This window comes from Azolla caroliniana, unplaced genomic scaffold, assembly GCF_043228905.1.
Source record: "Azolla caroliniana isolate FFs.n. ecotype wild unplaced genomic scaffold, voAzoCaro1.0.p SCAF_1, whole genome shotgun sequence".
Classification (NCBI taxonomy): domain Eukaryota; kingdom Viridiplantae; phylum Streptophyta; class Polypodiopsida; order Salviniales; family Salviniaceae; genus Azolla; species Azolla caroliniana.
In genome coordinates, this window is record NW_028230436.1 from 1,382,610 (window position 1) to 1,503,746 (window position 121,137).

At 38.7% G+C, this 121,137-nt stretch overlaps 7 protein-coding genes across 13 annotated transcripts; 4 read left to right on the top strand and 3 right to left on the bottom strand.

Moving 5' to 3' along the window:
• Positions 1-2,833: 2,833 nt before the first annotated feature.
• Positions 2,834-7,046, top strand: LOC147868176 (uncharacterized). Its single transcript, XM_087316104.1, has 5 exons — positions 2,834-3,048; positions 4,179-4,348; positions 5,849-5,936; positions 6,353-6,437; positions 6,747-7,046. Exons 1-5 carry the CDS (start codon positions 2,895-2,897, stop codon positions 6,865-6,867), a joined length of 618 nt encoding a protein of 205 aa, XP_087172230.1. The 5' UTR covers positions 2,834-2,894; the 3' UTR covers positions 6,868-7,046.
• Positions 7,047-9,630: 2,584 nt separating this feature from the next.
• Positions 9,631-27,142, bottom strand: LOC147868177 (uncharacterized). Of its 5 annotated transcripts, none has more exons than XM_087316140.1 (32): positions 26,750-27,142; positions 26,252-26,276; positions 25,850-26,034; positions 25,560-25,694; positions 25,356-25,463; positions 23,766-23,896; positions 23,010-23,220; positions 22,804-22,890; positions 22,609-22,728; positions 22,422-22,474; positions 22,208-22,325; positions 21,453-21,644; positions 21,264-21,374; positions 20,645-20,764; positions 20,454-20,567; positions 20,310-20,384; positions 19,287-19,441; positions 18,640-18,946; positions 17,944-18,027; positions 17,497-17,865; positions 15,582-16,155; positions 14,913-15,024; positions 14,728-14,847; positions 13,228-14,443; positions 12,838-13,106; positions 12,343-12,574; positions 12,183-12,264; positions 12,036-12,112; positions 11,337-11,954; positions 11,043-11,227; positions 10,708-10,823; positions 9,631-10,617 (listed from the first exon to the last, which is right to left on the bottom strand). In XM_087316140.1, the coding sequence occupies exons 1-32, from the start codon at positions 27,038-27,040 to the stop codon at positions 10,529-10,531; spliced, it is 6,681 nt and encodes a 2,226-aa protein (XP_087172266.1). In that variant the 5' UTR covers positions 27,041-27,142; the 3' UTR covers positions 9,631-10,528. The 5 variants fall into 5 exon arrangements, with proteins under 5 accessions (XP_087172266.1, XP_087172259.1, XP_087172242.1 ...); XM_087316133.1 differs by having other exon boundaries at positions 23,766-23,890; positions 25,850-26,043; XM_087316116.1 differs by having other exon boundaries at positions 25,850-26,043.
• A 2,219-nt stretch (positions 27,143-29,361) lies between these two features.
• On the top strand, positions 29,362-50,790 carry LOC147868178 (uncharacterized). 2 transcript variants are annotated; one of them, XM_087316157.1, is made up of 48 exons: positions 29,362-30,876; positions 31,045-31,150; positions 31,247-31,348; positions 31,430-31,525; positions 31,607-31,692; positions 32,208-32,328; positions 35,975-36,085; positions 37,071-37,133; positions 37,225-37,377; positions 37,478-37,692; positions 37,773-38,280; positions 38,357-38,443; positions 38,516-38,596; positions 38,701-38,778; positions 38,862-38,909; positions 38,988-39,065; positions 39,200-39,253; positions 39,350-39,409; positions 39,492-39,578; positions 41,219-41,310; positions 41,385-41,487; positions 41,736-41,800; positions 41,898-41,976; positions 42,237-42,383; positions 42,473-42,553; positions 43,421-43,495; positions 43,574-43,641; positions 43,745-43,847; positions 43,951-44,082; positions 44,164-44,268; positions 44,362-45,042; positions 45,185-45,750; positions 45,833-45,959; positions 46,065-46,121; positions 46,232-46,280; positions 46,365-46,422; positions 46,507-46,563; positions 46,653-46,742; positions 48,064-48,277; positions 48,353-48,478; positions 48,560-48,736; positions 48,826-48,921; positions 49,016-49,124; positions 49,208-49,386; positions 49,490-49,567; positions 49,666-49,776; positions 49,850-49,921; positions 50,074-50,790. In XM_087316157.1, the coding sequence occupies exons 1-48, from the start codon at positions 29,534-29,536 to the stop codon at positions 50,350-50,352; spliced, it is 7,653 nt and encodes a 2,550-aa protein (XP_087172283.1). In that variant the 5' UTR covers positions 29,362-29,533; the 3' UTR covers positions 50,353-50,790. The 2 variants fall into 2 exon arrangements, with proteins under 2 accessions (XP_087172283.1, XP_087172291.1); XM_087316165.1 differs by having other exon boundaries at positions 45,836-45,959.
• Positions 50,791-53,187: 2,397 nt separating this feature from the next.
• Positions 53,188-56,001, bottom strand: LOC147868179 (NADP-dependent glyceraldehyde-3-phosphate dehydrogenase-like). Its single transcript, XM_087339469.1, has 8 exons — positions 55,914-56,001; positions 55,611-55,804; positions 55,006-55,042; positions 54,579-54,670; positions 54,187-54,306; positions 53,913-54,049; positions 53,574-53,729; positions 53,188-53,452 (listed from the first exon to the last, which is right to left on the bottom strand). The coding sequence occupies exons 1-8, from the start codon at positions 55,999-56,001 to the stop codon at positions 53,215-53,217; spliced, it is 1,062 nt and encodes a 353-aa protein (XP_087195595.1). The 3' UTR covers positions 53,188-53,214.
• Positions 56,002-56,444: 443 nt separating this feature from the next.
• On the top strand, positions 56,445-60,103 carry LOC147868180 (putative pentatricopeptide repeat-containing protein At3g01580). The gene has a single exon (XM_087316177.1). The coding sequence runs from the start codon at positions 56,519-56,521 to the stop codon at positions 59,669-59,671; it is 3,153 nt and encodes a 1,050-aa protein (XP_087172303.1). The 5' UTR covers positions 56,445-56,518; the 3' UTR covers positions 59,672-60,103.
• Positions 60,104-61,879: 1,776 nt separating this feature from the next.
• On the bottom strand, positions 61,880-70,902 carry LOC147868181 (protein RETICULATA-RELATED 1, chloroplastic-like). The gene is made up of 7 exons (XM_087316189.1): positions 70,239-70,902; positions 68,877-68,975; positions 68,381-68,601; positions 62,938-63,007; positions 62,734-62,813; positions 62,512-62,576; positions 61,880-62,274 (listed from the first exon to the last, which is right to left on the bottom strand). Exons 1-7 carry the CDS (start codon positions 70,806-70,808, stop codon positions 62,081-62,083), a joined length of 1,299 nt encoding a protein of 432 aa, XP_087172315.1. The 5' UTR covers positions 70,809-70,902; the 3' UTR covers positions 61,880-62,080.
• A 35,630-nt stretch (positions 70,903-106,532) lies between these two features.
• On the top strand, positions 106,533-111,197 carry LOC147868182 (uncharacterized). Of its 2 annotated transcripts, XM_087316208.1 has the most exons (4): positions 106,533-107,765; positions 107,960-108,356; positions 108,444-108,655; positions 108,686-111,197. In XM_087316208.1, the coding sequence occupies exons 1-4, from the start codon at positions 107,114-107,116 to the stop codon at positions 110,596-110,598; spliced, it is 3,174 nt and encodes a 1,057-aa protein (XP_087172334.1). In that variant the 5' UTR covers positions 106,533-107,113; the 3' UTR covers positions 110,599-111,197. The 2 variants fall into 2 exon arrangements, with proteins under 2 accessions (XP_087172334.1, XP_087172326.1); XM_087316200.1 differs by having other exon boundaries at positions 108,444-111,197.
• The last annotated feature ends 9,940 nt before the right edge of the window (positions 111,198-121,137 follow it).

The following is a 121,137-nucleotide window of genomic DNA, read 5'->3' on the forward strand; positions in this document are numbered from 1 at the left end:
ATGCATGACCATGAATGATGCCATGATCCTGTCCTGTGTATGATGCACAATCATGTCTGTGTATGATTCATTACCGTGTACGATGCATAACCATGTGCGAACAATGTCTGTGCATGATGCATTACCATGTACGATGCATGACCATGCCTTATGTTCTATGTATGAAGCATAATCATGCTTGAGTCGAAGACCATTTGTGATGCATAACCATGCATGATTCCATGAAAATGTAATGTTTCTGTATCGAGCTGCATTAATGAATCAATATGTGTCTCTCGTTGGAGAAGGAACAGAGGAATATACCCTTTTTAGCATATAATCAATTGAGAAACATTTAGACAACGATTCATTTGCTTTTCTTTCTCTTCCTCTGCCTCTCTGCTTCTTCTTTCTTTTGTTTTCTTTCTCTGTTTCCAGTGAATCGGATTGGGTGAGGCTTCTCTGCAAATGGGATCGTGTCAGCAGACCCACCCTCTCTCCTCTCCTTGCAGTTGTTCCTTTCTTTTAACGATTTCTTGTCTAGTGTACATATTTCTTTCCTATTGCGGGAGAAGGAAAAGGAACACACAAACAAATACAAAACGAAAAAAACAAAATTACAAAATGTACCCCTGCCCCCCTTTCAATTCAACTTTTTAATAATTTTCACAAAATACCCTTCAACCGATCTCTTTCTTAAAAAATTTGGCCTCCTCACTTCAATGGCAGCACCCTGCATCAACTAAAATGAATGCAGGCGTGTTTTCGTTTGATGGAGATAATTAACAAGAAGATGCATTCTGGTAAACTCTTGGGATCAAATTCAACACGTGGTCATATCTTCGATAAGTTTCAAACCCAAATGAACAACTAAGGGCATTTGTCGGTGATTTTTGCAAAAACTTCATCATGCTCGAGGGTATTATGTTATTTTGTTACAACTCGGGGTGTCTTGGTGCTTTGTGTTTCAAATCCTAGTAATCAATCAAATCTTAAATTTGCCACTTTCTACAATTTTTCCTAAATTTTGAAAGTCTCTTCAACGAACAATTAGGACATTTTTTTATCATTTATGGAGTTTGTCGATGAGCATGAGTATTATCGGTAACGTTTAGAAATCATTAATAACTAGGGGTGTTTTTGGTAGTTTAATGTAAAAACAACTAAGGGGATAGCCATCTTTTACAAATACATGGGGGTATTCAACAATTATGGCAAAGTGTTCGAAGTTTGGGCTTCATTTTGGTGTTTTCCCGTCTCTAGACTTAGTTTATCCCAAATTTGTTAAATTCATCCTCCAACTTCAAACAAGTATATGAAACTAGAAGTTCACAAATATCCCGCAACCCAACTTTGTAAAATTAAACCTTTTTCAATAATAAGGCATATCCACTTCTCTGTTATTAGATCAAATCATGTCCTTATGAGAACATGGATCAATTGGTTGTATTGGTTATGAGCCCATTGCACAATTGAATAACAAAGTAGAAGTTCACCACAACTCTATCATGTGCTCATTGCATTTGCTTTGGAACTATTGTGTCAACGAAGCCTTCAAGAATGGGAAACTCAACTATTCCCAAAATGACATCCTCCGTGATCATTGAGATCAAACTACGATGGCAGATGCCATGGCAAGGAGTTAACATGGTCATGAACCTCTAGGAATTTCCATGGTATTGACAATAGGGAATCGTTATGGTGACAATTCTCTAGCAAAATTTACACCCCACCATCCAAGCCATGTTTATGATACTCTAGGATAACACAACTTAGGTTTTCCATTGGTAAAGACAATTGCGCATATGGTCCAATTTTGCATTGTTGGTCGTCATCATTCGTTTTATTCAGGTAAGTGACTATAATAATTACAACTAGAACTTAAAGAAGTGCATGAGGAAGCGATTGATGCATCTATTAAGGAAGGATTGTACCCTTAAAGTATGAGAACGTGTTGAATCAAAACTCATACCCATTCTACAAGACCAAAAAGAAAGAAATTAAGGAAGAAGAGGTGCACATTGGGTCATGAAAAGTTGTATTTGCACAAATGATAGGCTTGCCCATATATGTAGATTGGCCGCTCATTGAGTTATCTATGGCCACATTGTCTTGAAAAATGTCCCACCCTTATAATAGGATGGGAGATACGATTGTATCACATGATGTGGGTAGTTTGGATATTCTACGCACCTCCTTCCCAGATTGTTTCTCTTTCTTTGTTGATTTCACTACCTTTGTCTTTCTGTTTTTTCATCTCATAGATTGCAATCGGTTTTGTGTGGTTGTTAATAATCTCTCTCCCTCCCTCCCCCCCCTCTCTCTCTCTCACACACACACACACAAAATCTACTATCGATGTTGAATATACTTGACCATCATTAGAATGATCGATTAATTCATTATATGGGTACTAACCCAGAACCTAACCTCAACATATTTAAGGCCATCATAACCAACTCACCTACTTACGGTTGGTAAGTTTGTACCAAAACAACAGAAAATGCATACCACCCAAGGGCCACATAGGGTTAGTCCCATAATCGGACACGAAAAGCGAGAAAATGGAGTCAGATGAGCAAACACGGAGAGCCAATAAAGCCGATATGGGCGGGTGCCCGATGCGGTGCGGTCGGAGGGAACAATAAGAATCCACGTTATTTACATACATACATACATACATACAGATACATACATACATACATACATACATACATACATACATACATACATACATACATACATACATACATACATACATACATACAGTCTTACAGATATATACATACATTACATACGTATGTATTGTATTGTATTGTATGTACATATTTTGAGGCCCACTAAGCAATTGCAGCTGCTGTTTCTTTATTTTTCTTTATTTTTTCTTCTTCTTCTTCTTCTTCTTTTTGTTGGTCATGGTGAAGAGCCACAGCGACAATGGCGATGCCTTCGACGAGAGGAAGCCCCCTGACGGCAGAAGCTGCAGAGGATTGCTTTACTTCTCTTCTCAGAGGAAAATCGCCGGAAAGAACCCTCTCTGTTTCGGCCTGGCTCGCTCTCATGATCAAGGTTAGATCTATCCCTCCCTCCCCTTCTGTCCTCTTACATGTTTATTTCATTCCGCGTTCCATCTTCTCTTTGTTCTATTGCACCTAACTTCGGAAGGTTATACCTTCTCATTCGCCTTATGTTTTTCCCTTTGATTTTTTTATTCTTCTTTTCCATGGTATCTATTTTTTATGATACAATCCAATCACCAATCTTGCTTTCATCGTCTTTTCTTTCTTTTATTATTTCCTCTGAAGGTTGCACCTTCTGATTCTTCTTATTTTTCCCCCAAACGTCAGGTCACATCCTTATCAATATGAAAAATTATTTATTTATTTACTCTGTATGTGGATGATATCAATTTCACGAGGAATCAATGTTTTCAAATCAGGGAACATTTTAGCAGAAGCTAAAACATTGTTATTTCTCACCAAGTCTAAATATGAAAACATTCAGTGTAATTTGGCATCCATGAACACTCAATCACTTCCCGTGAAAAATAATAAGAAACAAATTTAATTAACTGGGAAGCTTCTCCCTTCGTATGCTAAGTTATTGTTTTATGAACATTGATTAATGACACTAATTCCACTATTCAATTAGTCTTTGTAAGAAGTACCAATGCATTAATGCTACTTAATCATTCGCAATTTAATTTAAAGGAGCTTTGCAAAAAATTAAGGATGACCTGGTATCGGATGAGTTTTTGGTAAATTCATCAAATTATAGCAGTATATTGGTGACTTTCCATTTAGCTGCCAATTTAACAAATCTTTTGTAATCATTTAGAATTTGATGATCCATTCTTCACTGACAATTGATAATGTCTCTTAGAGAGGCAATATAGAGCTCTGGAGGTTTATTTGAAATGTAATAGCAGAAATCTATTTGACGAAATAGTATTTTACCCTCTTATTCGAATCAATATCTCTTTATGAAGGTTATGGTATATATAGTTCGTGTCTATATGTATACTTGTTTCTAGATCTATCTCTCCAATGTTAATTTCTTGCCGTGTCTAAATAAGAGGCAATGCACGATATTGTGCTTTGTATGCAATGTCTTGGTTTACTTCCAAGTATTTACTTCTGAACATTGATTCTTGCAGTACACAATGATTCTAATGTTGTCGTATCTTATATGTTGTGCAGTACATAATTACCCCAAGTCTGAGCAAGAAGTATTGAAAGATGGCAAAGCACTTCTTGATTTTAAATATGCATGTGCTGGTTATTCTGTTCATCGTGACAATAAATCAATGTCAAAAACTAATCCTGAGTTGGAGAAGCATGGAGAGCTGCCATTTTGTATGGGCATAGAGGTGATGGGAAATCTTTACTGTTGCAAAATTAGCCTTAAAATATGGGTTTTCTGCTATTTCAAGGTCTGAGCTTGCATGTCTTATTACCTGTATGGGAATAAGAAAGAAATTTGTAATAAACTCTAATAGTTGAATAGGAACATAAAAATACTAACTTGAGTGATTGGATACTATGACAAAGTACCCTTGCATACATGGTAGATTTATTTAGTGAAGAGCTTACTCCCCTGTTAAATCTACAGTTGTAGCCTTTGTTAGGTCTCACAGGCCATCACAGTGTTTTAGAGAAACACACACACACACACACACACACACACACACACACACACACACACACACACACATGCATACATACATACACACACACACACACACACACACACACACATGCATACATACATACACACACACACACACACATGCATACATACATACACACATACACACACACATACACACACACACACACACACACACACACACACACACACACACACACACACACACACCACACACACACACAACACACACACACACACACACACACACACACACACACACACACACATATGATGGTGTCAGTGGTGCCTAGCCTAAAAGGAATAATGAAAAACCTACAATAAGAGAGCTTTGAATCTTCAACATATGAATGCACCCTTACTCGAAGAGAGGTGAAAGAAAGAGGATTTAGAGTCCAATAGACGTTGCTAAGATGTGTTAATCTTAAATGTAAGAATCTGGTCTATATAAAGGTGAATATAAGCTATTCCACTGAAATGTGAAACTTTCCAGGTACTAGGTGATTCTGAAATGATGGAGTATAAATAGGGAAAGCATGAGATATCCTGAGTCTTTTTATCTCATGAAATGCCCATAAGTTATTGTTACTTCAGCACGAAATGCCTTTAGTCAGCCTTCTGTGAAGTGGTATTTGAGCAATTATATGGTTAATAGATCAAAATTCTCTTTCAGTTGTTGGCCAAAGGTATTTGAGGAAATTTTAAAGGCATTTGGGTAAGTAAAAAAAACTGAGGGGTATTTGAGTGTTTTTCCCTCTACATAAGCCTTAATGAGGATCCCATTTTTTTAGTTGAATATGCAATGAGCAAATAGAGGGATTTTGTTATTCAAACTGCATTGGACGAACTGTAGATAAGCATGTAGAGAGCTTCCAACAGGTAATATTCTGATGTACCATGGATGTGTGATGGATTGATTATTTCCCATGGTTCATCGACATACTTTAGGAACATAAGCACGCCAATGTTGATATGTCACTCCAAATGTAAAGATTGTACTCTTATCTTGTATATGTTCTCCATGTGCAGTCTTATTTTTTGTTTTTGAAGGTATATATACATAAACCTGGCTGTGATTATATATTGAACATCTACACACAAACACATGGTTTTTTGGTTTGGCACAAATCTTTTGTTGATAATATGTGTATGAATTACTTATTATGACTTATGGATGTTCTTAATCTTTTACTTTTTGAAGATGATGGCTGAAAGGAGGTCATCATCACAGGGTACAACTCCAGCCAGGCAAGATCATTTAAATCATAGAAGTAACCATAATGATGAAGGTTGGTTTTTTTTACCAGTTGTACGTTTAATTTTATATTTAAAAATAAGCCATTGAGCTGTTTTGGCTATCAAATATATTTAAATTGTCCAACATCTGTTCTTGAGGATGCAAACCTGCAAGGTGCTCCTAATGCAACATGTGAATCTAAAAGAACAGTATAAAAGAAAGATAAAAGAGATTTTTTTTATTCAAATAATTAATAAATGTCTACTATGAATAAATTAATAAAATGTTACAGCCCATTCTTGCCATTGTTAACACGTTGATTATTAACACTGGTTCAAGCTGAAGTCAACAAAATAGTTTTGTACTACTAAAAGTTACATTTGCAATTTGCTTATTCTGGTGGTTTGAATAAGTCTTGGTTTTGTGCTTTAAAGTTAATCATGTCTTATTATTTGTTTTGAATTTCAGCTGCACCTATAATGCCACGGCCACCGTCGTCAATACAACCCCCGAGCACACCAAGGGGATTTTCAGCAGAAGAGTTCACTGCGAAGTAAGTTTATGTCCTTCTTGATTTATATTGAGTATGTTTTCATTCAACTAAAATAAGCGTGGCAAACAAGTCATTTCATATGCTTCTTGATACTTATTTGGAAAACCAAGTTTTTTTAAATGTTAAAAGTATTGTTTTTTTCTTGAAGGTTTCATGCTCATAGCCTTCTTGATACTTTTTTTTGTATAAAGTATTATTGTTATGCATTTCCTTGTATTGCATGCATTTTCACATCATGTTACTTGGTTGAATTGAATCACAGGCAATAAGCTTTGATTGACAAAAACACTGATACATCTGTAAACGCAGGTTCATTCGTAGTGCAGGGCTAGTTACAGCTGCATTAGGAAAAAACTTGGCACGTATTGGAAACTCTATGAAATCTATGGCGGATGAGATTTTTCATCCTGATCGTAGCAGACCCAAGTAGCTCTCATAAACATTCCTTTGTGTGAACTACTACTAAGTTTGTATACTTATCCTTTAACTAAATACATGAAATAATAATGCTCGTTGAAGAATTGAAGATTATAGTGAAAGTGTGTTCAAAGCTGACTTTATAATCGCATATAATTATTTTCAATTCATCTTTGGAAACTGGTTTCATCACTTGGTTAAAAAAGAAAGGTGTGATATAAACATATGTACTTGGGAAGAGGAAAGCATCAGATCCCATCCATATGCATGTGCTTTTGTATATCTTGCTTGAAATGTGTATGCCTTTTTTGCTCTTTTGTCACTATCTATTAATCAAGGGGGCATTCCATAAGCATTGAATACGAAATTAAGTTAAATGGTTCTTCATTTCCTCCAGGAAAAAATTGTCTTTTCTATTCAGATTCTCCTAACCTACCGCTTCCTCTCAGTTATATATGGGTATTTAAAAAAGTTTTTCAACATATAATGAAACTTGGGCATTTGGGGAAATAATGGAGTTCTTCCTTTTTTCTGTTGGTTTCTGTTGGATTTATTGGAATTGATCTTGGCAATGTCACATACAACAAGAAGATACACTACTTTAATGTTGGTAATGTATAGAGAAGATTTCTTCTTTGATATCTTGGCATCACTCCAACTTTTAATGCATGGAATCATGAGGTGAGGAATTGGAAGGTGCCTTCAATAAAAGAATCCAATTGATGGCAATGGAACTCAAATCTGTAACTGTGCCCTGTGTGTAAATTTGAAAATTTAAGTAAGTTTGTACCTCTTCAACTTCATGTTCTTCATTTAATGCTTTTACTTTTTGTGCTGATCTTGTAATTTGACCTCTTGACAATGTTTTGAATCTTGAACATCTCCCTTGAATTTGTTTGTCATGCGAGGATCGATGAATCTAACTTGGCAACCCATTAATAGCCATAGAGTCAATGCATGGGGACTAATCTTGTTGTAACTTCATCATCATATTTGAATCTTCATTATCTCCATGAATTTGTTTGTCATGCAAGTAAATAGGCAACCCATTAAAATGGCGATAGAATCATTCCATTGGGATTGATATAAAATTGTAGAGAAAAATTGATAGATTTTCATTTCTACGTTGATGTATAAACATTGTGGAACACATGTCACCAAGGATAATGAATAGTTGCATTTATTTAGTTGTAGGTGAATTTGTTTGTCATACAAGTAAATACATTAAAATAATCATATAATCATTGCATTGGGATTGATATAAAATTGTCGATACAAATTGCTCAACCATAGATTGTCATTTCTACATTGAACAAGAGATTGTATAAACATTACGGAGCACATGTAATCATGGATAATGAACAGTTGCGTTTATTGTAGTTGGGTTGGTGAATTTGTTTGTCATGCAAGTAAATAGGCAACCTATTAAAATAGTTGTAGAATCATTCCATTGGGATTGATATAAAATTGTAGAGACAAATTGCTCAACCATAGATTGTCACGTCTATGTTGAACAAGAGGTTGTATAAACATTGTGGAGTACATGTAAACAAGGATAATGATTAGTTGTGTTTATTGTAGTTGGGAGGTGGAAGCTAAGCCTCCCACTAGTGTATACAATAGGGATGTTGAGGTCAATATCAAACACAAAGAACTTAGAGCAAAGAAAGAGAAAAAGAAAGATATATTAATGTCTTTAAGGCCAAAATGGCCTACAAGACCAAATAAGAGCTTAATCTTGAGTGTTTTCTCTTTGAGAACAAATCAAAATAAAATAAATATACACAATAAATATAAAAGTAAATAAGATGAAAAAAGAGAAGAAACGAAAGAATCTAGTTTTTGGCACATGTGAGATTCTCAAGTTAGGTATATAATATATTGTAGCTTTTGTCTTCGAAAGATCTCTAGCATAGGTCGATCTAGAATGGAAATGTCTACAAAGCGAGGGAAGCACCTAAAATGGCAAGAGATGATGGCTTTTATTTGTCAAGGTCATGGTACATGGGGCCGGGGCCTACATGCACAACAAATTGCTATTGCCTAATCAATTGTAACCCCTTTGTTATGTCCTAGTTTGGGGCCTTGTAGCATTAGTAGGAGTGATGAGGCTAAAGAAAGTTGTGATTGTTCTATGTGGATGAGCTTGTGTCGCTATATTCTTTTGCAAAGGAGAATGACAATTTCTCTCCACTTGGAAGAGTTCCAATACTTCAACATGTGATGAAAGAAGGGAGACAACAAGAACAAAGAAGGGAATAACTATAAACCCTCGACTCAAACCAAATCAAACTCTTAAAACCATGTTTTACAATTAATCTATTCAGTTTTTATTTACTTAATAGTTTAGTTTAATAATTTAATATTACTAATGGTTTAATTAGGGATTTCATTTACATTTCCCATTAAATGGTTCAATTAAATTTCAACTTTTGCTTGGTCTAAATGGTTCAGTTTCACCGTTCCCTTCCACCATATTCAGACAAATGATACTAAATGTACATAATGGGTGAGGTTTTGAATGAAAGTCCACAAAGTGATGTAGCATGCCAACCTCCAAGGAACAACAATCAGAAACATAAGAGAATTTAACTGCCCATATCGATACAAGCACACCTGAGAATGCATGTAAAGATGAATACAGAATGAAGGAAACACACAATCTCCTGTCTATAGCAAAAGGGTTAAGATTCCAAAATAGAGTATATCACATTTTCTGTGCTGCTTGCCTGCTCCCTTCTATGCGCACAGAATGAAGAAAACACACAATCTCCTGTCTATAGAAAAAGGGTTAAGATCCCAAAATAGAGTAAATATCACAATTTTCTGTGCTGCTTACCTGCTCCCTTCTATGCGCACAGAATGAAGAAAACACACAATCTCCTATCTATAGAAAAAGGGTTAAGATCCCAAAATAGAGTAAATATCACAATTTTCTGTGCTGCTTGCCTGCTCCCATATCCAAGATTATGCAGTAGCACTCGCAACTATAATAAAATCACGGTATTTGAACTGGTCATCCAATAGAATGACATTCTGTATGTATCTCTCGCATATATTTCTTTTCCAAACACCTCCCCATACTTATCTTGGCATTGCTGTGTCCCGAGAGTGCTTGCTGTTTCTTTAATCCGGATAGGGTTTGCTATGTCGAATGCTTTCTATATATTAACTTCTATTACTGATGACTCACTTTCTATTTATTTTCCCAAAGAATATTTACTTAATGCTCCATATTCCAAGACTACATGCAATTTCTTATGTTTATACTCTGATCAATGTCAGAGATATAAATGGGGGTAGGAATGCCTCCTATAATACAACGCTGATATTTTTGTGTCCATCACCTAACAAGCCCGAAAGAGCGAGTACATAAGAGTGGGACGACTTCATTTCAGTGGCAGATCAGTGGCCATGTATAAGCTGCTTACCTGAGAGAATAATTACAAATTTAAAGCTCACGTGTATCAGTGGACACCAATGCAAAAGGAGATCTGGGCCTCATTCATCTAAAACTCTCTTTTGTACAAGAGTTACGTCTAGAGAACAGAAATGCTTCAAATAGAGAGACAATATCTTCTTTGCATTTAGGCAAATTCATACCACCTGCGATTTCAATTCAGTGAATGCAACCAGCATATGAAGCAATAGTTTTACTCTTAAGGCCTGATTCCCTATAGAATGTCACCGATTTCCTTCAACAAGTCTTGTAGCTGCTCAGGAGCAAATTGAAACAGCTCTAGCAGTATCTTCTCTTGTGATTCTGTCATGAACTTTCAAGATATTAATGAACATGCATATAAACCAATATTTTATGGCCATGCATATATGTAAATGATTGTTCGCATTATACCAGGGAAAAAAAAGAAAAATCGAGATGCTTGATTGGCGGCTATTTTACTCTGACTAGAATTTCTCGATGTCAGTTGCATCATTAACACCTCCATGATTATTCTGCAGTTATCATCACTGCACAATAAGAGAGCAATGAAAGGTGTTGATACATGAGTTCTTAGCAAGATAAAAGAAGAGACTATGGTTGAACACTACGCAGTTGAATGCTTAATACCAATGCATATGCATGATACAGGAGTTCTCAGCAGATGAACACTATGCACTTGCAAGTTTTATAACAATGCATATCATCCGCATAGACTATGGTTGTGCATTTGGACATTTGGGGCATACCTTGGACACTCATACAATGACCGTTCAAGAAGATTGTAGACAATCTCCAAGATTTCCCGATCAGTGACCTGTATCAACTCTACGAGCACATCTATTAGAAGTGAAAGAATGGCAGGTAGGCGTGATGAAGCCTGCTCTAGGTCCGCAAGTGTAGCTAATAACCCTGAGGTAGGTTTATTATTTTCCTGGTAGAAATGAAGAACTCTTTAGACAAAAAACGTCAAATGAACTCTTTTCATAAGGAATTTGACATTTTATTACGGGTCTTATACATTTCAGGACATTAAGATTTACCATTTCCAGCAATTCCTGATTCAATCTGCGCTTTTTACACCTTGACATGGCCCAACAATTGTCCAGAGGGAGTTTTACCCTTTCCAAATATGAAAACTGCAACAGTTGTTCACGAACTGCCTTGACTTCCTCGAAGGGCATGGTTGGTTGCAATAATGTGATTTTTCCTATGCTATTGTTCTTTTCAGAGTTATCTAGAAGTGTTAAGACATATGACAGCTTCTTTATCTTGCTAAACTTCTTGGCAGCTGCCTCTAGAACATCATCTCGATATTTTTCCACAAAATTGCGCCATTTTCCGCCCGAAATCACACAATGACACAGAAAATCAGCCAGTCTTGCAATAACCTTCCCATAATGTGTTATGTCTTTTGTTTCAAGACACTGAAGAAAGTCCATATATACAGGCAAAACTGAATTTGGGTCATCATTCAGTGAAAATAAGTTATTGGCAATAGCCCTAGATCGACTCTGAAGTTTCTTGCACCTACGTTTATTGTCACCTCGCAGAAATATATAAGGACGGAGCCCATCAAGAAAGGTGATTCCCGTTTTCAAACTGCAAGCAACTTTATTCCGCACAGCCACATCTTCCAGTTTAATCATTGGAATAAATTCCTGGCAACAACTTTTGACTGAGAACACTATCACATACTCATATAAAAGTTTTTTAGTTTACTGTGAAGCTATAGCACTGACCTTCAATAGCACTCCCAATGATGGCATGATAAATAGGAAGAGTGTTGGATGCTGTTTTGCAAAAATTCTACAGAATCCTGCACACCAGAGAAATGAGATGTTAAAATAAAATCTTACCATGTGATTGGAGTTGTAAGCAACACTTACTGTATGAAGTGGCATTCTCTTCAATACTCTCACACAAGGTAGATGTAACCGCATCATGGATAATTACCTTGCATACGTTTGCCTACATTTCAGGTTTCATAGAAAGTTTATGAATGGTTACAGAATAGGAAATTTTCATTCTCGCAACAAAATGCCTTACCTGCTTAAACAAGCACTCTGCTAGACATAATTTATCGATATCAAATGAAATATCAGCTTCCCGAAAGTCCTTCCTATGGATGGTAGGCAGAGCTGATTCAATTGAGATTGGCCATAGCATGTAAAGAATCAATATAAGGTTTTTTGCTGATGTCTTAAGCTCCCCTTCAAGAAGTTTCCCAAACTTTGGTTCACTGAGCAAACCCCAATCTGCTTTTCTGCTTAGCTCCCAACTGCATAATGAATTCGGATTGTCTCAGGACTGTTTCATATGTTCAATAGGCACCCAGAGTTCATTCAATTTGGAATTACATCAAGCATCTACCGAGCATCTACTTAAAGAATGAGAAAATGTTCTGTGTTTGAAAATCCTTAATTAAAGCGAACAGTTAAGTTCTGAGGAAACCATCTGGAGAATTAGGGATAATTATATTGTTTAAGAAGAAAGAACAGAAGAACAGAAGAAGAAATAATCGCAGGGGCTACATAGACTTACAGCTTGTTGATAGTAATCCGCAGCATACCATCATTTTGACCTGCCATACAAATAAGAACCCTTGAAGCCGTTGCCTGATATTTGAGGCAGCATTGACTTATATCTTCTACTCCCAAAAACTTAGAAAGTGAGGTTCTTTGCAGTCCATTAATCAAACAATGATTGCTGGACAGGAGACTAGAAAGCATTGAGACCACAACAACCAGAACGCAAATATTGTTCACAACAGGAGGAGTGATTACCGATGCTGTGACTTTCATGATCACCTCCTGTACACAAAAGCATGACTATGTTATTTGAGAGTTCTTAAAACATATGCAATTATGAATTTGGCAGTTGAAGAGTACATACTTCTCTAGTAAATATAAGGGAAGCCTTACAAGCAGTTACCTGAGAGTATTCTGATCTATTACATAAAGACTCTAATTGCATATATGGGTGATGTAAGATCATATCCACGAAATTGAGTAGGCCACCAAGTGAAAGGAAATGATTTAGTAAATTATCACTTGTGACTGTATGATCCGCATTGATTGCATTTCGAAAAATCTGTAAGTTGTCTTCTACCATTCCTAGTAGGCAGTGTAGAGTTTTGATTGAAAACTTCCATGAACTTTGATTAAAGACCCACTGGAGTGTTAAAGGAATCAGAGATGATTTTGAATATAATTGTGTCGTAGATGTGTAGGGATCTTCCAAAATCTCAATTAGATGATCATTTAAACTTAATTCAGGATATGAGAACTTCATGAGACTAATATACAGGGCATTCATTCCAGCTCTTGCAATATGATCATTCAATCTACTCGTGCTATGTATAAAATTAGATAGCTCAATCTGATTATTGGTTAGAACAAACATCTTCTCCATCAACTTCAATATAGTATTACTTTGCACAATATCGTTCTGTTTACCACAGCATCGTCGCTGCATGTGCATCATGACATGAGATTCAACATTTTCAAAAGTTACATTGTCCCAAGCAAGCACATCAGTTTCACTCAGCATGCCAATTCTGTGGTGCTCAACTTTATGTTGCAATGGATTGCAAAAATATTTATCCATTTCTTGAATAAAAAGTAATGTCTGAGTTGCAATATGTGATAAGTTATACTGACAATCAGTATTTTCAGAGCCAAGTATCTCCTTGACCAACATCTGTACACTCTCAAAAAATGTATGAAACATTTGCTTGATTGCCAAAACTGAAGCACAATCCACTTTTTTCTGATTGGAACGTATCAAAGCTGCCTTGCAGCCCCCCAAGCTAACATAAAGTGGAACTTTCAGCCTTAAAGTTAAAGGTTCTACAAAACTCTCCCCATTGTTTTCAATTGGCTTGGTTAAAAAAGTTTCTGCTTGCGCTAGCCATGTTTCTGGTTCATGACAAAAGTTAAATTCCCTGAGATACTTTCTCGCCTGTAGATAGGAGAAAACAAATTCTATTGGTGCATCTAGGGGAATAGACCATTGTATTATATCCTGAATAGATGGATTCCACATTCTTTCCCCAATGCTTGAAGTAATTTCCTCTGTCGCTTTGTCAGGAACACTTTTCTGATCTTCCGTCTTTCTGTTCGTATTATCCTTCAAAGCATCATGAAACCTAAGCATAGAAAGAAAGATATATGAATGTCTTTAAAGAAGGCAAAATGGCATATCAGACAGAATGAGAGATGACATTTTAAAACATTGTCTTGTCCTCAAGAGAAAACAAAATTAATATAACAAAATTAGTGAGAACTGCCTAAGATACTAAAACTTCTGCCTTCGAAAGATTTCCAGATTGGGCCAATCCAAGATGATCTTTTGAGTATAGAAATGTACATCAGTTTGAGGATAACATAGGAAAGTGTAACAAAATATTGATACAAAAATTATCCCACTCACTTCAAGGCTGTAGGAGCTTTATTTTCAGGAATATTACAAATCAAATTGATCAGCTCCATTTTCTTCCACCCATTCCTTATCTTCGTGACATAGCAGGGTTCTTTCTGTTCATCTGCAAATCTACAGCAAGATAAATAAAGATAACGTTTATACAAATAGCAAAACACACATGATCAATCATATACCTGACATTAAGAGCAGGCTTAAGGTCTTTGATAAACCCTGCTACAGCCATAGAAGATAGGCCCAAACTAGCACAGGTTTCACTTTTAGCAGTGGTTCCAAGCATTGAAAAACCTATCCAATGTATATCAATTAATCAGAAAGCTGACTCTTATCCTGATTTACAGTTCAATTTTGAAATCCTAAATTCTCCAGGTACTATTTTAAATATGCATAGCACTTACCTCTACTAATAAGTACAGAATAATAATAATTACAAAAACAGACACATGAGATGATTAAATCAGCGCCTGTGAAAGCAAGAAATTAGCATGGATGACAATGACATGATCATCCAGCCAAAGTTGGAGACAGCCGAACCCACACAATAGAGGCACAAGGTTTAAATTGTTTGTATTTTTTGAGTCATAGGATTGGATCCTTGGTTAATGATCATACTAGCAAGTGGGAGTTTCTCTTAGAATGAGTTTGGTTTCACCCTTTTTTTTTATATTACGCTGAACGACTAAAGGTTTCATACATGAGCACATGCCACGTGCTTGTTTAATGTGCACATTTGTATGTATGCATGTGTAACTTTGCATAATTGGATAATTACTTAGTGTTCTTACATGTTTAAATGGATGCATCGACATTCCTACATGCACTTCAAGAAAGAGCTTGAGGCAAACCTGCTTTTATCAGCCTTGCATCCCTGCTATGAAGAAATTGACGTGCCTGATTTTCAGACAGTAGTGGCATCTGTTTTCCTGAACTGTCCTCCAACCATGCCATCGATATCGTGTTCTCTTCTACTTGGGGGCATGTGATACCAGGAAATAATAACTGAAGAAGCATTTCATAATCATCACTTTTGTTATTGTCTGCCATGGAAAGCAATGCAAGAACTTCTATTGCAGCATCTACGATGCATTTTGGAATTTGCTTCTTTGAAACATCAGAAAATGTGGGTATAACTAGAGTTACACTTGGAAATTTCACGCTTTCATCAGAAAGCTGGACTCCAGTCTCCAATGCTTCCTTCAGTGTTTTGACAAACACACCACCTACATCAGTGGACTGGGAGACTTGAAAAAAGGAATTTTGATGGTAACTTCTTGACACACATATGCCTTGAGGATTTTGCAAAAGAGATTTAGTTAGCATTCGCCGCTCAATAGCCAAATTTGCCACAGTCACGGCCAGTGAATAAGGAGATGGAGATGATGGCAAATGTTCTTTCAAAAATAGCAAATATGCAACAACCTGATGAAGCACATCAAATAGACCAATGATAGTTAGTGAATAAGCATTCATTGATTGCAAACCACAAAATCCTCGACCAAATGGGTCTATATTCCCAAACGTTTTAATGTTCGAATTTCAAACATGCATAGCTATTCCCTCCATTACTTCAGCAATCCTCTAAAATTTTGAGGTTCAAGATTCAACGAAGTGTACCCATTTCTCCATTACATAAATTTTACTTGCTGAGACTAAATGTTTTTGTGCATATAAGAGTAATGATGGGGAATTTTATGTGGGCTATAACTAATTGCGAGGTCCTATATTTCAAAGACATGTCCCTATCCAGTGTGCCACCATAGAAACAAAGATATATGAACATATTTTAAGAGGCCAAAAATGGCCTAAACGACTGAACAAGAGATTACATCTTAAAATATTGTCTGGTCTTTGAGCATAACGAACCAAATAAATAGAACAGAATGTTGGGTGCTAAAGATTCTGAACTTAGTAAAACTGAAAAATCTCTGCCTTCAAAAGAAATGGATGAGTTTGCTTATGATCAGAAAGTTAAGGATTCCATTTGTAGTGTAATCAAGAGCCTCTTATGGAGGACAGACAATAGCATCCCTATCCTACATGTGACCTTAATGATCAGGAAGACAGGAATTACCATCGTATCGTGATTAAGAGCCTTTCTGAGAGAATAAGATTTAAATATCTTGATCAGATTACCAGAGACCAGTGGACTTATCAACAGAACTAGATTCAAGGAGGGCATTTATGAAGAAAGCCAGCAGGTAGATACAGGAAAAACATTTCTCTACAAATGCAACATACTCCTAGGATCATTGCCTTATGAAGCACCACTATATTTGACTAGAGTTTCTTTAATAAGTTCTATTATTAGAGGTATACATTAAACAATTCATTTCAAAGACAACCTCAGTATGTCTTGAGGCACATTTTTACGGGGTAGTACTTCCAAACCTCCAGAGGACAGACTTGTCTAAGACCTACCAACAAGGAGTGGAATCTAGAAAGGGCAGGCTCATTGTTTCCTAAAATCATTCTTACAAGAGATAGAATAGTAACGCTAAGTGAAATGCACAAAGACCATTTCCCAATGAAGAAGCATACTGAACTGGTGCATTAAGACGATAGAACTCTCCATTAATCAATAAAAAGATAAAAAAGAAATGAGCCCATCAGGTACAATCAAAGAAGTCATTTAATTAAAGACTGTTACGCAGAAGGATGGAAAAAGCAAAGATTAACACGAATCCTTTATAAAACTAAATTGTTTTAGGACATTTCAAGTGGTTAAATTTTCGATTATTATCATAAGGTTTATAAACTTACCACATCAACAGAACTTTCCAAAAGAATTGCTTTACAGATGGCAGAGGACAACCTTTCAAGTAAATGATGTTGAACCTGAAGTTTATCAAGCACGTTTAGCCAGCTAAAATTCTCCCCTAATGAATCTGGTGTAGCAAAAACTGACGGATTCAATATGCCAGCAAAGCATCGCCTTGCTCTAGCACGAAGATACGATTCCACTGAAACAAGTCTATGCAAAAGAAAATCGTATATAGCTTCTATGTCAGCAGATTTATCTGCAAAACCTTCAGTGACAGCCATGTGTAAGTTTCTGTAAAGATGTGTTAAGTCCATGGTATGCATGCCTTTCCCTGGATAAAATCCTTCATATACATACAGAAGCTCTATCTGCAAGCACATAAACTACTCTCAATAATCAAGTTTCCACAATGCTTACATGACCATTTAAATAGTACAAAAATTCACCTGCCATGGTAATGGTAACCGTTTCGCCAATGCTGGATCCTTCACTAAGACCCTCCGCAGCCACGGCCAAGCGCAGGGAAGTGTCTGGGAAATAACAAACACAAGGACAAGGAGCAAATGAAATTTTATTCTCTGGCATTCATATCATCAAAATTTATAAAAGCAGGGCATATTTGTTTCTCTAACATTCACCCTGCCACAAGTTCTAAAAGCAGGGCATATTAATGAAAAAACTTTATATGATCCTAACAGAAATAAATGCAGTGATCAGTGCTCCCTGTAAAACCTATGAACTTCTGGAAAAAGAGTTACCCATGAAAGATACTTCCTTATAAGTGCATATCTGCGCATACAACGAATTTAGAGACAAAATCCTCCTGTGCGACAAATCATGTTTATGTCTGTATGCTACCAGAAATTGTACCAAAAAAAGTGCAAGATTGACTGCCCGTAACCTATCCCTGATCATGTGCTGAATGAGGACAAGGGGAAACAAATTGCAAATCATATCGACTTGGGGTAATTTCTACAGAGAAGCCTTCACAAGATCAGAAGGTTGAAACTTCAATCATCAGGTACATTAAAGTTATAAATCCCTTGGATGATATTTAGTCTCATGAGTCATACCCTTGCCGTGTAGGGTGGTGTACGTAATCTACTAAATAAAGTTTTGGAGACATGAAATCATATTCATACCTGCGATGTTGTGATTTCAACAAAAAAGTCAGGGTCTGTACACTTCCGAAGCAACTGACTAAGCTGGTACAGTTTCTCCATTTTATCTATTTCATTAAGAACAAAGGGAGGTGCCCTTCTTAAGGTACTGAAATGGTCTATAGGCATCAAGCTCTCTCTCCATCCCATCTTGTTTGCAAAAGACCCAGAGTTATTTACATCTGGGTTTTCTTGCATGAATGTCGTAACAAAATCCTCCATTTCTGTTTCATTGTCAAACATCTTCAACTCCGGAACCTCCCCTTTATTTTTACAGTCCTCCTTCAAACTGCAATGAGAAACAAACCAAAATAATAATAAGAAACCATAGAAAGTGCCAACAATCAGAAGACTGGATGTAAATATATGCATCTGTACAATGTGGAATTTAGACCGTACCTAATCAAAGCAGCTGTACGGAATAATCATTTTTCTTCTTTAGGAAATAAGTCAGTTTGATGATATTAGAATTTTTTGTTGTACAATGTTATTATTTGTGATTCCAAGCATGATGCATCCTTTAAATAGTTCTATTAGAGCTCAGGCTTACACATAAATCTGAGCCTCTAGGAAATTTTATTACTGTTATCCATGGCATTATAAGACATCATTTTAAAGCTTTTAGTTACCTTTCTAGGTTAAAATCTCCTTCACGTGTCAATAAAAGCTCCATTAAATGCCTTACAGTTGAGATGTTCTCCCAAACATGGTGCCCTATTCTCTTGACATTGTTAACAGCAATCATCAAAACAACAATGCAAGATCTCCAATAAAGTTCCTTATACTGCAACATAAACAGATGAAAGACAAATGTTTAGACTGTCAAGCATCATTGTTGTATCATAATATAATATTAAGGAAGTATCTTTCATGGGTAACCATAATATAATACAAATGATCAAGGATCATTTTCAATTAATCTTTGATATCATCGAAGTAATATTATATCACCATTATCTGAAATAAATTCATCATCTGTATCTTTGATTGCATCCTTGTAAATTGAATTTAGCATATTGATCTCACTAATCTCTATTCAAATGATTAATCATTAGAGGCCCGTAGCATAACAATCTTGACCCATCCTCATTGTATTACAATATCATATCCTATCTATCTTTATCACTAGCAAAAACCTATTCCAGGATATTTCTGAGAGATGCATCTAGGCACTGAGACAAAGAGGAAGATTGAAAATTTAAGAGCATCAGTGTGTTTATCTTCAGTTTCCACAGAGAACCACCATACTGAATTGTTTTCATATGTCAAGCCCATCTCCCACCATCGCAGAAGCTTCCCTCACTTCGGAGACCCTCCATTCTGGATTGGCCAGAGATCTTTCGAAGACAAAAATTAAAATATATCTGACTTGAGAATCTTGCATGTACTGATAACACAATTCTGTAGTTTCTACTTAGTACCATTTATTTATTTCAATTTGTTCTCAAAGATGAGACAACATTTAAGATGTAATCTCTTGTTTGGTCTTATAGGCCATTATGGCCTCTTAAAAGAAGTTAAAATTTCTTTCTTTTTCTTTCTCTTGCTATTAAAGTTACAGATCATCTTCAGTTAATTAAGTGAATAAGTTGATTAAGAATGACTGATGGCCACATGCAAAAGACGGTATTATTGAGAAAGAGATAGTATACCACAAGCTGAATGGAAGGTCGTGACATTGCACCAGGAACATCAAAAGAGGCCAACTTAAAAATTGCCATTGGGAGCTGGAAAAGTAATGATAGTCAGAAACTATGCTGCAACAATATTATATATTCAAATTCAAATTTTCAGACCTGAGTGCTATCAGTTTTAAGACTACAAGTCAAGTATCTAGCTGATGCTGTTGCCCTCCACACTAATCTCTCAACAATCTGAAGTGCTTCTGCTTGTATTAAGGGAAAATCTTTCTGATAGATCAAATATAGGAACATTATTTGTTGTTCCATTCATTAGGAAATCTGAAACACAAAATTTCAATACTTACAGAAATACCCATATAAATAAGTCGGGCAAGAATATCCTCCGATGCTTGGGTAGAAGCACAGAGAATTTGATAGGAATTGAGTTCAACATCGCCACATTTTTCACCAATGGGAAAATATGCCTGCAAATTGCCAACCTCTTAACATAAAGCTACTTCCAGATTGACAAGTTAGACAAATCCACTTGGTAGTACAAGCCCCAAGAAAAAAATATTACAAATATCCATCAACATCAAAATTTAATCCAAAATACATAGCACCCCTTAAAATAGCATTAAAACAAAATTTGCACCAAGGCATTCCTCCTGTTTGGCTGCTCTGGACAGGTCTGATACATCTCTAAAGAACATCAAGCCATAGAATATGTGTTGATAATGATTTCAATGAAAGAATCTTAATTTATAGAAGTGCTTTAAACCCTATTAAAATCTCTCCACTGTTTATTTGTATGATAACTTGTAGTGTAATCATCTTGCACAATCACACAATGTATAATGCAGCCACTATTATTTGTTAGAAAAATTATGTAATAGGAGCTTTCTAAAGATCATTGAAATTTTTAACAAAATAAAATATAATGAAAAACATACTGGGATAAAACAAGAATGGGAAAACAGGAACCTCGAGATTCTCTAAGAAAAGAAATTTCTGTATAATATTTGCAAAATGCACACTAGTTATTCCTGGCAAGATTGTTGGTAGAACATTTGTACACCATTCCAGAGCTTCAACCTGTATAAGAAGCATAATGGTATAACTCGTTACTAATAAAATTTGGAATAAGTTTCCTTTGCTTCAATTATTACCAACCTGAAAAGCCATTACATCACAACTGATCTTCTCAAGCATTGACAAAGTCTCCTTCGGATGAGAGAATGGTGCAAAAGCATCCCATCCTTTGGTTCTGCGTCTCTCCAATTCTTTGATCAATTGAACAAAAGAATCGTCAGAAGTAAGCTGGGATACTCCATACAACAGGAACTGACATGCCAGATCGATTATCTAGAGAAAACAAAGTCAGTTCCATGACCGAATTAGTATTATGAAGAATTTTATTTAAAGATTCATATCAATATTCGACAATTCTTGTTCTTCCATTTACAAGACCTATGAGAAGATTATGTTTCCACAACATAATTTCCATGTATGCCTTTCTTAGGAAATTATGTTTCCATAGACATGAAGGGTCAAATGCCAATGAAATGCCAGCCTTGCAGATGTTCGAAAATGTTGGCAAGGAGTGCCATTTCTCGTTAAAGATCATTCATGTAGCTTATTTTAGCAAATAATAAGTTTCTGTGTATTCACTGATTATAATAATATCCTGTTTCAATCTCTGCAAAAAGCGGCTTTGAAGCACGAGCACCTGTTCTCCCTCTTTTAGTAAAGCATGTATATCTTCTTACATTCTCATCCCAATGTAAGTGAGAAAACACTACTGAGATCCTACCTTCAATTAATTCCTACCACCAAGTAACTTCCACATGCATACTTGGAGAAATTAGCATCCAATGAGATGAGTTTAATATCAAATAAGGTGAAGTTTACACCAATTTTTTACGGACCTGCATAAGCCAGCTTTCTCTCAATGCTTCTGTATGGTTGATTATAGGTCTCCATGGTTGCAAAAGCCCAAGGCATAACGCATATAAATTTAGATCTTGACCCATGTATTTGAGCAATCTGTTTGGTTAAAGTAGATTGTTTATTTTTACAGTTGAACCTGAGTTAAATTAGAACCTGAGTTAAATTAGAAGGTACTGAAGTGCAGAAGGTCACCTGCGTCCAAGTTCTCGCAGCTGGGATCGTGTATCAATATTCAATGCATGCTCCTGTGTATAAAATATATAGGCATGGTTAACAATCAGTGGTAAAAACACATGACCTTTAGGCACATAAGTATGTGTCATTTGAAAAAAGAAAGCACAAATGTGGTGAAAACAAGAACCTGCAATCTCATAAATACCTGTAAAACTGTTGCAAGTTCATGTTCCGGTGCTGATGAGACTGGCATAGCTTTCATAACAATTGAAATGCACCTCATATTAAATAAACTCTTCGCAGTTATTTCTGCTAGGACAAATGTCTGCAATGCAATGAATTAACTTAATCATTCCGTCCACATTAATGGAGTAATAATCTTAAACCAAAATGTTCATACCCTCAAAGCAAGGCTTCCATATTCAAGTCTTCGAGACACTAGACGCGTGATCATTTCGGTGTATATGTTGCCATGTAAAGCTTTCATCTAAATTATTTCAACTGCTTCACCTTAGAACACAATTTCACCCAGTAGCAAGCTATACACCCGTAATATATTTATAATCATTTAAGGGCCCATACAAACAAATGAACATTTTGACAAACCTGGCTAGCTGATTGTGATGATTGCACTCGAAGGGCTAGCAAATTCTGCAAAGTTACAATATCATTTTCGGTGACACCATGAAGATTATCTAGGATTTCATCCAGCAAAGTTTTGGCCGCACGTAGGTGAATTGGACTATTTAGCCAGCTTTCTAGCATACTCGAACCTAACACTCTCACTTCTTCATATCCTACTCCCTGGATGAGTAATCTGTGACAAGTAGCAGGTTGCTTAAGAGAGCCAAATTATTAGAATTTTGCATACAAATCATTTTGTCATACAATACATCCAGACCAATCATTGTCACATATCCAAATAAATCCTGACTAAAAAACGGAATTATAACCAAAAGCGTGATTAAGACACTTCCAAATTACATTTTAGATATGTCGAGCTACTACAATCACAAGGCATCTTGTTTACCCAGTTGCAACAATAGTTTTTCACTTGGCTGCCTTGTTCTTCGAAATTTCCAAGTAAACAGAAACTAATCTTGAACTGAGAATACTACTGTTCCACGAAGAACAATGTGGCTATGGAGAGCTAGTAACAAGAGTTGTAGTCGATGGAAGAACATAGTATCATTTCTCATTTCCAAAATAAAGATATTCTCAAGCAAGAAACCCACGAATCCAGTTGGCATTATACCAAAGTACTCTAAACCATTTTTCAATATTTGAAGAATGATCCCCCTTCTATACTTTTACATACTCCATAGCTGAGACACAATCTCACAAGATTCAGTTTCTACTTACTTGAGTAATTGCCTTAAATTTTCCTTAGTTGTTGAAGATCCAAGGAGAAACTGTACTGCTTTCAGAAATTCTTCTCGTGCGATTCTCCTGGTTTCAATACCTTGGTACCTGTTCTTCACTGTGCCCTGCAACTTTTTTTATTAACTCCCATGTTAGATCTATGCAAGAACTTGCAAATGTTTAGTTATTTCTATTCAATTAGTATGTCATAAAGGAGGCAACAGAATGAAAAAGGTTTATGGACAACAAGCTAAAGTTCATGATTTTTTAACCTCATCAATAGGTTCAAATTTTCATAAAAAAACAATGCATACGGAGTGAACATAGCAGATCTACTTTTCATTATCAGAAACCTGGACTTTTGCACGTAAATTGTTCGTATCCCTTAATGTCCACAAATGAAGAGATAAACCAAAGTACAAGACAGTTGTTAGAATTTTGAGAATAATAAGAGACAAACAACACTTCGCGCACATATGCCAACACAAGATATTTAACACGTATTTTTCCAGCAATTCATAGATATAGCAATATTACTAGTTTTAGAGATTATATTTCCGTTTGGTGATATAACAAATAATCTCATTCTCTTCTGAGCAAAATCCGTATAATGGTGGAACAGAAGCAATTATACTGGAATTTGCCTCTCAAATATCTTTTTCATATTAAGATGCTTTGGAGTTCCCATTTTACTTGCAAAGCACTACTTCTCTAATGATAAATGATACAGATGGGATCAACCCCTACTCACCTATAGTCATATAGCCTCCACATCAAGAAGCTTGGAATCACAAATGAAGTCCTATGGCATGATGCGCAAAAAAAGAATGCATGCCATAGACAATTTCTTATTTGAGGATATTTATACTAGCAAGAATAGGAATTGTTACTACCCAAGTTCCTCTATTGTCATGGTGCACATACTTCCTGTTGAGTCATCTTAAGATTCTTGAGTGGGTTCAACAATGAAGTGAAAAGACTACCTATAAACTTCCATAAACGTGAAATAAGCATGACATAGAAATGAGCAGTAAATGAACCTAACAAAGACTGTATTCCATAGATATTCTCTTATTTGAGAAAAAATAAACTAGCAAGAAGAGGCATTGTCAGTACCCAAGTTCTTCTATGATCATGGTGCGCGACACTTCCTATTGTGTTAGCTTACAGTCCTTCAGTGGGTCCAACTCCCATGTTGAAGAACCACATATAAAAAAAATCTCCTAACAAATTGAAATACGCATGCCAAAAAAAAGCAAGTAAACATTGATATAAAAGGAAAATTGGATTGATATAATGTAGAGACTGATTGAATGAATGTTTTCAAACCAGGAAAGCATAATTACTCAACAAATAGATACAGCCTAATCCTTAAAAACAACAAGCTGGCAATGTAAACCATAATTGCACTGTGCTGACATAGTTTGACAGAATGCAATTTGCCTTCCATTTGGAACAATTTCTAATCACGCATACCACCAATGGTTGAAAAACAATATAACCCAAAAAGTCACTAGTTGAAATACATCCATATTCCAAACAGGCCAAAAGATTGAACTTAGCCCAGAAGTCTAGTGAATAATTAGTTACCATGGGCGTGTTATGATCAGAAAAAGCTGTAACTACATTCACGACAAATTCCTTGCAACCATCGTGTTCAATCCATGCTCGAGGACCAACAGCATCATCCAGATAGACCTACATGGATATATCTAGCACATAAATCCTGATAGTTTCATTATTTATAAAAGTTATGTGTCCATGTTTTTTTAATTGTACAGAATAATGGCATACCCTAATGAATTCCATAGGCCAATGTAATATTGACTCGAAAGCCCTTGATAACAACTTGGAGGCAAGTGAAGGCAATAGTAAATGTTTTTTCGTAGCTGCATGGAAATCACTAGAGCTGAAAAAACTTAGTATAACCTGCATGAAACTGTTCCACTAATCAGAAGACAGACAAAAATACAGCAAACTATTACCACATTCTGTAAGCGTAGCAGTAGCATTCAACATTAACAAACCATGAGACTATACTTCGAATTAATAATTCCATATAATCATAAGATATATGTTGTCACCTTGCAAGTCTTTCGTAGCGCGAATAGCTCTGGAAACTTCTTGGAAACATATATACAAGCTAGATAATGGTATCTGTTGCAATTAAAGGGACTTCTAGCAAGATCTTCACAAACTCCAGATAGGATATCATCAATCATTTTCAAGTCTCGATGTTCATATGCATTCCAAACAGCACAAAGAATATCTAGATCCGCTATAAACAGCATATCAAGCATATGAGAAAAATAAGTTAATCGACAGTGAAACCAAGAGACAGAAATAAACCACTATTCATCACCATGATCACAAACAGAAATATGCATTGAGACCGAGCATAATGCTATTATCGAGACAGTAAGCAATTGGAAATGACATAGTATAACATGAGAAAATAAGAGTTGGTCATCCTCAAAATATCTCACCTTCTTTAAATCCAAGTTCCTCTGCCTGATTTGCTACTTGTTAAGGAAAGAAATTTGCAAAGATAAAGAAAATATTATCTGAAAAGAAGCACTAAATGAAGCATTCTTGTGGAATTGCATGTTAGATACGCATGCCAGGAAGAAGGAAAAACATGCATCTTGCTTTCGTCCAAAAAACAATTTGCAGGAAAAGAAAACATGGATTTTTAAGAGGTGAAAAATAAAATCGACGAAATAAAACTAGCCTTTTTTATGGAAAAACAAAAGCAATATCACAAAATAAAGAAGGCAAACAGAAATTAACGAAAGAAAATGAGAATTTTGAGAGATGAAAACGAGAATTACACAAAATAAAGAAGCCAAACTGCATTCTATGAAGAAAAACAACCATCTTGTTTGATGGGAACCCGTGGCTCACAATTTTTATAAAGGATGGGAAAAAAATCAATTTTGTGTATGATATGAAGTGGAGAAAATGAATAAGAACGGTGAGGATACAGATTCCACCTTCCTGAAGGAGAATGATAAAGAAGCACCAAACTGATGATGATGATCTTTTCCGTTAATATTATCAGTATATTGACTCGTCCCTTGATTTCTTATATACATTTCTGTATCATCTTCTTCTATTTCTTCTTTTGCCTCTTTCTTCTCTTCTTCTTCTTTTTCGGTCTCTTCCTCTGATTCTGCCTCTGCTTCGACTTCTTCATCGGCCATGGGAGCATCGTTCAAATCGAAACCTTTCTTAGGCGCCATGTTCAAATCTAAATTCTCTGCAGAAGAAGACATGCTCGTATATCCTCTCCTTCTATCACTCACTCTCTCTGTCTCCCTCTCTCTCTGTGTTTATGTGAAGTGCCTGCCTACCCCTAAGTATTATCTATTTCCCCAAATGCCCCTCTCTACTGCACAACTTTTCAAGCGAAGGGAATATGATGAAATTTCAATTAAAATAATGATTGTTTGTCTTTGATAAGGTTTAGCTGTATCGGAAGCGAAGGTTTGAATCTCCAATTTATGGTATAAGCATTGGATCTTATTGAATGTGTATGATACATCCACGATGAACCCTTGTAAACACTATTGAAAGATCAATAAACACGTATTTGGATGGTTTATCATTTGTACTTTATTCTGACTGTATTTATGGCAACATGTGAATTGCATGCAAAGGGTTTTTCAGAGGTATATCTAGACACTCAAGCCAAATATAAAATGGGAAATCGATTGACGAGTCCAATTAGAATCGATAGAATCTACTATTGTGAGTTGTATTTGAGTTTTTGAATAGTTAATGTTAAGGTTTTGCTACCCTATATGGAGGTAAAGCCATGTGTCATGATCAATGGGGGAACCCTCAATAGTCAAACCCATTCATCTTCAAAAAGCTGACGAATAATGGTGTCCGTTGAGTCCCTTGATTATGATTTAAACCATCCCATTATTAATGATGTTTGCATAATGTGGCACGGTAGGAGATTTGATTGGAATCTCGCTACCATCACGATATTCTCGCATTTTGTGTGCTTGCAATACTAGATATAACATCATGTTTTTGGGCATTACATATGCCCATTGAATCAACAATCATTGAAATAGTTGGTTTTTTTGTCGTTGTTGTCTTTGCATAAACAATCGATGAAGGAGAAAGAAAGATTGACAAAAGAATATTCAAGGTTATAGACTTATTTTGTAAGTTACAAGGGTTGCCAAAATTACAACACATGATTGCTATTTTCTTGATCCTCCACTGAAATTGCATGGAAGCAATGGTGATGGACACATGGATAGTTTGGATTTTGTATGGTCATTAGTTGGATATGTAGACAATAGGGAGAACAGGAATGCATGAGAGCAAAACAGAACCCAATACCTTGTATGTTGAAAGGTAAAGAACACAATTTTACTATCTAGCTAATTACGAGAAGAGAATATGTGTTTCGAATATTTGTCAGCAAGTTGTTACATCACAATGCAAGTGGAAAGCCGAATAGATAATGAAGTCACCATCAAGGTAAACTCATTGCAAAAAGAAGAAGGCTTATAGTATGCGTGCATAAAAATTGAATGTTTATAAGCAAGCAAAATTTGCATTCGTGATGCAAGGTGAAAGCCAAATAACTAAGCACTAGGGTAAGCTTAGAACAAGAAGAAGAAAAAAGTATAATACGAGTGATTAAATTAAAATAAGCAATTAATGTATCAAAATGCAAGCCAATAAACTATATAGCAGGGTAAGATAGATACAAAGTAACATGCACCAATAGTGTGTACATATGGTATGATGCAAAGGAAAAGAAAAAAGGATGTGTGAGTGGATATTTTTTCAACTTGGTAATGTAAGAAATCATGTTTGGTAAATGGCCTTATCGAGTCTCCCCTTCATTTGTGATGGTTAATTGAGAACAAATCCTGTTGTTTCCGAGCAAATCGTCATGTCACAAGGTTGGTTGGTTGGATTAGTCGGTCGGATTTTGGTCTCCGAGTGTGCGTTCTTGAAGATTCCAACCATTGGATGGCTTCAGAAACGGAAAATCGTTCGTTTTTCACATTGGGAAAGAGGGGGGGGGGGGGGGGGGTTGCTTTTTGTCAGGGCAAATCGTCCGTTTTTTTACATTGCAAGTGTGAAAAGGGAAGTCGCGAGCAGAGGAGACCGGCAGTAGCCAGTCGGCAAGAACACTACGCAAAAGGGGACGGGGGGGGCTGGCCAAAGTCGGTCGACGTGTGACCGGCCCAGCCGGTGGCCAGCGATTGCATGGGCGTTTATTGGATAATAAAGAAGTAATTAGATAATAAATAAGTAGAAAACGTGTTAATTGGGAGGGGGGGGGGGGTTAAGAGACTCTCTCTCTCTCTCTCTCTCTCTCTCCTCCCTTCTCTCTCTACATTGTTCTTTGTACACACTGAGACAGACAGACGGACAGACAGACAGCTCCCTTTGCAGAAGCGGAAGCAGACGACGACGACGACGACGACGAAGAAGAAGAAGCAATCGAATGAAAGAAGCAGCAGCAGACGAAGAACAGAAGAAGAACCTATTTCAGATTTCGCCCTCATTTGTATATCCTCCCCCCCTCTTACAACATCTCTTTATATACATAGATTATTCCTCGAAACACACGAGCAGGAATTTGGCAAATTAGTTTCTTTTCCTCGCTTCCCACCTTATTAGGGCTCCTACACAAGATCTACAGAATCTACCCTTCGTTTCTTTCTTCTTCTGAAATCATGGCTTGTGCTGGTAATGACCAGGCTGCATGAAGAAGAGACCGAGGCAAGGGCATGTCTATGGATCTGTGCTGGGACAGGGGTACTGAAGTTAATACAATAAAACAGAAGCAGAAAAAGGAGCAGAAGCAGGAACAAGAAGAAGAAGCGAAACAACAAGAAAAGGAAACAGAAGAAGAGGAGGAAGAAGTACTAGAGGTTAATCTGAAGGAAGAGATAGAACCCGAAGGTGAAGGTTGGGAGAGCAACTCAAGTGAAGATACATCAGTGGGAGAATATGAAGGAGGAGGAGGTGGAGGTGAAGGAGGAGATATGATGATGATGATGAACATGCCGACGGAACGCGCTGATGTGGATAACATCGACGACGATGATGAACTGGCACTGGAATTCCCACTGGAGGATCTCACGGTGCTCTTAGAAGGTCTCAACAAGTGGCCATGGACTGTATACCCTATCCACCTTACCAACTGTCTCTCCTCTGCTGCCAAGCTTGCCAGTGTAAACATGGAAGATGCCAGCTCGGACACTTCTCGGCGCTTGCAAAGCTTATATAGGGAGGCAGTGCCTAGTGCGTTTGAGAAATGTCTCGACGATAAGGCTATATGGAAGTGGAATGACGAGATTCACAACAATATCTTTGATGCCCTTTGTCGACTTGTCGACTTGGTAGTGGCCAAATTGCCTCATCTCCTACAGGATGACGAGGGTTGCTTGGGTTTGGCAATGGAGGATATGCTTCCCTTGCTTAGATCTCTTGCCTTAGGGCTGGATAAGCAGAGTCAGTATCATTTGAAGCACAAGGACCAATCCCGCTCTTCTTTAGGTAACTCACTTTCTTCTTCATCGGGTTCGGCTTTAGGACTTGGGTCACCTAAGTTTGCTAGGCCTCTGGTCTCTCCCAAAAGCGGAGAAGAGGGCTCGTATTCATGGGTTTCCTATTTGCTCAACTACTTTGGAAAGACTGGTTATGGGAATGGCTATCAGCAGCTATTAAGGGTCCTTTCCACACCTCAAAAGCTTGTCCCGGCTGTACTTGAGGCATTGCTTCTCATTGTATCAAAAGCAGCAGAGTTTCTCACCGATGATGTGGCAGAAGCATTCATTGATCCTGGTAATAGGGTCCTTAAGTACGTCGCCCATAAGCTAGAATCGGATGTAGATGCTTTGAGTGACAAAACTAGGGATGGATCCTTTGCTGCACTTTCATCCATTCTCAAACATCTCCAGGTTATCATTGCAAGGAGCACTTCGTTGGAAAGAGCTGAGAATGTAGTGAGTGTTGTGCAAAGGGTGTTGGTTGAAAGAATGCTTAGTTTCCATTCATTTAACAAGCAACTCAGCGCGGTACGGGAGATCAATAAGCTTCTAGAGAATGCACGATTGGTTTCTTCAAGGTAGATGCACTTCTTCCTTTTTTAACCCTTGAATTTGCAAAATAAAAGTTTCTAGAGTTATTGGGTTATTTTGATTGTTGCTTTTAGCTAGGAATGGGACCATATGTTTCAATGGGTTGTTGGTTTATTCTTATTGATGCTCTTAAGCTATTTTGTTGTATAAAACAGTGACGATCCTGATGCCTTGTGCACAACAATCCAGTGGCTGGAGAGAATGGACATATTACGTAAGGTTGTTCGCTCTCATCTACACCATAAACAGTATGTTGATCAGGCAATTATCTGTCCCTTCTTCTATCACTTCCAGAAGCATATTTGAAATCTCCCCTCTATATACTTGCAGAACTAATTAAGCCTAAATGGGCTGCAGGTTGAGAAAATCATGAAGTTCCTTCTTCAGGAGAAGCGGCTTTCTGAGGAGCATTTGGATGCAATATGGGCAGCTATAGAGAAGCCTGATCAGTTTGAAACGGTAGAAAAGCTATACATTGAAATAATGTATAAGGAAAAGGATTATAAGCTAACTGTAATCGCCTCTTGATTATTATGCCAGGTGAAAGCCAACATTTTTGACCTTATTGCAGATTTGGCTTGGTCTTTCTCTCCTGAACAGCTAGACAGTTTGTTTGGTCGATTTGAACGAAGCCAGGTATTATGTGTTTCTGTATTCTCTTTGGTCTTTTGGCTCATCGGCATCGCCCACAAATATTTTTCCTTTTTCCTTTGATAGGGTCACTCTCCATCTGATACTGTCAAAATTTTGGCCTTGGTGAAAAAACTCGCACGAAGTGATAACAAGGGAGTCATGGCTTCAAGGTTACATAGTTTTTTCTGAGATTTTTATTTCACTTGGGTTGATAGGATGTATCGAACTTTCTCATTTGAGCCATATGTATAGCATGTGTGACATGAAATTGTAAACCAGAAAGAAAGGTTTGGAATGCACAATGTTAATGCAGATGAGTTGTGGATGGCGGATGGTAGATATTTACTAGATGCAGAAGTTGAGCCAGTTGAATTCATTCTTTAAAATGATATTCAATATTCAGTAGAAACTGTTCTACTTTTTATCAATTAAAAGTGTTGTGGATAGATGGCCTATTCTCTTGCAACATTAGAATCTTCTTGGAATAGATGCAAAACTGTAATGAAGAAAACAATCCTGTCAATGCTATTTTTGGCATTCACAAACTGTCTACTTTTCCAAGACGCTTTGATGCTAAAAATGCCAAGCCATGTTTGTTTGTATGTATGTTTTGTTGATATTTTCTGACCTGTTTCAAATCGAATAGCATAATTTTTACTGATTAACTAGAAGGTTTCCTGTGCAGGTTACTGGAGCTTTTATGGAAGTTGATGCTAGCTGATGATGCGCCTGGAGAGATCATGGAGTCTGGAGCATTTACAGAGATTCTCAGTCATTATGATTCCATAAATTGTGCAAGCAAAGATGTGGGTCAGAGAAGCTTTTACAATAGCTGTAAGATGTTTTATGTGCTAGATTGGTGCCTGTTTGCCGAAACCTGATGCCTGTGGCGTATTCTGCCATTGGACGTTTACTTGCGATTCTCTATTCTTCTTGATTTGACAAAGAGTGCCTAGTATCCATCAGATGGACAACCTGTTTTGCGATGCTTATAAAAGGAAGTTAGAGCAGTGTATGAATCTTTGTAGGGGTTTCTCATTGACCCATAAAATTAGCAATAACCTATACTGGGTTCTGGTTTCATCCAGCCATACTTGCTTATGAAAAGCTGAGGAATGCAAGGTAAGAAGAATTAAGGTGATACATCTCCCCATGAATTGGGAGCACAGAAATCTGATGCACAGGCATAAAGCAATGAAGTTAACAAAACTGCTGTTGCACTTTTTCTGGCAGTGAAGTGATAAATCCCTTTAGTTTGAGCATATGTGTCTTGTAGACTGAATGCAAGCTGGAAGGATACCGAACGTCCAAGATTTCTATTCTTGATAACCATTATGATCATTAAGGTCATTGGACCATAATTGCAGGAAACAAAGTAAAGGGAGCAGAACTGCTCCCTAAAGCCTAAAATGCCGTTTTTCTGAATTTGGTTTCATTGTGCTCTCCGGGTTTAGTGTTTGAAGGCGTTTTTGATGGTTTTGTGGTCTCTATCTAGTATGGACTTTCTCCCATAACTGCCATTCCACACAGCCCATGTTCCTTAACCCATCACATGCTCATCATATCTATCGTACCTTGAAGATAGACAATTACTTAATATGCTTTATATATGTGTATCTCAGGAAACTGATGGATTTGTATTTTTATACAAATACATGAACAAATAATTTAAATATTCCCCACAGTATCCTAATTTTGATGATGTGAAAACCAGTTCAATTATTTCCCATCATACCCCGCATGTTAAACAGAGTCCTTCAGCTGTCAGTTCATGCCTGTGATTCGGATCAGTTTTTAAATTCGGGGAACATTCCCCAGATTTAAGGTCTTTGTAAGCAATATAGCTGTTGCATTTTCCTGGTGGTCTGGTTCACTAGGCCCGAGCGATGTCTTACATCGATGACTGCATAATGTTTCCATCTCTTGAGGAAACCTATATGAGCTTGTAAGCATGTATATATACCAATTTCCTATCTATCAAAGCAAAGGTCATTTGCCAATCAATGATAATCTTTAGTACACAAGTAAAGAGCGTGAAAACACAGTTTCATTAGCATTATTGGCGGGGAATGTTGTTCCGAGCTCCTTGTTAAGCCTTCAGCTGTTCACTTGCGTATGGAATGCATGCCATTTGACCTCAGCCAAGATATGTGACCTTACATAATAGTCATTCTGATTCTAGGAACATCCAATTGGTTTTACTGTCCAGAGATTTCCAGATCTTTGGTTCCCAAGGTTGTGTACCTTTGATAAAAATGATAATATGGTGCGTGCACAACTTTTATAAATGAAGATCTGTTTAGTGAATTGATATCAGGGTCTGCTGAAAATACTACTATCAGTGATAAGAGATGGACAAAATACAATCCAGTCTTGGTGCAGGAATGCTTTTACAATCTTGGCATAGGAGGTGATTGTGAGAGAACAAACCTCTCCAAATCAAATACAGTTATCAGTTGAATTAGGGCTCTTTGATTCTCTATTTATTCATAATATTTCTTGTTCCCTATTACCTTAATTATATCTCCCTATGGCTTATATATAAGATGTGGTAGTTCTCAACATCGCTGTGATTTCAGAGATTGCAGTACATTCAGAGCAGTTACTTCCCCATTGTGCAGGCGTGCATGTAAGCTAAGATGTCATCATGTGTGCATGTACAATCATGCATCATGAAACTGATTAATAGATGGAGACAATCTTGCTTGCCCTGGGGTCATGTGTCGTCTTATACGTAGTAACTTTCAAGGCCTCAGGGGATTGTCAAAGACCCCTGTTATCCAGTTGATGAAGGGATACTGTGGGAGATGATAACTTTTCTTGTATGGCTTGTTAATTGTTGATTGAGGGCCTTATCCCTGGGATGCCCTTGGTGACAATGTTCGCTTGCACCACTGTTTTAAATGCAGCTAATCATAACTTTTCAATTGCAAGGTTGCATATATGCCAATTTTTTATAGAGTATAGCACATGCTTCTCTCTATGCCTGCTGGATCAAGAGAAGATCATTTACCTGATAAGCGGCCAAAAGAAGTAAGAAAAAGAAGTAAATATGATAAAAAAGACAAAAGAATCTTGTTATTGGGACATGAGATTCTCAAGTCAGATATATTATCATTTTTTTTTCGAAAGATCTCTAGCATAGGTTGTTCCAGAATGGAAAGGTCTCCGAAGCGAGGGAACCACCTGTGAAGGCGGGAGATAATGGCCTTTATTTGTCGATGACGAGGGTGGTGAGGTAGCGGTTCATGAGGACAAGACAGTTCCATCCACATAGTCAGAGGGGAGTATCATTCGAGCTTTTGCAAAGCCTTGAGCCATTCCCATGCATGTGGAATGTGTGCCGCTTGACCCTACATAACAGTTATTCTCGTTCTAGGAATGTGGGAGTGTTTTTATAGGCGTGCATGTGAGGTAATTATAAGAGAACAAGCCAGCATTCTTATTCTCATTCGACGAATATGGGAATGTTTTCATATGTTTGCATGTGAAATGACACAAGAGAAGAACACTCTCTGTAAATCATAGTTTCAAATGAATTAGGGCTCTGCAACATTCTATAGATTCATGATATTGGAATTGTCAATCAAGAAGATTTCTTGATACATATTAACTTAATCATAGTAGTACTAATATTGATGCAATATTTGTTTTGTGCCACTCAAAACCGTTCCAGTCTACTTTCTTCCACTATGCCATATCTCGTGGAACTCCTTTGTGACTATTTTTATTGCCATTGCCAATGTAGTGTAACCTTTGATAGGCATAGAGGTTAACTTTTGTGAGGTGAAAATATCCCTGTATGGATTGATTTTTGATCCCCAACGGGGTCTGATGAATATGCTGATATAAACCTTCCTTGAAAATGTAAGTGGAATAATGTAATAATATTCAATGCTTGTATATTGTAAATTTTTATGTTATATATTTCTTTCTTGGACAAACTTAATTTTTATTTCTAGGAGTTGTCTTTTTATAGCTGCTAGGGGCCATTAAGCGTAAGTAACACTGCTTGTGTCAACTGCAACTATGACATTGACCACTTAAAGATAGCTGTTTACCTGCTTTTTATATATTTCGCTTCCTTCTTTGCTGCATACTCCCATTCACTTGTTGGAACTACTCTGACTATGGAATACCATATTCCAGACTAAAATCTTTGAAAGGTTGAGAACCATATATGCATGCTTCCAATATGCCATGAAAATGTTATTAACATAATCAGTTTAATGGTTTAGATTTGATCCAAGTGTGAGAATCCAGTATTGTCTTCCTCCTTAGTCACATGCTAAAATAGCCGTAACTTCTATATGGCCTGTATAATGTGGGTAAATATTTGTATTATATGTTATTATTTCTGTTCTGCAGGCAAGCTACACATGCACAATTCAGGAATATCTTTCACTAAAGATTTCTGATGTTGATATTGACTAAGTTTCATTTTGGTTACAGGTCTATATATCTCGCTGTCTTGCAAACTTGAATGAAGAAAAAGTTGTGATTCCTTCATTGAGGCTACTTCGAGACTTTATTTGGCTTGACATGGAAAAACCATTCTACCAGGCATGTGTCATAACTTTCAGATACTATTTGCAGAACATCCAAATGAATAGCAGGATAGAGGTGGCCTTGCATGAAATGAGAAGTGTTGTTTTGGTTAAAGCCTTTTGAACGTCCAGTGTGAAATACCACACAAGCCACAAATTAAACTGAAATTTCAACACCTGCATAATCTTATATAAACGAAGAAGCATCTGGAAGCTAGTTTGTTCCTGAACAAGGAAGCTGATCCCCTATTCAACCCAAAGATCTGCTTGCTGTTTAGTACTTTGTTATTGATAATCAGAAGAAGAGGATGTAATAAAATAGAATTCGAACTTTAAAACCTTAAGTTATCATCCTTGTGGCCCCAAAGACTTAATTCGTATTCCTGGAAGCTGGTTTATTTCTTATGACGGAAGTTGACACCCTCTTTATTGGCCTCAAAGACCTGTACCTGGTTTGGTATAAGAGGATACAATAAAATAGAGTTCAAACTCTGAAAATATGGCTGGCAGCTTAAGCCTATTTCAATTCCTTAGACAGAGACCTCAATAGGAACGACCTATGTTGGGTTCAATCCACTGGGACCTTATAAGGCATAAGCTGGCACACACCTTCACGTACATCGAAATAAAAAACTAACCCTACCAACCACATGTCAATTCCAGGGTTAGCCACCTTTGGCTTCTCCTGTCTAGGAACCATTGGCTGTTTGCTTTGACATGCAATGCTGTCTTGCACTACTTTAAGAGTTCTACAGGAGCAAGTGAAAATGGAAAATGAATAGATGAAAATAATTTCCTAAAAGAAAAAAAAATCACTTTCTAGTGATAATATGCATCTGTGAAGCTTCTGACATCTCTCACAAGATGTTTATAAATTGATAAATAAACTATAGGCAGTACAGGAAGCTATATGTTTTGCAATATCTCTGCGATAGTAATAAGTCTTTTGGGTTCTAACAAATTCCATGTGAATTTAACACTTATTTTTATATTTGGCACAGGATCATATGTCTAGGAAGATGCAACTGCAACAGCTAATAAAGGATCATGATTTATTTAACATGGTTGGTTCTCATTGATGTCTGGATTTTTATATGAACATTTGTTGGCAAAAACTAACCTAAACTTTTCTAACCCTAACCATCTTGTTTGCAGGTTGTTACCAGCCTAGAAAAGTACATGGGGAGAGCTAGGGTCAAGTTTGACGTGAAATTATCTGATACCAGATTGTGTGGAATTGAGAGTTCTTACTTTTCTCACGAGGAAGAAGTAAAGGAGAGACTCGATTTCCTTCTTTTTGTCTTGCAGGTTGGTGTATGAAAGTTAATGATGTCTTTAAAAAGTGTATCTTTATGTGGGGCACTTCCAATAAGATCTTGAGATTATTGAAATATGGGATGTTTGGCAGTCTAGTGGTTTAAGCCTTTCATGGGACACAAGTGAAAGACTATGGAATTGCATGATCGAGTCTGCTGCATCTAGGGCAGACAGAGAAATCGGTTTCAGTTGGTTTTGTGATGCACTTGATAAATGGTCTCTTCTGGCTTTTGACGCGCAAATAAATATCCTCACAAAGAAAATAATCAAGCTTGATCCTTCATGTTTGTCTCAGGCAGCTTGGAGGTACATCTTCAAATTCTATGTGTCCTATGAACTCAATATTTTGCTGAGCATTGAGTGTTATTGTTCGTTGTGATTTGTAGGTGTTTCTTGAGGTTATTTTTGTGGGTGAACCAAAGCAAGGAGAAACTCAAGCCTACACAACCAGAGGATGCTCCTGTCACTCATGATCTAGATCTTGTTGGATTGGAATACCTTTGGCAAATAGTTTTTTGCTCCCCAGTGGAACCAATCATTGACCAAAGTATCAATATTCTGAGGGAAATCTACACTTGTCTTTCTGATTCCCTCCAAGAAGATGTTGTTGGTATTCGGCAAAGATTTATTGACAAATGCGTGGAGTTCTTAGAGAAAACCCTTGATCTTGGAGGTTTAAAGTGGATCGAGACCTCTGATAGTAGCAGTGTTGCTAGCTGCAGCATGGTTGAAGGGTCCAGTGAAGTCATAGAGAAGCAAGAGGAGAAAGATGCAGTTAGCTCTATATCCACTGGGGAATATAGAATGCTCGAAAACCAATCCTTAGTTGCAGATTCTGCTTGTTTGCCAGTTGGAGAAGTGCGCCAGGTTGAGAATTGTCTTAGAATTCTCAGGGTAAGTACAAATTTCCAAAATTGCAATAATAGATTATACAAAATATTGAAATGTTTTCACAGAAGTTGTTTTGTAGACCTTTATTATCAGGTGTGAAGGAAGATGCCCTCGCTCAATCCCTCCTCATACGGCATCCTTTCAGGGCAGACCTTTTATACTGGGGGTATGTTGGATAATTTCTTCATTTGTTTTTCTGTTTGTGCTGTATGACTGAGCATTTCATTTTGCTGTGCAGGTTACCACAGCTAATAAGCAATTAACTAGATTTGATGTTACAGTACACACAAATGAATACTTATCTACACTTCGTGCAAAGGTGAGCCGCTCAAAAGTTCATGGTTCTGAAGAATGCATTTCGTTTCTTAACATTCAGTTTCTGCATCATATTAATCATGTTTTTTTCTGCATGCGATCTTATAGGTTGCTAAATTGCTAGATCATACTGTCTCCCGAGTCAGATTGGCATATTTGAATAGGGAATTGGTGCAAGACTCACAGGTAGAGACTCCGGATCATCTATTATGTACAGAAACTCCACTCTCAGGTACATTGTAGGCTCACATGACCTGTCTGGTTTACAGGTTCTGTGGCAGTGTGGTTTGATTGGTGGGCAAACAATTTCGGCCTCTGTAAGCAATTTATTGTAACATAAAACAATCATTTATATGTGATGCACTGTTCTTGACATAAAACACTTGATTATTCAGGTAAATTTGGTGGAGAGAATAAGCAGGCCAACAGATGAAAAACATCTACCAGGGATATTGATATCCAAGAACATTAAGGCATGCAATTGTTTCTTCGCTATTGCTTGCATCAACTTGTTATGAAGATACCTGACATGCTTTTATTTGTATTTTTTATTGTCATAAAACTGTAATCAAGCTGATTGAACCATTCTTGGTTTTGTATTTCTCAGTTCTATGATACTCTCTTTAAGCTGGCGAATGCCAGTGATACTAACATACGTGAGGTATATCCGTTTACTCTTTTTTGGTTACTTGTTGATTCAAGGATGCTATTTCTCTTGTTAATTGAAGATGTTAATGTGTTAATTCTCCACATTTAGGCTGCAAACAATTTACTCGCTATTCTTCCAACACATCCAGGTATCCTAGCAGATTTTCAGGTAAGATGGATTCCCATTTATACATGGGTGATTGACGTTTTATGTGCTCTATATCCTCTAGTAATGTTTCTCTACATGTCAGAATCTTTGCAAAAAGAATGTGGAAGATAACCGATTGCTTCTGATGTCACATTTTGGAGCTCGGTCTCGGCTATTATACTCTCTTCAGGTAATCTTATTTCAGTTCCATTGTTGAAAACCAATATTTATGATCGGGGTCTTAGAATCAAAGAGCTGAAGATTCTGTTTTGTATTTGTAAATCCCAAATCACCTTGATTTTGTTGGTGGACACCTTCTGGATCTCTGTCTGTTGGATTAATGCACTTTCCATCTGAAAGTTTTTGTATCCTTCCTATAACCTTGCCTTTTATGAAATACATGATTAAGAAAAGCTTTCGCAGTGAAGAAAGTTCAGTGTTTAAGCAGAGAGGGGTAGGGAGATAGAATGAAAGGAAGATATATTAACGTCTCCCAGAGGCCAAAGTCTGCCGATGAGACAAATTATGGTTACAAACATAGGTGAATTCATGTTATCCACATTGAAACAAAATAAAAGCTCTAGATCTCGTCAAGTTCCATGATAATGATCTTAATGCATCTGGTAGAATGTTTTTGGTGATGGTTTACGAGCAAGAAGTGCATAGCTAATATGTATGGGTTGAGTAATGGTTAGGGTTCATTGTATCTGAGGTTGGTTTATATGCTGATGCCTATGGGTGTCCTTGAGCGGATAACATGGCAAGCAATGATCTCCATGATTTGGTTATGGTATGGCACATGTGGCTTGTATCTTAGTACTAGTGGTCTCAGTTGTCACATTGCTCTATGGTGACTCCTGGGCATGTAGTCAGTGGAGGTGTGGGCCTATGGAAGAAGTCAGTGATGTGCGATTGCCTATATATCCTGTGTCTAATGTAAGGGTTCCCCTATGCTTTTGTGAGTTAGCCGTCTCCATCATTTGTCGAATGGTGAAATCCTCATAGAGGGTTACATACTCTTTGATGTGCTTGTAAGATGGGCAGCCACATGCAAGATGTTCCTCGTTCTCAATCTATCCTGCACATAATTTGCAGAATCTTTCCACTCTAGGTATATGAAGTGCATGTCCTACTTTGGTCTCTAGTTGGAAGGAGGAAACTCGAGTTGCCTTATTGATTTGTGAGTACTTTTGGACATGTAGATGCTCATATACCTCAATCTATGTTTTTATCCATCCTGTGAGAAGTTTATGAAATGAACTTTGTAGTACGCCATCTTTGAGAGAAGAGGCATCATTTTGAAGTGTTGTATGGTGTCAGAAGGATGGGAAGTTCTTGATGTTGAGGCGATTGTTAAACCACTTTGTCACTTGTTGCCATTTCCTTTGGCACTTCAAATGCCTTGTGTGTAATTCTTTGAAGTGGCGTGGTTTTGGTCTGATTGATTAGGTTCAATGATTGGAGTAATGCTTCCATCATCAATGAGGTGTGGTGAATTCAGCTTGGATGATCTTATATATGGTGGAGGCCTTCATACCTATCATCTATAACGTCATAACTACTGGGCCCTCTTTTTGTGCTGATGTGTACATGGGGAGGCATGGAGCCTATGTAGTTTCCTTTTTTATAATGGCAAGGGTGACAATCATGTCGAATACCGATACTTTGGTACAAGGCTCTTGGTGGCATTGTTGTTCAAGCATAGCCAAAACTGCTTTCCTAGTTACTTGGAAATTAACTTGCGTGTTCTGCAGTCTGGCTTTTTCTTCTCAATTCAGCCAAATTATATTGTGTATTTTTTAGCCACCTGAAATTATTAATCTTCTGTAGGTGCTTGATGGTTTGATCATGCCGGTGAACCGCCCTGTTGATACAAATACCCTGATGTTTCGTAAATCATTTCTCCTTGCGGGTGGCATTCAGTAAGCTTCTGTGGTGAACTATGTACATGAGATAGAAAATGCAGTTGTACTCATTGAGTATCATTTTTCTGCAGACATTTGCTGGCAATCCTTGATCCAGGTACCTTACCGGAGGGTATCGATAATCAAACTCGTCGTGGATGTTATGCGAGTTGCCTACGACTCCTAAAATTCCTGGTTAGTTTTCCTTTGCTCTGCGTGCTTCAAGTCCCTATTCTTCTTCTTGTTTTGAATATGAAAGATACATTTTGGATGTTTGGATGGTTCAAGACATTTTCCCTCTCTACAAGTTGCGTATTTAATTTCAAGATGGAAACTTCTTTAAATTGAGAATTCCTTGAAGACACCTCCAGCATTCTTCAAAATTTTAAAACAGTATCCTAGTGTCCTTATAATTAACAAGCTGGATTGCTATTGGCTGGCAGCTCTCAGAGAAAATGGTTTCTGAGGACATGGTTTTACCTATAAATGAAGTGACTGATCTGAAAAGGTGCCCAATGATTGGTTTTCCTTTGCAATATAATTACATGTTTTACTCATTCTAATGAGAATATTCTCTTATGCTTATGTGCGTGTAAACTGGATAGTTCAACAGAAGTGAAAGTGGATTCAGATATATGCGCTGAAGATATGCTGACTAATAAGGCGGAGGAGACACATGGAAAGGTATGTGATACAAATATCCTCATATAAAGAGACAAGAGGTAGTTCAAATTTCAATTCATTTTATATTCAAGGTGCCAATGTTCTGATGAATGGAAATAAAAAGGTAATTTGAATATTCAATTTTAGAAAAGCTAAATTAGAAATATGGTGGCTGGCCCAAACTGCTCTATGCATTACCGACTTTAATGACATTGATATATTGTATTTGTTTTTTTATTGGACATTTATTTTCATCATATTCTGACTTAAGATTTATGCAGGTGGATCGGGATGTCATTGATATGTCATTAATCATCTGTGCTTTGAGGAGGATTACATGGGTTGCTGCAATTGGACAACTATCAGCATTGGGAAGCTCTTTTCCATTGCATTCAGTCCTGGGGAAGCATTCTGGAAAGTCTGCCAAGGCAAGTTAATGTAATAGATGATCTGGAAATAACAGCCTTGTTTGTTTATTTGCTCACTGTTGCGAATGGTCATATGTTTGGATATCCAGAAGCGGTCTTTTCCTGATGATGCGGAATCCGGTTTAGATCCAGAAGATCAATATTTATGCTTTGAAGCGTTGGACTTTTTGGTGAGTCTACGTTGTTTTGTAATCTCTTCAATGATGCAATAGAGTTATAGCATTATAAAAGCAAGTATTTATAAATTTGGAAAACATGTTTCCATTTTATACTTTGATTTCTTTTTACTGTGCGATTATGTGCATTGTGAGAATTGTGATGGATTAATAGGGCTTATCCCACTGTGAATCAACTTGCATACCATATGGAGTTGATTCAACAAGTGTTATCGGTTATGATCAGATTTTCTATTGGATTTTTGTTATAGTTAATGTAAACCTTATAGAGCCTGTTTTTAGTTTCAAGATTAAAGCTTTTTGTGTAGGGATTTCAAACTATTTTTTTCCTCTATCGTTCTCAAGTGTTTTCCTCTCTTCCATAATTTCACCTGTTTCTGCCATTATTTCAGCTGGATACATGGACCTTAAATGCAGTGTTGCAACTCTGCAATGTTCTACCTATGAGTTGACCTGTTTTGTTTGAAGGTTAGGTTGTTTGGAAATAGGGGTTTTCATGATCTCATTTTTCATACGCCAATCACTTCATATATCTTCATGTTTCTTTTTATTTGATGCAACAAGTATTTGATCAACCTTATTGATGTAACCTTGTTAACCTTTATTCTCACAAGAGTATTCACATGTGATTAATCTTTAATATAGATATTTTTGTATTGTTGCTCCTTTCACATGATATATTGGCAGCTTGGTGTTCACATAAGAAACTTGTACAGATGTCTCTAGTATAAATTTATTAATGTTAATATTTGTAGTCTGATTAGATATGCTACCAATCATTTTTGGCTTATTAATGTAAACTCATTCTGCTACCAATCATTTTTGGCTTATTAATGTAAACTCATTCTGGAATGTATGCAGATGCTGTGTCTATCAAGGCATAAATATTTGTGGAGATCTTTCTTTACTTCATCAGAGACAGACAACTTCATCGTGGTATGATTATAGGAAGCTCACAGTATTTTTACTGATGCATGGATGGAGTTGCAATGATTAATTGTGCCATTGTAACAGGCAATGATTCTGCATTCACCCGATAAAAGTGTTCGCTATCGAGCTGCAATCAGTTTTATGAAGCTATGGTATGAATAACCATATATCAATACTTTCTAGAAGTTGCTAAAAAGATGTTCAGGTTCTCTTCATACTGGATATATGGAGTCCTTATAATTGTATTTCTGCCAGTGTTATTAGACACGGGGTTGATCGTGTTGCACACCGGCGTATACTAACAGCTCTATTGGGTGCTAAAAGTGAGGTTGTTCAGCACCCAAAACGCTGCCAGCATGTACAATCACCTTTTGAATTCTCTCCCTGAACTGTGTATGAATGTAATAAATAATTGTTAGGCATGTATTTTGATGTCTTGTTTATTTTTTGTGGCTATTCAGTATTGGGAGCTTTTAGCTCATCTTTTGTACTCATTAGAAGGGGAGGATGAACATGAAATAGCTGAGCAACAGCTAGAGGATGAACTTCAGTGGCTGAGCTCAGCACCTGCTGCTGTGGATGATGATGACAGGGTATTGCATAATATTGGAATGGTGTTAATCATTTTTTGCCTGAGATAATGTCATTGGACTATTATACTTGTTTTTCTGCAGCTTCTGGAAGGCCACTTACACTTGGTCAAAGTACTTGTTGATGTGCTGGATAAAAGAATTATTGGTGTTGATAAGAGTCAACAAGGCAGAGGCCTAATCCAACTGGTTTGTTTCTATGTTGCTGGCCTCTTGATTTGTATACTTACTATTGAATTCCTAGTAATGGTGGTTATAATTTTCCTTTGTGGTTATTAACAGCTTATCAAGCACTTCCTTTTTCCAGACTCTGCAATTTTATTGCATGAGGAGGACCAAGTGCACACTAGGAAAATGCATGAAGTCCACTTTGGTGTTTTTGGGGTTTCACCCGAGGAAAACGGCTTATTGCAGGCCAGATGCAGTACACGAGGAAGCCGGGAAAAAGCTTTTCAGCTTCTTCTATGCCTTGCTACTCATTGCAAAGAAAGTTTCCAAGAGATTGTTGATTTGATTTTGAAGATTCATCTGTCAGAGCAAGTTTTGGATTGGGAGCACTTGCCATCATATGGGCGAAAAGCTATAGGTGGTTATGTTGGTTTGAAAAATGCAGGTGCAACGTGCTACATGAATTCTGTGTTCCAGCAGTTGTTTATGCAGCCGGAGGTTCGGAGGAGTGTATTAGCTTGTACAGAGTGCGACGATGTAGAAAAGGCAGGTTCAGTTTTCTTTCAACTACAAGCTATGTTTGGGGCTCTTCTAGGAAGCAGTCTTGATCATTACACACCTCAAGGTTTTTGGTGTGCCTATCGAGACTATGATGGAATGCCCATCAATCTTAGGGAACACCAGGATGCATTTGAATTTTTTAATCGACTATATGATTCAATTGATGAGACTCTGAAATGTACACATCAAGAGACAACATTAACAAGAATTTTTGGTGGAATATTTGCACAACAGGTAACACTATGCATTGAACAAGTTATTCTTATTGAATTTATGTTTAGACAATAGCAAATAGATTATTGTCAACCATAATTTTTTATGTTTGTGCTCTTTAATTCGAAATCTTGCATTAAGTTTGTTAGTGATATATTTGCAGGTGATTTGTCGTGGCTGTCCTCACAGAAGTGTGAGAGAAGAACCCTTTGCTGCCATAAGTGTCGATGTAAAGAATAAGAAGGATCTTGTTGAGTCTCTGGAGGCATTTGTGCGAGGTGACCTTTTAGAGGGTGACAATGCATACTACTGTGATGAATGTGGAACCAAAGTGGATGCCTTAAAGCGTGTTTGTGTGAAAGCTTTGCCTCATACTCTTGTTATACACCTCAAGAGGTTTGACTTTGATTACGAAACAATGCAACGCTTGAAGTTGAAAGATCGATTTGAATTTCCAACATACATTGACATGAAGCCATATACTGTTGAAGGTTTAACATTACGGGAAATGCAAAATCCTAGTCCTAGGGGCAACAATGATACTTATTTAAATGCAGGGCAGAAACCAGATAGTGTTTCTGATTTATTCAAGCCTGATGCATACTATCAATACGATCTTGTAGGCGTTGTCGTTCATTCCGGCACTGCCTTTGCTGGACATTATTACTCATACATAAAGCAGCGTCGTGGTGATCATCCTCTAAGTTGTGGGCATGGTCAAACTGGCGGGTACTTCATATAGATTAGTAATTTTGTGTTCTGTATGTATGTTTGTATTGGCGGCAGGGTTAACAGAAGTTTATTCTCTTAGCAGATGGATTGCTTTTGATGATAAGAACGTGGAACCATATGACATCAATGATTTGGAGAAGGACTGTTTTGGTGGAAAATATACTGTAGATGTTTATGATAATTTTTTAAAGACCACAGCTCCTCAGGTAAGCCTAGTTGGATAATTATGCTGTTGGTACTTGGCTTTAATTTTTATCTTTTATCAAATATTTACAAGGTAACTTCCTCGACCCTGTTTTCTCGGTCTTTAGGAGTTTGACAGGCCAAATAGTGCATACATGCTATTTTATGAGAGGTCACAGTCGGAGGTATTTTTCACTTCTCTCCTGGCAATAATGTACATCGAAAATTTTCTATTGAGTGAATTATCTATCCCCTATGGCCTCAAATTTGATGAATGTCTTTGTGTGACTTTTAGGTATCTTTGACGTGTTCTCCATCCCAAACAGAAACATCTCTTTCAAAGGGTGGGTTAGGAATGCAAATTGGTCACCACTGTAGATGTAAGGTATATAGTGAACCATCTAACTGCCTAATTTTTGCTTATCCAGATGAGAATGGGGATGCACCAATGAAGGAAATTTCTCTTTGTGATCGCTTGCCAGGCTTGTATGTGGAAATTGTACTCTGAAGTATGATTTATCCTAAGATTTTTGGGACTTCAATTGTGCTGATGTTTTCATAAATTTGCAGCAAAAATATTCAAATGCCTGCTTCAGTTCATCGCAGTGTTTGGCAAGAAAATCTAAGGTATTTCAGTGGGTGAATGTTCTCTGTGATTATTGCTGGATTTTGTATGGATGTATATGTTTTGGTATCTGACATTCTTATGCTTTCAGATTTATACACGAGAACCATCTTATGGATAAAGACTATTTTAGATTTCTCTTCAGACTAGTTGAAGTAAATTACGACTTGATTGAGGCCAAGTAAGTGTTATTTGTTTTAAGTTGAATGTGATACTGGATAATAGTGTTTTCTGTTTGTAAAGATAGATTCAGTTTTATAAGCCATGTTTATTCTATAAATAACTTTCAATTATGTGAATAAATAGAAGCAATATGTTAAAATTTGACCTCTTATTGCCAATAACAATAAATCTACTATCATAAGGTAATCATAAATAAACAGTGAGTCTCTTCTAAGAAAGTGTGTATATCCATTGATATGATCCATTTCTCTCTCTACTGTCATATTATAGATATATCCCTTTTTATATCTATGTATTGAGAGATTGGTTGTTAAGCACTTGTAGCTGGACAATACATGTAAGGTCTTGCTCGTCTTTAGCTCAAAAGCAATTTGTGGAAAACGTACAGTGTATCCTCATTCATCAATATGTAATTAATTAATTAATGGAGTTCATCACCAAGCATTTTCCTTGAATGAATTCTGAACGTTGAATCACATCTGCTCTATTTGGGCCTTCCACGTAAATGAATCTATGTATTGATCAAGAAGGCTTTCTGAACAGGCCCAATCATGTTTCTCTCTACTAACTATGAATGTGAACTGGTATGTGAAAGTAAAATGGCCTCGTTTTAGATGCTTAATTCAAGTATCTGCTAGTTTATTTGAGAAACTTCATGGCTTAACTAGTAAACTCATATTCTGAGAAATCTGGAGACTAGAAATAGTGTCAGTAGTGATCACTTGATTTGGCATTTGAAAAAATATTCAGGGGTGGAAACTACCCATCTGCTGATAATGAAGAAGAATATTCTCATGCTTGGAAACCGTTATGGAGTTGAGTTTACTGATTCTGAGGTCGAAGATATTGAATACCATACATCAAACTCACTCCAAAAGGAGTTTCTGAAAAGATACTCCAGTATATTGTTCTTTGTGACAGAAGAAACCTATCTATGATTTTGTCAATTACTGGTGATTGAAATAAGCATGCACAGTTCTAACTGATTCACGGGTATTGCCCAATGTGATTTGGGACTAAATGATGTTAAGATGTAAATTTTCTCAAATGGAACATTTTCTGTAATTTCTATGGTCAAGAAGCATAGGCTGTCTGTGTGATCGTCTTGTTACTTTCCGACCATGGCAGGTCACCCAAGCACAAAGTCTATAGCTTGTATCTGTCTATGATTAATTTTCAGGAAATGAGAGTGAACTTGTTCACACTTGATGAATGCTATCAGAGTGTTATTTGTTCCTAGAGGTTCAGGCAATTCAAAATTGAAGATCTATAATTTGAAATTCTTTTACTTGAACATTCTAGCTCTATTTGCCATGTAGTGCCTCTCGGACTTGCCAAAGGACTGCATTAACTGGAGCTGATCACAGCTCAGGAGGAAAAAGTGCCTCAGATTCTGGGTTTCATGAATCACTAACTACGGATGGGATTGTTGACGAGTTCTCCAAAACCATAATAACACTTTCAACTGAGTTTTTACTAAGAGTTTACCTTCGAATGCATGGCAATCTTCGTGAGGAGCTCCCTCTTTGGAAGGTACATATCATTCATGGTTCTGGAGGATTAGGGAGTATCATGTTGCAATCAACTAATTAGTATCTTTTTCCACAGACCTTAATGTGCAAGTTGTTTGAGAAGAATATGGTGTCCTGTCGTAGCTTTATACAAGCACTTGTTGAGCAGCATCATTGGATACAGGATTATCTCATTAGATGTCCAGTTGAGGAAATTCAGCAAGTGGGGTTTCTGTGAAATAATTTCTTAGAGAAGTTTTCATTAATGTACTTCTTAAATTAATTACAACTCTACTTATTGCAGATATTTGCTTCTTTACTGGTTCAAGCATTGCGATGTGCTGTGTGCTTCCTTAATGGGAACTCTTTCTATATTGATGCCAATGGGCGCTCCCTGGATGCATTTCGAATTGATGCACTCATTGATGTACTGTTATCCTTTCTTCGGGATCCAACCCTACCAAAATATGCATGCCTTCAGGTACTAACGTTTGAAGTAACGACTGGATTTATTATCTGAAATCATGCCATTATTTCTGACACGCCTAACTTATTTCGTGGATTGCACAGTACTTCCAAGTAATTTTGGAATATGCAAACCTTGGTGCCCCTCAGCGATTCCATTTGCTTCAAAAGTCTGTGCTTAGCAACTTGGTGACAACAACTGTAAGCTCAACTGCTTGTATTAATTTCGGGTAGTGTGGTGGATGTAGTTATTTAATACACAATTTTTATCATTATTTTGTGCTGCATTTTCCAGGTGAATTTTGCCACCAAAGTCAATTTTCAGATGGCAAAGCTTGATTTTGCTTGTCTACATTCTCTAGTTTCCATCTTGCTACGCAGTTGTGACACTTCGCAATTTCAATGTATGTGCTCTTTTTCTTTTTTGTCCCCACTTGATCTATTCTGCTTTTGGTTTACAAAAATTCCTTTTCATGGGTTTGTGCAGTACCGTCTGACATAGACTTAACACCTGTTACTTCAAATGGGGAGGAGGGGGAAGATAATGTAGATAGTAGTTCTAAACCTCATCCACAGAATCCTCTTCAACTACCACCCCCACTCTTTCGATTATCGAAAGAATCTGGAGATGCTGTCTTCAAGCAGCGTGTATATATTTCTGTGTTGGTATAACACTAACAACTCCTTACCTTTTTTTAGGGCTGTGATACATCTCGTCCTTTTCTGCTCCATTGTCATGAGAATACTGACCTCAACCCCGTTTGTGCAGATAGAGACGTGCCCTGAGCATGAGGAAGCTGTGAAGTTGCTAGAATTTTGTTGTTGGAAAAATGAATCATTTACACTGGTGAGGAGTAAATGATGATTTTGATGCAATAGATTTTACCAAATTCTGAGTTTTCAGACTCATCTCATTGCACTGGTTTCTCGGCTTTTGAAATGCAGTGGGTACTCCAGGACCTTTTGGAGGCCCTTAATAGGGCTGTAAATAATGAGATTAAACCGTTGCTGGCATTGATGCTGCGAATCCTGCTTTTACAAGATCCATTGCAGAAGGTTAGTTATAGATTATCTAGATTATATGGATGTCTCATACAGATATATACCAATGTGCTCTATCACATTTCAGATGAGGCAGAAGTTTTTGCTTCTTGGGCATGAGAATTTTCGTGCAGGTGTAATGAACCTAATTGTGACACGGGTTAGTTATTCTTTTATATAGTGATATGAATTTCGTTGATGATGCTCTTCATGCAGAAGCAGAATCTATTTTTCATAATACATTCTTTTATTTTTGTATCGCCTTTTTCACTGTACTGAAACATATTCTAATCTTGTTCGGGAATTTTGCAGGTTATGAATACTCATAAACGCTACCTATTGCTCAAGTTCTTGGTGAAGCTGTTGAATGTATGTCCAGAAACAAAGGTGCACTTTTTAGGAAGGAGAGGAGATTGGAAATGTGTGGTGGATTGGCTTCAAGATGAGATTCATTCCCCCGGAGCCAGTCTTACCAGTTCTGTGAGCACATCGTCATCGGTCTCGAATGAGGACTTATCGAATGGTCACCTACAAAGAACGAATTCCGCCGAATGGACGCTTCTCAATGCTCGGAACCTTTTTCCGACTTAGTATTTTACTCTCGAAAAAAAAAGTCACGATGCTTTCTGTACTGATGCAGAATATCATGTGTATTTTTTTTCTTTTCCTTTTGAGCCATGATTATTGGCAGCTATGGATTCTTCTCTCGGTCTCTCTCTCTCGCCCTCTGCTTTTTTGAAAATAGGGTGGTGGTTTGCGTAGATGGATAATGGACCACCAAAGATGTAAAATACACTAGATTTAGGTTTGTATAGAGGCAATGCTCTTGTATATAAAGAGGTAAAAGAGAAAGCCACAAGAGATGGGGAAAAGAGTCTCAAAATGGTATTAAGGCTCGAGTGCACCCGAGGGTGTGTCCCACATATTTACAAAGTGCTTTTTGGGGGGCTTCTCGTGGATGCTTTCTTTATATTATATGTTGTAAGGAATAATGCTATCATTTGTAATTCATCTGAAATTTTGTCATCATCAGCTACTACTGTCCATTAATTTAAATTTCTGGTGTAGAGGCTGACAATGGGGTATATTTAACAATTATTGGGTGAAAAGATAGGATGCCAAACTAGCTCAAACTTATGAATGTTGAGCTCCTTTTATGCGGTGTTTGTGGGTTGTTACATCACTTGAATGTATTTTCCCTGTAATTTCAGGTGTGTTCTGCAGTGGTGACTTCTGCGGTGTTTGTGAGTGGTTAACATCACTTGTTGAATATACTTTTTCTGTAATTCCATGTGTTAGTTTGCAGTGGTAACATTTTAAACCTGTCAGCAATCCATTGGTCGTTATTCGAGGTGGGCTGTAGTGTATATATTGGGGGTCAGTGTCTGTACCATCTGTCTCATTGATTCATTGGATTATAGCGTATATGTGGTGCAAAGTTTTCTTGGTCATTCATGGATTGACTTCATTGAATTCTTTGAATCATAGGGGATGTTGGGATGTTCATGCTAATAAATATGGAGATGTGTTATAGGGGCAACATCTTCTCGTCAATCCATAGGTCATTTTTTTAATAATTTGTTTCATTGAGGCATGGATTCACTGGATTGGTTCATGTGAGTGTGGTCATGAAGGAACTTTCAAGGAAATTTATGGAGTGAACTGATTGCAGCAAAAAATTATGAGAATGTATAAAATTTATACATGATATCAATGATATAACGTTTACAGAAATGGTGAACCAATGGATGCAGTGAATATGATTGCAATAATTACAATGGATGAAGATGATTAAAATCATTCAGTATCATATAATGTCTTAGAACCGGTACATGTGCTCTTTGTCTCTATATGTTCTCTCTGCCTTCATATAGTGGCCTTGGTAAATAGGGCTATTTGTGCTATCTGGCTCCTAAATGCATAACATTATGGTTGTGTCCATATTCACACCTAGGAATATGAGAATGCTTGAAGGATATCATTGTAAATGAAGAAACTATCAGAATATTGGTTTAAGTAACCCAAACACTAGTGTGAGAATCTAATGCGTTGAAAACTTAAGAGTCTATTTGAAATGTTTTCCCATGTAACCATTATTAATGGATAACGGCTTAATATTCCTGTATTTCTTGAAAAAGAACGTTGCTCTATATATTCTGATATGGATAGATAGTTATGTGAAAAACCCTTATCAGTCATTTTTGTCAAAAACAACTGCACATATATTTCACTTACCATTGGGATGTCAAAGAGGTACATATGTAGTGGGTGGTGCTAGACTTAATGGATGATTATACCCTCAACATAAATGTGTGGCCTTAACAAATAGGTGGGATATGAAGAGGTGCATTAATTGACCATGAAATGGAATTTCCAAAAGTCATGAAAGAAGTTCTATGGAAATGTCATTATACAAGAAAACCTTGGGGATAGGTAAGGTGCTCTAGTGGTTAGAAACATGACCAACGGAACTTGCAAAGAACTTTATGGTAAACCCATTGATGTAGCAGATATCACTCACTTATTTTCTTGATTTCTTTTGTATCCTCTAGTGGAGAATATATGTGTGTCCCAAAGAGGGTGGGCTGATGTATTTAACTTTGTGTTCTAACAGATTGATGCATTGGTTAAGTTGGGAAGTATTATTGAGAACGCATGACTACTTCACATCTTAGTGTGAGATATTCCTTTTCCCTAATCTCCTATAAACTCAGTTTCTCTACCTTGGCTTTAGCATGCATCATTATCTATTTCAAGATTGTTGGTTTCCATTCTCATTTAAATAGCTTTGTAAGTTTATAGATGTGCAATAGTGACGTATTTTTCTATTGACGAAGTTCTAATTCCATTTGGTTTAGAGTTCCTCCACTAGCAACTTTCATTATTTGTTATGAGAAGGGTGACCGAAGTATCATATCACATCCCATATATTAGAACATCTGTACCATGAGCCGTAGTATTGAGATTTTTGCCATATTGGTATGTGATGTGTCTCCATGTCCTTTGCTTTGGCCATGTGTTTGTGGATTTTCATTAGATCAAGTTGACATAAATAAAACTTGTAAGAAACTCCTTATGAACAAGAGGAGGTTGCAGATGCTAATGTGATGGGACATGGTTTGATGGAATTTTTTTGATACCTTTGAATCCACAAATAAAGACAATTGGTGAGTCGTATTACAATTTGGTATATTTGGAAGGCTCGACGTCTGAAGATATTTCAAAATGTGACTGAAAGACATGCCCAAATAATTTCTGGGATTTGGACAAAGATTGTGCATAATCTTAGAGGTTTGTTGGATAGTATAAAAGGTAATATGCAGCAAGCGGGACGTATAAAAGAAGATGCTCATAAATGTGCTTTAGCCAAATAATCAAATAACCAAAAACACGACTAATCCAAATAACCAAAAACTATATAGAGAGACAATGATTTTGAATCACGAGATTGCATCAAAAAATTGAGAAAACATTTGATGGTACCTGGCAAAATATGGCACCCTTGCTTTTTGCATCCATCACTAGCCCTTCAATAAATTTGGCCGAGTCGCTAACAACTGCCGTGATATCGCAATCATCTTCTGGAGCACCAACTGTTAGCTTCTTCACCGTTGTAACCACCTTCTCAACTAAAATGTCGGCTACCGATTCCATCACTAAAACCACTTTCACTGCTGTACACCGCTGGCCACTGTACTTCCCAAGAAACTAAAGAAATTCTTTTACAAATCTTTGTGATTAAGTAATAGCTCTTAAGAGGATTGCCAAAATTACATACACATCCAAGAAATCCGCAAACCATTTTGTTGTACCTATATGAGAATCCACCTTTGACAATGTTTGCTGCCGCGAGGTCGAGATCGGCATCGTCGCACACAATGCATGCATCCTTGCCACCAAGTTCCATCTGAAGAGGAACCATGCCAGCCTTCTTTGAGATGGCAATGCCAGTATCACCACCCGTAAAACTATAAGCAAGATGAAGAAATAAAACATCAAATGTTAGATGTCGATCCTTCCTTCAGGATTCATACATGTAGATATAAATTTGCACATACATTCTTAGATTAAAATCCATTGTAAAGGTCTATTTATTAACATATACATTTAGATGTCAATAATTTCTTTTAAGGTCCATATTGATTGATTACCTAATGCAGTTCACACCTGGGTGCATGGTGAGGAAGTCCCCTATTTCCGAGCCTTTCCCAGTGATGCAAGAGAGCAGTCCCTTTGGAAAACCTGCTAAGTGGAAGCAGTGCACCATGTGAAGCCCAGCAACTGCACCCTGTAGAAACCAAGACGTCTTAAGAAACTAGAGAAATAATAATAATTGAAAAAGTCAATGATTTTGAATGATCTCAAGGTTAGTCGAATTTCGTTTTCTCCAGGTAGAGAGATTGAACAAAAAAATAAAACACTCACTTGAGTAGGAGGCTTCAACGCTACAGCATTTCCTGCGATGAGAGCAGGAGCAATCTTGGATACTGCGAGATTCACTGGGTAATTGAAGGGTATGATAGCTAGCACTACACCCAATGGGATCTATAAAAAAATCAAACCAGCAACTGAAAGGTGAAAACGGATACTATCAAAAATAAATATGAAAAGCCACTGTTCTGCTACTCATAAATAAAGAAAATAGAACACGAAAAAGTTTGTTGTGTTTTTACTTCATGGATGGAATTTTTGGTCCCAAGTATCATCATAAGTCTCATGATTATGTGTCTTTCTCTTACATGGCAAAGGAATTGAATGACTATCAAAGAGTTTTGGCGTTCACATGGGTTCATAGATCATATTTGTGAAAACTTTACCTTTGAGGCAAGGCATAGCTTTGTTCTCTCATTCCCTGGAAAGCTGTCTGGGACCAGAAGCTTCCCTTCAGCCAAGATCCGTACACCTTCCTCTGCGGTGTAAGATATCAAATCTCCAGATTGTACAACCTTGACATTGATACAACTGAACACATTAGGAGATTGGAAGTTTCTAGACATATCTCTACCTTTTTCAATCTTGGCATCACATCACACATCCATTTATATGAAAACCTTTCATCCAATTATATCTTCTTTGACCTGATAGTTTGCTATCCTGCATATGTCTGAACAATAAAGATTGCAATAGGACATTGAAGTCTGAATTGCATTGTGTAGTGAAGCTATACATATAGCTGGATTGCTTTTTGAAAAGCTCTAATGGATGCACGTTTCAGACAACTTTGTTGCAAGCACAATGAAAAACTTGCAGTGTAAGATATCAAATCTCCAGATCGTACAACCTTGACATTGATACAACTGAACACATTAGGAGATTGGAAGTTTCTAGACATATCTCTACCTTTTTCAATCTTGGCATCACATCACACATCCATTTATATGAAAACCTTTCATCCAATTATATCTTCTTTGACCTGATAGTTTGCTATCCTGCATATGTCTGAACAATAAAGATTGCAATAGGACATTGAAGTCTGAATTGCATTGTGTAGTGAAGCTATACATATAGCTGGATTGCTTTTTGAAAAGCTCTAATGGATGCACGTTTCAGACAACTTTGTTGCAAGCACAATGAAAAACTTAAATATAAAGTACAAGCTCGAATGAATACATGCTGCCTAAACAACCAATTTATGCATGAAAGTATTTACATTAGGTACGTTAGTTAAACTAGTTACTTTTTATATGTGCACACCTCTCATGTATGTAAATGAAAGTGCAGATACGCACACTTGCACATATACACATTGATGTGGGATTACATTTGAATTATTAATCGAGGGAACTGTAGAGATGAGAAATGCAACAAAGACAATGTGATGGCGACTCTTAGCGTTACTAACTAGCTACCTTGGTGGCAGCATCCTTGCTGGGTTTTGCAATCTCCTTGACAAGGCACTCTGCTATGGAGTTCTTGTGGTTCTTGAGTAGGGTGGCGACCTTATGCAACGCCTCTGCCCGCTTCCATAGCGGCACCTTGGCCCACAGCTTCTGTGCGAGTTTTGCAATCTCAAGTGCCTTGTTCACCTCCTCTTGGGTGCAAGCTACCATGGCACAAATTAAAATCATAAAAAAAAAGAAAAAGAAAACAAAAGTAGACACCCAACTAAGTATGTGGGTGGGCAGGATGCAATTATGTGGAGGAAAAAAAACCTTGGACTCTGTATTGAGGCTGACGAGTGGAGGGGTTGATGATGATGTCGATGACTCCCTTTCGAATATCTCTTCGAACACACCACATCCAGCCATACTAGCCCTACCACACACAGCAAAAACAAGAAACTATATCTGTTGTAAATGCATCACAAACAGACACAGAATCTTGATTTGAAGTCTGTTGGAATTGGCTAGTTAGTCGACTACTCGGGTGTGCGGAAGAAAGAAAGCAAGAAAGGTTGGACAGGACATTGGGGAAGAAACAGAAACAGAAACAGGGCAGTAATCTCTCTCATTGTATGTGTGTATGCGTATACGTATGCGTATGTATGTAGTACGTATGTAAAGAAGAGATTTTTCTCTGTACATTATACATATGTATACTGTTTGTTATACGTATATATGTACATATACCCATATGCTTCATGCTTCGCCGATGCTTCAACATTAGGCTGGTACAAACGTCCATGACTTTATAAAGACGAAGTATGTAATGAGGTTAATGAAATCTGCTAAAAAAACCAGAGAGTGAGTCAGAGACAGAGACAGAGATAGCTGATTCGCGTTGCTCCTCAGGATGCGTCTCTACCCTGTTGCTCGGGATGTCAAGGATCTCACGACTGCAGACTCTCCTTCCCCAGAGGGGCCAGGTGGAGGCCCTCTCAACCATGGGCATGGGCATGCCCATTTCCTTGGACATGGACTTGGACATGGAGACCACATTTCCTCCCCACGTCTACCTCCGCCTCCTACAGCAATGTCGGAACAACAAGGCCCTCCTCCCTCAAGCTAAACAAATCTATGCCCATCTTCTCCACCATCATCGCCATATCCCCCTCCCAGGTCCTGTGGCCGATTCATTGGTCATGACCCTTGCATCCTGCGGTGCCCTCCAAGACGCTCTCCACTTATCCCGTGCATTGCCTCACCGAACAGTCTTCTCCTGGACAGCACTCATCTCTGCCCATGTCAATATGGGGCGCCCAAAAGAAGCCCTATTACTATATCACTCAATGCTCGATGATGGAGTGGAGCCTGATCGATACACTTTTGTTAGCCTCTTTAAAGCTTGTGGCTGCATTCTGGACATTGAGTTGGCCCGGCAATTGCATGAATATGCTGATCGAATGGGTGTTGCATCTGATATGTTTGTCGGAAACACCCTCATAAGCATGTATGGAAAGTGTGGGGACATTGTTGAAGCAGAGCATGTATTCTGTACAATGTGCCACAGGACTGTTGTGTCATGGAACTCAATGCTTTCAGCATTGTTGGAACACAGCCATGGCGAGAGAGCTTTACAGTTGTATGTGAAAATGCAGCAAGAGGAATGCATTGCACCAGACCATGCAACCTCTGTCATTTGTCTTCAAGCATGTGCCATGCTCGTGGAGGATGGACGATCCACAATGGTGGCTTTGGAAATAGGGCAGGGATTACATGCCCATATTCGCCACAGCAGTTTGGGCTCTCACATCTTTGTTGCCAGCACGCTCGTCAGTATGTATGGGAAATGCAAAGCCATTTCAGAAGCACAGCATGCATTCATGATGCTTTCTCAACATGATGTGGTGTCGTGGAATGTGATGCTCTCTGCTTATGTAGAACAGGGCCAAGGAAAGCAGGCATTGCAGCTGTATGTACAGATGCAAAGAGATGGGATAGCACCGGATGCAATGTCATTTACAGTTGCCCTTCAGGCATGTGTAGCCCTCTCCGGTAAGGAAGAATATGTCCATCTAAACAAAGGATCTATAGTGCTAGAGCTGGGGTTAGCATTACATGCTGATGCCCAAGTTGTTGGAGCTACATCAGATGCCTTTGTCGGAAACACTTTATTAAGCATGTATGGGAAGTGTGGAGCTATAGTGGAGGCAGAACATGTGTTTCATAGAATATCCCACCATGATACCGTTTCTTGGAATGCAATGCTCTCTGCATATGTCGAACAGGGTCAGGCGGAGAAGGCTTTGCGCTCCTACTTACAGATGGTAGGAGAAGCTGTGAACCCAGACCAGCTTACATATGTGGTTAGTGCTCAGGCATGTTCGATCTTGGCAGATACCGAAGAAGCTGTTCTAGAGGAAGGGCAATCTTTAAAGGAGGTGCCATTAGAAATAGGCCGAATGCTGCACTCTGAAGCGAGAAGGAAAGGATTCTTATTAAATGAATTTGTAGGTAGTACCCTTGTGAGTATGTATGGTAAGTGTGGTGCCCTTAGTGAGGCTGAGCATATGTTCAATGCAATGACTCATCATGATGTAGTGTCATGGAATGCCATGCTATCTTCTTATGTCGAACAAGGCAAAGGTCAATCAGCCCTACATTTATACAGATGCATGCAAAGTGAAGGTGTGAGTCCAGACCAACTGACATTTATGAGCAGTATACAAGCCTGCACCATCCTTGCAGATGTGGACCTTTTCATGAAAAAGCAGTCTTCATCGAAAATATTGCTTGAGATCGGAAAGGCATTACATGCCGATGCTTGCAAGAAAGGATTCCTGACACATGCTTTTGTTGCAAACACACTTGTCAGTATGTATGGTAAATGTGGTGCTCTTCTTGATGCAGATAATGTATTCAGTGAAATCTACCCACGAAGTACTGTAACATGGAATGCAATTCTCTCGGCATATGTTGATCAGGGCCAAGGAGCAAGAGCCTTGCAGTTGTACCGAAATATGCAAAGTGAAGGTCTGGCCTTGGACCAGCTGACATTTGTAATCGCATTACAAGCATGCTCATGCCTTGCAGAGAAAGAAGTAGCTATTCGTTTGGAGGAAGGATTGTATAAGGTGACAACTCTAGCGATTGGCCGTGCATTGTGTAGCGATGCCCATAGGGAAGGTTTCACTTCTGACGTTACAGTTGGCAATGCTCTAGTCAGCATGTTTGGTAAATGTGGTGCCATTCTTGAAGCCAAGAATGTGTTCAATTCACTAACTTCACGAACCATTGTCTCATGGAATGTGATGCTGTCCGCATATATTGAGCAGGGTCAAGGAGAACAAACCTTGCAGTTGTACAAGGAGATGCTCAAACAATGTGTTATCTTCGATCACATAACACCTATCTGCATTCTTCAAGCTTGCAGTAAGACTGGAAGTTTGGAAACATGTCAGCATATTCACTTTGTCATCATCGCTGCTGGATATGAATACAGCTCCTCATTGGCAGCCCCATTAATCCATGCATATGGGAGCTGTGCAGCCATGAAGAATGGCATTGCATTCTTTTCAAGCATTCAGGAACCTGACATTATGTCATGGAATGCATGCATATGTGGGTGTGCAACAGGAGGGGCCAGCATTGATATGTTTGACCAGTTGAACCACTCTGGAATCAAACCTGATGAAGTCACATTCATATCAATGATTTCTGCCTGCAGTCATGCTGGCCTCAATAACAAAGGTTTGGAGTGTTTCGTAGCAATGGGAAGTGAATATGGGCTTATTCCAGATTTGAAGCATTATGGTAGTGTTACCGATCTTCTTGGTCGCGCAGGAGATTTCAAGAGCATAAAGAACATGTTGGAGGCAATGCCCTTTGAAGCTGATGTGGCACTTTGGTTGTGTGTGCTGGGTGCATGCTGCACGCACGGCAACATGGAGCTAGCCAAAGAGGCATTTCATCATGCCATACATTTGCAGCCCAAGCAGGGAACTTCATATGTTCTTATGTCAAACATCTATGCAAATGGGAACTTACTTAGATGTATGGGTGAGAAGATTCCTATGCTGTGGGGGACATGAGTCTTCTATGAGCAACTCATGACTGAAGCTAATTATGAAGAGGAGCATTATTTAGATTGTCTTGGTTTTGAACAAATGTTATCTTACTTCCATATGAGATCTTGGCAAAGGTACCTGGCAACAATGTGTAATTCTTCACAGAATTGAAGAACTTTTTGCATGCTGCCCTGATGTTGCTGTCTCTACAGAAGAGGCAAGGATTTATGTTTATATCGCACAAACAAGAGCACATCTCTTCTCAAAGATCGGTTTGTAGATATTAGGCATTTGAGAATGATGGTCCCCGGCCTAGTGCCACTATGAATGATTGTGTGACATGCTAGATATAGATGTGTCCCCAACCTACTGTCAAGCCGAAAGATGGTGTGTCTTCACCTTAGTGAATATCGATGACATCCACTAGAGACTGAAGGTCCAATCCATTTTGTTTCCTTTGCTGTCTCAAATATGGTGGCTAAGCATGATCCAAGGCATATTGGAAGATTTAACTTGCTGTTGGCAATTTTGATTTCCAATACAAGAAACTAGAGATTGCGCCCTATGTTCACCTACCAGCACAAGAGCTTATTGGTATTCTGATTTCCCTTGAGTAAAGAAACTAGGGATTACACAACAGTTAGCAAATGATCAGCAAGAACAAGCCAATTGTATGTATATTGCTCGTCTGACAGCACATAAGCTTATTGGTATATGTTAGCTCTTCACCTCCATCATCTCATCCCTCTGTAGCAAATTGCAATTGTGCTTTGGTGCACTACTAAATAATATAATGTTCAGAACTCCCACTGTCGTTCAGTCCATTCTACAAGTTCTATATACTGAAGAAGGTTGGATATTATGTTTAAAAAACTTTGCTCTGTGCTTACTAGTGTTGAGATTTATTTAAAGTTCTTAGTTATTTCATGAAACAACTTTTGAACCAACAGCTTCTCAGGTAAATGAGTGATTAACTTGCACATCCTTTGATGGTGGTCAGTTGACAGTCAGTTGAAGTAGTATATTATAAACCAAACGTGCTTCACTTGATTATTCCACAATGTACCGACATAAGGGCGAAATAACATAGCTTGGTCCTGGGGAGCTTTAGGGTTGGATGTATTGAGTTTATTAAATGTCTTGCCTTGAAAATCAGAACTCAATGACTGTTCCAGAAAAATACTGTATGTAAAAGTACTAGAGTAGTGCTGAGGAGGCGTAAGTATGTACATGATGGAAATTAAGTTAAGTTGTGTATGTGTGATATAGAGAGTAAGAAGGAGAGAGAATACACAAGACTAACAAATACGAATTATATTCACAAAATGTGGGATGATTTTATACGATGATGAGCAACTATCAACTATAGTATTCAAGCATAATTCAATTATAATCAACACTAAATGCAAGAGAGGGAATTGGTTTATACATGGGATATTCTGCGAGTACTTCACATAGATGTTTAATCCAATTCATCATGACAGGACAATATTGAAATATGCAATTCCATAAATCAATAGACATCACTGATAATCATGATCAAAACATAAACATAATATATCCCACACCACTAATCATAATTACCTCAACACCAATCTCATCTGTCCTCATACATTTATCATTACTCATGTACGTGTTTCCTTAACATCCAGTTGTTTATGTGTCTTATACATTGTAATATAACAAAATTTCTGAGTTATAACAAATGATGCCAATCACTCTTTATAGATTGTCATTCACAAGATTAAGAGTCGTTCTTGAACACATACATGTCCTTGATGAATGGTTCATTCTATGAATAACACACATTCAATTGTTAAATATGAATTCAGAAAAACAAGACTTATGGGCGTTTAAGAAAATAAAAAGAATATTGATAGCATCTTCAATCAATTTTCCTTCTAAGGCTTGTTTTCATTCATACCCGTGTATAATATATAATAAACTCCAATGTATGGATCATCATAGGATGTAAACAAGTTAGATACCAATAACAGAGCATATTTGATACGATCAACAAATGCGACAATGTTTCCCCTTTCATAAACAGGCAAAATATGCTTTGTGCGATATCGTGATATAATATTTGATTTCACAAAGTTTTTCTTATCACATTTCCATTCCACTCTCCTAAACCGTAAACTTCAAAAGAAAAGAAACTGATTCATCACCAGCCTCCTATACACTGCCATAAACGCTACCACACAACTTTGCACAACTTCACAAACAAAATTGACAACTGTGGGCATAACATTTCTTTTTGAAATGACAACGTCCTCCACCTTACCATCATAGTATAATCAAAAAGTTTTGAAAAGGAAGATGTTCTATAAAGTGTTGTATTATAGCTTGAACCTCAACAAAAAAAGGACAAACAAAAAAAGCATATAAATTTCATATATGCTTTTCGAAGGATTACAAGGATGATGGTGATTATTGCACACCCGACCACCTCGCCCAATCCACAAATTGCATCCCTCCATACGTGTTATTAGCAAACCGTATACCAATTGTAAAAGCCATTGCAAATATCGGGAGGCGCTTGCCTATCATTGACCCTTCCACAACAGATTCCAACCCATTCACAATCTGATAACGAGTGTTCGAAGAAACCGCAAGAAACACTCCTATCAAAAAGGTCAAAAAAAAAATCACCAATTACATCTCTTATGACAACATGTTGATGCAATACACATCTCTTACACATATATGGATCAATTCATGTAATCATAAGAAACTTTCATGAACATCCTTGCTAGCGTTTATTGTAAGCATCTCATTCATAGAAATAATATCAAGAAGCATTCACTCATAGCAATACTCATAAGCATGATTCAAGGAAATATAGTTCATGAAAGACACACCCCATAATGCTGCACTTTTGACTAGAGGAGGTACAGGAACATCCTCGTCTGATTTCTTCATCTTCCTGGAGCACATGACAACATAAGGATTGTTTTTAACTTCTAGAGGAAAATAGTTGTAACACAACTAGCGGAAAATAAAGAGACCATAATACATAATAGTTGTGTGTGCATGCATTTGTGTGTACATAGATTTATATATATATATATATACATATATACCGTTTGAGTGACATGATTGAATTTGCAATCCCTTGGCCTATTATTCCACAGCTAAATCCAACAGCTCCATATTGAATACCCTATAAGTAAAGTATCCAACAAAGCATGAAAGAAATAACTAAAGAAATCCAGAAAATAAACATTATGAACATTGTAAACTCCATCCATAATAAACAGTGCCCCCAACCCAACACGCACACACACCTTGTAAAAATAGGAGGCAATTCTTTGTTGCACTGAGAATTTTCGGCCAGGTGTTGCTGCCTCAAAGACACTGTTACAGAAAGGTAAGAAGAAGACAAGAAAATTATACGACTGTTTAGTAACAAATAAAAAATCTAGACTTCCGCTTCTATTGGATACAATGAGAGGGACATTTTATCATTGGTTCACATATTAGTATGAAATGTTAACAAACAATGAGAAGTCCACACTATTCGCCTCCAAACTGACAAGAGTTGTCACAATTTTATCATTTTTTAGAGAATGCATGGGCTCAAATCCCACCCTAAAACCAAACAATATTTATCGTTTAGCATGAACTTGGACAACTTCTGCCAATTAAACAGGGGATCCAACCTTCAACTATGTTGAACGTTGGATTGATTTTGTCACTTGCAACATACCTTCTTATTGCATTATGTATAGCATAATATATCATGGCTAGTTGTAAGAATGGTATTGTTTATTACATCCACATATATATATATATATATATATATATATATGTATGTATGTATGTATGTATGATGTATGTATTACAAATGTAGAGCATAATATATGCCATGGAAAACAAGAATGATGTCAAATATATACAAATATATAGATGCCCATATATGTCTGCATATTGTGGTGGTCACATGGACCACACCTAGATTAGGCCCCTACCAAGCCCCATGCACCACACATAGACCACACCCAAATTAGGCCCCTACCAAGCCTCATGCACCACACCCAAACTAGGCCCCCACCAAGCCCCATAATTAGTAGAGCTAATTGGAGCGGGAGAACACCCTCCACGCTAAGAGAGAGTCTATAAAATGTAACTTGAGACATAATGAAAGGGGGGCTATTCTTGAGAGCATTTCACATCTTGGTGGAGAAGACGGGCAAAGCCACCCCAACTCACGACCCCAACAACGCCCGCCACGATGCAACACGACAACAACGACGGCAACGCAAACTCGATGAATCCGGAATTCCTACAACACAATCAAGGACACCAGCCCACATCGCCAATCGACCAACTGGTTCAAGCTCTGTCCAACATCATTTTACAAGTTAACCATACTAACCAAGCCATGTTGTCCTTTCTTTCAGCACGATCCGAGCCACAACAAAATCTCCCGGACTCTCGAGTTTGCCCAAAACCGTTCTCCGGCCTACCATCGGAAGATGTCCTCTCTTGGCTGGATCATTTCGAAATGGTGGCCAGTTACCACCAATGGCCACACCCTCGGAAGGCAATGGAGATGAAGACACTCCTCGAGAATATCGCGGCAACATGGCTTGTACAACAACCCGAAGAGACACGCAACGACTGAGATCTGTTACGGGCAGCCATGATTCGGAATTTTGCTCATCAAGACTCCCGCCAGACGGCCCTACAACAACTTGAGTCAATTACCCAACAACCACGCGAACCCATCACCCAGTTCGCGGTTCGTTTTGTGCAGATCCTACGCCGGGCTGACGCCAACATGTCGGAGGACATGAAGTTGTTTTTTTTCTGGCCGCGTATACGACATGACCTCTGCCGCCGTGTACGCGATCAAGGCCCGACGACACTACACGAAGCCATCCTCACTGCCCAACGCATAGAAGCTGCAGACGCGCACGACATGCACACACCAGGTAATCTCAGTCATGATCATACAAACACTATACCAGCCGTCACTCCCATGGACATCGACATCCAGAACGCGCAATTACGTGCCAAGCGTGCATTGCCCGAACGAGACAGCCAGGGACGCCCCAAATGTTTCTACTGCAACAACTATGGCCACATTCGGCGTCACTGCCGAAAGTGGCAGAATCACCAACAGAAGCAGAACGTCCAATTAGTTGACGCTGCCTCCCTCTCTGAGCTCCCGGAAAACTAATGCGCGGGGTGCCGCAGGGAGAGCCGCCCCCGCACGTCCACGTCTCCACGTCCTCAACTTCTCCCGTTTCTCCCACGATCGAGCCGCCCCCGCACGTCCACGCCTCCACTTCATCAACTTCGCCCGTTTGTACCACAATCGCCCGCCTCCAGCACACGACCCAAGAAGTTCTCCTCGACTCCGGCAGCAGCATCTCTTCCATCAGCGCAGATTTAGTCACCCAATTACAACTTCCCACGAGCCACGCACTGCCCATTAAAATCCTCTTCGGCGACCAACAACGGGTGTACCACTCACATACGCAAGTCAGGTGCATGCTCACCATTAGTTCCGCCCAGATCCACCATCATTTCTACGTCCTCCCGCGCCAGTTGTTCCCAATCACCTTGGGATGTGATTGGTTCCTCCATAGTCGAGCCTGTCTCGATTTCTCCGCACAACAGCTCATCCTCCCAAATCACATTCCGATCGCGCTCTTCACTACTCCGCGGGATACCACCCACATCAGCAACACACAGTACCTGATATCACCGGCGGAGCGCATCAACGACATCAGACGGCTCCTCGCCACCTTTCCCTCGTTGTCTACACCACCTGTAAAACCTCCCTCGGTCCGTTTTCCGATTCACCACACGATTCCTACAGGCAAAGCCCGCCCCATCAACGCAGCTCCCCGACGTCGCTCGCCTCTCGACCACGAGCGCATCGACAACGCCGTCAAAACTATGCTCCAACAAGGGATTATCACACCTTCCAAGAGCGAGTGGATCTCGGAGCCACACATGGTAAAGAAAGGGGATGGTTCTTACCGCTTTTGTGTCGACTTCCGACAACTGAACCATGTCACCACCCATGACCGATACCCTCTCCCTCGTATCGATGACCTCCTCGACCAGCTTGGCAAATCAAAGTACTTCACCTCCCTCGATCTAGCCTCGGGATATTGGCAGATCCCGATGAATCCTCACGATGCCCACAAAACTGCATTCCGCACTAGGAAAGGCATTTTTCAGTTCACACGGATGCCCTTTGGCCTATCTGATGCGGGGAGCACATTCCAGCGAATGGCTAATGCCATCTTCGATGATCTCATCACCCGCCGTGTCGTCATCGTCTATCTAGACAATATTCTGGTACATACAAGCACTTGGGCAGAACACCTTCAAGTCCTTCGGGAGGTCCTAACTTGTGTTCAACGCTATCGATTGCAGCTGCAATGGAAGAAGTGCCGATGGGGTAGTACGTGCCTCCGCTTCCTTGGGTACGTCATCTCCTCCGACGGAATACAAATGGACCCGGAGAAGACAGAAGCAGTCCAAAAATTCCCACGCCCCACCACAGTCAAGCAGCTTCAACGCTTCCTCGGCCTCCTCACGTTCTCTCTTCGTTTCATCCCACGGCTAGCCGACCTGTCAGCCCCACTACGCGCGCTCCTACAAAAAGACGCACCCTTCCTGTAAACCGAAGCCTGCGAATCCAGCTTCCTGCAGCTCAAGAGAACACTCCAAGCCTCTGACCTCCTGGCCCACCTTGATTTCACGAAGCCTTTCCATCTGCAGACGGATGCCTCCAATGTCGGCCTTGGTGCGGTCCTGCTCCAATCCGACGACAACGACCAACTCCGCCCGATTGCCTACATCAGTCGGTCACTTACCAAAGCCGAACAAAATTACTCGACAACTGAAAAAGAGTTCCTCGCCATCGTCTGGGCATTCCATCGTTTCCACCCATACCTTCACGGATCAAATACATCAGTCGAAACAGACCATCAGCAATTGCTCTCCCTCATAAAGAAGGCTCATCCACCCGGCCGCTTACTTCGTTGGGTTTTGGCGCTACAGGATTACACATTCACTCTGCGCTATCGCCATGGTCCACAAAACATCGTCGCCGATGGATTATCCCGCATATCCTTTCAGGCGAACCAGATCACCTCCAACACAATCGATTTCCCCATATCCTCGTCCCAAATGGCCAACATGCAACAACACGACAAACAAATCCAAGATATCTGCCACCGCCTACGAGCTGAACCGACATCATCCCTCACCAAGCAATTCATGATCCAGGATAATGTCCTACTTTTTTGTCAAGTAGGCAAAGAACCCCGAGTCTACGTGCCTGAGCAACTACGCCAGTCTTACCTTCGTTTCTTCCACGATCACCCGTTGTCCGGCCACTTGGGTTTTCATAAGGTGCTCGACAAAATTCGTCGCAAATTCTATTGGCCTGGGCTACGCCACGAGGTCGCCTCCTACATCAAAGCATGCAACTTATGTCAGGCCATCAAATCACCTCAAGTGGCTCAAGGCCTCTTACATCCGATACAAGTTCAAGCTCCATTTGAAATCGTCGGATGGGACATTATGGGCCCCTTTCCCGAGTCACAAGGAGGGAACAAATTCATCCTCGTCATCACCGAGTACTTGACGCGTTGGGCTGAGACGGCCGCTATCCCAGATGCAAAGGCTATGACCATCGCCTCCAAACTATTGGAGAAAATCATCTTCCCCCACGGTTGCCCACTCCAAATCTTGTCCGATCGGGGACCCCAGTTCAACGGTGAGCTCCTACGCCTCGTTTCAACACAACTAGGAATCCAACAGTTATTCACGTCACCCTACCATCCGCAAACGAATGGGTTGACGGAGCGCCTCAATCGAACCTTAAAACAACAAATCTCAGCCTACATCGATCCGCTGCACTCAACCTGGGACCGAATCTTGCCCTTCGTTACGCATGCCTACAACACAACTGTGCAAGCCTCTACCCGCATTAGCCCATTTCGGACCCTTTACGGAAGGGACCCGCGCTTACCCCCAGAAGTGGCAGTCCCGCAACCAACCACACGACTCCACGCTGACGCAGTGTCTTGGTGGTCCCACCTACAACAACTCCAGCCCCTCCTCCGCAAAGCCATCACGAGCAACCTGCACCAGGCACAACTACGCCGTGTCGACCATCAATACCACGTCGGTGACAAAGTCCTCGTCTACTTCCCCATTCGTCGTCGCGGTCTCAGCGAATCGCTCATGCACCGATGGATCGGTCCCTTCGAAGTTCAAAAGCAGTTACGCGACACTACATACCTGCTCCGCCGCGCCTCCAACAACCGCTCTACCTTTGCTCACCAGTCTCGCATGAAGCCCTTCCATCAACTACCACCGCCCCCGCCCACACTCATGCCTACGCCCACGCCCGTGTCATCCCCCCGTCTGGAACCGTCGTCCACGCCTCGTCGCGCTTCGACTGCACAGTAACTTTTTTTTTACAAGGGGGAATTGTGGTGGTCACATGGACCACACCTAGATTAGGCCCCTACCAAGCCCCATGCACCACACATAGACCACACCCAAATTAGGCCCCTACCAAGCCTCATGCACCACACCCAAACTAGGCCCCCACCAAGCCCCATAATTAGTAGAGCTAATTGGAGCGGGAGAACACCCTCCACGCTAAGAGAGAGTCTATAAAATGTAACTTGAGACATAATGAAAGGGGGGCTATTCTTGAGAGCATTTCACAATATCAAGAGAAACAGTTACCTGCTAGGCAGTTTTTGAATGGCCCGAGACAATCCAGCCAGAGGTCCAGTTGCAAGAGGTGGCCTTTGGAATTGTATAAACGGGGCGAGCATAGTGACCAATGCAATATCGACAACGACACCAACCACGAGATCAGCCATGTAAAGCTCAAACTCGTTCCAAAAATCATCCCCTCTCTTTTGCATTTCGGCAACTGTTGCACAACCAGAATCGATTGCAATCTGTAAAACAAAAGAATGAGTATAGAATGAATCCAGATAACGTTAATAAAGTTACTTGCATGAACTTCTAATCAAAACCATATTGTCAAAACATATTGCTGACAAAAAAATGTTAGAATAAATCGCAACCTGTAGAATAAGTTTGAATGAAATAATAGTTACTTGCGACATCTCCTCAATTACAACCACATTGTTACAATGAATTGTTAGACCTCTCATACGAAGTTTGATTGTGATCAATAAAAAGACAATGAAAGATAAAAAAAAAGCATTACCTCTGTGAGTAGCTTGAAGAGAAAGCTTCGATCAGCAAGCATACGGTTACGAATCATAGTACTGCCACGAACAGCTGCTCCTATGGGCCATGTAGCTCCCTAAATGAAGAATTTAAGAGAAATTTTGATAACACTAACAACATTAAATAGTAAATTCCACCAAATCATCACATATTGACAATAGAATCATGACATATTCACCCAATTAACTCACAAATCATGACATCAAAAATGTTGGCACATTGAACCCTAATCTAGCCACCTTTAACTATGCTAAACATTGAACAATTGTGTATACATTAAACATATTGAAAAATAACATGGGCACATATCATAAATGACTTAACCATCTTCCACTAGACACAGAAAATGATAAGGATTTCCTTATTGATGCTAATGTTGATTGGCCTCTGAGTGTAAAGTGATAGATTGGGTTGACAGCACTCAAACCATGGCATTTCTTTTACATGCGAAAGAACTTATTGCAATGCGTTTGAAAATAGAACAAGAATATACTTTCAAATGCGTCGCAACCAATTCTTTATTAATTATTGGTCAAGTTTTTCTTTCCGTTCATTAAATGATAGAAATTGCAAGAAAAACAGCCCAAGTTCAAAAGAACGAGATTACATTTCTTGTTTATTAGATGGATGTGGTCCAGATGGATGTGACCTAAATGCAGGATAAATTGCTTTTGCAGATAAAGGTATAAGATGTGCCACTAAATATGAAGTTTCACAGGAAGCAATTTGAATCAAACACATACACACATATGTGTATATACATTTTACAGTTTTCAGGTCCAGCCAAGTAACAAGACCAAACAGTGATGGACTGAGAAATTGAGGAAGCATATGAGGTTTCATGCACAAGCAAAGTTCAATGAACTGCGAATAAAATATTGTGTTCATTCATGAATTCAACTAGAGCTATTTCCCAACAACAAGAATATGACAAGAAAAGATAAAAGTACAAAGAATTAAATGAAATTGGAGAGCACACCGTTACACACATATCTACAAATATACCTATGTACATAGAGGTATATACATACACATCTACACATACCAACATAGACACATACATACCTACATAGACATATATGCGTACATACACACCTACATTGTAGGTTAGTATGCACACATCTATATATTGCAAAATTCACTTGTTTCAGGTACCATAAGGTGTTCCATGGCAAAACGTTCTTTTCACATGAATTATTCTACCTCGACCCATGTCTGAAGAATTCCCAACAACTCAAAAATAAAAGAAAGAAAAAGGCATGAAGATTGCATGAAAAAGGAGAAGTAACTAGGTCAACGTAAAATAGTAAAATCAAAGAGGAAATAAATAAAACTGTACATGGAGTTCCATAAAATTGGAGAGGACAAAGCTACGGATTCCAACGGTTCGGGCTGCCTCAGCCATGTCAGGTGGGAGACGGATCCCTCGAGCTTCCGTCTGCTTCAGCACCTCTTCTGAGCCCACGATCTGTCCAAACTCCTTCTCAGCATGTTCATCCTCTTCACCACCATCATCATCACCATCACCTCCAAATCGATAACCATCTCCATTGTTGTTGTTGTTGTTGTTGTTGTTGTTATTGTTGTTATGATCATCACCATTATTGTTATCATCCCCGCAAACAGTTTTGTCCTCAAGGCCATGTCGCTCTTGTGGTTGTGAAGAGATGGTTTCCAAGTAGGATGCGGAAGAAGATGATGAAGAATAGGAGGAGGGTTTCTGACAGATTGATGTATGTTGCTCATGGCTGGTGCTTTCACATCTGATGAATGTGGGCTTCATTGACAAATTCCTGATCATGGGCGATGGTTTAAATAGACATTCACTGTGCCTCTTACCATGGAGAGTCGACTGATTATTAGCATGGGAATAGCCCATCATAATGGTGGTGCAGGTAGCAACAGCCATGGCTAAGAGCTCAGAGATTTCTCTGTCTCTTCCAACAATGCTCTGTTATACTATCATGGAAGGAAGGCTGATTCTGCATTCATTCAATTTTAGGGCACTTTTGCATTGTCATTTCATTTGATTTCAATACATGTATAGTATATAATTATATAATATATTTATAACAAACACATCTTATATGTATATAAATATATATATATATATATATATACATACACTCACTCACTCAGCTTCCTCGCCTCGGGCTCACGGCATTTTCAAAGAACCCGGGCCGATTGGCATGCAGCAATAGCTGCTCGCATGTAAAGGAACAAAGATTTCTTTGCGGTACCGCTCGACAAACCGGAAAATTAACCAATTTCTTGGTTGGGAATTTGAACTCTTGGAGCAACATCATCCAATGAGCGAGTTTACTGACGGATCTTTTATCACCAAATAGTGAAGCACCAAATGATCTTTGTGGAATGTAAATATTTGTCATGTGATAGGTAGAAGTGGAACTTGTCGACTCTATGGATCATGCCCAAAAGGCTTTTCGCTCCATTGTCGAGGAGTTCCACTTTGGTTTTGATCATTTCCTATCTGCATGATAAATCGAAATATACCAACTTGGATCTCATGTATGATGAAATAAGGGATCCAACTCATGTATTTTCGTAGGAATAGCCAACGACGTCTCGATAGCACTAATTCGCTCCAAGAGGTATCGGTGGAACAACGCCAAGTGTTTTGCAATTTTAACTTGGCCTTAGGTCGACGCACTTCTTCCAATATTTTTATCTACACACATTGGGACATGGATATGTATTGAGGATGACTTGAAAACCAAAAGGTAGCTCATGTAGTGGAGCACCAAAAGGCTTTTTGTGCATCAAAGGTCTTGCCCTTTTATACAAGTTGGAAACCCTAAGGGATCCCTTTCACATTATAAGCCCATTGGGCATTAGTTGTTGCTACCTAACAAATGTTAGTTCCCCATAAATTACAATATGTCCATGTTTCTTGTTAACACTTGGCCTATGACCAATATTCCACGTTGAAAATAGTAACATTACCAAAACAATGTGAGTCTTTTGCCAATTGTATTTGATCCTTGCCTTGTGGGACCATGGTCATTTCAACAATAACGTATAAACATTCATTTTTGCCAATTGTCGAACAATTGTCAATATGTGAAATGGGTAGTCTAATAACATGGACTAGAAGGTGCTTGATGAGGTTGAGTGGTCATAATAGGTCCCTCCGGATGGGAAGTCAGAAGAACAGTATTGATGAGCAAACTCGGCCGAGGCCGAAACCGGATGAGAAATACCCAACTACGGAAGACCCGGTGAGAACCGGATGACGAGTACCCGGCAAGCGACGGATGATGCAGGCCCGGTGAGGAGTGCTCACCGGATGAAGAGACATATTCGTAAATATGTTTCTGAGAGTCCATCGTGGCTATATTTGTAAATAGCCGAAAAGTCATATTAGTATAAATATGACTTAGGGTAAACTTTTGTATAGAGTGCGAGAGAGTTGTTTTCATTCTTGTTGGCGCAAGATTAGAGTGCCCAATTGTGTACAGAGAGAGTGAGAGAGAGGAAGAGGTCGTTGCCTCTGATTGTAACTGCCGCCTGTGGCGAAGATAGCAAGCTCGAGGTCGTGGCCTCGGTGCTTTCTTATTGTACATTCTGACATAGTGATAGTTTGCGGTCTGTGGGCTGCCGTGGTTTTTCTCGATTTTGGGTTTTCCACGTAAACATCCTATGTACTCTTCTCTCTATCGTGTTGTATTTCATTCCCTGTTTTTTCTGTGTTTTATTCTAGGCTCGGTTGTGGCTGAGCATTGTTCAAAGGGAGCGTGTAGTTCCTGTCATCATCTAGACACGTACTAGGAGTAGGAGCCTTGGCATATCATTGAAATTACCCTAAAATGAGAACCATGCAAGTGATTGTCGCAGCAGAAGTGATGCTTGGTAAGTGCTCATGGTTGACAAGACCATATTTGGGGTGGGTTGTGGTTGTGTGGGAGCTATAGTTACACATGTAGCATAACCCATGAAGACATTGATATTGATACGAGTACCAAACTTAGGGTAATACTAAGAAAAAGGGAGATAGGACAAATTGCTCTTAGACTTTTAGGCCAAATGGCCTTCAGTGTGAAAAGGGACAAGCCCTTCGTAAAAATCTACAAAAGTCATCTCTCCAGTCATGGTTGTTCTTCCATCAACATCCCTCTACATCAGACCCATGTGACCTTATTCGGCGACTCTCTCCTTTCTCTGAGCTTCACGGCCTTCACAACAGAGGAAGGAAAGCAACTATTGGGCTGCAAATTCGTTTTGTCGCGTTGCAACATCTCTTCCAACAGGTTTGATTTCTATCCAGATTAACTCTCTTATCCATCACAACTCATGTAAGAAGTAGAAGTAGAAGAAATTAGTAGTGGTGATGGTTGGGGAAAAGGAAGGAGAAGGAATTGGAAGGGAAAAGAGAACGATTAATTAGGAAATAGGGAATCTTACAAACTCATGAAAAGAAGAGAGTTTATGTAAGATTCCCGTCTTCGTCAACGCCCACGGAGCGATCCAGTGAATCAGCTCATGCTTCTCCTACGATTGACGGTACTATCGATGTCCAATTGGCACCAAAAGATGAGCTCATTGTCCTCAATGAAGTTAAACGATTGGAGCAGTGCTCGGTTGTTGCCCAAGTCTTGGGAAAACGACTAAGTAGAGGGGATATTCGTCATCTTCTCCTGGCAGCGTTAAAGGAGAAACTAGATAAGATTATTGATATACAATTGATGGGCCGAGGTTGCTATCAATTGGAGTTTGAATATCATTCTTCTGTTCGCAATCTCCTTTCCATTCACTCTGTAGACATCTCAAGTGCATGGGTTCTTTTTTTCCCATGGACCCATGGTTTTGATACGGCAGTCCTACAGGTGGAGGCAATGGGATACTTTACGTGTACTGCTATTTTTCTAGGCCTAGATAAGGAGTGGAGGGAGGTTCTTCACAAAATCGGGGCAGCAATCGATAGAGTTCTACATATTAACTCATCTACATTTAGGGACATTTTAGAAAAAGGAGGAGCTCCGTCTGTCAAGTTACTTTGCAAAAAAGATGTAGTGTTACCTAATTGGATTCGTCTTCCAAAACTGCAAGGTAATATGTTTCAAAAAATTCAGAAAGTGCTTTACTTCAGTTTGCCCAACCAGTGTTTTTCTTGTAAAAAAAATTGGACATTTGGCAAAAGATTGTTTGACTGCCCACGGGAAGCCTATTGCAACTATGAATAAGCAAAATAATAGTGTTGTCACTACATTGTTGCCTCATGAAACTCAATAAGTAAAGGGTTTTGATACATTGTTAGATAAAAGTGGGTAATGGAAAAAGTGTTGATATGATTTGCTCCAATTTCCTTCAATCTGCACTATCGGAATGTAGTATGGACACTTTGAGGCAAGATTTAGGAATGTCGGTTTCTGCTCCATCTATGGAGATCATTCCAGCCATTCCTCCTCCCTTAGTATTGCCAGAATGTAGTATGGACGCTTTGCAAAAAGATGTAGTTATGCCGGTTTCCATTTCCTCTTTGGAAATTGTTCCAATCATTGACCCAATGCCAGAACAAGTTTCGACGAAAGTTAAAGTGTCAGTTTAGAAAATGATAACATCGTTTCAACATAATGATCCAAAGGTATCTAAATGCTTGATCATATTCAGCTGTTTTGCAGACAGGGGTCAGGCAATCACCGTATGTTTTTACATCTGCAAAGGATACTATAGAAGCACTTGGGAATAACAAAAATAGGGTATATAAAGACCATCGTGTTTTATTCAAGGATTCTCATGTGGAAAAAAGAATAACAAGAGCAGTAACTTCGACTCAAAAGGAGAGACAAGTGGTTTTGATTGATAAGAGGTCTTCTCCATCTCAATCTTGATATGGATTATTTTAATATTTTATCTTGGAACCTTCAAGGGTTAGGTGTGAGTCGTAATATAGTAAAATGTTACTTGAATCAAGAATTATCTTTGCCTTCTATAGGTTGACTTGATATGCTATGTTTTCAAGAACACCATCTTAATTCACGTAGGATAACATCAAATAAAAATTTAATACGTGGTAATTGGATTTATGAATGGGTTCCAGCTTTTGGACCCTCTAGTACTCAAGGTGGCCTTTGTATCGCACTTAGAATGGAATGGCAGTCTCATCTACAAGCTAAAGGAGTCTTGTTTGGTGGTAAAGTTCAATATATGCTTATTCTTATTTCTGGAAAATTGATTGGTTTTTCGAATGTATATGCTCTGAATTCTGCTACTGGAAGAATTTGATTGTGGAATAAGTTATTGCAAGATCTTCCTCTGGCACAAGATTTTTGTATGTGTGGTGATCGGAACATGATCAAAAGCCCTATTGATAGATTAGGTGGATCTTCTGCTACTATCTCGGGTTTGGAATTGCGTGAGTGAGAAATTTTAATTTTCAAATATGAAGTTACTAATTTGTGGCATATTCCTACCTTCTCTCGCATGCCTGATTCCTTGTTATATTCACGTTCCAATCAAAGAAGTGCCGCTCTCAATTTGTCGAGAATAGATAGGTTTTATGCAGATTCTTTCTCTTTGGGATTGTGGAAGATATGTGGGTATTATATCGGGCACTTCGTTCTCTGATCATGCTCCGATTATGCTCAAATTCTGTATGGACAACCATACTTCTATTTCTCGATTGTATGTGCCAAGGTTTATTGTTGACGATATGAATTTGCAGAATACAGTTTTGTCACTTTGGAGAATAGCTGTAGGGGATTCTAATTGTCAAAAATTACAGAATGCTCTTCTCACAATTTCCAACTTCTTTATACAACAAGTTAAGATAAAACGAAGTAGTTACACTAGAAATTTTCTGAATGTTAAGAGAGGTTTGGCTTCTCTTCAAATTTTGCAAGAAAAACAACCTCATTTTCAATATATTCATTGTGAATTACAGAATGCTTTGATGCTTTTTTCTTCTTTGCAGCAAAAACGTGCTCAATTCTTTCTTCAAGCATCTGCAACAAGATGGTGTGTGCAAAAGGTGACACCATGTCAAAAAAATAAAATCCAACATGTTATGCCTAAAAGAAATAAATTTCAGATTGTACAGTTGAAAAGATTTGATGGCACAATTACAATGGATAGAGATGAAATGAGGCATATTGTAACCACTTATTATGAGTCGTTGTTATCAGCAGATACTCCAAGTGTTGAAACTCTAAAGATGCGCCAAAAAGTATGGGTTGTTACTACAGTTAAGGTAACATCTCGAATATCGCTTTAGCTTCTTCGTCCATTTTCCTCCTTCGAAATATTACAACCTATTAAAGGTGTTGGGCCAGATGTATCTCCGAGAGTAGATGGAATGGGAAGAGATTTTTTCATTACATATTGGGATTTGATTGTTGATGATCTATTGGCACCATTTCAAGAAATGTTCAATACAAGTATTATGCCACAAAAGTGGAAAGAGGGATTAATATGCCTCATTCCAAAAGGTGATGTTGTTACGGATGAGGTGAAGGGTTGGCGGCCCATTACTTCATTGAATACAATTTACAAAATTTATGCTAAGTTATTGTCTTTGAGATTACAACCTTTTCTTCCACAGATTGTGCATGATTCACAGACGGGATTTATGCAAGAACGTAGTATTTTTTACAATGTTTTTCTATTTTGGGAATTAACAAGGATGGCAATGAAGAATAAAGAAGACCTTGCAGTACTTTTATTAGATTTTGAGAAGGCATATGACAGAGTTGATTGGGACTTCATGGAAGGTTCGTTTTTTAGATTAGGTTTTCCTACTCAATGGATAGGGTTGTAGCTTCCTTGTATTGTGAGGCCTTTAGTTCAGTCTTGGTCGTCGGTGGGCAAACTAGAAAATTTTCTATTTCGCGTTCTGTACGTCAAGGTCGTCCATTGGCCCCATTCCTATTTTTGCTAGTAATGGAAACATTCTCAATGTATTTAAATTCTTCTCAAGTTTCTCTGAAGGGTTTGCCTTTGCCTGCCATGCAACAACAACTGTTGGATGCAGAATTTGCAGATGATACCACAATTTATGTTCAAGTTAATGATGAAAATTTAAGTAAATTGCAAGAAGCAGTGGAGGAATTCTATTTGGCCTCTAGAGCAAAGATAAATTGGCATAAGTCTCTTGGTTTTTGAGTATCACAAAATTCATTGCCTACTTTGATTCCTTCGCAGGAATTCAAGTGGGACTTCATGTTACTACAGATATGTTAGTTGCTCCTCTACTTGTAAAATTAAGGAGAAAATTGTTGCTTTGGGATCCGGTTAACCTATCACTTGCAGGTCGTGTACTTGTAGCTAACCAAGTTCTTTTAGCTACTATTTGGTATATTGCTTCAACTACATTGTTTGCTAGATTATGTATTTTACAGGTGCAACACCTCATTCGTAATTACATTTGGGGAGGAAAAATAGGTCAAGGTAAAAAAAGGTCGAAAGTAGCTTGGGCAGTATTGATTGCTTCGCGACAAAATGGTGGGTTGGGGCTGGTGGATCCAGAAGCACAATGTAAGGCTTTGCTTTCTAAATTTGTGTAGAGCTATATTGCCAATGCAAGGTGTTTGGAGTCGGTTGATGATGCATAGGTTGTCTACTATGTGCTCGACAATAGGAGGAAAGTGGCAACCATCATTAAGATGGGGCTTTATTCAAAATTTTCATTTGTTTAAAACAACCTTATCAGAAGATAGGTTTTTTAATGGAATTCTCACAAGTTGGTCAGTTGTTAAAAGTTTCTAGTTTGGAAGGTGCCTTCGACAACAGATGATTTGTTGAGACCAGCATTGACCTGGAACTTTCTCTTTTCAGATTCAAGGGGTTTTCTGCTTGGTAGCCGTCCTCGATTGAACTGGGCTCTTGTGGATGCATCAATAGCATGTAATGTTCTATCATGGGGATGTTATGTTATGAATCAACCGTTACAATCTTTGTCGAGGCTTTCAGTTCGAGGAAGTGCTATTATGTGCAATGATATGCAAGTGGCATTAGGACAATTTATGGCTTCATGGTCCCCCTCTAGCAATCAGATTTGGTTTGGTTATTTCTCTCCTTTAAAAGTTATTTTAGCTAAAGTAATTAACACTACGGGTGATGTAATATACTTTAATGTGGATGATGATGGTAGGCTATGGCGTGTATTTTCTGAATCAAATGTGTGGATGTCCGCCAATGTTTCAACGATTTGAGTAGTTGCAAGATTTGGAAAAAAAAAGTTCTTGGATCCACCCTTTCAAGAATGCTTACGATGTTGTTCATTGTGGGTTTTTCAAAACAAGCCGCTTTATAATTTGGATTGGGATCCAGGTGATTATCAATGGAAAAAAACAAATGATAGTGGAAATGGTAAACATTTGGAGTTTTTCCAGTATTTAGTTAAGCTAGGTAGAAATTGATTATAGCAATCAAAGTATAAATGCACTCCTGCCATGAAGCATTGGACTGCAAATAATGTGAATGCATTGCAACTTACAAAATTTTGGAAATGCTTGTGGAGTACGCAGTTGCCGAAAAAAGTGATTTGTTTTCGTTGGTTGTTGATGCATTATGCTCTTCCTATTGGTGATTGGTTGAGGCAAAATCAGCAATATGCTTGTGGAATACATTGTGGTGCATCTACGGAATCTATCTTGCATTTGTTTTGGTTATGACCCAAAATCAAGCAATTCTGGAGTAAGTTGTTTTTATTACTATTGGTGATTGGTTGAGGCAAAATCAGCAATATGCTTGTGGAATACATTGTGGTGCATCTACGGAATCTATCTTGCATTTGTTTTGGTTATGACCCAAAATCAAGCAATTCTAGAGTAAGTTGTTTTTATTACTGAGACACCATTATTCTCGTTCTATTTTCTCGTGGGGTGCAATATTATGGGGTGTCCTACATGGAGATGTTATGAAGTATGAAAGTATGCATGCTTCTCATGTCTTTCACTTTTCCAATAGGTACATCTATCTCACTTCATTTCCATCATTTATTCCACGGTTTAGAACTGAAATTTTGGTTATTTGGTATACTATTACATCATTAGCTCTTTGGACAATATGGAAAATGAGATGTGAGGTTTTTTTTAATAATGCTCACATACATCTCAGTACTATGCTTATTGAATTCTGGTTGTTATTTGTCCATACCATACGTGGGCAATATGATGATCTGCAGGGTTCAACTGATGCTCAAAGGCAACGTCAAGTGGACTTTAAGAAACGGTGGCAAGGGCTTCACTTATTTTCATGTACAACTTCTGGTATGAAGTGGAATTATGCCATACCTTCTTTTTTATTGCATATCTTATAGATTGTGCTCCATTCGTTTCTTATATGATATCATATATTTGATCAGATGTTGGTATTAGCTTTTGTATTACAATAGAGGTGAGATGAAATGTCTCCTTCTGTTTTCTATATGTACATCTCTCAAGTAATATACTAAGGTGTATCTTTCTTGAAAAAAAAAATCTACAATAGTAATTTTCTGTGACTTTTTAACTTATTCTTCTTAGATTAACTTCATGATTACGATTGTCTTAGTGAAGCGAGAGTGAGATTTAGCGAGGTCAGGGTTCGTGAAGCTAGAGGCTCAAGGGTGATTCACAACCGCCCTCTCCCGGTTCGCCACCAATAGGGTATACGGCAATCCGGCCAACAATATCTGCATGGAATCAAAACTCTCCCAATACATAGACTTGTGCTTAGTGTACCACACCTCCAGTCAATATAGGAGCAACAAATGTTGTCAAGGTTGGGATGGTGGTCATCATGGCCAAAAGTTTGAAGTTGGTGTTGAATTCCCCTATTGTAATTGTGGCCTACTTATGATGTCCACTGCAATCCATTCTTATGTTCTTGATGTGGTCCTTGGACGAAGCATTCCACTTGTTGGTGGGCCCAACCTTAATCATCTAGATGTGTGTGTGTGAGCTTGTTATGATGATGTTGTCGAGTGGTTATCTGGAGAACATATGTGGTGCAAGTGACACCTAGAGTCAATATAGGAGTGACAAATGTTGTCAAGGTTGGGATGGTGGTCATCATGGCCAAAAGTTTGAAGTTGGTGTTGAATTCCCCTATTGTAATTGTGGCCTACTTATGTTGTCCATTGCAATCCATTCTTATGTTCTTGATGTGGTCCTTGGACCAAGCATTCCACTTGTTGGTGGGACCAACCTTACTCATCTAGATGTGTGTGTGTGCTTGTTATGATGATGTTGTCAAGTGGTTATCTGGAGAACATATGTGGTGCAAGTGACAATAAAATTTGTTGTTGGTCCTTTACCCTCTCGAGGGCAATCCAAGTATAATGCACTATTTTGGCAGTAATCTTATGCTAATGGTAGAGGTTTGCATTAAATAGGAACTTGTGGCTATTATGGTCATAGTTGGACTCAATGTGGAACCTATTATTGTTCCAAGTAGAGGTCTTGGTAATGCCAAATGGTAACAATGCTCCCGTGTTCACATTCTCTTAAGTACCTGCCATCTTAGACACACGTTATGAAGACAACACCACCAACAAGAAACAAGAGGCATCAAGCTCAACAAGACATTAGGAAAAGGGGGATAGAGTAAATACCAATATAAAGTTTTGTATCCAATGGGCACCCTAGTGTGAAAGGAATCCAACCCCTTTATAAAAAGCTATAAAAGTCACCATTTGGTGACTTTTGTAGCTCTTCTCAATTTTTGGGTTTTCTCATTTAACTGTGTGTTAAGAGCTTTTATGTCATCCACTTAATTTTTCATTTGAGTTAAGAGCAAATAAGGTTAAGAGCCAATTAAGCCAAAACCTAACCACTCACTCTTATATATGTGCTAAACTCTTTGTTCATAAGAAGTGGCATTATATTTACCTCGTTGTCTTCTTGTCTTTTCATTTATTTCAATTAAGAGAGAGAGAGAGAGAGAGAGAGAGATTGTAAACACTAATAACTAGGGTTAGTTAGGCTAACAAACACTCTTGCCCCATTTGCGACCAATAACTAGGGTTAGTTAGGGGGGATGGTGGGGGGTTACGATAGTCATAGCCATGAAGTTAGTTGTGGTTGGAAGCATCAATCAGCATTACGGCCAAGTCCACTAGATAAATATTTGCCATCACTTTGGCTAATAAGTTCTGCTCACATTATTTGAGATGCACACAATGTTTGGCACTTACAATCGATAGTCAAATGGTCGATGTCTAGGTAGACAACACCCTACAAAGCAAAAATAAATGAAACTCATAAACCATTGTGAGGGCATTGCTAGGTTAGACCTAGTTCATGTCTAAGAATCAACCTTTGAAACCATTAAAAGCCACAAACAAAAAGTTAACTATGCTAAGTATGGTGAAAAGTGGCTCCTACAGAGTTGCGATGAACTTTTGGAGTAACTATTAGAAACAGATGACGAACTATAGTAGCTTGTTGTAGGGTTCATTATAGGTTGCATAGAAAACTAAATTGGTTTCATTTGATGATAAATCCCTTACCTATTTTGTTGAACGTTTGAAAAAAGGTGGACAATGCTCATACAAGTTCACGATTAGGTCGTCAAGTGAGAGGTTGAATTTGACAACTTAAGACACGTCTATTTCCATGGGAATTAAATACTGGGAAGTTTGAATTTCCTTCAAGTCACAATGAAGATGATGAAATGTGCCTTCTTCATTGCAAATTTAGGGGTACGTCATGGTTTCTTCATTGGGATGCAATCACGAGGTTTGTGGGGCACAGGTAATTCTGGTAAACTTGGTAACCAACGGTAATAATGGTGAGGCCCATTAATTGTCTCTTTAGTATCTAGGATTGAGAGGTAAATTGATGACCTAATGGTCGACTAATGGCACACTATGTATGGACTTTAGGGGGGACATGTGAGCAGAGTAATTTTGCATTATGTATCATATTATCCATACAATACTTAGGATTTGTAAAACTTCCTAAAGTATTGCACAAGTTATTTTTAACCATCAAATATTGAATGGTGGTGTCATGAAGCATTTACTTCACGATATAAAAACAAATTCAAATATGATGGCAAGCAACATTTGTTGTTGTTGGAACTTATGACCTCACATAACAAACATTGAGTGTAAACCATTAAGATACGTTTTCCATACATGGTGAAGCAAATGAGCAACATGGTTGTCATGTTTCATAGTAGCACACACATGTGTGTCAAGTGGCGATCACACATCACATGGATTGCATGTCTCTCACATACATACATTCTTATTCAAACACCTATTTAAGGTGAAGTTAGGGAAGCATATAACCATCACGGAAAATAGTTTCTTATCAATAATCAAGAGATCAAGCTAGCTCATTCATAAGGTTTGTCATGTCTCCCGATCGAAGTCAAGGGTTTGAGCTAGATTTTGGCAAAAATAAGGTGTCATCCTTACAGAGGAATATTATAAGTTTGGTAAATAGAATCTTACATTCCCAATTTAATAAAGAATATTTTATCATATACTCTTCGCTTCTTGAATCATTATCTCCATCTCTTGTCTGCACTTATCTATCTCCCTTTTCGTTACAGACTCTCCTCATTTATAACCCTAACAATTCAACGCATTGATCACAAACTCTACCAAAAAGCATGTCTTAGTCTATCATGGCTATCATTTTACACTTTGAATGAGGGATTTACAATAACTAACAATGAAATTGGCATATAATCGATGTGATCTTCAAGTTGGTTTTAGTGTGATTCCCGATTACGTTATGTCATGTCAGAACACTGAACACATACAACAAAATAAAATGCCCATGACATGCACTTACCACTTAGCTTTTGATATCAAGCAATTTCAATATGATGTTATTAGTTTGTTTTTCTTTTTTTTAATGAAAGATGCACCTTAGTATATTACTTGAAAACTGTACATAGAGAAAACAGAAGCAGACATTTCATTTCACTTCTATTGTAAGATACAAAAGCTAGTATAAGCATCTCATCAAACAAATGATGTCATATATAAAACAAGTAGAACAATACTATCAACTATGCAACATATAAGAAGGTATGGCATAATTCCATTTCAGACCAACAATTGTATCCGAAAATAAGTGAAGTCCTTGCCATTAGTTCTTAAAGGCCACTTGTCTTTGCCACAAAACATCATCCAAACCCTGCAAATCATCATATTGACCACGTAGTGTGTGGACAAATAACATCCATAATTCAATAAGCATAGTGTTGAGATGTATGTGCACATTGTTAAAATAGAATCACATCTCGCTTTCCATATTATCCAAAGACCCAACGACGTAATAGTATGCCAAATAACCAGATTTTTAATTCTGAACCGTCGAATAAAATAAGGAAATGATGTGAGAGAGAGGTGTCCATAAGAAAAGCAAAATACATGAGAAGCATACCTACTTTCATACCTCATAACCTTTCCATGAAGGACACCCCAAGAGAAAATTGAACGAGAATAGTGTTGTCTTCGCAATAAAACAACTTACTCCAAAATTGCTTCATCCTAGGACATAACCAAAACACATATGATGTTATTAGTTATGTCATCTTAACATGTTTTGCTTCTAGTTATAGATATCCACGGTCATTGCACACCACCACTTAACCATGCGCGCACACTTGTTCAATATGTTATATTACTAATGACACACAAACACATTTTCACACGCATTTGTGATTGTGTGGTGAAGTCAAAACCACGAAAGAGAGTTATACGATGAACAATACACATTGTTGAAAATCATTGGACAATGACTAGAGAATCTCTCCCTAAAAAAGGATCACTATTATTATGTGCGTAGGGTCAAGATGTCACAAAACTCCTTGGCAATTTCTCTGTGGATGAACTATAACAAAAACAAAGGAAACAAGGAAAATATGTGGTAGTAAATTAGGTTGAGAAAGTTGTGAGTGTCCATGATAGGTTTTCCAATGAAAGTGTTATTGTTTGATGTGCATGTTTTTGTTTGGTATCTTCATTCTAGACCTAGAAGTAGGATTGGCACTTCAATCACATGCATGGAAAAACATGTGTGCAAGTCTAAAGACTAGACAAAATTTGGACGTGTGGTATGCATAATAATTTATGGAACCCAGAAGAGATATGCTATTAAAGCAGTAACTTACACAATCATAGATCTTTCTTGAGGCCCTCGGCATATCCACCAACAATCCGTTGTTCTTATAAAAGTCATATCATCTAATCTTCCCAAACCTTGTCGGATACATACACATATATGTATGTGTGTATGCACATAAAACCTAAAAAGACAAAAACAAAAGCATGGTTGGTCTTCATTTAGACACAGTAAACCCTACTCTTGATTCCAAAGCATAAGACCTTCTCAACCCGCCCACAAGCCTATGCCGACAATCATGACTTGATTTTGCAAGGTTTAGGGTTCCACCCTCGATCCTCTTATTCCACATTCCTCATTGAACATAGCGAGGATGATCACATCAAACTAGGAATGTGATCTCCAATTCACGCGCAGTCTTTTACAACTGAAATCATGAAAGAAGAATGCATGAACCTAGAGTTAAGTCTTAAGAGTTCAATCTTCTTGCTTAGTTCTCCTCCTCCTCCTCCTCCTCCTCCTCCTCCTGTTCCTGCTCCTGCTCCTGCTCCTGCTCCTGCTCCTGCTCCTGCTGCTCCATGCCTAAGGAGTCCTTTGAGCAATCCCAACCATGGTAACTTGCAAGAGGGAAGGACACCCTGTAGTGAGAAGCAATCACGGGGTTATAATCTCCTCAGCGCTCCACCTCATTGCAATCCTCCACAAAAGCATGACTTGCGAAATTAGGGTATGATTTTTACACCACAACTTCATAATCATTGTCATTATTATGATCATCATCGACGTCAACAAGAACCAGTATGACATTGGCTTTTAGCTCTAGCCGAACATCGTTGGGAGTGTGTGTGGTGGATGGGAGGTGAAGTTGTGCCGTGTGGCCACAAAGACGGGGGAAGGTTGGGTTTTGCTACAACTCTAAATGGCTGGCTATGGGGGAAGCATCCTTGGAGGTAATCTCCTGTAGCAAACATTCTTGGGTTGGTAGGGATACAGTCAAGTGTTGGTCGGTGCGAGCAACATGTGGTGGGAGAAGAGGGGCAAGGGACGGTGCATATAGATAGTCGTCCTCTCGATCCTAGTATGCGTGCTTGGGTTGCAGGGGATGGTGACAATCACCATGGCAATCTACCCCAGCCTTTGGACATATTGATCATGACAATCATACTAAGACCCGTTACTTCCACATTGTCTAATGAAATCTTTTGAGTACTACCTACCTTGTAGTGTGGAACCATGGGTGAACATGTTGCCTAAGGGCAAAGGCTATGACAAATGGGTATAAGGAGGTTGGTGTTGCCAAAGCATGTAAGAGATTATGGTCCCTCAAACGGCATGGAGGTATAAGTTGGCGTTGAACAATAGGCACGCCTCTTGTGGGGGTGGGTGCTTGATGATGGACTGGCTCAACGTCGACATGTTGTGTCATGGCAATTATCATGTGAGCATGTTTTCCTTGTAATGGTTCATAGTCTTGGGGTTGGGAGTTACAAATCGCACATTGGAGCCACTATGTGTAGTCCATGGACAAGTGCGCAATTGTTTTGAGTCATACAATGCATTGCACAACTTGGCTAAGTCGTAGTTCTTCAATCGAAGTAGGTTTTGGGTGAGATCGTGCATGTTGAAGGAGCTTTGTCCAAGATCCTTTCTATCATGGTGAAATATATCAGACCCACATAGTTACAAAGAACTTTGATCATTGTTGCCTTCAGGATTTCTTTCAAATCCGTTTTTGAAGCCATGTCCGATGGTGGAACAATAGCTACTCAAATTGGATGAGGAACTAGGGTAGCAAATTGTAGGGGACGGAATTGTGAATCTCAATGTATGGATAGCTTCCTATCAAAGAAGCATTTGAAGTCAACAGAATGTGCATCGAAGATGGTAAAACTAGTGACAAATACTTGATTGTACCTATATGCAAATCAAATATCTAAGGAGAGTCTAAACTCCATGTTATTTGAAAGGTTGTTGTTGATAATGTTAAGGTAAGTTGGCATGGTTGGGGCTCCATAAAAGATGAAAATCACCTCATGCTATTTCAAATGTCTAAGGAGAGTCTAAACTCCATGTTATTTGAAAGGTTGTTGTTCGCATGGTTGGGGCTCCATAAAAGATGAAAATCACCACATGCTATTTCACACTAGTTCCTTCACAAAAACTTTTGATATGGATACAAAGTATTTATGCCGAAAAACTAAGGTGACATTGAAGTGGACGATGGGGTGTGTGAAAGGTAGCATTGGGCTATAGGTGACCGTTTGATTGTTGATGGATCTTTCTGGCACAACAAGAGTTGAAGTCTTGTTAGGGGTGAGCCGATTCTAGCTTCGTTCTCCTCATTGTCTAATAGGATACATTTTTCGTCTTCAAATTCCAAAGTTGAGTTGTGAAAGTTATTGGACACAAAATGTAACTAGGTGAGGACCTCCCATTCACACACATTGGATAACCACTCAAAACCTTCTAGGAACTTGTAGGTGATGTGGGAGTTGGCTAACATACTCGCATGACCTTGTTTGTAGAGAAAAGCCCATGTAACTAGTCGATTGGTGGATGCCATCTTACAATTTTCTTCAAATATGCCTTGCCATTTGTTGCCAATTGTTGAGGAGCTTCTTCATTTTCCCCAAGTGTTGAAGACTCTTTTCTAATGTCATTTCGGGTTTTGATGAGGTATGTTGATCCGCCCTACTAATGAGTATTACAATCCTTGTATCCTAAAGAAGAAGACTAAGAGACACAACCTCATTAGGATACTCAGGGTTTAGTTGAGTGTTTATTACCCAGGGGTGTTCCTACTCTTTTTGTTGTCCGACAAGATGGCACAACACTCTAAGAAATGCTCTACCTTGAATGCCTCTCTATTCACTTCCAATTCAACATCTTTTGCACAAAATGTATGAATTAGGGAATAGAATACAATAAATGTTTTATCATTTGTAACTTCATGGTTCCAATTTTGACCTATGGAACCAAATCAACATATCATCTTATATGTGACCCCATCCTAAGAAGGGGGATCACTACTCTATATTAACTACTCTATATTAAGAACTCTCTATGTGAAAATAATGTGTGCATATATGTGCTTACTACACTTAACAAGTCATATGGTATTGGTGGCCATTTGAATACAACACTTACATTATCATGCCCATCCAACAAGTCATAGTTAATCTCGCAAATTACCTTATACACTAAGAATTTGATAAATAAGTAATATGCATCCTCCTTTGGTGGGACGTCATACCAACACTCCCAATCATACCAAAATTATCTTAGTTAAGTCAATTTATTCTTCCTATTATTTTACATTATTGCCTCTCAAACTAGTTTATACTCATTAGATGGTGATGAGATATCAAGCTAAACTAGGTTTAGTTATTTTGTCAATTATGTAACTACTAAGTTACATAAACAAAATCTAGTTAATATGTCGACCTTAAAGCCTTAAATAAGACTTTGTACTTAAGTAAGATACATTCTACATCCTCCACTCCCAAGTTCATTAAATATAGGACTTATGTAGATCTTTGTACCTATATACTCTTCACACATGTGCACCCTTGCACATGAGATGTATATATACCTCGTTGTGGGTAATTTTGGTAACTTGATGTAACAATAGCAAATAACAATGGGCTTAGTGGACATCCTTGCCGCACGGATCTAGTAAGAAACACTTTCGGAGTAATTCCGCCATTAAGCATCACACGCGAGGTTACATTTTGCTAGAGAAAGGTCTTCAACCTACACTCTTGTTAATCATCCCCCATTTGCTTTATTGTTCACAAAATATATTTTCTTTCTATCTCTCATTTTAACTTCCTTACTCTCTCACACACACATATTACATAGTCTTCCATTGCTTAATCACATACGTGATTAACTCACACAACTAGATAGTATTTAACCCGTAATTAATTACCTAATTATTAACGGATGGCCAACATGTTTGACATATCATAAGCATTGTACAATATAAATTGAGCATGGCATTCTCTCATATTTAAGTTATACCATAATTATTATAGTGACGATTGTTAACACATATCTTGTGTACTATATGGTCTTTAATTTCAAAAAAGAGAGTATAGAAATCCTTAGGGTTTTTTGAAAATGGTTATAACTTATAACATATTCTTAGCAATTTCATCTAGTCAAAACTTCTCAATGTTCTCATTACAAAAATAAATGCTCTATTAAAAAATGGGCATTCTTTCGGTAAGGAATTAAGGAGGTGATTGGGGTCACAATTCCATGTGGAATTTCTACACTTCTAGTATCCAAGCATTCTTTAAAATTGTGGTACATGAAATCTCTATTTCTTATTTATATAGCAACTTCATAAAAACTTTGCTGAATTGATTGCAAAAAGAGGATTTTTCAACGATGCTTGTGTCAATTTCTTATCCAACATTGATGAGTTGTGCATATATGAAAGATTTTGATATATTGTGAATGCATTAATTCATTCACCTAGGTTGTTTCAACATGTGCTATTTTATATAAAAGAAATTTCTTTTCCACACAACATGCATGACTTTTCTCTTATTTTAATGTTAGATTCAATTCCAATTAGTAATTAATAGAATTCTATTTTCCATTTGTAGATGGCCCTTGCAAGTTGTTGAAACAAATCATGTGCATGTCAATAAATATTATCTATATTTTGATGTTTTGGAATGTTCAATCTATATCTTTGAACCAATCACCGATAGTAAAAGTAGGCAATGGCGCCTCTATTTTTTGTGCTATTGTGAGGTAGTTCAGTGGTTAGTAATTAACTATATCGAAGATATAAGAAGAAAGTTGGAAGTTGTTCGAAAGAGCTTCGGAACTACCAAATTTGTGTAAATTAAATCCCAAAATTTGAATGATGTGTAAAGGATATAGCTATATATAGGTGCAATAGGTACCGTCAACATCACTACTTTCTACACCATCATTGGATGTTGCTTTAAATTCATTTCGATGCTATGAGCATTGTTAAGACAAACCAATGTCAATTAGTTATCAAGCATTCATAGAGTGCAACCTTCTCTTGATCGTGTGTGTGTGTGTTGTGCATACATTTTATTTTTGTTTGATTTCTCTAAGCTCTGACAAAAGCATTCGAAATGAAGAATGGCTAGCATAAAACATACATCCACATTTTACGCTAGTTACGCTCCAATTTGACAAAACATTTCGGATAAATTGCAAATTGAAATATTGACTTTTATGTGGATCCCTTTGGAAAGATTTGGAATCTTATATATTGGTGTGATGTGTCTTATTCTCTATGAATACATCAGAAGTCGATATCCTTGTATTGGTTGATGATTATACAACTTCACCACAAGCAATCATCCTTTAGAAATTGAACCGGCCAAATTATATATTTTCTAGGTGTGTAATGTATATTACATGTGTGCACTTGAAAACTTGTTTGCCTTGTGAACTCGAGCAATTGTACATGGTCAAGTAATTGCACCATTTAACACATTTATAAAGGATCCTTTTGTGGTCTATGATCCTTATCAAAGCAGTTATGGTTTCGTTCTCGACACTTTACAAAAGGAATATTGGTTGCCTACATCAAGGAATTCACATGATTAATTAAAAGTGTATTTCTCTTGAAGAGCTTTCCGAGGAGGAGATTGAGTCGCCTACATCAAGGAATTCCAAATTAGTTTAAAACAAATGATAGCTCTTATCACGAAACATTAAATAAGATTCCTTTCACTTGTTGAGTATGTAGTCTTTCGAGGAGTATGTTGCTCGTTGATCTTCATTTCCTTGACACTAGGGAAGACCTTTTTGGTTTGATAACGTGATTGTGTCAACATATCATTATAAGAAAAGGGACACGAGATATAATATAGGAAAGTGATCAAATTTGTTATAGAAAGGGAGGGAGAGAACGATTATTTACTAAACAATTGAAAATCCATGGATCATTCATTTATTGGAAGGGTTTGGGATATATATACCTTTAAAAATAAAAAATTCAGAGGCATTGGGAATTGGGAGGGGGATGAGAGAGACATTAGAATGAGAGAGAAGGAGAAACCTAAGTTTAAATGAGATAGATTTTTAGTAAATTAGTACCATCCCATATGAGGTCATTGTAACAATAGAACCAAAAGTGAAACATTTCTGGATAGTATATGTGGAGGTAGTAATGACACTCAAATGTTCAAGAATTTGACTAATTAAAATTTAACATTGAAATAGAGAGTGTAGATTGTGATTGGATGTGTGTAAGGATTGGACAGATTGACAATGTCTGCTTGGACAATGAAACTGAAGGTGATCAAAGGTGAAGTATTTGATAAAAATGTGATACTCAGACTCAGACTCGCAAGCTTGTGGAGGACAAAATTACAAAACATATCACGACTTTAGTAGAGAGACCCACAAACTCATTAGGGACAATATATGGAAACCCTTACGCTCTAGGAGAGAGAGAGAGAGATCTTAGCATCATTCTTAAAGGTCGAGCGAGTAGTTTATGAAAATCAGGATTTGAACCCAAGGCCTGGCATTGACAGATTAATAGTGTAGCGTGAAGTACATGTCGTTCAAAGTAAAAATAATAACCAAAGAACAAGAGAGAGAGAGAGAGAGAGAACAATTGAACTAAGAGAGAAAATTAATAAATAAATATATTGGTATATAATGTTAATGGATGTTAACATTCTTTACTCTTTTCAGTGGGACAAAGGGGGGGGGAGTACCTTTGTCCATTGATGTGTGTGCTGTGGTGTGGTGGTGATCACTGGATGAGTTAGGGAGGGACCGACGTGTGAAAAGGGAGTAAAGCAAAAAGGGCTCTGGAAAATCTAACGTCGATGCATGCATGCATGCATGCATAGATGGATGATGAATAATACTCCTACTACTGTCTGTCTACATATATAATAAAGAGCCAGGGAGAGTGAGAGTGAGAGACAGACACACAGATTAGAGCAGGGAGTATGTGATGCGCAGCTGTAGAGAGAGAGAGAGAGAGAGAGAGAGAGAGAGAGAGAGACTTGAAAAAGAAAGAAAAAAGGAGGTCCACGTTAGTGCTTCTATATTTATGTATGTGTGTGTGCGTGTAAGTATGTATATATATGTATTATGTATCTATGTTTTGGTGGGGTAGAGTGCCCTATAAATTTCAACCTATTGATAGCGATGACATGTGTGTGTGTGTGTGTGTGTGTGTGGGTGTGGGTTGAAGTTGAAGTTGAAAAAGGAGAAAACAGAACCTGCAAAAAGCTGCCGCTCTCCCTATCTCTGCTTTCTCCTTTTATGTGGAGCCTGCCTCTCTCTCTCTCTCTCTCTCTCTCTCTCTCTCTCTCTCTCTCATTCTCACTTACTCATTCACACTGACTTGACCGGACAGAATCCATATTTGTATCATCCATTCCATTCCACACTATCTATGCAAGCCTTGCTGATGCTGACCCTCATACTCATGCTCATGCTCATGTTCTCATGCTCATTATGATGATGATGCTCATGATGATGATGATGGCCTCACGTTCCCCTTTTTCGTAACGGGTAGGTAGCTCTTTTTGCATGCATGCAGTCGTATCTCTCTCTCTCTCTCTCTCTCTCTCTCTCTCTCTCTCTCTATATATATATATATATATATATATGTATATATATATATATGTATATAATATGTATCTATGTATGTTATGTATATATAGCATATAGGCTTCCACTAGATTAAAAAAAAAAGCAAACTGTGGAGCCACTAGATTGATTCCACACGGCTCTCCAACCCACCCTACCCTACCTTTTCACACCAAGGAAATGAGGAATTCTCTTAGAATGTTTCGAGCCATCCGTTCCCTCGCTCGCTCGGTAATTGAAACATTCATTTAAAGCTTTTTAAAGTCTTTTGCTCCACGTCCACCACAATGCATGATGTGGCATTGATGCTCGGGAAACATTTTGTTTATAATGAACCGGCTGAGTTATGTGATCATACATGAAATGATAGAGAAAATACCACCAATGTTGTGGCAATATAGTACCAAAGTTGCAACTTGCATGTATATGCATGTATGTATGTATATAAGATGTTGTACCGTTTATAAGAAGTATTGAGAAACCCCAACTTCAAGAAAAATATCGAAGTGTTTTTGTGAATCATGAGAGCATATATTTACCTAAATTGTGTTAATCATGCTAGATTTGTCCACTTCCCTTTGGTCATCATGAGTTAAGTAGAATTAAGTTACGTTGTTTAAGTAGAATGAATGTTAGAACCTTTCCTTTAGTGGATGTGAGTAGGATATATTTTCCAATGTTCAAATCTCACAAATTATAACAAAAACAAAGGGAATGTAGAGGTTGAATGCCCATGGCCTTCTAGACTGTGTCAAACAACCTTACTTGCATAGGTACAACTCTCTCTCTCTCTCTCTCTCTCTCTCTCTCTCTCTCTCTCTCTCTCTCTCTCTCTCTCTCTCTCATAGGTCATATTTGACCTCCGAAGACAATAATAGAATCTGTCTATCTATCTCTCCCCTTATATTTCCTTGCATTAGGGCCTCTAGCAACAAGCACAGTACAATTAAATCTTTTGTGTGTTAACAAATATTAAATGTATGCGAAATAGGTGGCTTGTGAACCCACACTAGCAAGTTATAAAAATGCAGCCTATCAAATAAGGTAGGACACGTCCCCACTAACATAGAGATTGGGAGGAATGACAAAGAGAATCTCTCATATGAAAGAGGATAACGATAGGAGTTACTCTTCTCAATATACGTCCAAAAAACAAGTTTTACCACCTTTAGCAAGAGAAATTGACGGAAGAAGTGAACCGAGCTAGTGAAGAATCTTGTCAAATGTCATCCCTCTTATAATGGAATTTTGTATTCAATCTATTTACATTAATTTTTGGTCACCATAGCCACTAGGATGCTAAAAGTTATGGGTCACTTTTTTGTCTTAGAAATTCATGAGATTGTCTCCATGACATCGTGGCTTTGTAGAATCGATTGCTAAGAGTTTCTACAATGAAATGCGCATTTACATGTCGAGGGATCATCAATGAGTGTATGTAGTTTTAGAATCTTCATGAAAACTATAGAAGCAATGTGTACTTTTTCTTTTACCATGGTCAAACACAAAAATGTACCCAAGAAGGGATGCATTACTCCCCTTTTACCTTAATGTACTTGCAATTTAAGAGGGAAACTTTTTCTTTTTTTGATAGAGACGTAAGCTTTAATAGAGCGAAAGTGTGATCTCTTTTACTAGATGCGAAAAAACTTTTTTCATAATAGGTATGGACCTTCCTTGTCATTTCATCATCTAATGTCTCGGCATGACTATATCCATACAATTAAACCACGAGAATTGAATGCACAACTAGACGAATGAGGCCATTTGCAAGCCTAGACTTGCAAATAACTAATGGGTGTGCTTTATCAACGTTGAAACAATAATTTTCTCTTTGGCATTAAATTTATGGATGATATGTGGCATGGGGCATTGTATATTCCTCCCATGTACATATACTTACACATCACCTTACGAAACATTTCCGTTTTGAGATGCTCATTATTCTACCGGAGGAAGCACTAAAATCGAGAAACAATGCGATATCAGGGGACCCATCTCATAAATGTGCTTATGCAAGTTAGCCACTTAATTACTTGTATATGGCCAATGTGTCGAAAGTTGGAGATGAGTGAGTTATGTTTTATGTTGCATCAAGAAACTATTTTGTTTTGCTCCATCGCATATGCTCGTTACATGTTGAGTTTTTCATGACATTTGCTTTCTAACATATGCCAATATTAATCTTGTTAGTTAACAAGATAGAATTGTTTGAAGACCAAAAGTACGACAGAAATAAGATAGTGTGAGCTTTGATTATGGAATATAGTGAATATTCACAAAAAGACAAAGTGATCTTCACTTTTAAGCAAAATCTTTATGTTAGAAGGGTCCTCGTGTGACATTAGGGATCCATCAACCAATTCATGAAACAGTATTTAAACATTGATTTGCCACAAAAGCTCTCATTTAATAAAACTTGTATTAATGGATTGTGGTCCGAATCTATATACCATGAAGCTTTTGAGAAAATGTATGATTCCTTCGTGTACGTGCAAATGGATTAAACATGTTACAAGGTAGCTATAAGATGCTTTATATGAATTGGTCAATATTTAGAGTTGTGGGGTTTGGTTATGTTACTTGGTTTTATACATGAATATGTGCATACACATAATGTTGTGAGTTAAATATTAGATATGTATATTCTCCTCGAGGATTAAATTAAACCAAACAATTAACAAAGTTGAGAAATTGATCTCTCTCTCTCTCTCTCTCTCTCTCACACACACACACACACACACACACACACACACACACAAAGGGTGTGTTTTATATGTTGTGTGTGTCACTCGCAACATATGGGACACCGAGCTTTTGCCTTGGTCATGTATTAGTTACATCTAAAATATGGATGTTGGACACCCATTCTCCATATTGTTCTCATTTTTAAAGTGGGCTCAAACTACACAAGTTATGTTAAAATGGAACGACCAACTATGTAACATATTAGGATTTTCCTACATGACCTATGTAGACTTCTATAATTGCTGAACCTTAGCACTATTCAATTGAAATTTGACACATTGCACCAAGGATTGCAATCATGAGTAATGCTTAAGTTGTATCGACTTGATACTTGATGGATATTGAAATGGTGATGAATATTCACATAATACGTTAATGTTTGAACTGCAATTACTCCGTCCAATTCCATCTTGACTTTGGCATTGCGCATGTCTACAAGTTCTTCATGAGACAAGGGAGATCCTATAAATTATAGTGATAAGCAAAATCCAACTTGATGCCTAAGCTTCCCCCTTTACACACACACACAACATAGAGGCCACCATATATCATTTCACATTTGTCAAATTTTTAAACAATTAAAGCATTGTTTGGTTAGAATGAAAACCATTGAATGGTGAACATGGGATTCTATATTAGATCAACATTTATTGTGCATGCAAGACGATCGATTAAATTCCATACTTTCTCTTGATTGGTGTAAGGGATGCAAGATGATTGATTAAATTCCATACTTTCTCTTGATTTGCATAAATAATTAGAATCCGGAACACATTGGAAATTTATGATAAAGTCAATGTACAATGGGGATGATGAACATAGACCCAATATCAAGCAAGGTTTTCATTAAAACTACCTAAAAATATATGTCCTAATTTGGTGATGGAGTTCCATGAGACCCTTGCTTTGTTGTCTGCTAGGTGTTTAAGAGCCACATCTACTTGGGGCTAAGTTTACGATGACAACTTCCACATGGCAGTGTTGCTAAAAAATATAGACTAAATGCTAATATTCTTCTTAATAGGCTCAATTCACGAGGGATTAAAGTATTTACGAAAATTCCAAATTGATTTGTCCACAAGACAAGTGGTGGTGTAAATAATGCTCTATGGTACGGATTTGGTTAGTTGAGCAAGAGACTGATTTGGTTAGTTGAGCAAGAGAGTGCCAAGAAGACTATGGCATTGCAACCCCCTCCCTCGACCCGACCCAGGGCACACCACTCAAAACCGTGGCCACATGGTGACGATTTTCACGTTTTCCTCTCCCTCTTTTTCCAATGCCATTGTTCCCTCCCTTGTGTGAACCTGGGTATATCTAACAAGGTATGGTGAATAACAAACAAAACCACCAAGGCGTGTGTACTTGGGAGCAAGGACCTAAAAAACAACGTTATAATTTATGACGCTGGTAACAAATTAGCTTCTAGAGAGAGAGAGAGAGTGTGTGTGTGTGTGTGTGTGTGCATGTTTGTTGTTACCAGGTGAAGGAGGTAATAAAAACAGTGCATGCAGGATGTAAAAAGGTCAAAGGGGGGGGGGGGGGGGGAGGCTTCGCTCCATAGGAGCTGTAGCAGCAGTCTGTCAGTCTGTCAGTGAAGGTGGAGGAAGAGAAGACTTTTTAGGTTTATTGGGGAGGGAGGAGGGGGGGGGACTCGTGAGTCTTTTCGTTGGAGATGAAAACCTAACTTCAGAGAATGAAAAGAATGAGAGCAGAGAGAGAGAGAGAGAACAGGTGAATAATAATAATTGATGGACAGAGAAGGGGGGGGGGATGATGGGAGCATGACGTAAAAGAGGAAAGAGGAAGGCAAGAGGGGACTGAGGGGCCATCCATCGATCCATCGATTCCACGTTTGCGTTTGGTAGGACTGACTGACTGACTGACTGACTAAACTCTCTTCTTCTGCCCCCACCCTTCATCATTATCACTTCTCCTGCTGCTATTATTATTATTATTATTATTTCTAAAACTCATTTTATCCAACATTTAAAAAAAAATGTATGTAGTCCATAATAACAATAATAGCGTATTTTTGTATGTATAGGAAAAGCTTTGTGTTCTTGTTAGGTTTTTTTTCCCCCCTTCAAGAAGAAAAACTTAGCCTGCACAAAGAAGAAGAAGAAGAAGAAGAAGAAGAAGAAGAAGAAGAAGATGTAGTTAGTTGTTATGGAACTAGGTGGAGGCAAATGTGCAAATGTGCAAAAAGCAAGAAAGCAAACCAAAGAGGCAAAAGAGAGAACGTAGAGAAGAATTGATGCCTGCCTGGCTCCACTCCTCTCAGCCTGGTTAGCAGTCAGTCAGTCAATCAGTCTCTCTCTCTCTCTCTCTCTCTCTCTCTCTCTCTCTCTCTCTCTCTCTATTCTATACCCTACCCCCCCCCCCCCCTTTTTACACCAATTCATACATAGCCCTGCGTCTCCCTTTTTCACCTTTTCTTTTTTCTTTTTCCCCTGCCTGCCTTCCTCTACTTCTTCTTCCTCTTCTCCAAACTTTTTATTTATATATCCAACCATTTTAGCCAAGTCTCTGTCTCTTTCCCTTTTCCCTCTGATTATTATTACTTATTATACTAGCACAAGTTTTATTTACATACATATACAACTCTAATTTTAATATCTACGTAGGAATAAAAAAAGGAAAGACCCCTCCCCTTTTTATTCCTTCCAAAAATCCTAAGGAAAACAAAAAATTAAAAACAAAAGATAATCTTTTGTCGACGAGACACCACCCCTCATGAATTTCAAGCCAACTCAAAATTCTCCCCTTTACCTATCATGAGCTTGAGATCTCATTTTCCATTTTTCTTTTCGAAGAAACCCCTCCCCAATGCTCACTCAGTCAGCCGACCAAGGGACCAGGTCATGATTCGAATTATCTTTATGACATATTGAGGTTCTGCAATCAACACTTGTTGAATCTCGACAACCTCGATAACTGTATGTGAAACATGCCAAATTCCGTAATAAACAAGTTCCATTGCTTCACTCCTCAACATAGCTCTTTGTGTTTTACAATACCTTATACTTGCCGACGTGATTGCGCTCTCTTATGTCACCATTTATCGATCACAATGTTGCTCATGAAAAAGCCTTGCTTTTCTCACATGCTAAAGTTGGGTTCCCATGTTAAAAAATAAAGGTTGTCAAACCTTCTTCTACAAATATGCAACTAATGACCGCATAAAACTATATAGATTTTCAAGTCCTCACGAGATTAAGAACACAATGGGGCCAAAGAATTGCACGTTCTTGTCCCTCATCCGTGAATTGTAAGAAATTCTAGAAGAAGACAAATGGTTGAAAGCTTGACATCTTTCTAAGATTCCTAATCTCAAGATTCGTCTCATTTGCAATTTACTTAGGTTTCTACTATGTCAATCCAAACCCGAAATGTTGGATGAATTCCATTGATTAAGCATGCAAACTTAAGTTAGGATGAGCTACAAATGACATAAGCTCGTTGTTTTTACCTTTGCTACTTGTGCTCAAATTTCGTTTGATGCCATCATCATATACATCAATTGCGAGCCATGGTTCACATGCAATTATGATGGCTTTCCATTTTGCCAAAGTCCTTCTCAAATTCTCCTCCATAAATCATATTAGAGCTCTTTTGAAGTTAGCATGGCATTCAAAAGAAATTATCCAAACAAATGATCAAGCATTATATCATCACACATTCATTAGGTCCAGGTAAATCAAGAAGAAGACAAATGATTAAAAAATACACATATTTTTTATATATAAGTTCAAGGTCTTTCTTTGTTGGAGCCTGCAAAACCTAGTCATGAAAGTCTTGTGTGACTCCAAGCTAACATGTCAGTGAAGGCTAGCATTTGGCAACCTTGAATTTTTTTAATGTTCTTAAAAGACACGAGGAGAATGGCTTCAGGCTATAATTGTGTCACATTACAAATATCTTTTTCTCAATAATTGTATGTTCCATCAACTATTGCATCATCAAATCCGACCACATGTTTTTAAGTTTAAAGGTGCTTTCACATTTGAACACCAACAAGTTGTAACGATATTGCAAAAAAATTGGATTTTATCTTAGGTTGTAGTAATCACTATATATGCATAAAACTATTAATTTACTAAAAAGGGACCATTTTGGGGTTAATTTTGCCAGGATTCAACTCCATCTAATCTCTACATGTTACCTATTTGAGTGGACACGCTCGTCTTTCCACTGACTTTTGCAAGAATTGTACCAATTTGAAGTTGCCTTGAGGTGCGAGACCAACTTTGGGGAGAAAAGACTATTGAACTAGAGATGAAATAAACAATCTAGTACCTTAGCCAAGCCAAACAAGATTGGTGGACAACACATTAGATAGAACTAGAGATGATGTACTTCATTGCTCTAATAGTCTTCCACCACTAGCTCTTCCTTGTTATGTTGGTGCCCAAGAGTGAATCCAACCTAAGAAACACATTCCTTGTTAGATACCACATGGCATAGACAATACGGTATGTGCTACATTTACATATTTATGTTTCTTACGTATGTAAATACTCGTATATCAATTATTTCTAGATCAAAACCATCCATCCTTTCCACTTTCTATAAAGGTGTTTTTATTTTTTCTATAAAAAATCTCATCGGAAATTCTCCTTTGGTTGTGTGTGTGTGTGTGTGTGTGTGTGTGTGTGTGTGTTTATAAGAGAGAGAGATTTGGATTAAAGAAGAGTAGTCTTTTGAGACCATTCCTTTTCCTTTAGACCAAGGGAATCCTACATACATATTAATGCTTATTAATTACTTTTTATTCTAAGGGTGATAAGGAGTACAATTGCATTGTATGAAACCATCGTATCATTAATCATGATCATACCTTACACCCTATTTATTTGCATGGGATAGATAGATATGTTGGACTCTTCATGTTCATCCTTGCATACACACCAATGACAACACATAACCATTGTCATGCATATTAGCATGCACCTTCGATTAAAATGACCATGTAATTTTGTAAAGAACATGTTATGTATATCATTTTAAATCTGACGATTCTCAAACATGTGGATTTTTATTAGATTAGATCACACAAAAATAATGGGTCTCACATTCTTTGTCAATGAAGACAACAGAATATTACATATCATGCTATGCTGATATACATCCCCAAAAAGGAATGTTTGGGATGCGGATGGACTCTGGCCTTGGAGGGCTTAGAGTATTTAAGTTAATCCAAGACAATAATACCCAATATAGAAATATGTCAATGTGTGCAAACATTCCAACCAAAACCTACTAGGTGCTACATTATTAGTGGAGGATGCATACATTGAAACAACTTATACATGTCAAAAGCCTAACCTTAAATAATCAAAATAAACATGAGGACCATTAGTACGCTCGTTGATGCACAACTATAATATTCCCATACGATGTGACACTTTACTCACGTAGTGTGTGTGGATGTTAACTTAACTTATGGTTTTATGCAAGGTTCTTTTACATTGGTAATGATACTTTCTCTTTTCCAAATTGTAAGGGACTCTTATTCGTGTGACTTGTGACATTGTGTCATGGTCGTAAACCTTAGCATGCATCTATCCGAATACGAATAGGCCATTCAAGCTAGCCCAACACAAAAGCATCATTTATGAACAATGTAAATGTCAATGTGTGCAAACATCCCAACCAAAAACTATTAAGGGCTACTCTATAATTGAAACGGGCAAAGGATGCACAAAGAATTGAAACAACTTGATCCTATTTAAGCCTAAACATGGATATATAATAATAATAAATATGCATTTATGCTTAATGATAATGTCCTGGCCTTATCTCTTTGACACGACACTTTACCCAATCTACTGGCTCTTTTAGAATTATAGTTGTCCATAATGTAGCTTTAAACATATAATAACAATTACTCTCTTAAACTCATGTGAATTGTAGAATAAATTAATTAATTTGGATGGATGATATCAAAATCTCAAGGCAAGTACATGACTGGAGTCAAATAGACAACATATTGAAACACAATCCTTGTGCTTTCACTCGATCTCTAATGTAGCAATTATACCTATTGCATTAGAATTCCAAGTTTGGATATAAACAATTCACAAATGTCATCACAATTGCAAATGAGATTTAGGTTGATTTACAAAATTACTATTTTAAAGAGATTCATTGGGTGACACTCTATAATTCGTCTCAAAGAAATTTGATACATGTTTCCTTTACTTTACAAGTACTCCACAAATAGAGGTTGGTCTAGATTCTAACCATGTGGTGGAGCGGCATTCGTTTGTACTAGTGAAAATGCAGTGAAGAATTCGCTTACATATTCATATGGATGACATAATCAGTTGGCCTAATACTAAAGCATGTGCATGATGTGCTCTACTATTGTTATGAATAATGTCATAAAATGATGCTTTAAGAAGCTACTTTGATGAGGACCTAAGTTCTCGTGATGTGCTAAAAGCAAAATTGAAACTTGTAGATCCACCATCAAGCACCACTCAATAGAGAAATCATAAAAATGTGTTGTATGATTGGAATGTTTTGCATTTAAAAAGGTGGTTGCTCATGATAGGGAGAGGAAGAAGTACTATTTTATGTTTTTCCTTCAATTCATATACCTTGAAGAGAAAGGCCTACGAGCACTGTGTCGTTCCAATGGATCCAAGGAATGTGTAACCATAAACTTAATATTTACTACGAAATTGAGTTCTCTTCTCCTACACATAGAAACTATAATGGGCTTGTTTCTTCTTGTCACTAGTTAGATAGTAGTCTTTTATTATTTTCAATAGTGTTAGGATCGATAAATACATTGGCAACACCCTATATGTTCACTTTGTGTCTAGTTTCATTAATATCATGGGAACATCTCATGAAAGACAATAAATACCTTGCACACATGTATTCCATTGTCACAAGGGCTTATCCATGTGCTTGTGTAGATAACAAAGTTGAGTAATTTTCAGAATAATGGTTTGGCCCCAAAATTTTGCAAGTTGAGTCATTTTCACGAATCACAATAATAATTTGACATCGAAATTTTGCCAGCAACTAAATGGAACTCCAAGGATTCTAAAACTAATAATTACATGCTCGATATGGTATGAGCTCTTGATTAAATTTTCTAGCAACGTTTAATGGAAAAGGACAAGCATAAGTAAATTAAGGAGGACATTCATCTAAAAGCAACCACATTTTCGTCTATATCATTGTTAGATTCATGGCCTTCCAAAGTCATTTACATATATATTTTTAATTGTTGATCTCTATGTATTAAAAAATGTTACAAACTTAGAAGATAGAGAAAACATACATGTATATGATCACATTTGTACTTTTGGCAACATCAATCTTTATGTGTCATTCTTTTGGAGTCAGAGAAATTAAATTTTTACAAGGCTTTCCACTTTACGAGCTGAAAATTCTCCTAATGAATGGTGGGGGATAAATGTAATGTGGTGAAAGAAAATCCCACCTTGTTCTTTCCTTGGTCTAGCCTTGATTAGTTTGAAATCAGGGAATTCCTTTATTTTCTAATTAAGAACATACCCATTAATGTTAGGTTAGTGATTTAAATCAAGCGTATGTTTAAATTTGAATGCCAATATCCAACAAACATGTGCCTTACAAAAAAAAAATACTCACTGTGATTGAGATGCTAAGGGGCTCACTACCCATTATGAATGTCATTAGGAAAAATCTGGAGTCAAAACTAGGCATTTTGAGATATGTCATGTCATTGATTAACTTTTGCATTCAAGGTTGTCTTAAGATTTAAGTAAATGTTCTAGAAAACTCTATTATCATTTGAAAGACCTTAATGAGAGGATTCAACCACCCCATAAACCCATTTCCTAATTTGTCAAGAGGGAGCCGTTTTGGGATAACCTAAGGGCTTACAACGCTCAATCTCCCATAAGCTCATGTTGTGATTGGTCAAGATAGAACTGTTTTGGAATAACCCAAACGTTTGAAAGGCTCAAGTTTGAGCGCAGAATTTAGTGATATTGCCATTATATATATAGTTTGACTATATTCTTATGTGATATTAATTGTGATATCTAATAAATGTTGAAAGGCATGAGTTGGAAGACAGTGTATGAAGTCAAGACAACATTGAATTTCCTCACTGAATATGTCTTTATTATCTCTAATGGGCGAGAGTTGTAAAAAGGGATCTAATTTATGGATGAGGAAACCAAAATAATGATGGAGTGTTGTTTTATCACAAATTCATACATCTACAAACAAAAGAGTTGTAGTAATCACGTGTAGAATTATGTGTTGCAGCATGCAATGGCAAAATGTGTTTACCATTAGCAACCATGTCCCTTAAGATTCAACATCGGCGTACAAACACTATACAAACGGTGACCATCGAGAAACACGATGCCATCTTTAATAAGGGTCCAAAGTGGTATTATTTATTCTCCTCTATGTTGATCGTGTGTTTGTTCTTGTATGCACACATGACTTTGACTTTGTCTCCTAGCCAAGTTATACCTTAGTTAGTCATCTAATTATAAGATTGGACAATATAAAGTAGTGACAATGTGTGAGATTGGCAACACTGACATGACCTCAATGGGCTATTCCGAGCGGATGAGTGTCGTTAGATCATCGACATACTCCCTATCACATCAACAATGAAGGTTTTAATTTGTATATCAAATACTTGAACAATTTGGTTGCAACTTCAACTAGGCAGGGAGATAGATATTCAAAAAAGCTTATGACAAAATATACGCATCACATGTTTGGGCATTTCACAAACAAGCAATGATGTATATAAAAATGGCTCAACCTAGAATTTGGGCTACAAATCCATTATCTTGAACGCTATTGCATGTTCATATCCCTTGAATTTTAATTGGCAATATTGATTCTATTCTTTCGTAGACCAAACCTTGTCCTCTACCAAACAACGGATTGTTGTAATATAAGAGACATCCAACACCTGTCTCCCATTGATTCTATTCCTTCTCCTCTTAATATGTAGTTTAAGGGGCATAATTCCCGATTTCATCATCATTAATTCACAACAAATAATATCATTGTTGTCTCGGTTTTACTTTGTTTAGCTAATATAAGTGCTCTAGAACAAAACTATTTAACCATAAGTATTGAACTCGTTTTTTATAATTACAATCACTAAAATTTTCTCAATTACTCGAGGTCTTTCTATGTTAAGGAATTACGAACTATATTGCTATGTGTTGTGGTATCGGATTTGGTTTCAAGAAACCATGTAAAGGTAAAGAAGGCCAAGGCATGCATAAGTCAAATCATTGTTAGCACCAAAGAGGAAACATATCAGGCTTTGCTAGACAAGTAGTCACCCAGTGTCATGGTTATCTTGCTCGCATTACCTTTGGCTATTTGAACAGTTTCAAAGCAAATCACAATTTTATGTGCGAAATTCTGAGAAGAATAACTTAGAATCCTAATAGTTTTGTAGGAAATCTCACAGTCACATTTTTTAATCTATAAGATGCTTATAGGGATTTCTAGTAATGTTGTGATACATGATAGAATATTTGTGATGTTGATGTTCCCATATTGGTACAAGGGTAGTGTGAAAACCCTTAGAATTATGAATTTTAGTTCTTCGTGGAGTATTTTATGCTCCAATCCTTCAACCTTCCCGAAGTTTGCGAAATATTATTGCCTCTGAATTAAACATTTCAACTTTCGCTGAAAGTCAAAGGAGGAGGTTTTGGAAGGTCCAATGTTAAATTACAATATCACAATTCTCTACAAAGCTCTATAATAGCTACGATAAGGGTTCGAAAATTCTAGGAAGTCAACAGAAGTTTTTATATTGCAAGAAAATAGTTGAATTACAAGTTGATCACATCCAATAAAATTCTAGAAGGTCATAGGTTATTAACTCTTCGGTCTTGCTAACTCTACTTAGGAGGTTGGTTGTCTCAATTCTCGCCTAGTCTAATATTTTCTTGAATTATATGGTGAATTCGATACTTACCCTAGATATACATAAACTTTATGGGCATGCCTCCCAAGTAAAAAAGCGTGTAGGTTTGTTCATGTGCTCTGCGCATTGCGGAAACATTGCATACCATTCAATTTGCATATATTCTTGTATATGCCATGTTTTCGTTAACTGCTTCTATTTAGAGATCACCTATTTATGGCAATGATATATATTGGCATCTCGAATCAACTTCTTAGGATGTCTAAGTAGCTACACGCACAATGACACAAGTATTCAAAGCCATTGAACATAACTTTGTGGTCAATAATAAATATCATATCTTCACAAAAAACTATAGAGTTTTGCAGCTAACCACACATGTAAGTTTATATTAAAAAAGAATTAACATGAACAAATTTCAAGTTCATCCAGTTTCCGGCCTTTGTAAGGGATAGGTACAAACAATACAAGGATATTCTTCGAGTCACTATTGGCCTTCATGTTAGAAAAGAAGCTCCTTTGCAAGACAAGTACCATAAACATTAGTAGTAGCATTAGTGGATGTAGCATTCAATATGGAGAGGATCGAGAACTCAGCCATATTAGAGTATTATGAATAATTTAGAAAGCCATTCATTGATGGAAGCATCTACACGTAAAATAATCTGAGAACAAAAACAAGCTCATTTCTATATTGCAACAATCATCGCAAGCAAGGCCATAGAACATTTGTCCATGAATGTTAAATAAGGTAAATAATGAATTCTGAATGGGTTTGGTGATGATACTTGAAGAGTGGTAAAGAACATTTGGTATCAATCTGTCAATGAAAGCAATGGTTAAAGAAGAAATACCCAAGCCTTCATAATGAGCTACCCTTATTATGGCCTCAACTTAGACTTGAATGGTGGACATTGAGGTCATATTGGAATGTTTGGAATACTTTTTGTGCCAAAAGCTACAATTCAACATTTGATACCCCTATTAATATTGGAGCATGCGTTATTGAAGACAAAATGCTCTATATCATGGCACATTTCATAAACAAGTGGTGTAGCAATTGTTGACACGAAAACTAGTCGGTGCAATAGTATGCATATATGTACGTCATTGTACTAACATGTTATGCGTCAATAGTATGAGACTCTCATCAATTAGCTACATGAGGGGTATCCTTCTCTATTCACTAAGCTTTCATGATTGGAAAGGTTTGGTATCGAGTTACACTACCAAGGTGTGAGCACATCACATGAGGTCTTCTTTTGTTATTGGGGTGGTAGGGTGGGGAATCGGGACTAAGCTGGAATGTTAGCCTACTGGAAATTAATTAGGCCCTTGGATTATAGGGTGTCTTAAGTGGGGTTCTCTGCCAAGATGACTGTTGCCTTTGGATTTGAGCTGAATTAAGGAAGCGAGCAAATTCTCCAAAAGTAGGAAAAAACGAGTGAGCCACAATGTCTAAATTAGTCGAGAGAGAGAGAGAGAGAGAGAGAGAGAGAGAGAGAGAGAGATATTACAACAGCTAGAATGTGAATTTTATTGAAGGCAGGAGGCGGCGGACAGAAATTAGGTCCGCATCCAGTGGGGTGAGGCAGCAACGTCACTCATGGCCATATGGATGGATTCGACGACCCATCTCTCTCTATCTCTCTCTCTTAAATACCTGAACATAATATATATATGTATGTACATATGTATATACATATTTGTGTTTTTTTGTTTTCTTTTTTACTTTGATGAAGGGCGGACGATTTCGAAGTGTGTGAGCTTCCCTTCCCTTCACCCACGGTCAAACGTGGTGAAAAAAACCCCGCCTTCTGTGAGAGAGAGAGAGAGAGAGAGAGAGAGAGGTGACGTCCCTATTCTCTCTCTCTCTCATGCTTCTGTCTGTCTCTCTGTCAGTCAGTCAGTAACACACACACACACATATATATCCTTCCTTCATTTTTTTTTTGATATATCTTCTTTTCTTTTTACTGTAGTCGTCAAGAAATTCTCATTCCCTCTCTCTCACTATTTCTTTTCTCCGACGACGACGACCATTACTACTATTTCCACATCATACATACATACATACACACACATACATATATATGCTATACGTCAACATCGGAGCCCCTTTTTAATTATTTACTTTTCTCCCTTTTCTAGTGTACAACGACAAAACAGCATACACACACCTCTCTCTCTCTCTCTCTGTGTTGTGTGTATCCACACAAACACACACAGACCTGTCCCACCCCCGGTACCATTTTCTCTCTTTAATCTTCTTCTTCCTTCTTCCTTCTTCTTCTCCTCTAATTTCCCATCCTCTGTTTGTCTGTCTGTCTGTCTGCTAAGCTCTCTCTCTCTCTCTCTCTCTCTCTTCCTTTGGGAGGGGGGAGGCTTACAAAAGCTTGATTGTCTCTTCCTCCACTCCACCCTTATCACCTCTCTCTACCCTTCGTCGTTTTCCTCATCCCCTTCCTGGGTCCCCGCCATCGCCTACACACACACACACACACTCCTTCCCAACCTTCCAAACCTTCTCTCTCTCTCTCTCTCTCTCTCTCTCTCTCTCTGTGCCCCAATTGAGATCTTCGTCTCCTCTGCCTGCCTGCTAATCCAGGCAGCTGGATCTTTTAGTCTTGTCTTCTCTCCTCCTTCCAAACTAGTACCCGCCTGCCTGCAAGACTCTGATCCTATAGGCACTGCCCAAGGCTCCGCACCCCCACCTGATCCACTGATTCTCCCGGCACCAGGATCAATGGATCCCTTTCATCAGAGGCTATCTGCCGCTAATCACTAGTGTCTCCCCCCCCCTCCGCCATTACCTTAATTACGATTCCCTTCTTCTCTCTATCTCCTCTGTTGACCGCCTCCATGCCTAATTCCAGCGCCTCCATCCTCTTCCTTCCTTAAAGAAGAATGCATGGAGATCGGCAGCTTGACAGCAGCTGCAACTCGCCCGCCATTCTTCGCCATTCCTACTCTGCACCCCCTCTCCGGATGTTGTTGGACGTGCAATCTAATCTTAATCTCAATCAAGGCGACGCGAAGCAGCTGGTAGACAGTATCAATCAGTATCAGAACGTCCATGGTTACGAGCCATCTGCGGGAGGAGCACCTAGTACCGATCCACTAGCGGCAGAAGAGCGAGGCTTGTTCAGGACCAAGACTAGCGGTTCTGCACCGGCTGCATCGTCTGCGGCGACTACAGGTTCGGCCATTATCAAGTCTGATCCGTTAGCAACTGCCGGCTTGGGGGCCTTCGTGACCGATCAGTCGTTATCGGCTCTCACGTCTACCATGTCCAACATAACGTCTGCATCAGGCGAGGCAAGCATATCATCGGGGGAGAGGCCAGGAACCAGTAGCGGACACCATCATGCGGCATCCCAGCAGCAGCAGATGCAGCTCCACCAGTACCCTCCTGCAGGTGCCGCGCTTCACATGAGCTCTCCTAATAACAACAATATGCTGCTTCAGGGCGGCGGCGGCGCCAGCGCTTCTGCAGGCGTGAGCAATGGCCAGCTCACTGTCGTCGCCAAGAGGAGGCGGAACCTTCCTGGAACCCCAGGTTTTTAACCCATATTAGATTCAATGCTATTGTACAATTCCTCCATTGATATTTCTATAATGATAATTACTCGCTGAACATCGATTCAGCCCACCCTGATGCTAATTGATCGGCCTGGATCATAGCACAGCAAACAAATTTTGTGGGCCACAAAATTCGTAACAATTGAAATTGATTTTGACAATTTGGGACAGATCCGGATGCAGAGGTGATCGCATTATCGCCCAAGACGTTGATGGCCACGAATCGGTTCGTATGCGAGATCTGCAACAAGGGATTCCAGAGGGACCAGAACCTGCAGCTGCACAGGAGGGGTCACAATCTGCCATGGAAGCTGAAGCAGAGGACGAACAAGGAGGTGAAGAAGAAGGTGTACATCTGTCCGGAGCCGTCGTGCGTGCATCACGATGCGTCGCGGGCGCTGGGGGACCTCACAGGCATCAAGAAGCATTTCTGCAGGAAGCATGGCGAGAAGAAATGGAAGTGTGAGAAGTGCTCCAAGCGCTACGCGGTGCAGTCCGATTGGAAGGCTCACTCCAAGACCTGCGGAACTCGCGAGTATCGCTGTGACTGCGGCACACTCTTCTCCAGGTATACAATCATCCCTATCCTACTTCATCACTTCTTCTGCTTCTGCTTCTTCTTCTTCATGTCTCTCATCCAGTTATGTCTGTGCAGGAGAGACAGCTTCATCACACATCGAGCCTTCTGCGATGCCCTGGCGGAGGAGAGTGCGAGAGTGAACACGGCGGGGGGGCATATGATGATGAACAGTAACCTGCCGTCTGCGATGATGAGCCAAGGCCATGGCGGTGGCCCCCCTGGGCTGGGCTGCAACGTCGTCATGATGGGATCTGGTTCCAATAGGCCGCCTGCATCTTCGCCATCGCCTGCACTCAGAGGAGGAGGAGGAGGAGGACCAGGACTGGGAGCTGCAGGAGCGCCACCACAACAACAACAAGCGCCGCCTCGGCTAGGCTCAGGTATAAGCGGCGTGGCTGCTGCTTCTCATCTCATGGGCAATAATCTGATGGACCCACACCTCCTCGCAGCTACAAGGACCACGACCACGCCGCTCGGCTCCAATGCCCTGCCTCATGATCAGCTGCACCCGGACAATCTTCACGGCGGCGGAAAGAATCATGAGCAGCATCAGCTGCTTGGCGGAGGAGGGACATCCGGCACCACCAACAGCAGAGCACAACAACCGCCATCCAACAGGTTGTCCCTGTGGCCGCCCGCCTCCAATGTGGATTTCCCGTTCATGGGGAGCGAAACTCAGGTGAGCATGGATTCGTTGGCCGCTCTCAACAGGGGCGGCCCTCCCCATAGCTCCGCCATGGGGAGCCACAATATGGTGCAGTTCGACCACAACCTTTACGAGCCCAAACCCTTGAGCTCCCATTACAACAGCAACATGCTGCAGATGTCTTCCTCCGCCGCCGCCACTAACCTGCCCGGTTTCGTGTCGGACATGCCCGGCTTCCCTGGCGCCACGCTGGGCGGTCTGTCATCCGATCAATTCGCGGGCCTGTCGAGCTTCGCAAATCGCCAGCTGAACAGCCACCTCGCTGCGGGCATGGGCGGCAGCGTGCCGCAGGGAATGAATCAGGCGGCCTCCTCTCTCTTCAACCTGCAGCCATCCTCCGGGAATTCCTCAGCTCAGATGTCCGCTACGGCGCTGCTGCAGAAGGCCGCGCAGATGGGAGCCTCCGCCAGCAGCGACAACTCCAGCTTCTTGAAAGGCCTGGCAGGCCCTGATTACAACAACAGTAGCATGCTCGCCTCCTCTGCGTCCATATGGGGCGGCGGCGGCAGCTCATCGAACGCGCAGCATCATCAGAGGCAGGGCGGCAATCATCTGAATGTGAATAATATGTTGGGGCGATCGGCTGCTGCTGCTGCAGGCGATCATCACCACTTGATGCAGCCGCCTGCTGCCATGGGTAATCACGTGGCCGACCATTTAAGCCATAGCTCGCTTCATCTGCTGCAGCAGCAGCAACAGCAAAGATCCAGCGGGGGTCCCATGAATTCTGCATCGCCATATAGCTTCAGCGATCATGAAGTGAGTGGGAATGCGATTCGAGCAGCCGGAAATAACGAGTATGGCACCAAGAACGCTGGCATGGAGCATGGTATCAATAGCTCTGCACCAAGCAGTAGCAATCATCATCATCATCATCATCATCATAGTAATAATATTAATATTAATCATCGTCATCAGCAGCAGGAGGAGGATCAGATGGTGATGCTGTCTCCCAATTCTGGCTACAATGTGAATATGCAGGGGGGCGGGAACAATCTGAATCGCATGTTCAACGTGGAACCTAACCAGCAGAACATGGCCATGAATAATGGAGGGGGGCGTACGCTGAACCCCACCACGGCCATGAATTCAGGCCCCATGATGTCCACCCCCACCACTCATAGCGGCGGCGGCGGCGGCGGCCAAACCATGAAGTTCATGAATGGGAATCTGCAGGTGCAGCAGGCCGGGAAAGTGCCCAAAAGCGAGGATGGAGTGACGAGAGACTTCTTAGGTGTGCAGTTGGTCAGGCCAGGGATGATTCAGCAGCAGCAGCAGCAGATTATGCACTCCCATCAAAATCAAAGTCAAAATCAAAATCAAAACCAGAATCAAAATCATCTGCACCAACAGCTATATTCATCCACATCTCATCATTCTCCTCATCATTTCTCCGCTCTGTACAGCAACAGCAGCTCTAATGACCATTTGCATGGATCAAATGCCGGCGGTGCACCTCATCCCCACATTCCATCGGCCACGGCTTCTTATGTAGCAGACGATCATCGGAGGCAACAACAGTAGAGCAATTTACCACATGCAGCATCCATCCCCCTGGTCTTGTCGTTGTTGCTGGGTATATGATGCAGCTCAATGTATTAAAAATCTCCCCATATAAATTATCAAAGCGGAGGCATCTCCAAGATTTTAAGTACTCTTTATCATTATATATTTTATTTATTTATCTAATAATCTAGTGGTATAATCGTCATATCGAGCTGACAATTATGATCGAGCTTTCATCTGCGGCGAGGATTTGGGTTGTTTCTCTTTCTCTCTCCATCTCTATCTCATTTTATGAAGAAATTCTGAGTATATATACACACTATTCCGAATACAAGATCGACTTCTTTGTTCTTCAATCATCATCTGCCAGGTCTGGTAAATTATTATTTGTGTATATTCACTTTAGCAAAGCTGTAACAGAAACAATTCTCCTGAGAAACAAATCGATCTTGCGAGAGTTCAATAGTTACTTAATCTTTCTGGTGGGTGGTGGGGAGGTTAAAAGGATTAGTTAATTAATGAATGAAGTCTTGCTGCTATTAGAAAACGCAAATCCATCTGTTTTATCTATCCTAATTCGGTGGTGTCAATGAATAACTATGAGAACCCTGTTTGAATCCTGGTCTTACCTCAGATATGCCTATATATGTATCTGGCTTATCTATCTATCATTCTGTCTTTTGCTCCTTTAAAGGTTCATATAATCGTAGATATATTTTAAACATTCAGCAACCAAGCGGGACTCGAATAATTGGCAGTGTATTTGGTCAATCGAAAGCTCAGAATTTTGCTTTCATGTGTTGACAAATAAGAAGTGTTCGCTAATTTGCATTCATATTTAGGCCCACTCTATTTACATGTATATACATATATGCCATGTAGCGACCGAGTAGGCGAAAAAGAAAATGAATGGGTCGTATGAAATGGCAATAATTCTTCTAAGAAAAGGTAGTAGTAGTAGGGAAGAGAGAGAGAGAGAGAGAGAGAGAGAGAGAGAGAAGAATATATGTAAACCCTAAAGTTAGTAATAGATATATTTAATAATAGAGATAAAGGATATAAAAGGAGATACACTCCAGTTGTATCATATATGTACATATACACGCTTATATAAATATAACAAGAATGGGTCATTGGTAATGTATGTCAGGAAGAAGGACCCCACGAGCATGAAGGACTTATAATAAGGGGGGATGGCCCCCCCCCCCCCCCATCAAACACATGGTCCACTCCAACAAGGAAAAACTAATAAGCTCTTTAATTGTTGTTCATTCTATCTGGTTCTGGGTTTTTACAAACATTTCTTTTTGCCTTTGTATAAGGATGTTTAACTCGCACAAAATTATTCTTGGATTCGTGTTTCGTGGAAAAGTTTGTGATTCTCCGCATACAAAGGTCTCTAATCGAGCGAAACTTTAGTTCCAACATGTCTTGCTCCCTCCCGAGTGTTTAGGGTTCTAGAACCAAATGAGATGCATAAGATGTCGCGTCATACTACCTTGAATGTTGCAACTTATTCTATTGCATTCAATATCGAATTGATTGCTTGCATACTGGAACTCTTTCTCTATTATGATTGCCATGTGACGAAGTCGCCTTCAATAGTAAACTAGAAGTGAATCGTAATTAAAATCAATTAGATAATCCAACCAAGGAAGTGTGACTGGTCTCTAACTAAGATTGAGGGCTTTTATAACTGATACCACAAATATATCAACTAATTAGACATTTGTTTAAGCTAACTTTCAAATTGACATCCATAGGATTGTGCATGGTTTGCGAAAGAAAGTTGATGGCAAAGCATAAAATATTCAACCTTTTGCTAGATCTAATAGTTGAGTTTCCAAATAAGTTGCTTAAAATAACATTTTTTTCATTTATCATTTCATGATTGACAATGTGCCCATAACGTTAATTACCCAAAATATCTTTTTTAATCTAGTGGCCTCAAACGTCTCAAGAATGATGGGTCTAGGGGTTTTGAGATGTTGAATTGTACTTTACAAGCGTTCCTTCCAATTCCTTAAACATGGTTAAGCATAGAACAATTTAGGATGTCAAATATATGGATAACATTGTCCATCTTGCCAATGGTGCTTGTGATACATTGTTAGCAATGTTATCTATCAAACGCAAGACTCAATTTTCTCATAATGATTCTAAACTACATGATCATTATGGTACAAACATTGGAATTGACAAAATAACCTCCATCGTTGAGTCATAAAGACCAACAATCCCTAAACTACCTTCTTTGATGTGGTTAGTGTAGATGTAACAAGTTTCTTTTATCTTCGGTGTTGAGAATGACCCATATCGCATAAAACCAAAGGGAATATTTGTTTGAATTAATGTTGCTTATATTGCATCACCACCTCCATACAAATGTTGTGTGAGTTTTTGGTTATTTTGCATCAAATGAGCAAAGGCTCAATGTTTTGCGTGATATCATAGAGAGAATTCAAAAATTGTGTAATGACGAGCAACAGTGTGCGATACTTAGTCAGCACACGCCAAAACACATTGGTAGAGCTAAGAGGATACACTACATAAAGAGAGGTTGCCCATTTGATACAAGAGCTATTCTCACTGTAAGTATTAACATACTCCAAAGCTAGGAGTTTTCACTAGAGGAGAAAATTGAGACTTAACAAGCTTTCAAATACCACTCTCTTAATGTTTATATTGAGGTTCTAACACATCAAGCAATTGCTTTTGATTAGGTCTAGTGTTCCATACACACAAATGGTTAAAAAGCTTAAGTTTAAAACAACGAGAGGGTTTCATGTCTTTGAAGAGACTCTCACTCTCGGAGTGCAATAACATAAACAATTAGTGAGCGAGAAGGAATGCCAATTGCAATAGCAAGTGGGTTGATATAGTAGCTAAGGCACGAGATTGAACAATTGTCAAAGATGAACAATTACCAATAAGTTTGGGTAGACAAAGCTCATGACAATGATGATGTTAAGTTAGTATACACAACCAACATGTCAATTGTGGTGGACTCTTTGATTGCTCCCCAGGCATCTCAAATGGTATTTGAATAGGCAGAACATATCTCTCTTAATGTTGTGACCCTGAAAAAAGGCCAAAAAGGAACACAAATTGGTCCATTGGGTCATTGTCGATTTTGGTTCAAGTTATAGAACTTGACAAGAAATTACTAACATGGGTGGCTCTCCTTCAAGAACCAACCCAAAAAGCTTAACTTGTTGAATGTGGAGAAATGACCTAGTATGAACAAATTGAATAGACTCACTATTTGGCACTCTAGCCATAGACAAAATTCTACTTTTGAACTATTTGAACCACTTGTGTTGAACCACCAAGAAATTAATTCACCCCAAATGCTTAAAAATCAAGCAATATGGTCTTAGAAAATCTCTTAATCCCAACACTTCATGTATGAGTATGCAATATCGTCTTCAAGTTTTATTCCAACGGGGAATTACAAGTGGTGGGTTGATTATGCAATGTGCAGGATGGTTCACGTGCACTATCCCCTAAGTGTAAATTGGCACTTGAACTTCACTTTTTAGTACATCATTGTTGGACATGCAACATATAGTAGTAATGCTTGCATTTCCCCCTGATGGCTTGGTATCCTCCGAGTCTTAATGAATTTGATGTGAGAATATGTGATGTCAATAGTATTGGAAAAACAATGGAGCATTTTGAAAAATGGTTTGATGTTCTAATTGTTTTTTTCAAAACAAATTATCCTTCCATTAATTATAAAGAAAGGTCATAACGGTTACATCATACAAAGTATTTTCTCCCAAACCTGTCTTGTGTAGACAACGGTTGAGGAAACAAATCTATGTACTCCAACATAGAGTAAACAACCCAACAATTACAATTTATTCCCTAGATACATTGCAAGGTATTCATATCCATAGGCAACAACAAAAGTAGCTCTATTCAGAAACAAACCCTCTCAGGTCATAGTTATGAGCCATTCAATACTTCTTCAACCTGTATATGTCGGCTTTGAAGGTGATCAACTACGTTCTTTGGTTTTTCAAGAGAGCCATTTTCCACATTTGTGGATGTAAAGTCAACAACTATGCTTCCTCTTTCCCCATTAACCATCTTGCCGGATTACCACCAAATTCCCGTACATACAACAACATATTTAGTCAAGTTTCCTCCTCTCCTCATGGGCTTATTCTTCGACCCCCACACCATCATCACTCGTCCTTATCAGAAAACATAGAAATTTATTCGTTAAATCCTCATCAACAATCTCGCCAAATACACCAAATTCTTGCACATAAACAATAAAATCTGTCTAAATTCCATATCTCCTCATGAGAATGTGCTTCGACCTCCACACCATCACCATCCATCGTTATCCAAAACATATATTCTACGTCATTAAGTCCAGATCATCCATATTGCCGAAAAGCATGCGAGTGGAAACACTATTATAGCTAATTAGCTACTAAAATGGCCACAACTAATTAGCTATTTGTTTAGCTAGTTTTTTGTGGGAAAATCATAAGGATGGTTTACGAAATTTTATGTTTTATTAGTTAAATACATGTCATTTAATTTATGAGAATACTCAAATATTTGAACTTTGGTTTCTAACGTAGTGGAACATGGGGAATAGTGCCATCATCTAAGGTCGACTTGAATGTCATCAAATTCTTGATAATCCTGAGTTCGAGTTCGAACTCCAAACAAATGTTTTATTAGTTAAATACATGTCATTTAATTTATGAGAATACTCAAATATTTGAACTTTGGTTTCTGACATAGTGGAACATGGGGAATAGTGCCATCATCTAAGGTCGACTTGAATGTCATCAAATTCTTGATAATCCTGAGTTCGAGTTCAAACTCCAAACAAATGTTTTATTAGTTAAATACATGTCATTTAATTTATGAGAATACTCAAATATTTGAACTTTGGTTTCTGACATAGTGGAACATGGGGAATAGTGCCATCATCTAAGGTCGACTTGAATGTCATCAAATTCTTGATAATCCTGAGTTCGAGTTCAAACTCCAAACAAATGGAGTACTCTGAGCATGAACGCAGACGAAGCCCCTGCAACAGCACAAAAACTCTGAGATCGACATTGCACCTTGAGAGTTCCAACACACGAGCAAGTCGATCCTCGTCCAGGTATGTATCAGTTACTGTTTGATAACTGTAAACATTTTTAAAAATCTTTTTTTTTCCCTTTCTGATAATTGTCTGTAACTTTGGTGCTTGTTCAACTTTCCCAAAAATCGAATAGGGCGAAGTCGTTGGAGCCCCAAACAAGGATGTCTCGAAGATCGGGGTGTAGCAGTAGGTGTGTTTTTTATTGACAAAATTTCGTAGTACGGTTGATTTCTGCCTTTAGTGATGATTAGGGTTTCTGATTACAAATTTCTGATTATTGTCACAATGTGTTGTAATTTTGCACCAATTCTCATGACAAATTCTGATTAAGGTTTTTGATTTTTTAAGTGGTTGATTTTTGACACATGTTGAAATGGACAGATTACAAATTTCAGATTACTGTCTCTCAGTGTTGTAATTTTGCACCAAATTCACATTATAAATTCTATTTTTTGCACCAATTCTGATTACTGATTTTCTATTTCATGTGGCTCGTTCCTCCCTATCCTAGAGTGTTGAACTTCGCAAAATTTTGCGAGACAAAGGAGGACTTTCACAACATATATGGTCTGTCACTCGAGGGTATTGACCATGTTGTTCTAACAGATAGATAGATTAGTGATGTAGACTGGATGTCAGTATATAAAGTGCCTATAGTGAAAGGAAGGGTCAAGCTGAAGCATGTACGACCGGACTTGTATGACGACTGCATGAGATTGCACCAAAAAGTACATCAAGAGATCCCGGGGTCGTGAAGATTTCCGGCTACGGTGAGAAAACCGGGAGGGACAAATAAAATGGGGATGTGCAACATTGCACATGCACTTGTAAATTTGTGTAATAAGAATAAGTAAACAAATGTAATGGGAAGGGTAATAATTTAAGGTGCTAAAGGTGCACCACGAAGTTTGTAGAGGCATAAATGTGATGTGCACTTTGTAGAGTAGAATGAGTAGTGGGCATTGAGAGTGAACGTGATAGGAGAGATAGAGTTAAGCCCCACGGATTTAAGATCAAGGGAGATATTCCCCATTAAAGGAAAGGGGATTTGACTCCCTCTTGTAATGTGCTCACCCCTTAATACTATAAAAGGGAGTGAGGGGTCACTTGTGAAGGAGTTGCCTATTTTTTAGTGTGAAAGGTATACCACATAGTTCTAGGGTTCTTCTTCTTCCCATTTCAGTTTAGGGTTAGGGTTTCCTTATTCATCTTCTTTACTTTACTTATCCGGTTAGGGTTTCTTGTAGTCATTGGATTTTGGCCTATGCCGCCATGGTTGTATTCGTTTGTGTTTTCTTAATATAACTTGTTGAGTATTTTGCCTCCATCCATCTCTTGTTCAATCTTCATGTCATATTCATTCTCCTCTCCTCTTGAGCTAAGCTTCCGTTTCGTGTCTTATTCCTTCTCCTCAACTCCCTAGTTCAAGACCCCTGCGGTCCCGCCTCGGATCCTACACGCGCTCACGGAATATCACGACATATTTGGTGAACCTGACATGAAAAGGCGGCAAGGGAGGACGGAGATGGAAGATGAAGACTTCGACTTTGTGGAGATGATGGCGAAGATTGTGATGGATGCCCGTCGGAAGAAGGAGAGGCAAGATGCGGCTCAACAAGCCGTCGAGAGGGTGGTCAATCGAGTCGGCCGATTCAACGGGGACGATGTCCCGAGGTTCTTGGAAGCGTACAATGCCGACTGAGATGACGAAGAGGGGCATGGACGAAGCGATGCAGCTAGAATATTTTCGTCGAGTGGCGGTCGTATCAGTGCACAAAGAGGTCAAGGAGCTTCAAGAAGCCCACGAGTCGTGGGAGTCCTTTGAGGGAGCTCTATTGGAGGCATACAGATACGCAAAACCGGAGTGGGTATGTCAGCAACCTGATGGGGAGCGGTCGGCAACAACATGGCCCGCCGGAAGAGAGCTCGATGCACGATCAACCGGAGGAGTACGACCTAGAGGCGTTGGTATGGGAGGCGTGCGAGAGTCTGAAGGCGAAGTTCGAAGCCGAAGAAGGTCTTATTATGGAGTCGGGCCGGAGATGATCAGAGGATGTGGAGGAAGAAGCCTCCCTATGCGTGGACGATGGGGCCTATGCGGAGACCGGAAGAGCGTGCAACGACGACGACGTGGGAGAGGGTGCGAAGCAAGCGACCCTCTCGTCTTGCGGAAAAGGGACGGCCATGGATGAGGCCGGTAACTACGAAGCGGGGAACGCCACTTCAAGAGTGGGCGGAGGATTCGGGACACGGTGGCCCGAAACATTAAGCGGGGAGGAGACGAGCGGTGGTGTCGGGACCTTACCCACACCAATTATAGAAACTCTGACGTCCTGCCTGAGAGCCGGTGTGAGACCTAGAGTGAGGAACGGTGGCGACGACAATGCGAGCAACCAAGACAATGGCAAGAAAAACGAGGAAGAGGAGGCGGCAAGCGTAATCAAGGCTTCCGCGATCGGAGACGGGGTAGCCACGAACAACGACGTCTGGATGGAGGTGGCTACGGACATAACGAGCGGCGGTGTCGGGATCTTACCCGCACTAGTTCTATAGACTCTGACATCCGGCCCGAGAGCCGGTCTGAGACCTAGAGTGATGGACGGTGGCGGCGGCAAGGTGGGTGACCGAAACAAAGAGGAAGATGTGAGGCCCGAAACGGGCATATACGAAAGGACCGAAGGGGAGGCCGAGAGCGGCAACAAGGAGAGAGTCGGGAACCGACCCGACCGGAAGGCGAACCGGGAAAAGAATGAAGCGGGGGCCGGTCACAACATATATGGTCTGTCGCTTGAGGGTATTGACCCTGCTGTTCTAATAGATAGATTGATTAGTGATGTAGATTGGATGTCAGTATATAAAGTGCCTATAGTGAAATGCAAGGTCAAGCTCAAGCATGTGCGACCGAACCTGTACGACGACTGCATGAGACTGCACCAGAAAGTACATCAAGAGATCACGGTCAACAATGAGTTGTCTGTTTCATTTGCCAGAGCTTTTGCATACGAGTATTGCAAAACAACGAAGGAATCTCATGACCCTGAAATGTACACGGTAGCTTGGGCAATTTATGGTGAGGCATCGGTAGAAAGATGTCGGAAGATGGGGAGCTTGCAACAAAAAATGGCAAGATTTTGGACCATGGTAGTTGATGATGCAATTGCTGACTCCCAACAAACTTGCAAGTATACGCAACACCGACACACAATGAAAGCCAATGTCGATGATACAAGTGAGACATTGATTAGCTATATGCTAAAAAATGTCCATGAAGCCTATGAGACATAGGAGTTTTTTAAGACTGATTTAGAGAAATCAACATTAGCTGATGTGATGGAGAGCAAAGTCACTTTGGTAGTTACAACAATCAGAAATAAGATTCAGGTACCTATTGTTTTGCTAGTATGTAATATGTTATAAATAACTTGTACATGAAAATGTGCTACTAAGGCATTATCTGGAACAAGTTGCTCAATGTGAACTTGAAATTGATGGGTCGTTGGATACCCAGCGGAAAATTCAACTGCAGACAGAGATCCAGGTTCTTTCAATGAACCTGGACCTTCTAGGTGTAAATATTATCGCTGATTACAAGTTGGAAAAACTACAAGTAAGTTAATGATTCTTGTTTCTTGTTGTTGTATCTTCCTCATTAAGGAATAATTAATCGGTAAATTTCTTGGTTGCGTTGAAGGAACAATACTCCCGTCAAGAACATGTAGTTAGCTGCCTTAAGAAGCAGCTACATTTTGCGGAGGGGATGGTAAGGAGAAGACAAGAATTGGACATGAACATTCTTGCTCCCTTACCAAATAAAGGAGAACCAGGAAACGATATATTGACTATTCAAGCACGTTGCATCGCTTGTGGATTACGTGTAGAGGACAAATCTGCTACTCTGTTGGTTCACCTACAACCATGCCAGCACACATACCATATCGTTTGTTTTCAATATGTTTGTCGCATTGCTGCATTCTGTTTGGGGGATTGTAGTACACCTCTCCCAGATGAGTGGAGAAAACACATAGGTAAAATTGCTACTTGTGACCATAGTGTAGCTAATTAGTTCCATCTTTGCTAATTAGGTAAGTTGTATAAAGTGTGGAAACTATTTAGCTATTATGGTTGTAGTGTAGTAGCTAATTACCTAACATGTAGTTAATTAGCTAAGTGGTAGCTAATTAGCCACTACCATACTTTAGCTGAGTAGCTAATTACCTAAGTGGTAGCCAATTAGCTACAATCATAGTTTAGTGTAGTTGGTGTAACAAAGGCTTAGTTACAGGAATGGAAACCTAAACCATTAGAAGTCGAAAGAAGAGCCTTGATCTTGGAGCTTGATAAAGTCCTGATGAGTGTGCGATATATGACACCAAGGAGGGACGCAAATCAATTTCTGGAGTGGGTTGTGCAATACTTGGATTTGTTTATTTGGGGCAAAAAACCACGTACAGATGTGTGGAAGTGTGTAGAAAGATTCTTCCCGAAGTGGCGACAACATTTTAAGGGTTTGCGGACACGAGAGAATTGTGAGCAGAAGGATGTTGCAAGATTCAAAAGACTTTCTGATTTTTGGGACACTTGGCCAGATTATAATGCCGACAATACGTTGATTCTAGATACAGAACATTTCCGACAATACTTCAACATTCGCAAATGTTGTCTCATTCTACTCGATGAAATGCTTGAACACTATTTGGTGAAAACATTGAGCTGCCAACTAGCTACATGGTTGTGGACTCCATACCGAGCTCAATATGCAGATCATATATGTAGAGAAGTTCCACTGACCAGCAAGAGCTTAGCTGTTTATAGGCGATTTGAAGACATTGGCAATGGGATGTTATAAATATGTAATTTGCTACCACTTAATTAATGAAGAATTAAATTGCTTGTTTTGAGTAACTTATCTACTGTGTAATTTTAAGAGTATGTTCAGGATTGCTGATTTCATGATAGTGCTTTTTCTTAAAATTATGCAAACTATTTTAACTTGTACATGGTTCACTTGAGTAAATCTGTATCTCAGAAAGAAGAACCCTAAACGATATTATTAAACTGTATATCAGAAAGAAGACTGTATATAAAAATGACACACGATTTTGTTGAGAAAGAAGCACAAAAAGTAAATTGTATAGAAAAAAAAAACTCCCAAATAGGCCCATTAAACTGTTTATTTGCATTACATGTGCTTTGTTTGTTTTACAAGAAAATTGGTAATTGCTACTTGTAGCTACAAATTCCATGGCATACTGTTGTAAATACATTCATACACATTAGCACTAGCTGTGTATAAACCTGAGCAGTTATTGTATTGCGACATTGGGACATTAATGTGTTAGGAAACAGGTCCCTTCGGATGGGAAGTGAGAAGACCCGGTGAGAACTGGATGAGGAGTACCCGGCAACGGAAGACCCGGTGAGAACCGGATGAGGAGTAC

Bases quoted from the DNA above. Each gene is read 5' to 3' on its own strand.
- LOC147868181 (XM_087316189.1), bottom strand. From the start codon at position 70,808: ATGGCTGTTGCTACCTGCACCACCATTATGATGGGCTATTCCCATGCT. The intron at 62,577-62,733 runs GTATATATGTAT...CATGTGCTCCAG, and splicing joins TCAATCATGTCACTCAAACG to GAAGATGAAGAAATCAGACG. The intron at 62,275-62,511 runs GTGTGTCTTTCA...CCTTTTTGATAG, and splicing joins CAAAAGTGCAGCATTATGGG to GAGTGTTTCTTGCGGTTTCT.
- LOC147868178 (XM_087316157.1), top strand. From the start codon at position 29,534: ATGTCTATGGATCTGTGCTGGGACAGGGGTACTGAAGTTAATACAATA. The intron at 38,779-38,861 runs GTAGAGACTCCG...TCTGGTTTACAG, and splicing joins AATTGGTGCAAGACTCACAG to GTTCTGTGGCAGTGTGGTTT. The intron at 44,083-44,163 runs GTATTGCATAAT...GTTTTTCTGCAG, and splicing joins CTGTGGATGATGATGACAGG to CTTCTGGAAGGCCACTTACA.
- LOC147868179 (XM_087339469.1), bottom strand. From the start codon at position 56,001: ATGTGGTGTGTTCGAAGAGATATTCGAAAGGGAGTCATCGACATCATC. The intron at 55,043-55,610 runs GTAGCTAGTTAG...ATCAATGTCAAG, and splicing joins GCAAGGATGCTGCCACCAAG to GTTGTACGATCTGGAGATTT. The intron at 54,307-54,578 runs GTAAAGTTTTCA...ATTTTTTTATAG, and splicing joins AGCTATGCCTTGCCTCAAAG to ATCCCATTGGGTGTAGTGCT.
- LOC147868182 (XM_087316200.1), top strand. From the start codon at position 107,114: ATGCATGGAGATCGGCAGCTTGACAGCAGCTGCAACTCGCCCGCCATT. The intron at 107,766-107,959 runs GTTTTTAACCCA...AATTTGGGACAG, and splicing joins GAACCTTCCTGGAACCCCAG to ATCCGGATGCAGAGGTGATC. The intron at 108,357-108,443 runs GTATACAATCAT...ATGTCTGTGCAG, and splicing joins TGCGGCACACTCTTCTCCAG to GAGAGACAGCTTCATCACAC.
- LOC147868177 (XM_087316116.1), bottom strand. From the start codon at position 27,040: ATGTCTTCTTCTGCAGAGAATTTAGATTTGAACATGGCGCCTAAGAAA. The intron at 21,645-22,207 runs GTCCGTAAAAAA...TGTTTTCTCTAG, and splicing joins GAGAAAGCTGGCTTATGCAG to ATAATCGATCTGGCATGTCA. The intron at 19,442-20,309 runs GTATACTATCTC...TTTATGTTGCAG, and splicing joins GACCTTCCATTCAGCTTGTG to TATAAGGAACTTTATTGGAG.
- LOC147868176 (XM_087316104.1), top strand. From the start codon at position 2,895: ATGGTGAAGAGCCACAGCGACAATGGCGATGCCTTCGACGAGAGGAAG. The intron at 4,349-5,848 runs GTGATGGGAAAT...TACTTTTTGAAG, and splicing joins CATTTTGTATGGGCATAGAG to ATGATGGCTGAAAGGAGGTC. The intron at 6,438-6,746 runs GTAAGTTTATGT...CTGTAAACGCAG, and splicing joins GCAGAAGAGTTCACTGCGAA to GTTCATTCGTAGTGCAGGGC.
- LOC147868180 (XM_087316177.1), top strand. From the start codon at position 56,519: ATGTCAAGGATCTCACGACTGCAGACTCTCCTTCCCCAGAGGGGCCAG.